General features: G+C 39.0%; 9 protein-coding genes, 3 long non-coding RNA genes and 1 other non-coding gene across 18 annotated transcripts; 9 read left to right on the plus strand and 4 right to left on the minus strand.

Annotated features, from left to right (window-relative positions):
• Positions 1–6,991: 6,991 nt before the first annotated feature.
• LOC129777004 (inhibitor of Bruton tyrosine kinase) lies at positions 6,992–15,623 on the plus strand. The gene is made up of 8 exons (XM_055783030.1): positions 6,992–7,548; positions 7,601–7,851; positions 7,913–8,255; positions 8,313–8,413; positions 8,471–9,209; positions 13,331–13,764; positions 13,814–13,988; positions 14,041–15,623. Exons 1-8 carry the CDS (start codon positions 7,378–7,380, stop codon positions 15,496–15,498), a joined length of 3,672 nt encoding a protein of 1,223 aa, XP_055639005.1. The 5' UTR covers positions 6,992–7,377; the 3' UTR covers positions 15,499–15,623.
• Positions 15,624–22,030: 6,407 nt separating this feature from the next.
• On the plus strand, positions 22,031–38,555 carry LOC129777901 (dyslexia-associated protein KIAA0319-like protein). 4 transcript variants are annotated; one of them, XM_055784476.1, is made up of 8 exons: positions 22,031–22,553; positions 22,810–24,587; positions 24,644–24,943; positions 25,003–25,299; positions 25,364–25,598; positions 25,660–25,827; positions 37,343–37,557; positions 37,758–38,555. In XM_055784476.1, the coding sequence occupies exons 1-7, from the start codon at positions 22,277–22,279 to the stop codon at positions 37,519–37,521; spliced, it is 3,234 nt and encodes a 1,077-aa protein (XP_055640451.1). In that variant the 5' UTR covers positions 22,031–22,276; the 3' UTR covers positions 37,522–37,557; positions 37,758–38,555. The 4 variants fall into 4 exon arrangements, with proteins under 4 accessions (XP_055640451.1, XP_055640453.1, XP_055640452.1 ...); XM_055784478.1 differs by having other exon boundaries at positions 38,328–38,555; XM_055784477.1 differs by having other exon boundaries at positions 37,343–37,553.
• On the plus strand, positions 28,971–29,087 carry LOC129781034 (U5 spliceosomal RNA). The gene has a single exon (XR_008744066.1). It is a non-coding gene; the product is annotated as a U5 spliceosomal RNA (small nuclear RNA).
• Positions 30,579–33,594, plus strand: LOC129777903 (uncharacterized). Its single transcript, XR_008743318.1, has 2 exons — positions 30,579–33,286; positions 33,363–33,594. It is a non-coding gene; the product is annotated as an uncharacterized LOC129777903 (long non-coding RNA).
• Positions 38,556–42,119: 3,564 nt separating the features above from the next.
• On the plus strand, positions 42,120–62,748 carry LOC129772829 (homogentisate 1,2-dioxygenase). 2 transcript variants are annotated; one of them, XM_055776329.1, is made up of 5 exons: positions 42,120–42,297; positions 56,502–56,958; positions 57,013–57,546; positions 61,910–62,218; positions 62,473–62,748. In XM_055776329.1, the coding sequence occupies exons 1-4, from the start codon at positions 42,283–42,285 to the stop codon at positions 62,212–62,214; spliced, it is 1,311 nt and encodes a 436-aa protein (XP_055632304.1). In that variant the 5' UTR covers positions 42,120–42,282; the 3' UTR covers positions 62,215–62,218; positions 62,473–62,748. The 2 variants fall into 2 exon arrangements, with proteins under 2 accessions (XP_055632304.1, XP_055632303.1); XM_055776328.1 differs by having other exon boundaries at positions 42,121–42,297; positions 61,910–62,748.
• LOC129772831 (uncharacterized) lies at positions 59,443–60,421 on the minus strand. The gene is made up of 3 exons (XR_008742650.1): positions 60,264–60,421; positions 60,059–60,203; positions 59,443–59,920 (listed from the first exon to the last, which is right to left on the minus strand). It is a non-coding gene; the product is annotated as an uncharacterized LOC129772831 (long non-coding RNA).
• Positions 62,749–74,641: 11,893 nt separating the features above from the next.
• Positions 74,642–94,818, minus strand: LOC129772828 (zinc finger-containing ubiquitin peptidase 1-like). Its single transcript, XM_055776327.1, has 6 exons — positions 94,308–94,818; positions 79,854–80,155; positions 78,384–79,791; positions 75,989–76,337; positions 75,715–75,926; positions 74,642–75,610 (listed from the first exon to the last, which is right to left on the minus strand). The coding sequence occupies exons 2-6, from the start codon at positions 80,150–80,152 to the stop codon at positions 75,566–75,568; spliced, it is 2,313 nt and encodes a 770-aa protein (XP_055632302.1). The 5' UTR covers positions 80,153–80,155; positions 94,308–94,818; the 3' UTR covers positions 74,642–75,565.
• A 5,397-nt stretch (positions 94,819–100,215) lies between these two features.
• Positions 100,216–102,293, plus strand: LOC129776964 (glutaryl-CoA dehydrogenase, mitochondrial). Its single transcript, XM_055782952.1, has 6 exons — positions 100,216–100,476; positions 100,540–100,563; positions 100,811–100,945; positions 101,002–101,818; positions 101,883–102,043; positions 102,105–102,293. Exons 1-6 carry the CDS (start codon positions 100,404–100,406, stop codon positions 102,167–102,169), a joined length of 1,275 nt encoding a protein of 424 aa, XP_055638927.1. The 5' UTR covers positions 100,216–100,403; the 3' UTR covers positions 102,170–102,293.
• Positions 102,294–102,532: 239 nt separating this feature from the next.
• Positions 102,533–105,835, minus strand: LOC129776428 (ribosome-releasing factor 2, mitochondrial). The gene is made up of 4 exons (XM_055782060.1): positions 105,396–105,835; positions 104,876–105,331; positions 104,453–104,819; positions 102,533–104,390 (listed from the first exon to the last, which is right to left on the minus strand). Exons 1-4 carry the CDS (start codon positions 105,538–105,540, stop codon positions 103,136–103,138), a joined length of 2,223 nt encoding a protein of 740 aa, XP_055638035.1. The 5' UTR covers positions 105,541–105,835; the 3' UTR covers positions 102,533–103,135.
• Positions 105,836–107,826: 1,991 nt separating this feature from the next.
• LOC129776258 (transcription factor A, mitochondrial) lies at positions 107,827–109,250 on the plus strand. The gene is made up of 2 exons (XM_055781803.1): positions 107,827–107,981; positions 108,043–109,250. Exons 1-2 carry the CDS (start codon positions 107,929–107,931, stop codon positions 108,746–108,748), a joined length of 759 nt encoding a protein of 252 aa, XP_055637778.1. The 5' UTR covers positions 107,827–107,928; the 3' UTR covers positions 108,749–109,250.
• A 6,194-nt stretch (positions 109,251–115,444) lies between these two features.
• LOC129778342 (uncharacterized) lies at positions 115,445–116,038 on the plus strand. Its single transcript, XR_008743422.1, has 3 exons — positions 115,445–115,599; positions 115,658–115,839; positions 115,903–116,038. It is a non-coding gene; the product is annotated as an uncharacterized LOC129778342 (long non-coding RNA).
• A 3,656-nt stretch (positions 116,039–119,694) lies between these two features.
• Positions 119,695–120,999, minus strand: LOC129776284 (uncharacterized). 2 transcript variants are annotated; one of them, XM_055781832.1, is made up of 3 exons: positions 120,706–120,999; positions 120,009–120,645; positions 119,695–119,904 (listed from the first exon to the last, which is right to left on the minus strand). In XM_055781832.1, exons 1-2 carry the CDS (start codon positions 120,848–120,850, stop codon positions 120,041–120,043), a joined length of 750 nt encoding a protein of 249 aa, XP_055637807.1. In that variant the 5' UTR covers positions 120,851–120,999; the 3' UTR covers positions 119,695–119,904; positions 120,009–120,040. The 2 variants fall into 2 exon arrangements, with proteins under 2 accessions (XP_055637807.1, XP_055637808.1); XM_055781833.1 differs by having other exon boundaries at positions 119,695–119,924.
• A 16,063-nt stretch (positions 121,000–137,062) lies between these two features.
• On the plus strand, positions 137,063–140,890 carry LOC129776803 (L-xylulose reductase). Its single transcript, XM_055782661.1, has 3 exons — positions 137,063–137,241; positions 140,131–140,383; positions 140,437–140,890. Exons 1-3 carry the CDS (start codon positions 137,190–137,192, stop codon positions 140,858–140,860), a joined length of 729 nt encoding a protein of 242 aa, XP_055638636.1. The 5' UTR covers positions 137,063–137,189; the 3' UTR covers positions 140,861–140,890.
• Positions 140,891–144,179: the final 3,289 nt, after the last annotated feature.

The raw sequence follows: 144,179 nt of genomic DNA on the forward strand, positions 1-144,179 counted from the left end.
GGTTCGTCCAAGATTGTCTGGAGAGTCTTTTCTCATTGATTCGTGCAAAGCAACGACGCCCAACTCCATTGCAATTCAGCAATAACTTGAAAATTGTGACTCTTTCGCAATACATGACCGTAGTACCGAATGCTTCGTATACAGCCGATACACAACAACATCTTATTGGATTGATAGATTTGCTATCAAAGCGGCGTGAAGAATGTTCAGCTCAGAAATTGATGGACAATGAAGCAGCATCGACATCATATCGAATTTCAGCTTCATCTAATTCTAGTGATAATGTGGATGATATGAATATTGAATTCGACTATGAGTACACCGTCGATGAAGCGAAAACTTTTCTCGACAGAACAGAACAAAATTCGTTGTTCTATATAGCTGGTTTCATCATCAAAAAAATTATTCAGCGGGAAAGAACATGTCAGCAGTGTAACAAGAGATTGGTAGTCAGCAAAACACAACCTAGATTGTATCAACCGTCTCTTTTTTCATATTTGCGAGCTACAGCTTCTAACTCTCCCATCTGCATAGTGAATGATGAGACTTTTAATTTCTTCTTAGCAATGGAAATTCTATTCCGAAATATGAAATCGCATTTGGAACCTAACGAAGCTGATTTGCCGAAGAAAATGGCAGGAGAAATGTATGTTTTGCCATCCACTTTATTCCATTGTGAAAAAACAAGGAATGACATTATAAAAAAATTTATATCTTTTCGTTTAAAAAGCGGAGAAAACAAAGAAACGAAAATTAGATAGCAGGAGCATGGCATGGTAGAAATAAAATATATTAGTATCAGAAACCAAATAGATTATTATTAAACTAAACTTATGTCCATTTCCATTTTAGTGTTGTCCGAAAACTCATTTTTTCCACTTTTTCCCAAAAATGACTTTTTCAAAAAATCATAACTTTTGAACCTCTGAACCGATTCAGATGATCAATAAATCTAATTGAAGCCAATGAGGTAGATTTTTAATAGAAAAAATATTGAAAAAAGTATTGAACTTGGAAAGAGGGTTCTAGAGAGGTGTTTTTTTCGTTTTAGAGTCATTATTTTGTAAATTTAACATGTTTTAAGTCTTCGTTCAATATTCTTATGTGACTAGACTAGACCTATGCGACTAGAATCCTATCTTTCCGGTAAGTGTGATATTTTTTCAAAAAATATTGGCTTATTGGCTTCAATTTAATATGTCGATCATCTCAATCAGTTCAGTAGTTCAAATGTAATAAATTTTTGCAAAAAATTATTTTTGGATAAGAGTGGAAAAATGATTTTACGGACGACCGGTTAACTTTGAAAAGTCACTCAAAAACACAAAAAAGCCTATCTGATATCGAGATATGTTATGTAATAAATCCTCAGCTTTCAAGAAAAAACATAAAATATAAAAACATAAAAACAAAAAACATAAAAATAACAAAAAACAACTACAATCAATAGTTACGAAAACAAAATTCGATTTCTTGGCAAGCCTAATATTTTTCCAAAAAAGATTAATTGGCTTCAATTTGATATATCGATCATCTAAATCGGTTCAGTGATTCAAAAGTTATGAATTTTTAAAAAAGGCACTTTTAGGAAAAAGTTGAAAAAAATGATTTTTCGGACCACCCTAAAATAAGAAAAGGTCACCCTAACGAAAAAATAAAAAATACGGGTCTAATATTTTGCAATAAAGAAAGAAACTACCACTTTTCATGGAAATCTGAGGAGCACTATATCGGTTTGACATGAAATGGATGTATATATATATATATATATATATATATATATATATATATATATATATATATATATATATATATATATATATATATATATATATATATATATATATATATATATATATATATATAAATTTTTCAATTCAATCAAAATATAACGTAAAACGTGTATACAATTCCTTCACATTTCCTCTAAACTAAGTATCGTAATATCAATTAAATTCATTTTTTTTCTAAATTCAATACAAACCCAACGTAATTTATTTTTATTGGCAACACTGGAAAAATCGACTTTGTTTACAAAATTTATCGAAATCGACCAATCAGAAATCAGAACGACTGACAGAAATTTGGTCCGTATCTGACAGAAATTTGGTCCGTAAAAGACCCCCTATTGTCTGATCTTATCTTAGAACCAAACCTAAACAATCAGTTGACAGATGTTTGACAAAGTAAAAACTATTTTCGAATTCGAACATCCATTAAAATGAAATTAGTAAAGTAAACTTTTATTCATACGGATTCAAGTAAACACTAGGAAAGTTTACTTTACTTGGAAACGGGCAGAATAAGTAAATACTTTTTGACGTAGAACTACGTCTTTCATTAAGGGTGCCAAATCAGAAAACAGGTCACGTTTTTATGAAATAAAGTTAACGTTAATAACTATTTTTGCCGTGAATGGATTTTGACGATTTACATACTAAAAGAATAGGAAATACCGTAAGATTTGTTTGATATGTTATACATTAATATCCCCTGGTTTGTAAATGGTTAAAATTCATGAAAACTTTAAGCGTTTCTATTTTCCCCTACGTTTGTTCCCGAACAGAGCTGTCAATAACGAGCAACTTATCGACGACCAACGGAGGGGAAATCGTAGAATTTAAAGTCTCCGTGAACAAAGGAAAAGTAGAAGAATGAAGGGGAATATTTGCCTAGAGTATAAACAGTGGATCTCGCTGAGGCAAACTTCTATTCGGACTGTTGTGCTTTTGCACGCGATGGCGATTTCGGCGCGTCGGTCGAAAATGTAAACGCAGTTACCCAGGCAGCAACCAAAATCAAGCTCCCTCCGCTGGTGGCGAAGGCGGTCGCTCTTGACAAACTCATCAGCGAATTCGCATCGATGGGTGTTACATCAGAGTACAAGCTGTGTGGCATTATTCAGTCTTTTTCCAAGCAGTTAACATTGTTTGTTTTCCGTCATCATAAGGGCTTCGTTGGTGCCTTTGAGAATGCATTAATGCATTAAACTGACGTTATGGCGAAGCAGGTGTTAAGGTTGTGTGCCAAAAAAATTATTTGGGGAATACCAAGCATCTTGAATGTCTTACTGGAATGTTATAAGTTATTTGGATTCGCGTGCCAGTCGCAAATCTGCCTTCAACAAGGATTGCATTTGCGCTAATATTGATCATAATGAAGCATTGCTACTATTTTCGAAGTTGTTATTAAAGAAAAGAGTTTATTTCGCTTGTTTAGTCACCAAGAAAGTAAATGTCGTTCTGGAATTTTGTATGTGATTAGGTTTCGCTTGCCAGTAACAAAACTTCCTCCACTAAGGGTGACAGCTGCGCTTCTCTCAAGCATGAGAAAGTAATGAAACTTTTCTCAAGGCCAGTAATATTAACAGAAGCGTTTCTTTTGAGAATAGCGCAAAATGATGAGAAGTGTTTATATTTCTGGTAGTTTCATGCCACCAATGTATGGCTCTGTATGCATGCTATGACGAACGCTTGTTTGGCGCTTGGTTTACGTTGTACGAACGATGCCTAGAGGTGCGATTTCTTTGAGGCAATACTAAATAACATGTAGCATGATATTTGATACTTGCAACGGTTATCATTGTTGAAAAGTTGTTGTTGTTTCCATGCGGTGCCAAAGATATATTGATGCAGTTATAAGATGAATAATTGTTCTGGTGCAACATGTATATAATCGACTGCATCCGAGTCTATGTAAATTGCGAAAAAGGGCACCGGAATAGCGTTCGAGGTAAATTTAGAATGCATTGACATGAAAGAAACTGCGACATACGATCAGCTAGTGTATTGTTTTGCGAGGGCAAGAATGAATCATCAATCAATTATCGTCAACTGATTCTACAATGAAAAAACCGTTCCAGAGATTATTCTACTAAGCAGTTGTTTCTAAAATTTCACAGCATTATAGAATAATATCCGAAGGTAAAAACAAGCGACTTATAAAAAATAACAGCGTAGTTCTACGTCACAATGCGGTCGTATCTTGGACACAACCTCCTATAATTTTTTTTATTCATGCGACCTAATGTGTAATCGCTCGAAGAATGGTAGTGATGAGAAAAACATAGAAGAGCCTCCGTCAGAAATATATTCGCGGAATAAATGCGCTATCACAAGCTTAAGTTCAGGATCAGCACCGATTCACGGCAAAAATAGTTATTAACGTTAACTTTATTTCATAAAAACGTGACCTGTTTTCTGATTTGGCACCCTTAATGAAAGACGTAGTTCTACGTCAAAAAGTATTTACTTATTCTGCCCGTTTCCAAGTAAAGTAAACTTTCCTAGTGTTTACTTGAATCCGTATGAATAAAAGTTTACTTTACTAATTTCATTTTAATGGATGTTCGAATTCGAAAATATTTTTTACTTTGTCAAACATCTGTCAACTGATTGTTTAGGTTTGGTTTCAAGACGTTTTTTGGACAGAGCGTGTATTCACGGTGACAAAGGAATAGTGTCGACGTCTGGTGGCGACTTACAATTAGGGACCATAGTTTGGGTCCCAATCTCGTTAGTGAAATACCTATCAGATTAGAAGACACGAAGCCAGTTTTCAAATGTTAAAATTTAAATGAAAAATTTTACATCATGTTGTTTAATTACTTAAAACACTTATTTCCGACTTTCATTTAACCCTTTGACTGAAACGTTTCAATATAATATAAGGTTGTCTTCAAAAACAATTTTCGTACAAGATTTTTTCACTACCTGCAAACAAAAGTGTTTTTCATTTAAACAAAATGCTAATTTGATACGGAAAGGGTATTTTTAATCCATAATTTAAATTTCAAAAACGTGTTCATTCCGCCTGAAAATCTATAAATTTTTTGACCCTCCCCTAAACTAGTAAACGGAGCTCAATGCCATCAATAGGCCATATGAATAAAAACAAAATCGATCGAGCAGTCGAGCAGCGAGATTAGGTCTTTACTACGTTTGGTATGAATAAAAGTAACAACTAAGTATTTACTTTTCGAAATTGGGTGTTTAGCTGATTTCGTATGAATAATACAGCATTTATCAAGTATTTACTTCGTAATTATCAAGTGTGCTCATGAGCATACTTTGGACCTGAAAACATTTCCATTCGTTTTGATGTTTTGTTGTCATATCCGATTTATATTTAATGCTGCTATCTTGCGCTTAAAGTTGAACAGGTTAACAAACCATATTAGGCCATATGAATAAAAACAAAATTTACCTTTACTTTACTTCATTCGAGCAGTCGAGCAGTGAGATTAAGTTTTTACTACGTTTTGTATGAATAAAATTAACAACTAAGGAGCTGTCCACATACCGCGTGGACAACTTTAGAAAAATATAAAAAATATATATATATAAAATAAATATAAAAATATATTCGCGGAATAAATGCGCTATCACAAGCTTAAGTTCAGGATCAGCACCGACTGCAGTTCCATCGTGGTCGTACTTTTAAGCAACAAAGTTTTTGAAAACACATCCGCAAAAGAAGTTAAAATATAACTACAGCTACAGTGATACTTGACGGCTTAAATAACAAAATTTTTATATTGTATGTATTATATATATATATATATATATATATATATATATATATATATATATATATATATATATATATATTGTATAATTGATCGGATCTCATGTGGATAGTTCCGAAGAAGCATTTTGTGCGCTGAATACTGTTCTGGTTGCCGGGGGTGAGCGCGAAACTTCATGGAAAAGAAACAAACGGTAACACAAAGCTTTTTGTTGGAAAATTTGATGCCATTCTAAAGGTAGCTTCATAATGTCTCTATCATGGAGGTCTTGGTGCTTATTAGCGAAAAACCATAGCAATAGATATTTTCAACTTGCTCTTGATCCCAATTTCTTGTCACTCTGGAAAATTTCCAATGTGAGAAAAAGGTGATAATCGTTTGGTGCCAGGTCCGAACTATATGGTGGATGCATTAAAACATCCCAATCAAGCTCCCGGAATTGTGTGGCCTTGCGTTGTCCTGATGGAACACAACACCTCTTCTGTTGGTCAATTCTGTACGTTTCTGGTCAATCGTTAGCTTCAAACGGTCCATTTGTTGACAGTAGTGATCATAATTTAGTATATTGTACCGAAAAAAAAATAAAAAATATTTTTTTTTAAATTTAAAAAATTGATGAAAAAATGTTTGAAAATAAATTGAATTGCACGTATTTTACTGTTGCAGTATCGGCATCATAAACATCAATTACAATTTCAGCGGCCTGGCTTGCATTCTCGCATTTATAAAACAAAAAGTGTAAAATGTACCGAATTTTCTCTTTGTTGACCTCTATTGTTAACACCCTGTAACTTACAACTGGATGGAACAAACAAAAAATAACAAAAGAATTTTCTTTAGTGTGAAATGCCACCTTTACAACAAGCCTAAACATGAAACTGTATAATCGAGAAAATGTATAAACGAGAAAATAATGGATAACTTTTTCCCCAACCTAATATTGTCTTTCCCGATATTTTTCAACGTGCATCCAAGATAAGTTAAGTTTTCGGTATTTCTTCTAACACGATAAAGCAGATAATTAAAGCTTCCATAAACAGCCGAAAGATGTTGCATGAGGTTGGGCTTTAGAGGAAACGCTGTGTTACAAACAATGTAATGTGAAAATATTTTATAGGAGTCAGACACGATATAATGCACCAACATCATTGAAGCGTAGTGAATCTGTTGAGCGTTTTGCTTTGGTTTTGTTTACATGTAAAGCGGCGACGCGAACGTTAGATTGTGATTACAAATCAACCGATTGCGTCAAGCAAATGTTTTAGTACAAAAAGCAAGCAATGACAGCTGACGAGAAGCGACGCACAACACGGCATTTTGGTCCCACCTCTACTCCCGAATATAGCAAAAATCTTTTAGATAACCTTCGGAAAAGGCTGAAAGAAGTTGCAATGAACAAGGATATCCACACAAAATATTGAATTATAGATGTGATCAACATTTTCGGAATCGAATTCTAAACATTTCAAATACCGTACGAATATGAGTTTGAGTCAATTTTCATACATTCGTCATTTTTAGAAAAATAAAATGGTTTCGTACGAATTCGAGTATGTATCACTGTAGGTTTCTTTACAGCAGGTCAAATCACTTCAATATGAAAACAAGACTTGTCTTCACATCTGGCTTCTCTGCTGAACTTGATCGATCTTGAGTTTGCAGTGGGAATTACTGTCAAACACTGATTCATTTGTCCCGGGTTCATTAGAAGTTCCACGATTCGAATCCCTTTTGTGTTGACTCTCAGGTGTTGGCGCTACGGTGTTTGTTTTGATTCGGTCCGGCGTATCGAATGCAAAAAAATATTTCTGAATCAGATAAGTGCGTATCGTCCAACAGAACGGAGTTCGATGTCTATTTCAATAAACAACTACGACTATGAATGCACAAAAAGGTGCCACTTGGTGAGGCACGGAAATGCAATCACGGCGGCTCTCACCAAGAAGGCAATTTCCGACGAACTTCTCGCTGCATTCATTGCCAAGTATTGCAGGAACTTTTCCGAAATTTTGGACGAACAGGTTGGTTGACTTGGTAATGTATCGTTCTTTATGAAAGTACTCCGGTTTGCAGGGAAGGAGCGCTCTACATGTTGCTGCTTCTGTTGGACGTTATGCAGTTGCTGAATGGCTCATCAATCACGGGGCCAGTGTTGCGCTGAAGGATCGTGAATCTGGACACACGGCACTCCACAGGGCGATGTACTATGGTTGTGTTGGAGTGGCAGTTTTACTACTGAAGTATGGGGCAATCATAGACGTTCTCGATGAAGATTTTGTCAACCCTTTGCAGCTGTGCTCCACAATTCCCAGGAGAAGAAACAAGTGATTGTTTTGGCCCATCTGGTATGTACAGAAACTAATCGTAATTTTGTGCAAATTACAGTGGCATCGGTTGTGAAATCATGGTATGGGGAAGGAACAAAAATTACAACCTTGGAATTGGAAACATTGAGGGCAAAGAAACCCCAGATTCAATCGATTTCTTCCGCAAGAAAAGAATAACTATCGATAAAATGTCGATAAATGCATATCACAGCGTTTTCATCACCTCAAATGGGGAGGTTTATACAACCGGCCACGGTAAAGGCGGTCGACTAGGGAACGGTAATCAAAATACGATAGTCTATCCAACGAAAACTACCTTCCAGGTGCGGAGCGGCCAGGAGAGGATAGTAGATGTTAGCACCGGAACGTATCATACATTGCTGTTATCCAACGAAAATTGTGTAAGTAAATAAATATATCTTCCTTTTGGTGTTTGTTCACATTTATGATGTACTCAGATATATTCTTGTGGAGAAAATAATCACTGCCAGCTTGGAATAAAACCGCCCCCAGAAAAGCAACTGAATTTCCGGGAAATCGGTGGATTGCACAATTTTGCGTAATTTAACCTAATGATTATGTTGCTATAGTACTTGCTGATGGTGATTTATTTCAGAGATAAGAAAATCAATCGAATAATCGCTAAAGATTTTCATTCGATAGCGGTTTGTGATGCTGATGTCTACGTGTGGGGCCTCAACGGTGGCCAGTTCGGAATGAAGAAGGACCAAAGCTCTGTGATACTGCCAAAAACACTTCCTTTGAGCACGGAGTCTAGCGGTGAAAATCCGGTGGCTGCGAATCGCGATACCACTATTAAACTTATAGAATCAAGCAACGCTGCAATCGTTGTTTACACGCAGTCCAACAATTTGTACATTTTCAGCAGCTTTAAAAGGAGGACGTACAAAAATCCGCTTATGGAGAAATTCGAATGTATCTCTGTGTCCGGAGGGACGTTCATCACGAAAAAGGAAGACATTCAGAAGCAAGTGAGCAAGCCGCTAAGGGTTTTGGTTTTTACTGTCGCCAGAAATATCTACATATGGTATGAAGACTGTCAACAGTTTGTCCGTTGTGTGTTTGCTCAGTCGAGGAACTTGGAGATCGAGAAAATAGCGTGGTGCAACAATCATGCACTGGTATTGCTGCTGGGAAACTTGTACCATGGGACTATTACACACAAACTGAATGCTCAAGCGGTTACTCAGATAAGTGAGTACACGGACACATATACGAAGAAGGAAATGAGTACGACAAACAAGACCCGAATTGAACTGAAACGGATCAAGAATTTGACCAATGTAGTGGATTTCACGTGTGATGATAAAGGAGAAAGTTTTGCAGCTTTGGTGGTGAGTAACTCTGCTCAAATCGAAGCCCCGAACCATTTTTGTATTGTAATGTCTATGTAATTTTTAATGGTGAAAATTGCAGTTCTTTGTGTTTTGTGTCCAAGGAATATCACATAATTGTTTGTGAGATCCTGTTTAATTCTGTGTTGAATTGTAACCAGTTGAACGCGTAATTGATTCAGCATTATCCATAGAAACAGCAGCAGGTGACATCACCGCAAGTTGTTGTTGATTGAATCTGGGGTTTTGTTTTGCTATTGTGTTGGAATGTGAATGAATTTAAATTTTAATATGCTGTTGAAGTGTAATGAGGGAGATGAAAAAGCTCATTTTGATATCTGAGACAACAACCATTATTCGTGAAACGGTTGCTTCGCAGATATACAATGTATTGGGAAAAGCTGAACATGTTTTGGAAACGAGCCTCAATACTGCTCTTCAAGGACATATGAATCAATTCCACGCCATATCAGCCGGGAGCTAACCAGATTCTCCCCCATTTTTTTTTTGAAACCTGGTACACTCAGGTTCTTTTAAGCGGGGAATACGTACCTCGTAAAAAAAACGAGTTAACTCGAAAAACCGAGTTAATTCGAAAATCCGCGTAAGCATCGTGATAGAGTGCGGTACTAATTTTCGTCATAAGCACTAAGTTCCGTCGCAAGCACTGATTACAGTCATATGCTCTGAGAGAGCACGAAGAAGAAATGTGAGCTTAGAGAGATGTGATATTACTCAGGCGTTAATTGGAAAATCCGCGCAAACAAACCTGGGTGTACTCATAATGGAAACTACCTAAAATCACAATTTTCATTGTCATATGACCAATAAAAATTATGATTTATTTTTTTTCAAAAGAGCGTATTCAAAATCATTCATCTATCTTTCAAAAAATCGTAACTCGAAATTCAGCTGTCTGATTAAAATATAGTGTTTGATAATCAAGCAAATAGAACCAAGTTTGGCATGTGAAGGTTTTAGGGGCAAGAAACGTTTCTATGGTGAATAGACACTCCTCCCCCTCTTTAGGGAGGGGCTGCCATACAAATGAAGTATAAATTGCATGCATAACTCAAGAACCAATCAAGAAAATAGAGCCAAATTTGGCATATGGAGGTTTTAGGAGACAATAAATTTTTCTATGGTGGTTTGACACTTCTCTCCCTCCCGAAGGGGAGAGGAAGGTTCGAGCTTACTCGAGCATAAATCAAGCAAACGGAACCAAAATTGTGCATTTGAAGGTTTCAGAGACAGAGGGGGGGGGGGTGATTTAATAACTAGAGAAATAATCAAGCAAATTGAACCAAAATTTGCATATAGAGGTTTTAGGGAGCACTAAATGTTTCTACGATGGTTCAACGCACCTACACCCTCTCTAAGGGCAAGAGAGCTCGAGAACTAATCAAGCAAATGGAGCCAAATTTGGAATGTGTGGATTTTTGGGTACGAAAAATGTTTCTATGATGGTATGACACCCCCTCCCTCCTCTGGAATGGAGAGGGGTCCCATAAAAAAAAATACATATTTCAACCAAACATGAAAATTGAAAATTTTCGGAAAAATCTGAAGGAAAACGGATAAATTCGGAAAATTCAATTCGCATATGTTCCACAATTACATATTGACAAGCGTAGTCCATTTGATATTTGTGCTAACGAAATTGATCTTCGTTCGAAAATGGAAATGGATTTTAATGTGATTAAACGCACTCCTATATTGTCTTCTATCTATATAAATAAAAATGGATCGTCGAATGTGTTGATAAGAGCAAAATTCGAGAAAGGAATTGTCCGATTTAGGGTTGTCTTTATTCTATCATTTTTTCTGTATCAAATATTTATTCCATGTAACGGAGAAACATCATTTACAAGTGGTTGAAAAACTTTGAACGAAAATTGTGTCTGAAAATAATCTGATATTATAATGACGAATTTTGGCAGAAGGGTTCGAAATTTTATGGTATTTTTAAAGGGTAGATTAGAAGATCAATCAATGAACAGGTCTGCGATTGGACCCATGAATGTGCACTTAGTAAGAAAACGTGGATATGATAACGAAAAATAAAGTTTGGGCGGTACGAAGTTTGCCGGGTTAGCTAGTAAAAAAAAAAAATATATAGGAGGTTGTGTCCAAGACCGCATTGTTGACGTAGAACTACGATGTTATTTTATATAAGTCGCTTGTTTATACCTTCGGATATTATTCTATAATGCTGTGAAATTTTTGAAACAACTGCTTAGTAGAATAATCTTTGAAATGGTCTTTCATTGTAGAATCAGTTGACGATAATTGATTGATGATTCATTCTTGCCCTTGAAAAACAATACACTAGCTGATCGTATATCGCAATTTATTTCATGTCAATGCATTGAAAATTTACCTCGAACGCTATTCCGGTGGCCTTTTTCGCAATTGACATAGACTCGGCTACAGTCGATTATATACATGTTACACCAGCACCATTATTCCACATATCATAACTACATCAATATATCCTTGGCACCGAATGGAAACAACGACAATGACAACACTTGCAAGTATCAAATATCATGCTACATGTTATTTAGTATTGCCTCAAAGCAATCGAACCTCAGGCATCGTTCGTACAACGTATACCAAGCGCCAAACAAGCGTTCGCCATAGCATGCATACAGAACCATACATTGGTGGCTTGAAGCTAATAGGAATACAAATACTTCTCATCATTTTGCACTATTCTCAAAAGAAATGCTTTTGTTAATATTACTGGCCTCAAAAAAAGTTGCGTTACTTTCTCATGCTCGAGAGAAGCGCAACTGTCACCCTTAGGGGAGGAATTTTTGCTACTGGTAAGCGAAACCTAATCACATACAACACTCCAGAACGACATTTACTTTCTTGATGACTAAACAAGCGAAATAAACTATTTTTGTTAATATCAACAACCTCGAAAACAGCAGCAATGCTTCATTATGATCAATATTAGCGCAAATGCAATCCTAGTTGACCTAAACCTAAATAACTCATAACATTCCAGTAATACTTTCAAGATGCTTGGTGTTCCCCAAATTTTTTTGGAGCATAACCTTAACGCCTGCTTCGCCATAACATCAGTTTAATGCATTGATGCATTCTCAAAAGCACCAAAGCCGTTTACATTTTCGACCGACGCGTCGAAATCGCCTATTTTGCTGTTGTTCGTTGCGGTGTCACACTCGCGAAGGCTCGGTTCAGTGCGAGCGCTTTTCACTGCACCAACTTCGCGTGCATCATTAGATGACGCTTGCCTCGAAATTTTATTCCTCTTCTTCTTGCTCATCACACACTACGTGAAGCGTCCAATTTATGACGCGGAAAGAAAAACACACGATACGAATAACGCGAAAAACGAACAGAAAAGAACACAAAAAGCAGAAAATCTTAGATCGAAGCGCAGCGAAAGCAAAGTGAACTGGATTGCTCAACAGTCCGATGCCGAATGAAAGTTTTCCTCAGCGAGATCCACTGTTTATACTCAAGGCAAATATTCCCCTTCATTGTTCTACTTTTCCTTTGTTCACGGCAACTTTAAATCCTACGATTTCCCCTTCGTTGGTCGTCGATAAGTTGCTCGTTATTGACAGCTCTGTTCGGGAAAGCACACAAATGGACAGAACAAATGTATGGAAAAATGGAAACGCCCAAAGTTTTCATGAATTTTAACCATTTACAAACCAGAGGATTCTGATGTATAGCATATTAAACAAATCTTAGGGAATTTCCGATTCGTTTAGTATGTAAATCGCTAAAATCCGTTCGCGGCAAAAATAGTTATTAACGTTAACTTTATTTCATAAAAACGTGACTGTTTTCCGATTTGGCAGCCTTAATGAAAGACGTAGTTCTACGTCAAAAAATACAGATCTAATATTCTTCGATAAGGAACAAAACTCCCAATTATCACAGTAATTTGTATGAATAGGAAAAAATGGATATAGGGGTTTGAGATATCACTTCATTCTGGAAAAGGAGTCTATTGCACAAACTATTTTGAGAAACCCTGAACCAACATATGTAGGACATAGGTAACCCCTGACCAACTCAAACCTATGTAGGACAATGAAGCGGGACCTTCATTATTATTTCTTCCATTCCAATTTCAGGAGAATTCTCGCCGCTATTTCAACGTTACTGAGTTGGTGAAAAGCAATGGCGATTTCGGGACGCTACTAGCCGATGCGCATGAAATGGACGGCGTGCATGATCTACTATTTGTGGTTGAACGTCAGACTTTTCCCGCTCACCGCTTTATCGTGTGTCACAGGTGTAAACATCTGAGAAAACTGGTGGAGAAGCAGCCGGAACAGAAGGAGTTCCATCTGTTAGGGTATGATGGAATGACGGGTCAGATATTCGAGTTGGTGCTGCGTTATATTTACACCAACAAACTGATTTCGCGAGGAGATATAGAGAAGTTGGTAAAACGGCTGCAGTCTGGTACCATAATAGACGATGAAAGTCTAAAGGAAATGACAGCTCGACTGAGAAAAATATTCAAACAACTTGAAATCAGTGCTTTGAACGAATCGTTGAAAAAGTATGAATTCTCTCTACCATTCAGGTCACAAAAATGAATTTTTCCCCAGTCTCACAGATGACCCCTTAATCGAGGATTATCCCACATTGCCAAGGGATTCCTACCCTAATCTGAGAGATGTCACCATCAAATTGCAGGATAATCAGGAAATCAAAGCACACAAATGTGTGCTAATGGCTCGGCTCGAGTATTTCAACATGATGTTCAGCCACACTTGGAATGAGGTAACATGATGTGAATCCATCAGCTTTAGATGATAACAGTAGAATCTTTTAGAGTAAGACAGTACATCTCATCACAATCCCATTGGAGTACATGGATCCCATCGTAGACTTCCTCTATGATAACAACTACGAACGCGTTCGTCAGCAGCAATATTCCGATAACTATCTCTTCAGCATGGTGATCATCTGTGATCAATTTTTCATCGAGGAGTTGAAAAACATATTCGAAGTGATTATCAGCGATCGGATAAATTTGAAAAATGTTGGTGAATTGATTGAGTTTGCCTTCCAATACAACTGTGAGGTGCTTAAGGATGCGTGCATGCAGTTTATTAGTGTAAATTTGGCAAGAATATTGGAGCTACGTTCGCTGGACTGTCTGGAACAGCCGGTATTAGCGCACATTGATAAATTTTACAAAGAGTTCCATAAGATGGCAGATTATAGAACGATAACACCGGCAGCAGACGCCATCGGGGACGACGAAATGTCGCTATTTGTAGATAATTTTAGTGTGGATTTGAACTTCAAGGCTAGTGAGATCAATGTGCCAAAAATCAAAACTCCTAAAGGAAAACTAACGCTGAAAAGTTCTAAAATTCAGCTGGAAAAACGAAACTACGAGAAGGAAGCAATGGAATACATCAGGGAGTTATCGTTCGAAGATCTTCCTGCTTCGAAGACTGAGGAAAACAAAATACAATATTACAAAAACGGTGACGATAATATGGTGCAAAGGGAAGGTAAAAACTGGCAAAAGGTGACTGACAAAAAAGACCAGAAGAAAAAAGTAGTTTTAGCTGCTTCAAAAGTGAATGAAATCATGAAGAATGAGCATAAGGTTCAGGAGAATTTCTCGAACCTGAGATCTCTCCTGGAGAAAACCCCCGAAAAGGAAATTGTTTTATCATCTTCGTCTACCTCGGATGGATTTGGCAGCAGCAGAACGTCAACGTTCAGTCTAAATGACATAGCAATACAGAAAACTAATTTATCCCAGAAACAGCGCAAAAGATTGTCATCCACGTCTCAAAGTGTCGACGGAAAGGTTCAAGTTCCTCCACCTGAAGTATCAACCCCCGAAAATCCATGGAAGAACGTGAACAATACAGCTACTGCGTTGAAATCCGACCCTATTCAAATAACGCCCCCTGGAGTCAATCGAAAAAAAGGTCTGGAACCCGCATCGCCACTAGGTACTCCGATTTCTCACACCATGGTGTCTTCGCCACCAGCTGCTAGACCGTCTACTTCGTACGCAGCATCCAAGGCTGGTAATTCATCTCAGAATGGATTCAGTAAAATCCTCGAAGATGAACGAAAGCAGAAGCAGTACTATGAAAAAATTAAATCAAAGTCGTTGGTGCACACCCAGATCGAGGAGAGGGCCATTGAGGAGCTGAAATGTTTCTACAATGTGGACAGTGTTTCCGACGAGAATATAACGGTCGAGCGGTACCGCCCTCAGTCGGAAAATTCGATCAATTTTGCCGTCTGGCAGTATCAGTAGAACAAAAGTTTCCACTGCAAGATGTATTTTTATGTGTTTGCTGTTTTAAGTTGTTTTTATTTGTAGATTCCTCTCTTGATAAAGGCAAAAAAAAACAAGATAAATTGACAGTAATGATCTTTTAAGTTCTGGCTTTTCCACTAATGAAAGAAATCCAAAAATATTGTGGATAATTTGGTTAGTCCATCAGCGTTAGGCAATTGGACTGGGCGTCGCATCGGTCTGCTTATAGCAGCGGCAGCAGCAGTGAAGTAAATCCGTGCGACCAGAAATTGGGCTGGGCGTCGCATCGGGCTCCTGCAGCGGTAGCGAATCGGATTGGGCGTCGTATCGGTCTGCTTATAGCAGCACCGAAGGGATTCCGTACAGCCAGCAATTGAGCTGAGCGTCGCATCGGTCTCCTTCAACGGTAGTGAATCGAATTGGGCTTCGAATCGGTCTGCTTATAGCAGCGACAGCAGCAGCGGTCGATACCGAAGCTGATCCGAGCGATCACAATGGACGATCATCCAGGCGGTCGCGACAGTACACTTCGTATGGGGTCGGAGTTTGTTGGACCTTAAGTATTTACGGAGTCCATAGTAGGCACGACTTCCATTAACTATGCGTCTTCAAATTTCACGGCTGTTGTTGTCAGTTGTTATCAACGAGCCAAGGTAGACAAATTCCTCTACCACCTCGAACTCGTCGTCGTCGATTGCAACACTACTACCAAGAAGAACTCTGTTGCGATTAGTCCCTCCTGCTATCATGTATTTAGTCTTAGTCGTATTGATCCCAAGCCCAATCAGCCCTGCTTCGTGTTTTAGTCGGGAATACAAGTCGGCTACCGTCGCATGTGTTCTTCCGATTATGTCCACGTCATCGGCGAAGCAGATAAACTGACTAGACTTGTTGAAAATCGTGCCCGCATGTTGAAGCCCGCTCTTCGCATAGTACCTTCCAGCGCCACGTTGAAGAGCTGACAGAAAAGTCCATCGCCTTGTCGAAGTCCCCTGTGAGTCTCAAATGATTCCGACAGCTCACCTGAGATTCGCACACCGTTCATCGTTGCCTGAATCAGTCTTGTCAGCATTCAGGGAAAGCCGTGTTCGTCCATGATCCTCCATAGCTGTCGTCGGTCGATTGTATCATATGCGACCTTGAAGTCAACGAAGATGTGTTGAGTTGGGATCTGATTCTCGCGACACTTTTGGGGGATCTGCTGCAGTGTAAACATCTGGTCCTTCATCGAGCAACCGGGCATAAATCCGGCCTGATAACTTCCCACAAATCTTCTTATTATTGGCGATAGACGGATCGGATAGAGGATCTGAGACAGAATGTGGTAGGCACCAGTCAGGATTGTGATGGCACGATAGTTCCCACGATCCAGCTTTTCATTTTTTTATAGATGGGGCAGATTACCCCGTCAATGCCACTTCTCCAGTAGCTGTTCTGTATCTCAGATCCTGACTATCAACCGATGCATACACTCTACGAGTTCCTGGACTTCCCTTGCTTTGTGGTTCTTTAGCTAATTAATGGCCTCCCTAATTCACCCATCGTCGAGGTATGACGCCATTGCTCACTGCACCGGCGTAGTCCTCATCAACGCCGTCTTGGTCTCCTGTCTGCGCGCTATTCAGGTGCTCATAGTAGTGCTGCCTCACCTTGCGCTCGTTCGACAAAATGCCTCCTTCTTCGTTCTTGCACATTTCGACCCGTGGAACAAAGCCTTTGTGCAGGGTGTTTAATTTCTTGAAGAACTTCCGCGATTTTCGAGAACGATAAAGCAGTTCCATCTCCTCACACTCTTTCTCTTCCAGGCGGCGCTTTTTCCCGGAAGAGATATGTTTGCTACCTTCGCTTCAATCTGTATCGTTCCACGTTTTGTCGAGTCACTCGTTGCAGCAAGGCTGCGCGTGCTGCAGTCTTCTCGTTCAGGAGCACTCGGCACTCGTCGTCAAACCATTCGTTCCGCTGTCCACGTCGTTCATACCCGATGAGGGTCTCTGCTGTGCTGCTGATTGCTGCTTCCAAGGTGTTCCAACATTCATCGAGGAGAGTAGCATCCAATTCGTCTACCCCCGGTAACGCAGCTTCAAGGCGCTGCAAGTATGTTGCAGCAATGTTTGGCTCCTGTAGTCATCGTAGGTGGTACCACGGTGTGCGCTGGTGTCTTATGTTATTGACGACTGACAGTTTAGAACGCAGTTTGACCATCACCAGATAGTGATCTGAATCGATGTTAGCGCCACGATTGGTTCTGACGTCGATGGTACGTGGTCAATTTGTGTTTCTGTTTGCTGTGGTGATCTCCAGGTGTAACGGTATTGGGGCTGAACTGGAAGAAGGTGATACGTATGACCATGTTCTTGGAGGAAGCGAAATCGATAAGTCTTAGGCCGTTTTCGTTGGTTCACTGATGAACTGTAGGTTCAGCTACCAATTACCGGTCTGAGCTCGTCCTCTTGGCCGACCTGAGGGTTCGAATCACCGATGCCAATTTTGATGTCGTTTTCTGGGCAGCGTTCGTATTCACGCTCTAGCTGCGTGTAGAATTCTTCTTTATCGTCATCGGTTGTAGCTAGATGGGGACTGTGAACGTTGATAATGCTGATGTTGCAGAAGTGTTCTCGCATCCTAAATCTGCACATTCTTTCATTGATCGGCCACCAGCCAATCACCCGTTTCTGCATCTCCCCCATCACGATGAAAGCTGTACCCTATCACGAAGTGTGTGTTGCCGCAGCTCTGGTAGATGGTATACCCATCTTTAAACGATCGCACCATCGAACCTTTCCAGCACACCTTCTGCAGCGCTACGATGTTGAAATTGCGCGCTCTCAATATTTCAGAAAGAATTCGGGTACTCGCAAGAAAATTGAGAGACTTGCAGTTCCATGTTCCGAGTCTCCAATCTCTCGTCCGTGTTCTTTGCGTGGGTCTAGTCCGATTGTCCTGTCTCGAATTTCTTTGTGAATTTTCCTGTGCGTTTCATTTTTACGGATGCCTTGCAGGGCCTACACCAACCCCTTATCTCGCCGGAGGACCGACGAGCACAGCTCTTTTTAGAGTCCCCGCTGGCACGAAGACAGTGATTTGTCGCCCCTGACATTGAAAACAGCCACTTTTTTGTGCCGCACCTCCATGATGAACAGACTCTCGGATAGACCCCCTTCCCTGTCAGCATACGACCAAAATCCCGTCGGGGTTGATCACCCGATCTTTACTATGGGTACTCGTACCCCAGCCGGCACCACGGGGAGGTAGGGATAGGTTTTACTGGACAGGAAGCTAAGGACCACGAATGGGGTCTATTTTATGCCTGCAGGTACGCGAAATACCGATGGTACGCTTAGTCCAGTCATTTATCAACCAATATATGAAGGGCTCAAAATTAGAGATGGGCAAACCGTTCACGAATGGTACGAAAGAAATAGTTCACCAAAAAGGAGTGAACGAATGGTCGTTCTTTTTCAAAGAACGGTAGTTCTGAGGTTGAACTTGGGTAGACTATACAATTCGTAGTTGCTCTCCGTGATTGACCTGAACCAACTAAATTGCACAAAGAACACACAGAGTGACGCTTGGGACTAGTAAATCATTCTCGTTGTGCAATTTCCGGTGATTCGAGCTTTAAATGGTCAATAACGACGCCGGCCACGTCCTTACAGTTATCAGGGGAAGGGAAGGAATTTTAGTATGATATTCGCCGCCCGAAGGTCAGAAGGGTTGCCTCTATAGCGTGGTTCCCTAGCGTTTATCATGGAAGAGATAGTTGTTGGTGGGATTGGTTAAGAAAAATCAGGATTCACTGCGGTATAAGTGATGTGATTATATAAATGTGAGCTATTGACTACTCGATGAAACAAAAACCCTAAAATCTTGTGTATTACAACACGCGGCAGAGATTATCTTTAGGTATCCTGAGAAGGAGATTTTTTATAAAGAACGGTAGTTCTCCTCACGAACGGATTCCGAATGAACGGTTTGCGAGTGAACTGCTGTTTGGGAAAGAACTGTTTGAGAACGGAGTGTATGCGGGCGAACGGTTTGCGAACGAACGAGTGTACCTATTGCGTGTACGTGTTATCGTGATTGTTTGTATAATTGATTGTTAGTAAAAATTGGAAAAGACGCTGCCGGATTTTTTTTTCTCTGAATGAACCATTATAAAATGAAATATAATCTTACATGGAACCTGTGGTTTGTGCTGACAGAAAATATGAAAAATTGCACATATGTGCGCATCATATTATTACATATGAGGGGCTTAGAATGAAAGGGGTGTGAGTGATTTGGTCGATTTCTCTACATCAACTCTCTCTTTTGGTCATAACTTAGCTGCAAATACATTCCGTACTGTATTTGGCAATGTGGAAGATAGGTCAGAACCTCATTTATCGGACTCTATAGCAAACTTAAATTGGAACGTTTTTGCAGTTGAGTTATTAACTAAAGAAAAAGTTGATGAAGAGAAATCGATCAAGTCACTTACACCCCTTGCATTCTAAGCACCTCATATACTATTGTCGACCTATAAACATATTTTCACATACAGTTTGCGACTTTTAAAGAAGAAGCACCTTATCTTTCCCCACTAAATTTCTAAAATACAAACTCCATATGAGTCAAAAAATATCCTATCCAATTCAACGATATCAATGAATAACTGTCTATTGATGTTGAGTTCCAGCTAGCATTCTTGTTCTTCTTAAATGGCACTAACTTTCCCAGAGGAACTTAGCCGTCTCAACGTAGTGTTACTTGCGTCATTCTGGTTATGATTTCTATGCCAAATAACACGCCTAGAATGCATTCTTGAGTGGCAAGCTGTAGAATACGCGTGACCACAGTGCAAGTCGGAGGAAAATTCTTTAACTTTGAATTCCCCCGACCAAAACGGGAATCGAACCCGAACCCCCGGCATGTTAGGTGTGACACTATCCACTCGACCACGGGAGCACACCAGCTAACAGTCTATGTTGTTTTTAATACCGCTGAAGGAAAGAGCGAAAGGACGGTTCGAAAAAACTGGTTCACTAAGATGAACGGCTAATGACTAAACCGTTCATCAAAGTGAACTGTTTTGCCCATCTCTACTCAAAATGAAAGGGGTGAAAGTGACATCATCGATTTCTCTACATCGACTGTCTCTTTTGTTCATAATTTAGCTGCAAACTCATTCCCAGCTGTATTTGACAATGTGGAAGATAGATCAGAACATCATCTATCGGATTCAATAACAAACTCAAATTGGAACGTTTTTGCAATTAATTTATTAACTAAAGAAAATGTTGATAAAGAGAAATCGATCAAGTCACTTACACCCCTTTCCTTCTTAGCCCCTCATATAATAAATGATTTTTTTAACCTAACTGCAACTCCCCCTTTACGCTTGACTTTTTACCAACTCAAATGGCGACTTTACAACAGGGAGATCTATAGCTATAGATGGATTTATTCACGCGAAAATAGATGTAAACGGGTGAGAATATATATGATACATTTCTTCGAGGTATATATAATCACTTTGAATATAATAAATGCAAGCGTTTGTAAACGCTGGTGAAGTCCTCACTGGTGAGAAATCTCTAAAGTTGGGTGCAGTTCTACTTGAGGTGAATAAATTCACCGAAAATATGAATATATTCATTATATAAGTTCGCGCTAGTGTAAACGGATGGTGCGTTTTCTATAAATCCCATCATATTTCTCCACATGAATATATCTCTAGTCTAAACCCACCGAAATCGAAAAGTAGTGGAACAAAATAGCGGTTACCAGCAGAACTGTGCAGAAAATGGTATCAGACGAAAAGTTCGAAAATTCTTCGAAACTGATGAATAATTTTCATGTATTTTTCCCTTAAGGTTTATTAAAAAATCAAAAATTTACACCCTTCTCTTTTTTTTTACGTTTTTTCTATGTTGAGAAATGTCCTACTTTATGCGACCAAATTATAATTGAAATAGGGTTGAAGGTGTCTTCGTTGTCAATATTATTAGTGATAACTTCGATTTCAATATTACCAGACGATGTTTCATGTATAGAATGGGTTTAAATCAATCCGTACGGTATTATCGGAGACTGAACATAAGTAAATAAATAAGCAGATAATTTATTTTCTTCTTTTTCTGTCTTTGTTGTAGATTGTTCGAAAACAATAAAATATTAAATAATGCAAAAATCTACAAATTTACAAATTTTATCGCAATTGGATTGTTTTCATGATCCGAGAAAATAAGAGAATGTCCAAGTGTACAACATGGCAGGGGTATAAGAAATGTATACGCTTGTGAAAGGCTGTTGAAGTTTAAAGCTTTTTAAAAACTAAAAGTCAAGTCAAGACAGAGGGGAGAGTTTGTCTGATATCGTGCACGTAGTCTGTGGACGGCCCTCACGTGGTTTATGATCTACTACAAATTAGAACGCCATCTGCCGTTCATTAGTACAAAACCACCGTGTGCGGGATTCAGTTCAACACGAGCGGGCACGATAATAACCAAAACAAAACACTCTGACAGTTCGTACCGCTGATATCATCTGTCATGCAATTTTCATGTTGTATTTCGATTCTTCCATTCGTCGCAAAAAGTTAATAGTGAGGATTAAAAATTGTTGGATTAGTCCAACACACTGTCACGAAAACATGACCAAACTTGCATAAATAGACTAAGTTACAAAACTTTGCTAAAAATTGAGACCGAACGAGTCAAACGGTCACGAAATCCGGTGTATCATCAAGAAAAGATTTTACACTAGTTTGCTGTGTTAAGAAAAAAGCAGTGCCATGAGTATACCTCAACTAAACACAAACCGATGCAGGAAAAGTATCGCTGAGGCTTTCTCCGTCTTAGCCATCACACTAGTCACAGGATTTGTGCTGAGCAGTAACCGTTTGGCGCTAGCAGCGGTCAGCGATGGGCCGGTCGCTGCGGCTACAGCCACATCGGACGACTCGTCACAGCAGGAGCCCCAAAGGGTCCAGTCATCACATCTGCAATCGCAAGAGCTCAAAGCATGTCCCCACATGATGAAACACGTCTTCGATGGATATGCTCCGATAGGTGAGATAGGATAGGATAGGGAGGATATTTTGATTCTGCTAATTGAGATTTCAAATATGCGACCATATGTTTGAAAAATTCACAAAATGCTTCATTGGTTGCGAATCTTTTTCATTTGAAAGTTTTCCATTCCCAATATATGCTTCTTTCATTTTACCTTTTCCATTTTGTTGATATTATCGATTAATCATAGAATACACAGAACATGTTCTAAAGCCTCACTCATCACATTTTTATATACCGTAAACAATTTCAGGCGGACGAGAGGCAGGAAGCTACAGTGAGCTTCGTGAAGCGACTTCGCTCAAGGAATGCGTGCAGCATTGTTGCAGCCAAGGTGATAACTGTAATACAGCGTTCATGTTCAATAAAACATGCTACCACGTAAAATGTTTTACCAACGAACTTTGTCTGCCAGCAAAGAAGAAAAACCTCTCAACGAGCCTTCAAATGGTGTTGATAAACACGGTCGGAGAAGCCAGTGGCACTTGGTGGGACATTTTGAAGAGCATGAATTCACCGGAAACCCATCTGGACGGAACCGCAGTGGGCCTAGAAGAGAACAGGATATTGAGTAAGCTAAAGAAAATTTATAATATGGAAAGGAACAGAGAAGAGTTGTCGGAGGGGGTGTATAGTTTGCCACTAAAACAACTGGCGGACTATGATTTTGGAAAATATTCTGGAAATGATTTAAACGACCAGTATGAGGATTTGATGATGGATGAGACGAAATTCTACCCGGAGGAAAAGACATTTACTGCAATGCTATGTGACACAGTGGGCGATATATGTCCTGAGTACGAAATTTGTGTTTCTGGAATGTGCCGCTGCAAGGATCACTACAAACGAAACAGTAAAAATGTTTGCGTTAATGACCAGTTACTTGCGGCGCCGCAAACACTGACGGCTCAGAAATTAATCATGAATAATATACATAGTGAAGCTGGGGAAATTGATGAAGGGAACCAAGAACCCGTCCCCACGAAACAGTTAACCGTTTCTGTTTTGTCGAAGGGCGTGCGACTTCCGAACAATGAAGCAATTTTGTCGGCATACGTTGTTCCAGATGAAAGCAGCAGTGGTGATAAGTACACTTATTCCTGGTCATTGATTTCGCAGCCCTCTAAAGGTGACAGCAATGCTACTATCACTGACCAAACCAAGCCTCAGGCGAAACTATCCAAGCTTACAGCAGGGCTTTATCGCTTCAAGGTCACTGTTACCGGCCAGAAGGGGTACTATGGAGAAGCTTATCCGAACATTACAGTTTTACCCGAACAGACGATAAATAAACCTCCCGAAGTAATAATCACTCCTGCAGAGCAGACCGTCAAGCTCCCAAATCATAAGGCAATTCTGGACGGAAGTTCTTCTAAGGACGACGATAAAATTGTATCCTGGCGGTGGGAACTTGTGGAAGGACCCCTCGTGTATAAGCCAGATCTACCGGCCACCGGTACACTGCAGCTGAACGATCTAACGACGCCAGGAAATTACACCTTCAAGCTGACCGTAGTCGATTCGGAGAACCTTTCCAACAGCACAACGGCTACCATCGAAGTATTGAAAGAGATCGACTATCCACCGGTGGCGAACGCTGGTCAAAATGTGATTGTGTACCTCCCGAATAATAACGTAACCCTGAACGGATCGCTTAGCAAGGATGATCACGCTGTTGTCGCGTGGGAGTGGACCAAAGCGAGTACCGACCAATCGAAGGCGGTAGATATGCAAAATACGAGAACCCCTTTCCTGCAACTGTCCAACCTCGAAGAGGGTGTGTATGCGTTCGAACTTAAAGTGACCGATTCGAAGAACCAAAGTAGCACTTCGATTGTGCATGTTTTCGTGAAGATGCCAACTAATATGCCACCGGTTGCGAATGCCGGTGCAAACTACACCGTTGATTTGCCCCAAAACTGGGCGATACTGAATGGCACCGGTTCTAAGGATGATATAAAGATAACAAACTGGAAGTGGCAACAAATAAGTGGACCCAATACGGCTGTCATTGTGGGTGGTAATAATTCCGTAAGATGAGCCACTGATTTTGATTTCTTGTCAATTAAAACTAGTCTAATTTGCAGATAGCCAATGCAACTTCACTCACGATTGGGGATTATGTGTTCGAACTGCTGGTCATTGATGAAGTAAACAATAATGCTACCGATCGCGTGAAAATTACCGTAGTGCAAGAACGGAACACTCCTCCGGTAGCGAATGCAGGCGGCGATCAAAGTGTTACACTGCCAACGAACACCATTGTCCTCAATGGGACTCGCTCGAACGACGATCTAGGAATCGCCAACTATAGCTGGACCCGGGAACCGGGAAGTTTAGCCATTGGATCCATCGTTGACGATAGTGATCGGAAGCCAGTGTTAATTGTATGAAGCACTTTTCCCCCAGTTAATGACCTATCTGATCTGAATTTTAATCTTTGCAGCTCACAAACATTGTCCCCGGACGGTACGTTTTCAAATTAACTGTCACCGATGCCCAAGGGCTTTTCGGATCGGACACTGTGAGTATCATTGTTCATCCGGATCCCCTCGTGATGAGTTTAGTGGAACTTACGCTGACCATGGAGGCCACCGTGTTAACCCAATCCGAACTAGATTCTTTACATCAAAAACTGATCCTGCTAATAGGAGACAACACGGCTCAGCTACACATTAGAGAGCTTAAAATCGAACACAAGACGGGACAAATAGTGATAGTATTCTACGTTGAGAAGGCTGGGGTAGATATCAGCAAAATATAGGATAACTGGATGGTAGCAAATTATTTGATCTGTTTATTCTTAGGGCAAGGACAAAACGGAAATCATTCCAGCTCTGGAAGTAGAGCGAATTCTGAAGGAAAAATTCTGGCGAGATTATACCATCCTCGGGACGTCGGTTGCGGGCATCCGAACGACAATCTGCCAGAACACCTGCTCTGGACATGGAGTGTGCAACGCCGAGACACGGGACTGCATGTGTCAGAGCTTCTGGATGCCGGATATTTTTTTCTTCTGGGGTGTAGCTGAAGCGAATTGTGGTAAGGAAAGCTTATTTTTTTGTTGTTGTTTATCGTGAACTTAACTTCTTTTTTTTTCAAGACTGGTCGATTCTTTACGTCATTATCGGGGTGTTCATTGTGTTCCTGATACTATCCGGCATCTGCTGGGGCATTACATGTCTCTGTCGGCGCTCGACTAAGCCACGCACAAGAAGCAAAACCCAAAAGTATTCACTGCTTGGAACGCACGAGGAGGAGTTACCCTCATGTAAGTATTGAACCTGGTTGAAGTCTTTGCTATCGTATGTGATGGAACGTTACAAATGTAAGTGCGTAAGATGTTCGATTTTAGAATTTAGCACACAGAGAATTGAATAGAATATTCTGTTTTTTTCGTCGAACTCTGTTTCAATCCTGAAATATTGTTGAATATGCTTAGTTTCACGCGTTCCCCAAACATTGTCTTCAATTGAAACCCAATAACTGTGGAAGCGTTTTTAACTTTTCTAAACGTTAAACTTTGCAATGCTTGACGTGTTATACTCATACTAAAAATTGTTGCTTCCGATATTGAAGTTTTAATTTATTTTATTTATTTTTGTGATCTCTATTTAAAATTTGATGATCAATAAGCACCGCCATGCTTTCCTGTTGTAATTTTTAATCTCTCAGCTTCATGTGTTATAGGTTTCTAGAAGCGAATGATTTGCAAAGTTTAAAGTCTCTCAAAAATAAAAAAAAGAAGAAGAAGAGGAACAAGAACATAAGCTTCTCCATAATTTTTGGTTTGTCAAAATTTTTCAATTTTTTTGTTATATTTCTCAGAAAATGTTTCACATGTATAGGTCGGACTCGATTATATACATATTCGATTTTTTAATGTAAAATATATCGTTTCTTTCAATTCATATAAAAGACTATTTACAATAACAAAAATTTAACTTTCGAATCTTAACCCATTCGCTATACTCGTCCTACTTTAAATATATTATAACATACGTGCTTTTGAATTAGCAAATTTTATGTGGCCACAAACATAAATACAGATATGTAAAAAAACTTGGAAAAATACAACAAATATTTTTTTGTTTTACAACAATCATTCTTCTGTAGGAGCATTGAACCAATGCGACCATTTGTTTGATCCATTGTAGTGCACTCCAGTTTGCTATGTATGCAGTATCAGTTTGTTCCATCACTCAATGAATAAGCGACAGTCGCACTAGGATGTTGCATATCCCCCCACGAAGGTACGACTTCCTTTATGAAGTTTCTTACCTTTTTTAGTTCCGTAGACCAAATCTCGATAGGCATAAGAATGCCTTTTCCAAGAGTCCGGAGTCTTAGCTGAATTAGTGTACTGCATTGACACAGTAAATGTTCCAAAGTTTCAGCTTCGAAATTGCAAAAACGACAGTTATCATCTGTCAGTTTTCCGATTTTTTTAAGATGATACCTGCTCGGACAGTGCCCGGTCTATAGACCGATTAATGTACTCAACTCTGCCTTATTCAAGCTGAGTAGGTTGCGTGTTATTCTGTATCAAGGTGTAATGAATAATTTGGATTGTCTTGGTGTTGATAGAGCCCTCCAGTTGGCTTCAATCATTGATATTTCCCAGATTTTGAGCTCAGATTTAATGCATGATGTAGATAATCCACAAAATGGCTCAGGCCCAACGAATTTGTTGAAGATCCTAATCTTGCTTGGAGATCGGCTTCTATACCGCAGTGACTAGGCACCCAGTATAGTAGATTAACTTCGTTAGTAGCAGCTAGTTGTTTTAAGGATAGAATACATTCCCAAACTAGTTTTGACTGACATGTGTATGCTTTTACTGCATTAAGAGCTGCTTGGTTATCTGAGAAGAAACAGATATTGGTATACCTGTATTTTCAAGCCAAACAAATGTTTGTGCATGTTAGAATAGCTTTTTCCGCTTCAAGTTGCACATATTGGTGCAAGGGTAGAAGGTATAAAAGAGCATCTAGAGCTTTGAAGGGTACGCTGGGCATGGCTTCAGTTACTGATAAGCATGCCAGACGTTGTAGTTGACGTTGTTTGATTGGACAAGATTGAGCTGTATTGGAGACCTGTGCATGTTCGAAAGTCAATTGGATTGAGCCTGGGAAGTGTGTTTCCACCGTGATACTAAGTGTTTCCTGGGAGTCGGTTGTACATTGACCGTTTCCTTTTTTTAGATCAAGAACTTCTTGTCTAATAGAGCTAACAAATGTTAGGTCGTTTCCTTGGTTACAAATGTTAATATGATTTGACATTAAATATTCAAGCAAACATTCACCTGGACCTGATGCTACCATAAATATAACTTGTGACCATATGTTTTGTAATGACCCTCCCAAAAACAATCGGAATGATCGAAAAGAAAAGATCGATTTTAGCGATTTTTCAAAGTACAAAGAATCGATCCAAAAAATCGGAAAACGGAATGGAAAAGATCGATCTTCTAAATATCGATCCAAGATCGCTCAATCATAATGCGAATTATAAACCTAAGAGCTCTAGAAGCTTTTGATACAAAGTATACAACATATTCGGTGAAGGTAATATTATAATCCAAAAGGATTATAACAAGAATGATAGACCTAAGTCTATCGTTCTTGTGACTCTATTGAGCAGTGATCCAAAAAGCTCATAATTGAAGTTTATTGTGTATCCATGTTAGTCTTGCGCTTAAGAATATTTGAATTTTTTTTTCTGCGAATATTAGCGGTTTATCTTCATATCTTCATACATTTTTTGCATTATGAGATGGGTTCGCAAATCAATCTTGGATAGATTCATTAAAATTTACAGTTTAATAATGCCATGTAAATATTCACGAACAGTAACCTAGTTCCATTTTCTTTTTTTTTTTTTTGGTTTCCTCAAGCACATCATCTTTTAAATTACAACTAGAACTCAGAAGGATCTGGTGTTTGTAAAATGAGCCTTTTCAGAAAAGTAATAATCACGAATCGCTTTCTGGTAGAATCAGTAATTTAAATTTGTGTTAATTTGAAAAAAGTTCCGAAGTGGTTCTTTTTATCGGAAGTGCATAAATACTACCAATTTACCCGTTTGAGTTTTACTGTGAAAAAATATATTCATAGAGACTAAGAATAATCTACGAAATTCTTAGACAGAGATTTTATTTTTTTTTAAACTGGAGTTTTGAATTTACTCAATTAACCACATCGAAATGAAACGGCACACGTACAATTTAGAATCTATTGACATAAAAATATGAAAAAAACCCACTTTAAATTTCTCCATAATTCAGTAGAACTGGCATCACTGGTCTCCACTGTTCCAAAAAATTCGTTCATCCTGTATGTCGAGCAAGCATTTATATATCGCTAGCGCAACCTGGCGTTTGTTTATGGGCTTCAAAACTCTAGGTGAAAATCGGCACTCTGATCTCTCTTCAATGTCGAATAAATCTTTCGCCTTTTACTAAAGATTTCCGTGGAGAGGGATACTCTAATGAGTCTAAAATAAATTTTTGTTCAGCTCGATTCTTAACTGGGTCGAGCTAGTATGATTGTGGAAATATGGGGTTTTTGAACGTCGAATAAAGTAAAGTAGAGGCGTGCAATCCAGCTCATCATGATGAACAGCTCAGATCATCTCAGCTCATATAAAAGAGCTGTTCTTTATGAACAGCTCTTCAACTCAGTTGTCGGTGTCGACGTCTGGTGGCGGCTTTCAATTTGGGTCCCAAACTCCATAGTGTAATCTTTATCAGACTAGAAGACACGAAGCCAGTTTTGAAATGTTAAAATTTAAATGAAATTTTTCACATAATGTTATTAAATTACTTGGAACACGTATTCCTGATTCTTATTTAACAATTTGTCTACACATTTCCGACATTTTTACTGAGACTTTTCATTATACTACAAACTTGTTTTCAAAAACAATTTCCTTATGAGATTGTTTCGCCGCCTGCAAACAAAGTGTTTTTCATTGGAATAGAATACTAATTTGATACTCAGAAGTCAATTTCCATTCATAATTTTAATTCTTAAAACGTGTTCCTTCTGCCTGAAAGTCAGTTATTATTTTTGGCGCCCCTTAAACTGGTAAACAAAGCTCAATGCCGCCAACGCGAACAGTTGAAAAGACGAGGAACAAATGAAACTGAACTGATGTCATAACACGAAGAGCGAGAGGCGGTCAGTTCATTTGAATCTTACAGCTCACACACTCTCTGCAATTCTACAACTCTTTTCCCTTTTGCATCATTATCAAAATGAGCTGAAGAGCTGTTTGTTTTTTTTTGCGAGCTGTTCCGTGTCAACTCACTTCAAGGATTCGACTCTTCGGAACAGCTCATGAGCGGATGGCACATCTCTAAAGTAAAGTAGTACATCATCGTTGACTATGATGTATTTGTTGGTCAAAACATGATAAAGACATCAATCCAATCGTAAGACAGCAGAAAACATCTTTTCTATGATACTAAAGATAAGGAAAATCAGAATAGCTTAATTTAAACATCTAATTATTCTAAACTAAATAGATAAAAACCATATGTTGTTAAAATCAAGTGTTTCGATTCATGATTAATTCTAAATCTGTTCAAACTGTGGACAATATGAACATTCTTTTTTCCTAACAATATAGTTTTTCATGATTTTTGGTAGCACTGAATTTATCAAATGCTGAATTAAAATAATATGATCTCGAACACTAAATTTAAATTTGAATAAAATAATTAAATTTAAATCTCTAGAGCAAAACTGTCTTTGACAAAGTTGTTACATATGCATGGAGCGCTCATTTTCATGTTGTTAAAAAAGGTGTCCTAAATTTTTGATGAATCAAAAATCTAATCTTATCTTTATATATATAGAGATAAACATTGTTGTAAACAGTTTAACTGGCGCTGAATTTATTGATAACTTCATTTCACCAAACTTGCATTGTTTGTATAATTCAAATCAATTATACATCCTTAATAATGTTGTTGAACTGTTTAATCTGATTTGTTATTTTAATCTTCAGAATATACATATCAACCTATTTCAAGTGTTATAATGGAAATTAAATTCATAATGATAAAAATATATATAAATAAACTACAAAATCTAATGTTTAACATTCTCCGTAATCCGAAAATCGGAACACTCAGGTGGTCGCCTATTAGTGATATCACTGGATCCAACGTCAAGAGAAATCTCATGAAGACGGCCTCCAAGTTTACCTCCCTGTTGAATTCCCTGGCATGTAGCTCTCTAAACTTGCGGATGCTTTTGTTACGCGAGTCACCAGCTTCTTCGGAAAACATTCCGATTGGAAGTAGCACATGTTTGATTACTGCTGCACCGTGCACGAGTTGGGCGATAGGGAAATATGACGTACCATTCATGTAGATTACTGTTTAGTACACCACAGTCCTTTACATACACTTGATAAGCAGGCACATCGATTTCCGCCTTACTATTTATCAATGTAAAAATTACATAACATCTTCGATATCTTCAATATGCTCTCATCCAACCCCGTGATTTCGGCAACAGCTTCACTGTTCTCGAGTACCGATGCCGGAATTCGAGTTTCCTCATCCTGGGCTACTCCTTCAAATCTCTACAAATGGTTTCTTCCCGTTTTTTAACTATTTTATTTGTATTGGACATTTTCCAAACTGGCTCCTCCATTGTTGTATGGGAGGAAACCTTAAGAAACCTGTCCATCGATCGAATAGTTGCGTGGAATGGTGAAATTCCATATTTGTACCTTTTTGGTCGTCTGTCTCTGCTACTATTAGCGTTGAGTTGAGCTTCTTACCATATCTTATCCAGAAATAACATTTATCCACGTATTTTTCCACTGAAATCATTCCGGCAAATACATCCGATTGTTTCTTTTGGGGTAAAAGCTGTTCTATGTGAGCTTCTAGTAGAAGGTTCCTCTTCCTTACTAGGCGTTTTCGCCATATTTTCTATAAACTTAGCCGAATGACGGCATCAACTAGCAAAATCCAGCTCTTCGGCAGAGTTTTTTTTCTGTGATCTCCCGAACACTCAGAAACAATTTTTCCTCGTTTTTTAGCGGTATTAGAAAACAAAATTTCTGGGAAAAATCATCGCTTCTTCGACCCACTTGGCATTTCGCCGTTCGAAACTAGAGCGCGTGGGAGCACTTTTCGACTACCGTGTTAAGAAAATTGAACTTCCTAAGCTTCAGGCACTTTCTGATATTCAATACACATATATCCTCACAATTTTCCGGTAAAAACTGCATAAAATCTTCTATATTTCGTCCAGAGTTATAGTAAAGGTAAACAAAGACGCGGATTGCGTTAAAGCGTCCCAATAATCATTATGGCTGTCGTCTTCTTCTTAAATGGCACTAACGTTCCTAGAGGAACTCCGCCGTCTCAACGTAATATTACTTACGTCAGTTTTACTAGTAGATAGTTGAGATTTCTGTGCCACATCTTTCTGATCTATTAAGAAATGTTCGAGTTATGAGCATTCGAAATCTTTCATATTGACGTGGAACTACGTCTAACCAAAGTATATGGGGGTTAGGGGGTTAGTATATGGGGGTTTTAAAAAAATTACCCGTGCAAAATTTTAGCTCAATCGGACATGATTGTGGGCCTCAAAGCGCTCAAAGTTTAGATTTTTTTGATCCTCGAAAATTTTCCAAGGGGGCAGTAAAGGAAATTTGGAAAATTCAATTTTTTTTCGATGCCAAATGACTTGAAAATGCATGAAAATGCAAAAAACCTTTTGAGACTTAGCCGGAGAAGCAATGAAGGTACATTTTGTTTATTGGTCCAATAAATGACCTGTGTAAAGTTTCAGCTCAATCGGACGTGATTTAGGGGTGCTTCAAAGCACTCAAAGTTTTGATTTTTGGCCACTTTTGGCTAAATCCCAAAAAGTCGATTTTCAGCCAAACTTTTTTTTCGAGATATCACCAGATCTCGTTTTATGCATTTTTAAGTCATTTGACATTGAAAAAAAAAATCGATTTTCTAAATTTCCTTTACCTCCCCCCTTGGAAGATTTTCGAGCATCAAATAAAAAAAAAATTTCGACGAAATCTTGACAAATTTTAACCATATATATTTGACCAATACAATTACCCATAGCAAAAATTGTCAAGCAAAAAAAAAGTTAACTTGTTCTTAATGACGCTGCGAACAATCGCGCTAAAAATTGACATTAAGATCACTTACAGTAATACCAACTTTAAAAAAATTAAAAATGTTAAGCGGTGTGATTCAAAATTACAATTTCACTGTATATATTTGATAGGTAATGTATTTGATAATACAGAACTGAAAAAAGGTTCAAAATAAAAGGAAGCATTGCTAAATTTTCATTCTGAAATGAATTTTTTATACTTTCGTTACTAATTGCTTAGTAGATCAAACGCGACCGCTTTATCTACGATCCATTTTCAAACAATTCCGAATGTTGATCCTTTTGTAAACATATCTGATATGTGTGAGCGGCAGTTCTCTAGTTTCAAAATGTTTCACACATTATTCGAAACTAGTTTTATATTTAGTTCGACACGGTAATTTCAGCGGTTGAGCTTCATTGACTATAAATGCCGATAGAGCGTACGGAAACTGCATCACATTCGTAAATTGTTGCATTCAGAACAGCACTCTCGCGTGAAACATGAAGCTGTTGCTACTACTGTTCGGTCTGTTTCTGATCTTTACACAAACATTGGCTATGTCGTCCGAGAACATGGTTCCGGTAAGCAAATGGTCTCGACTTAGTCTTCTTCTTCGGGCATACTTTCAAACATTTATTAACTGTGCTTGAATTCCAGAATGATGAGGAAGGAATGGAAGGAGTCTCGAAACGATCACCATACGAGGGGGGACGTAACAAGACTAAAGATAAAGATATGAATTGGGGAGGTTCGTATCCTGGCCACTTCGATAACGGAAAATGAGGTCCATCATTTGAGGGTTTACCTGCAAACTAGTTACATTCGCTGTTATTGAACATGAAAATCTATGGGACAAGTTTCGACAAATAAATAAATATCAACCGAGTGATTCCTTCTATGTTTGTTGCGAGTGATTAAAACGTTTATATTTGGAGTATGCGATCTACAACGATTTTTGTAGCCAAATGATTGCACGATCTATGCGAAAATCGATTGATATCCAAAATAATCATTTTGATGGCTAAAAGCGAAAGAACTTTGTGTCTTAAATCTTCTATAATATGAAAAATCAACCAATCAGCTTCTGAGTGTTACATGCTACTCAGAGCTCAGCTGTGTCACTTTCACTAGAGGAAGAACTGATTTAAAGGAACACGTTTTTTACGTTCCAAGTTCCTTTTCGCTTCACAATATTTTTCTGTACTTTGGAGGGGGATTCTCCCCATGTCCGCGTTCGAAAACATCTTACATATAAAACAAAGATTGTGGTTGTACGTATAACTCATCATCACAAGAGAACGGATGGCCAGATTTGAGATGTCTTTATTTCGTTATGTTCGTTTTCACTCAAATTCAAAGGAAATGAAGGAAATGAAATCTGAGAATATTGAAGACAAATAGGAAAATTCGAAAAAAATCGATTACGCATATGTTCTACAGGGAAAGGTTTGTCCAATTGGAGTTCAGTTGATCAATAGAGCTCTTGCTACACATACTGCCAAAACGTTTATTGGGTACACATGAAATGTTTACATTCGTAATTTCGTTGCAGTAGAACAGGAGTGACTATAAGTCAGCACTATCATGACTATCAGCGCGATTTTTTTTCTCTGAACCAACATGAACTTTATGAAACAATTAGTCAAGCTGTTTCCTGAACAATGGGTCCTTTTTTTTGGGTACTTTCGCGAAGTTCGTTGAGCGACTTTCCCACTAGATTCGGATCGAAAATGGGCAGAAAAGAATTTTCAACATATTCGAATCAAGATCAAAAACACAGGAGGCTCGAATTCACGTTCAAATGCTTCCTTATATTTTCCATGAATTGGCCAACTGATGGATTTTCTCCGTTTTCGATCAATTTGCATATAAGATATTCAAGATATTCAACAACTCCGCATGGCATTCAGGTACCTGAAAATCATAACTGAGTGTTATGATCCCAAACCTCATTGTGGCGTATTTTGCGAAAACATGATTGTATAATGTTTCTGCCCAAAAGTTGCAATTGGGCTGGGATTCACTTTCGAGTAAACACTACCAATTCGGGTTTCTGCGGTGACAATTCGATCCCTAAATTCCTTGGCCATAAAGATAAGTTATCAAGGAAATTTTGCAGTAGTCTTTGTAAGTTTTCAGCATATGGACCTCTTATGGAAACCACACCGTCATATGCAAGCTATCTTATCGTGCATTGTTCTTAGACATAAGTCTTGGGGCAAACCCATATAACTATTTCTTGAAGTTGTCAATTGCACAAGGGTGATGTTCGCATTCGCTTTTCCGACAACAAATTGTACAAGAAATTATAGAAAATTCCAGAATCATTTTCTCCAACAATTCGAGCCATAGAAAATTCTAGCATTGATAGAGGTCTGTTCAGATGTCCACCGCTCAAAGATGTTTCTGGAAGGATATGTTGTGCTGAATCTGAATTTTAGCCAAATCAAATATTAAGTATTCTGGAGAATTTTCGCTCCCGTTGGTAGATGAGTGGTTACGCATGTTGCGAGCTACCCTCCACAAAGTGCGTGCTGTGGTCATTTATCGTCTCATCCAGGAGTGGCTGGATTTCTTTCGAACGGAGCACTTTTAATTTTTTGTGTGCCTCCGCTGAGCTTTTGTATATCAATTCGACGACGAACCGATATTTCTCCAATGGTGGATCCAGTTATTCGTGTCGCTCCACCAGTATTCAAGATAGGCAAGTTGAAATTTGGGGGAACGTTTACTGAAGCTATGTAAAGTCCTTTATTCTTTGCAGTTATATGAGAGAAAAAGGGGAGAAAAATTAAAATCGTGGAAGTTGAGTTCTGTGTCAGAAGAGAGTCATGCTTCGGAAAGGGCGAATATATTACAGTCATAACTTTTCCAGCTGGTTCTATAGTTACGAAATACTGGAATTCTAGTTTTTTGATGTTTCGCGCCTGAACACAACAATAAAAGTATCATAAATGAAGATAGTTATTGTATTATACACTAAATAGCTAATTTATTTTGCAACAACTTTGTCAAACATCATATTTTAATCAGACATCTGGAGTTTGAGTTACGATTTTTTGAAAGAAAGATAAATGATTTTGAATAGGCCCTTTTCAAAAATCAGTCGTAATTTAAATTGGTCATATTCTAATGAAAATTGTGATTTTAGTTTAGTAGTTTCTATCATAACTACCAAGATTCAAAAAACTCGGAGAGGGTCGGGCCAGCAGCGGCCAGCGATTTGGCGTGGAATTGTCTTTCATTAATGACTTGTCAACTTTTTTTTTATAAAACCCAAGTTTTTTGAGATATTGAGTTTAAATTTATTCTGGTTGTAGTTCAACTCTTACATTTTAAGAATGAAATTCGATTTCGGTCATACATTGACAGATCATAGATATGTTCTAAGGATTCGTTCATACGAAGAACGTTTGCGAACGGTACAAAAGCACTAGTTCGCCAAAAAGAGTGAACGAACGGTTGTTCTTTTCTAAAGAACGGTAGTTCGCCACACGAATTGATTTCGAGCGAACGGTTTGCACAAAGTAAATAGGATACCGGATATGTAGAATACGGATATCACTTTTTTGAAAATTAAGGAAAAGTGACACACTTCAAGCTGATCTGACGACAAATACGATAGTGTAACGGGTTTTCATTGCATGTAAGGTTTATGTGATCCTTTTTCAATATCAAAGTGATCCCTTTTTGTTTTCTTCCGTAAAATAACGAAATGTAACGTCCCACGTCCCACGATGCCGGGACAATAGCAGAACTGAATGTGACGAAGGATCCAGGATACATTTTCATCGTTTTCCAATAGATAAGTCGTTGGAATAGAAAAACCGTTGAGATCCATTAATTCGATGGTTTGAACATTTATTTTTGCTTTTTTCTTTGCCTACCACTACATAAACAAAACGGGGTATTCTATTGACTTCGTGATTTGCGAACGAACTGATTCCGAACGAACTGTTTGCGAGTGAACTGTTTGTGAACGAACTGTTTGAGAACGAATGAGTGCAGCTGAACTGAACAGATGTGTAAAGCAGATTGCGCTGGACGGAATGGATAAATACAACGAGAAAAAACTAAAAAATATAACGAAATGCATATAACGCAGGGCTTATTTTGTTAATGTATGTTCAATTTTGAATGAAAAATTTAATTAAATTTTTGTAGTTTTATAGGCAAAGCTGTATATTTTCAATTTCATGTATTTTTTTTATAATTCCGTGTAATTTTTATATACAGTACGTCCCATCTAATTCGACATACCGACGCACGTTGTTCTTGATACTGATATTGATGCTGCTGAACGAGAGGGCGAAAGTACGGTTCAAAAGAACTGGTTCACTTAGATGAACGGTTATCGACTGAAACGTTCTTCAAAGCGAACTGTTTTGTCCATCTCCAATTCCAGCTCAACACGTGGGGTTAGAAGTGCGGTTCACAATTAGGGTGGTTCCATCTTCCTTTCCTTGTTCCTAGTTATGAACATCAAGGTTCATTGGCCTCCAGCCAGGAAAGAGGCCAATTAGAAAATAACAGAACAAATAGCTTTGGAAAAGACCATTTCAAAACCTTCTTGCGCGGGCTTTTGGCGACACATTCCTGGCGTGCTTTGTCATCGTGTTCTACTATTGTTTTCACAGTTACCCGCACCGGAACCACTCTCTCGGACTCGGAAACAGACTCGGACGTTGTGTTCGAGAGTCGCTCGAAGCAGAATGGCCTTCCCGGGCGGGGTGGCGCTGGGCTCGTGAACGGCGATATCCGGAATGGTCATGCTAAATATAGCACTACACGCCTTGGTCGACGTATCAAAACGTAGACCGGTATGGAAACGGCCAGCTTCGCACCTAAGTAAGTAAGTAAGATTTATGTATATGTTTTATCTGCAAAGAATACCATACGAGTATGTGGCTGCTTGAGCTTGTTTCGACATCCTGCTGCGACACAGGATAACAGTTGCAGAGTTTTTTTTTTGCCACGGTTGAACAACCATTTCACACAATTGGATTGAAACTGCAAGAAACTTATAATAATTTTATTTTTTATATATACCAGTCAGCCGAGGTACGGAGAGAATGACAGTATATAAAAGTGATTTCTGCATGCTAGAAGAAAAACATGTGATTTATTAGCCATCGAGTAGTTGTATTTATCGTGTTTATTTCATGCGTAGAAGCAGTCTTCTACATTCGACATTTACGTAATAATTATTTCGTAGCAGGATAAAGCTGAACGTCTATTCGAAGTAGCACTCCAATTGAAGTATATTTATTTTGTTGAATGTATTGGTAGCGTTCAAGCTTTGAGAGTAAATGTTTATATTCAAATGCGTATATTGCCAACAAAGTTAAACTCATGTTTTTGCACTAAAATACCATCCTAAGACTGCAAGCGATAATAGAGTAATTTGAACATTTATTCATTACGTGATAGAGGCAATGACTCAAACAGTATCATCATTCCATACGTTACGAATGAAGAAACCAACGCTAGTCCGATATTTATTTGAGTAGCAGTACTTTCAATGATTCATAGTCATGCAATGAGTGAAACTACTGATACAGTGATTTGTTTTATATTCTTCTCTTTTCATCTCTGCATTTGATTGATGTTGCTTTGAGTAAGGAAAATTATGTGTACTTATATTCTCGGTATAAAGTTTCTAGACATTCTCCAAAAACATGTAAACTTTGGAATACATTTGATTGGAATTTGAATTCAAACTTTCTACCAAGAAACCATGGGAGAAAGGGAAAACGAAAAACTAGTATTATTATACAATTATACTATTGTAAATGAACTAAGAAATTGAAAGATAATAAATTATTTTTAAATCGGATATGCTGAAATATAAAGGATAGTATAAAACGATCGTTGTAATCGTGTATTCGTTTATCCGAAATGACCATGTTTATTGTTTGTCTTATTCGTGCTTATTATGTACGTATTTATCTTTATTTATTTTAATTCATGAACACGTTGATAAAAATTGTTTAACGACATTTATTAAACATTCATATATACTGTTCGTGAAGCAGTTGTCAATTAACAGATCATTTTAAATGTTCAAACGTTAACGGATAATCGTTCATACAGTGATACAAACTCGTAATCGTACTCCACCTTGCAAATCTCTTTTCCCTTCTTTTGAAAGTCGAAAATAAGGTTTCGGAACATCCTATTTAGATGAAGTCATAGTGTCATATGAGAGTTAAAAGGTTTGCTATCTGTTTTCAGAATGATTGTTTTTATTTCTCTAAGAAAAGCTCAATCTCCTGACTCAAACTCATATTCGTACTCTGGTTGAAATTTCTACTCGATTCATAAGGCGATGATCAATTTCAGGATTCCATCATTAGTATGGTATCATTGCAATTATCTTTAGCTGTCTTTAGCTGTTATCGTTATTCTAAGTTTTTTGGGGTATTCGGAAGGAAGATTCATCCATTTTTTGATCAAGTTTAAATATCGTTATTTTTGTAGAAATTTGGTTTCTGAATTTTCTACACAGATAACTTTCATAGTTTTTAACTTGGAATGATATCGGAAGATTGGGGAGGATCACCAATAACTTTTGAGCAATTGTAATGTAACCATGTGCGAACTATATTTGACTTGTGTTTAGGGTCATTGTCTTGGTAAAACTTGAGTCATCGATTAAATATCATTTTGTTCACACTTTGCTTCATATTCTCCTTCAGGATGCTCAAGTAAACATCCTGATCCAATATATCATCGATGAAAACCAAATTACCCCTACATGCACCCTCATACCATCCCTCCACCACCAGCGTTTCCATGTTCATACATTGCTTTCAGATTTTTGTGTTCATTGTCAGGCTTCCTCGATACGAAACGACAACCATCGGAGTCAAAAATATTAGATTTGGACTCATCTATGGGAATAAAATCTTCCCAGTAAGACATTGATGTGTTTCATGCTGTTTGGAAAAATGGAAATTAGAGTTACTGATTTATTACTGATTTGATTTATTTTCCCGTCTGTGCTCGGGCATTCAAGTTGTTCTCCCTCGGCACATTACAAACTTTTTTTGGTTCAATTTGATTTTCATCGATGGTGTATTGGATCAGAATGTTTACATGAACATCCTAAAGGAAAACATGTAGCTATGTGTGAACAAAATGAGATGGAATTGAGTATTCAAGTACCGGTAGTTTCTTGGTTTTTAAAAAAAATATATAATGTTTTATTCTGCAAAAATGGTTACAAATTTAATGTTCAAAGTATTGCCCATCGCAAGTCACAACTTTTCCCTCTGGCAATTCACGGATCCCTCTGCGGAAATAATCGGCTGGTTTGTCGGCTAACCACGGATCGCCCCAACTTTTGACTTCATCAAAATTGGAGAAGTGCTGGTCAACCAGGTAGTAATCGGACGGGGCAATGTCTGGAGAATACGGAGGGTGGGATAGGACCTCCCATTTCAGCGTTTCCAAGTAAGTTTTGACCAGTTTCGCGACATGCGGCCGAGCATTGTCGTGCTGCAAAATAATTTTATCGTGTCTTTGCTCGTATTGTGGCTGTTTATCCTTCAGTGCACGACTCAAACGCATCAGTTGTCGTCGGTAGAGGTCTCTCGTAATGGTTTCATTCGGTTTTAGCAGCTCATAGTACACCACAGCTGGTCCTACCAAATAGACAACATAACCTTCTGGCCGTGAATATTCTGGGCGGCTGCGATGTTAATGCATGGCCGGGGTTTCCATACGTTTCCCGACGTTTAGGATTGTCGTAATGGACCCACTTTTCATGGCCAGTAACGATTCGATCCGAAGAAAAACCCTTTCTTTTGTGCCGCTGGAGCAATTGTTCGCACGCGAAAAAACCGGCGTTCGACGTCTCGTGGCTTCAATTCATATGGCACCCAATGTCCTATCTTTCGGATCATTCCCATTGCTTTTAAACGATCGGATATGATTTGCTAAGCTACTTGTTGCGTTTGTAACGAATCTTGATCGAGTAAAGCCTCCAATTCTTCATCTTCAAACCTTTTTAGCGGTCCGGAACGTTCTTCGTCTTCCAAATCAAAATTAAAATGCAAACCACATCTGACACGTTTGCTCAGTTGGAGCATGGTCACCATAAACTTCCACCAAAATGCGATGACTTTTCGCAGCTTTTTTCTTCATATTGAAGTAATGAAGTAACACTCCCCGCAAAAACACTGCCGTTAGTATGAAATTCGACATATTCGAAGTGGCGAAAAACCATGTTGTTCACGCTTCATCTTTTTGACATATACTGAAAAAAAGTGCAATGATAATAGCTTTCCAACGGATATCTGGAAATTTGATTCACTGGAATAATAATCAAGTTACGCCATCTGTTGTATAACCGAAGAAACTTACCGGTACACCTAATACAAAGACACGAATACTCCTCTTCAATCTCCCGGCATCAATCCCAGTAAAAAACTATGAAAGTTATCTGTGTAGGAAATTCAGAAACCACCAAATTTCTAAAAACTACGGTTTAAAAAACAAAAAATGGATGAATATTCCTTCCGAATACACCAAAAAACTCCTAGATAACGACTAAAGACAGCTAAAGATAGTTGCAATGAATAAGGGATACCATACTAAAGATGGAATCCTGAATTGATCAACGCCTTATGAATCGAGTAGAGATTTCAACCAGAGTACGAAAATGAGTTTGAGTCAATTTTCATACATTAGCAATTTTTGGAGAAATAAAAACCATCATTCTGAAAACAGATAGCAAACCTCTTAACTCTCATATGACCCTATGACTTCATCTAAATAGAATGTTCCAAAACCTTGTTTTCGACTTTTAAAAGAAGAAAAAGAGATCTACATGGTGGAGTCTGATTACGAGTTTGTATCACTGCATAAATTTCTCGCGATTTTTTTGAGATGTTATTAAAAAGACGGACAACAGTCCCGTAAAGATGGGGATTGCATCGAATCCGCAAGCGGAAGTGCGAAAACGCAAAGCCGATTCACCCCTAATGATAATTATCGTACTGAATTCCACAACAAATGTTAATATATCGCCAAATCTTACTCAATTAAATCGATATCGTCAATATTTTTGTCCAAAAACATTCTATTGTAAGAAACGATAAACAAGTGTGTTAGCAATTTCAATCATCCCTGCTATCATGAGATAATTTTCCTTTCTCACGCCGGCCGGGGGCTCGTCTGGCCGAGGCGAACATTTGAGTATGAATATTCTTGTTTGTGGCTGTTTGTTTTTGTTATCATTCAAAACAACCAACTGGCATCTCAAGATCACCTTCTGCTGCTACCCATCGCATCTCTCTTGCATTGCGTTTCTATCGAGAGCCGCTTAGGAACTACAGCAGCAACAAGAATCCGGTTTGATCAGTTTTCAGTTGGCTCTTGCGGGGCATTAGAATATTCTACCACATTGGTTGAAAGTTTGTTATGGATCAGAGTGAGCGCAACAGGACCCGTTGGCAACAGAATCAGTTGAGTTTCCAGAGTTGCAGTAAGTAGAAACAGTTCTGCGTTGTTGTGCAATAATTCGTGCTGGTAATAATTGTGATAAGATACGAAGGCGTAGAAAGGATAAAAGATGCCAGAATATAAGGTAATTTCAGACTTCAACACTAGAATTGGTAATCTTACTGCTGAATCTTATTCGTTCATATTTGGTGGATATCGTATGAGCTTGTGACTTGTTAACGTAGTGTGTTTACACGCATTTAAATAAATTCTCTCTATATTCTTCTCGATATATTCTCTGCGTAATATTTGATTTGTATTGTGGAATGATTCTAACTCAGTGCAATTTTTGGGAGACAAATTATTAAATCGCAGCTTAACAGATCATTATGAAATTGAATAAATGCAATTGTGCGCTTGGTTAGTTCATATTATTTTCGCTAGAGGTTTGAAACTTAATAATTTGCATATTTTCGTGCGAACACAATCGATTTCGGAGCACACTTGTTTGAGCTGTCATCTGTTTGAGCGTTTCATCCTTTTCGTTTATATCTTCATTCTTCTCCTTTGTATTATAATCTATAAGTTTTCAAAAGAACACTTCCCATTATTAACTTAATTGTCATTTTTCACAATTATAAACAAAAATAATAAAACACATATCTAGCGCTAGCGCATTTTCCAACCTTCTTCGTTCCGTTTTGACTCATATTCCGACACATTGTTCTGCCATTTAAATTATTTCTAGAGAATAATTTGGGTGTTCAATAAAACATAACTAATGTATTTTAAGCGTGGATTGTTAAAACATTTAGTTTTAACGTCGCAAGGTTTACACATTTGCACAACTCGATTGGACTTGAATCGAACGGTTTTCAGAATGCAAAATTGCAATCCGTTCGGATAATTTTAGCTCTGACACTGTTACGGCGTTGCTCATGATAGCGTTTCCCAAGTGAAAGTATTCTTCTTTAAGCCACTTATTTTGAAACGGTCGTAGGAATTGCAGTCGTTTGCTCTCTATCTTCGCGTACGTGTTGACTATGAATTGTTGGTACAGCTCACGACATCATACGATACACATAAAATCCATCGAGCGCACTTCTTTATTTTATTCTTCTGATATAGTTATTCATAAATATACTCTATTCAATATGAATAATGATGTTCATAATGAATGGAGTACCTGTGGCAGGATCACGTTGTCTAATGTATGTGCAATATTCATCTCGTTCTTTCAGAACGATCGGGCATTTTTCGTCAAAAATATCTCTTCTGACTTGCATAGTGGTCACACACATTCTAGAGCTTGCCACTCAGAATACATTCCAGGCGTGTTGTTTGGTATAGAAATCTCAACTAAGTACTACTAAAAAGATGCAAGTGAAGACGAACGTTGGGAACGTTAGTGCTATTGAAGAAGAACATGGAGAGAGCCGTATGAATGATGTGCATTAACGATGAATTTCAGATTATTGTTTTTTCTTTGAATCACAATTTCTCGTGCCATTGTGCAGGCACCTTCTATGATTTTAGTAACGCTTACGCACTGAATCTTGACACGTGCTCTCCAGCAGATGTTTTTTTCAGATGGCAATATCGTGATTGTCATTTTGTAAACCGAGCAAGTGTAATTTGAAGTATTTCAATAATTCGTTGTGCTTATTAAAAAATACTCCCGGCTAGCCGACGATACACCTGGCTTAAGACGAAGTGAGGTTACTCGCGAATATGTGGATGAAAGTTCGATCTAACGCCATCTGTCATTTAACAACATAAATAAACTCATTCTGTTTGAAAATCGCCCGACGGTTAAATAATTTGGTTATTTTTTGTAATAAACTACTAAAATCGCAATTAAAAATAGGGTATGGGGGTTTAAATCTGTGGTTATATTTATTGTTTGAAGCAAAATTTAAGAAAAAAAGATATTCAGATTTTTTTTTCTGCATATAGGCACTCTAATCAGTATTCAATATTTAGTAATTTGTGTCCTAGCGGTATCATATATAGTTTATATAGTTTACATCCTATTCTCATGCTTACCAGGTTTTTTGTGCATAATTTCATCAAAACCGTTTCGAGCCGAGCCGTTTCGAAGGAGTTCGGTAACAAACAAACTAAATTTACTGAACATCAATGTTATAAACAATTGAATAATGAAAACCCCGATGTTCTTCAGGGGATATTCTGCCTTAATTGTTCGGTTCTTTGTTTTAAAGAGGCCTTAAGGGAAGACCCCTGTCTGGAAGGTCAGAAAATAATGAATTTTCGTGATTTTTTTTTCGGATGCTAGGAATGAAGTGAAGTGTTCGGGAATTTCGGTTATTGTTTAAAGTATATTTGAAGATGTATTTTCCATTTTTTGAGTACACTTATAATATTTATTGCGCTGTTGACAGCTGGATGCGTGGATGTTGTTTGAAAATCAATACCTTGCTGGTGGTATCGGTTCTGATGCAATGGGTTGTCGTATACGAATTCTAATGAATGTTTTGAAACTTTAGAACAATACCCAAAATTTTACATAGGGGTTTTCGAAAATTCGAAATTCAAATTTCGAAAATTGCTCAGAAGATTCGTCTCAAGATGTTTTTGTAAGATGATTTTGATTTTAATGATTTTTTGTCTGCCTGCTTACGTTTCGAGAACTCCTAAATGGTCTGACTTCAGGTCTAAAAAGGTTGCAATCAGATAATTTTGATCTTCTTCTAAGAAGTTAAAACGACCTCTCCAGCGTTTAAATATGTATTCATACGAAGTAAGTTCGGTGTTCTTTGTGCAGTCTCGTCCTTACCCAAATATTTTTTTGATGCAGGAACATGTGAAATTACCTAGAATATAGAAAAGCCAAACACACTTCTCCACCAGACTACCATCCCTGAAGACGGTTCAAAGTTTGTTCTCAATCTCAATGGAAATAATTCCTTGCTGATTGCATGTAACTCTTACTCTTACTCGGCCAGTATTCGAATTATCTTAATACACTCACAAAACTCTATATATAATAATATAAACCATTATCAGAATAAAACTGATAAAACCTGAAATTCCTTGTAGAAAACATAATACATAGTGTAAATACGATATCAACACTGCGCAAAGATAAATTGGATACTTATTCTAAACGAAAAATTTAATATTGGTTCAAAATTTTTATTAAAGAATGTGTTTATTTTCTTTTTTTCGTTTTACACTTTATTTGCATTATGTCACATGCTGTTTCTCTCAATTTTATAGTTGCTAGTAAAGAGTCGAATATCCGGCTATCTGGCCTCGAAGCTATCCGGTATCCGGCCAAACCGCTATCCGTTTCATCACTAGTTTTAACCCTTTCGTTACGAGTGTCGTTTATAAACGACAACTGCGCGATGACCAGTGTGCACGAGCGTCGTCTATAGACGACATCATGGTGATACTGCACATCGATCACACCAGTGCGATATTCATAGCGCGATAGCACTCCAGCATACTGCCGTAGTGAAAGGGTTAAGATTGAAACAAAAATGAATTTATTTCCCTAACAAGCCCTAACTCTGGTACAGTCTGTCAATGTTATCTTCAATCGAAATTCATCCATTGTCATCATGTGTGATAACACCGATATAGCAAGTTTGCTTCTATTTCCGCCAGAAAGGGTTTCATCGGATAGCTTCAGACAAACATGATATAACTTCCAACAGATATTTCTTGTTTACCACAGACAGCTCATGGTGCCAAATTGAATTTAAATAGAAACAGTGAAAATAGGGGAACTGAGGGTAAGCCCGCTTCATAAGGGAAAGTATTGTTTAGTGAGATCTGAGAGCACATATAGAATCATTGTTTAGATTATCTATCTATATTTATAAAAATGGATTTTTGTCTGTCTGCTGTCTGTCTGATTCTTATGGACTCGGAAACTACTGAACCGATCGACATGAAAATTGGTATGTAGGGGTTTTTAGGGTCGGGGAAGGTTCTTATGATATTTCCAGTCCCCTCCCCCTCACTAAAGGGGGGGGGGGGCTGTCATACAAATGAAACACAAATTTCTTCATTACTCGAAAGTTAAACAAGCAAACGAAACCAAATTTGGTATGTGGAGGTTTTAGGGTGCAATAAATGTTTTTACGGTGGTTAGATACTCCACCCCCCCCTTTTTAAGGGAGGGCTGCCATACAAATTAAACACAAATTTCTGCATAACTCGAGAATTAATTAAGCAAACTAAATTAAATTTGGCATGTGGAGGTTTTAAAGTGTAATAAATGTTTCTATGGTGGTTAAACACTCCACCCCCTCTTTAAGGGGAGGTTGCCATACAAATGAAACACAAATTTCTGCATTACTCGAGAATTAATCAAGCAAATGAAACCAAATTTGGTATTTGAAGGTTTTACGGGGCACGAAAGTTTTCTGTGGTGAATACACTCCTTCCCCCCTTCTCTAAGGTTGCCATACAAACGAAACACAAACTTCTGCATAACTCGAGAACTAATCAAGCACAATTTGGGATGTGAGGGTTTTTGAGTATAAGAAATGTTTCTATAATTTCTATACCCCTCCCTCCTCTGGAATGAAGAGGGGGTCCCATAAAAATATTACACATATTTCAACCAAAAATATTCCAACCAAACATGACAATTGAAAATTTTAGGAAAACTCTGAAGGCAAAAGGGAAAATTCGGAAAATTAAATTTCCATATGTTCTAGAATGCATAGTGACAAAGGCTGTTAGTCCATTTGATGTTTGCACTAGCGAAATTTTTGTTCGAAACTGGAAATGGATTTCTTCTTTTCTTTCCTATATCTTCTTCTATCTATACCAAAAAAAGGATCGCCGGATGTTTTGATAAGAGCAGAACTGGAGGAAGAAATTGTCCGATTTCGGGCTGTCTTCATTCTATCATATTTTCTGTATAAAACATTTATTCCATGTAACGAAGAAACATGTTATTTACAAGTGGTTGAAAAATCTTGAACGAGAATTGTGTCTGAAAACAGTCTGATATTTTAATGATGAGTTTTGTTAGAAATACTAGGAATTTTAGGGTGAAAGCTAAATTCAACGGCGTCAAATAGAAGATCAATCAATGAACAGTTCTGCGATTGGACCCATGGTCTTGCTCATAGTAAGAAAACGTGAATGTTTCAAGGTATTGATAACAAAAAACAAATTTTTGGCGGCACGAAGTTTGCCGGGTCAGCTAGTTTTCAATAAAATATAAAAGGAATATCGGTGCTTTCAAACGGCAATTTTGCAAGTAATAGTCAATTTCTAAAACTGACATAAAAACAGAGTTCACAAACCAGTGCGGGTAACACCGGCACCCTAAATTTGTCTATAAATATATTTGACACCAGCTGAACCAAATTGAATGTGGCAGCCGCCAAATGTGAGGTATTCTAATTCTAGATCTCAATTCAATTACTAGTTCCATGGAATCTAGGTCTTAGTTTCGAGCTTACCACCTTACCACATGATCCTGTTATGTAGACACTCTCACAATTCAATTTCCTCAGGAGCTGCGAGGCATCTGAAATAGATGGAAAATATGTCTCAATAACCTTCAACTAACTGGGAATCATGCCGGGCTTACTCCACTCAAAGGGTGACGGTCTTACCTCAACAGCATACATTTTTAAAGGAGACTATTTCTATTAATTTATCGCTTTAACTTAATTCAACTCAAATCGCAGTGATAATTAACAATCCAGGGGACAAACGGTAGAACAACGAAAAAAGATTTGAAACTTCGTTCAAAAATAAAATCTTTAATTTCACTACCGAAAAAGTAACAAGTATATGACGCGTAGACATTTTATCTTTCAAATGAAGTGTTTATCATACCATTTCGTTCAGTTGTTTAAGAGCTATTAACGCTCAAAATCTCGGTCTCCAGCGTAACGCTTTCGTTCTCGAAACTTTGGTTTTACACCCGGTATAGAAATGAAAGACGTAGTCCTACGTCAAAATGGATTAGTTTACTGTTTACTCTTCATGAACATGTTGATGGTTCTGAAAAGAACCTTTGGTGTTGTGTTTTTGTTATCACTCGATATTCCCATCTTGTTCGGTTAAACCTTCCTGTTTAGCTATTGGGTTTGCCACTCGCCACAGCTTTCACAGTTGGAAAATTTCTTCCCATCCAGCTTGTGACATGTTGTTCAGTAAATTACATTTAATGCGACGTTCCGGAGAAACACTTTGCCACTCACTGAAACTAATTGTTGCCTTGATGAGCGCCGAACCGAAGCTGCTCTGTTCTTGATGCGGGTTTTCTGATTGTCGTGAGCAGCTTTGCAAGCCAACTCGAGCACTCCGACGACCGAAACGTTACCGAGCGTTAAAAGGGAGCGATGGCAAAAAAATACATTCATTATATTTGTTCGCTCGTTGGATTCACATGCAGGCTAAAAAGGGTCCTTTTCAGGATCACAAAATTATCTTCAATCTAAAGAGTTTATTGTTTTGTTATCACTCGATATCCCCATCTTGTTTGGCTAAACCTTTATGTTTAGCAATTGCATTTGCCACTCGCCACAGCTTTCACAGTTGGAAAATTCCTTCCCATCCAGCTTGTGACATATTTTACAGTAAATTACATTCAATGGCACGTCGCATTACCACCACTCAGTGTCGGATTGGAGGTAATTTTAACCTGTAATTGAACATTTGTACAGTGGTACAGTGTCGACCTTCAATGTGGGGTCATAATTTGGACCCCGAACTCTATGTTTACAAAAATGTCCAACTGAATATGTCGCATTACTGGTCCGTCCAATTAGCTAAATGTCGAGATAAGTGTAAATTACTGTACTTTCAATCTAGAAGCAATTTAAGAATTGGTGAAAATCAATAAGCTCAGAACAACTGCCAAATTCACATACTCATCATATCCTTGCAAACAAATTATGAAAAAATCAATTTGTGTTTTATTATTATTTTGGATATTGTTTTAGAAAGCATTGAACTGTATTTCCTAAACTCTTTTTTGGAAGGTTTAATGGCCCTGAAAAGCGTCTTGTTTTAAGGAATGGTTCCAATTTAGAAAACTTAGTAGTTTTGAAAAAAACCATTTCGAACGCCCTCGATGCCGCCTTGTTCTGGATTTGCCACCAAAGCAGTTTGTATAAAGAACAAACTTTTTTCTTCTGCTACCTGGTGCCGTTTTGCGATTGCGTTTGCCACTCGCCACTCGCTGCAACTGCCTGTTGGTGTCTTGATGTCTACCGAACCGAATGTGTTCTGTTCCGAATGCGGGTTTTCTTATCGTCGCGAGCAGCTTTGCCAGCTAACTCGATCACTTCGGCGACCGAAACTATATAACGCCGTCTAGGTGGACTGGTGCACTGGTACTAACGCGCTCGGCCTAGCTACCCTTGCGGGGAACTCCAGATCAACACGCTTTCCCTTCACTTTTCCTCCTTTACCATGTCCAGACATGGCTGCTTGTGTTGGTTTGTTGATGTGATGTGATGCGAAACGATGTGGTGTACGGTTTGAATGAGAATGATCGTTACGGCAGCGGAGCGGGGATTTTTAAGCTGACTGGCTGGCTCGAGAATTACGCATGTGTGAGACTGCGACCAATGTTTCGTTCATTTTCTTCTTTTTCCTTCCCAATCGTGCTTCATTCTATTTCGCTGCTGCTCTGGTTGCCCGTTTTGGTCGGTACGATTTGAGGAGCACAAAATGGACCAATCAAAAATGGGCACATAGTGCATTTTGACAATGCTTGATATTTCACAATTATTCAATTATTTATCTCAAGAAAAATTAAATGTTATTCGTTATGATAGATGCGTAGATATATTTCCTATCAATTGATGCAAAAACCTTTGCGATCTATTGAGAAATGTTCGAGTTATAAGCGTTCCAAATCTTGCATTTTTTCCTACTTGTTCAGTGCCTAGATTTCCATTTCACCCCCTATATCTTCCGGTTAGACGTAGTCCTACGTCAAAATTACATCCGGTTGCACATCATCGGCACTCGCGTTCTTCTTTTCCTTTGTTTACGGGGACTTTAAGTCTAGTGATTCATTCGTCTCCGTAGCCCACCGAGTTATCTTGCCATTCTTTTTAAGCTTTTTTTACGATTGCTGAATATTTTTCGAATAAGCGGAATAGGGAGAAATTGTGGGGGTTGAGGGTCAATTCGATGCAATCCATACCGTTGTCACAACACCACCGAAGTATCTTTCCGAAGTGAGGTTTCCAAATCTGGTCAATGCTCCACAAATCTTTCGTGTGCTTTCATGTACGCTAGATAACGTTTTTAGGCACTCGTACTGGTACATCTTCGGGTCCATAGTCCCGTGTGCAGCGAAAACCTTGGATTCTAACGTAGTTTTTTGGGCTCTAACATATTTTTTTCGCAAATTCCACTGCCGCGCATACTTTGGCCTATTCTAATGTGAGTTTCCCGTTTACGAAATCATTTGAGCACGTCGTACATATTTAATTTCAATATTTACAAACATCCGGTACATCCGTGCGTTTCCGTTCATCGATTTCTCTGCTCCTCTTACTCGATTCTCTGAACGAGAGATTTTTTCATGATCATTATCTCATGGTTTTAATGTGGAACGGTTTACCTGTATTTTCATCAATGGAAATTGTCGTAGCATTTATTTATATTCTTACTCAAGCAATAATGGAACACACGAACAATGATTGGAGATCGACTATTTTCTTACACAAAACATGCACCTTGTTTCGTGTAGCGTTCTTCTTGAATGGGTCTAACATTCGAAGTGGAACTTTTGCAGTAATTATTTGAGAGTTCCACCAGAAGGATGCCAAACCACATGTCTCTTCAACAACCAAACAGAAAAAAGTGGAACCGAGCTAAAATGTGCCTTTAGACTATCACTTGTTCTGGTTCCTATCAATTTTTATTAAGAGCAGAACTTCATTCTCATCGTTCGCTCTTTTATATGGGAAACAAAACAAATTCTTGGAGTATAGGAATATTGTAGAACAAACGAACTTAATCAAAGAAATGATTTTCTATGAAAATTATGTTTTTGATTCTTCCTTAAAATCGACTCGAACTTGCTCGGATAACTCAACATAATCCAAGATTTCCAAAGCTGTAAAGAAAAATCATTGTTCAATTAATATTGAACCATCAATCATGATGACACTGTAGATTTATTGGTTTGGCTAGGTTCATTATAGCCGTCAGACACTACCCAATCTTATTTTGTGTTTTGAAGAAGATGGCGTGTATCATCGATGCTTAGACGAGAAAAAAAACTAATAATAAACTAATAAGCGGGGTTCTACTGTAGTTCTTGATTTCATTGTCATTTTAACTGAAACAGCTCAGTCATCTCATGTCAGTTTATAAATAAAGAATGCCAGGGACTATTTTCACAATAATTGTCATTGTTTTGATATGAAATTAGAAACTTCTCAGGCAATGTTAACTTCCTCGTCGGCAGAATACGATGTGGTAGAATTTTTTATTGGGTTCATAGTTCTGTGGATATATTTCAGGATTTTCAGGATGTAGCGAATATATATTTAGTTAGCATATGGGGAAGAAAGCTTCAACACATTTATGCAGTCATTCCATGCCAAACCGATTTCTCAGATTTTCGTGAAAAGTGGTAATTTCTTTCTTAACCGCAAAACATTAAACCCGTATTTTTCTATTTTTACATTAGGGTGACCATTTTCCATTTTAGGGTGGTTCGAAAAACCACCTTTTCCCCTTTTTCCAAAAATGACTTTTTCAAAAATTCATAACGAAGTTCACAAACTGAGCCGATTTAGATAATCGACATATCAAATTAAAGCTAATTAGCAGGTTTCGGTTTTGATTTTGTCATTATTGATTGTATTATTTTTTATAGAATACGATGTGGTAGAATTTTTTATTGGGTTCATAGTTCTGTGGATATATTTCAGGATTTTCAGGATGTAGCGAATATATATTTAGTTAGCATATGGGGAAGAAAGCTTCAACACATTTATGCAGTCATTCCATGCCAAACCGATTTCTCAGATTTTCGTGAAAAGTGGTAATTTCGTTCTTAACCGCAAAACATTAAACCCGTATTTTTCTATTTTTACATTAGGGTGACCATTTCCATTTTAGGGTGGTTCGAAAAACCACCTTTTTTTTTTAGTGATTCATTCGTCTCCGTAGCCCACCGAGTTATCTTGCCATTCTTTTTAAGCTTTTTTTACGATTGCTGAATATTTTTCGAATAAGCGGAATAGGGAGAAATTGTGGGGGTTGAGGGTCAATTCGATGCAATCCATACCGTTGTCACAACACCACCGAAGTATCTTTCCGAAGTGAGGTTTCCAAATCTGGTCAATGCGCCACAAATCTTTCGTGTGCTTTCATGTACGCTAGATAACGTTTTTAGGCACTCGTACTGGTACATCTTCGGGTCCATAGTCCCGTGTGCAGCGAAAACCTTGGATTCTAACGTAGTTTTTTGGGCTCTAACATATTTTTTTCGCAAATTCCACTGCCGCGCATACTTTGGCCTATTCTAATGTGAGTTTCCCGTTTACGAAATCATTTGAGCACGTCGTACATATTTAATTTCAATATTTACAAACATCCGGTACATCCGTGCGTTTCCGTTCATCGATTTCTCTGCTCCTCTTACTCGATTCTCTGAACGAGAGATTTTTTCATGATCATTATCTCATGGTTTTAATGTGGAACGGTTTACCTGTATTTTCATCAATGGAAATTGTCGTAGCATTTATTTATATTCTTACTCAAGCAATAATGGAACACACGAACAATGATTGGAGATCGACTATTTTCTTACACAAAACATGCACCTTGTTTCGTGTAGCGTTCTTCTTGAATGGGTCTAACATTCGAAGTGGAACTTTTGCAGTAATTATTTGAGAGTTCCACCAGAAGGATGCCAAACCACATGTCTCTTCAACAACCAAACAGAAAAAAGTGGAACCGAGCTAAAATGTGCCTTTAGACTATCACTTGTTCTGGTTCCTATCAATTTTTATTAAGAGCAGAACTTCATTCTCATCGTTCGCTCTTTTATATGGGAAACAAAACAAATTCTTGGAGTATAGGAATATTGTAGAACAAACGAACTTAATCAAAGAAATGATTTTCTATGAAAATTATGTTTTTGATTCTTCCTTAAAATCGACTCGAACTTGCTCGGATAACTCAACATAATCCAAGATTTCCAAAGCTGTAAAGAAAAATCATTGTTCAATTAATATTGAACCATCAATCATGATGACACTGTAGATTTATTGGTTTGGCTAGGTTCATTATAGCCGTCAGACACTACCCAATCTTATTTTGTGTTTTGAAGAAGATGGCGTGTATCATCGAAGCTTAGACGAGAAAAAAAACTAATAATAAACTAATAAGCGGGGTTCTACTGTAGTTCTTGATTTCATTGTCATTTTAACTGAAACAGCTCAGTCATCTCATGTCAGTTTATAAATAAAGAATGCCAGGGACTATTTTCACAATAATTGTCATTGTTTTGATATGAAATTAGAAACTTCTCAGGCAATGTTAACTTCCTCGTCGGCAGAATACGATGTGGTAGAATTTTTTATTGGGTTCATAGTTCTGTGGATATATTTCAGGATTTTCAGGATGTAGCGAATATATATTTAGTTAGCATATGGGGAAGAAAGCTTCAACACATTTATGCAGTCATTCCATGCCAAACCGATTTCTCAGATTTTCGTGAAAAGTGGTAATTTCGTTCTTAACCGCAAAACATTAAACCCGTATTTTTCTATTTTTACATTAGGGTGACCATTTTCCATTTTAGGGTGGTTCGAAAAACCACCTTTTCCCCTTTTTCCAAAAATGACTTTTTCAAAAATTCATAACGAAGTTCACAAACTGAGCCGATTTAGATAATCGACATATCAAATTAAAGCTAATTAGCAGGTTTCGGTTTTGATTTTGTCATTATTGATTGTATTATTTTTTATAGAATACGATGTGGTAGAATTTTTTATTGGGTTCATAGTTCTGTGGATATATTTCAGGATTTTCAGGATGTAGCGAATATATATTTAGTTAGCATATGGGGAAGAAAGCTTCAACACATTTATGCAGTCATTCCATGCCAAACCGATTTCTCAGATTTTCGTGAAAAGTGGTAATTTCGTTCTTAACCGCAAAACATTAAACCCGTATTTTTCTATTTTTACATTAGGGTGACCATTTTCCATTTTAGGGTGGTTCGAAAAACCACCTTTTCCCCTTTTTCCAAAAATGACTTTTTCAAAAATTCATAACGAAGTTCACAAACTGAGCCGATTTAGATAATCGACATATCAAATTAAAGCTAATTAGCAGGTTTCGGTTTTGATTTTGTCATTATTGATTGTATTATTTTTTATAGAATACGATGTGGTAGAATTTTTTATTGGGTTCATAGTTCTGTGGATATATTTCAGGATTTTCAGGATGTAGCGAATATATATTTAGTTAGCATATGGGGAAGAAAGCTTCAACACATTTATGCAGTCATTCCATGCCAAACCGATTTCTCAGATTTTCGTGAAAAGTGGTAATTTCGTTCTTAACCGCAAAACATTAAACCCATATTTTTCTATTTTTACATTAGGGTGACCATTTCCATTTTAGGGTGGTTCGAAAAACCACCTTTTCCCCTTTTTCCAAAAATGACTTTTTCAAAAATTCATAACGAAGTTCACAAACTGAGCCGATTTAGATAATCGACATATCAAATTAAAGCTAATTAGCAGGTTTCGGTTTTGATTTTGTCATTATTGATTGTATTATCAGTATTCACAAACTGAGCCGATTTAGATAATCGACATATCAAATTAAAGCTAATTAGCAGGTTTCGGTTTTGATTTTGTCATTATTGATTGTATTATTTTTTATAGAATACGATGTGGTAGAATTTTTTATTGGGTTCATAGTTCTGTGGATATATTTCAGGATTTTCAGGATGTAGCGAATATATATTTAGTTAGCATATGGGGAAGAAAGCTTCAACACATTTATGCAGTCATTCCATGCCAAACCGATTTCTCAGATTTTCGTGAAAAGTGGTAATTTCGTTCTTAACCGCAAAACATTAAACCCGTATTTTTCTATTTTTACATTAGGGTGACCATTTCCATTTTAGGGTGGTTCGAAAAACCACCTTTTCCCCTTTTTCCAAAAATTCATAACGAAGTTCACAAACTGAGCCGATTTAGATAATCGACATATCAAATTAAAGCTAATTAGCAGGTTTCGGTTTTGATTTTGTCATGTATTATTTTTTATAGCCTTCATGGTCTCGGGACCAAGGGCGCTATCTTTTTTTATATTTTTTCTTGAAAGCTGAGGATTTTTTACATAACATATCCAAAAAAAAAGGCTTAATTTTTTGTTCTTGAATTATGATTTTTCAAAATTAACCGAAGGTCGAAAAAATCAATTTTTACCCTTTTTTCCACCACAACTTTTGAACTACTGGACCGATTCAGATGATCGACATATCAAATTAAAGCCAAAGAGCTATTCTTGTTTAGAAAAATATTACACTTAAAAAAAAATGTTTTCGTAATTATTGGTTGTAATTGTTTTCCATAGTTTACATGGTTTCAGGACCGAAGGCACCATACTTTTTTTTATTTTTTCTTGAAAAATGAGGGTTTCTCACATAACATATCCGAATTTCGGAGAGGTGTCTTTTTTCGTGCATGAGTTATGATTTTTCAAAGTTAACATGTTTTCAGTTTTAATTCAATATTACTACTGTACTACATCTATGCAACTTGAATCCAATTTTTACGCAAGTGTAGCTTCAAATTGATATATTGATCATCTGAATCGGTCCATCAGTTCAAATGTTATGATTTTTTGAATAAAGGGATTTTTGAAAATAAAAGGGGAAAAATTATTTTTCGTACCTTCGGTTAACATTGAAAAATCATAACTTAGGAACAAAAAATAATGCCTTCATGAATTTGGATATGTTATGTAAAAAATCCGCAGCTTTCAAGAATAAATCTAAAAAATATATAGCGCCCGTGGTCACACAAACGTAACATTCATCTAAGGAAGACTTGCTGATTAGCTTTAATTTGATATGTCGATCATCTCAATTGGTTCAGTAGTTCACAAGTTATGATTTTTTTGAAAAAAGTCATTTTTGGGAAAAAAAAGTCGATATTTCGAATGACAATGGGTACTTTTTTGAAAAAAAGCCTAAAAAACGGGTCTAATATTTTGCGAAAAGGAACAAAACTACCACTTTTCACGAAAATCTGAAAACTATCATATCGGTTTGGCTTGGAATGGCTGTATGAATGTATGAGTTGGGTATGAGTGTGAATTATTAAAAGACACTGATCCTTTTTTCCCAAGTACCTTTCTGGGTTCGGATCCCACTTTGAGTCGGAGGATTCCCGCTGTCCGAACGCCTTACCCGTAGGCCAGAACTCACCCCAAAAGTGTGTCTACGGTTTGTATGCAGAACAGCTGTCTGGCAGTGCTTTTACCGCGCCTCGAACGGAGAATACACGCAGCTGGTTGTACAGGATCCGGCCATCGGTCGTTCATCAACCCTTCCAACGGTACGATGTAGCTCCATGCTTGAGGGCAACTTGGGATGAGCAACATCCCAATCCGAATCAGATGCGTTGGAACCCATTTGATGTTCCCCAAAACAACAACAAAAAGGTAGACTTTGTCGCCGGGCTGCATACTGTCTGTGGTGCCGGGGACACTAGGTCTCGTCATGGGCTGGCGATTCACGTGTTCCTGTGCAACAGTTCGATGGAAAATAAGGCATTCTACAACAGCGATGGTGACTTTTTGATCGGTAAGTAGTTAACTGTTAGTTTTCTAGTGTATTTATTACATCACCTTTTTGCAGTTCCCCAACAAGGACCATTGGATATAACAACCGAATTTGGCAAAATGTATGTCTGTCCTAACGAAATATGCGTAATTCCTCAAGGTATTAGATTCAGTGTGGCCGTTGAAGGGCCAACGCGGGGCTACATCCTCGAGGTATACGATGGTCATTTCAAGTTGCCCGACTTGGGACCCATCGGAGCCAATGGACTAGCTAATCCTCGAGATTTCCTCACCCCAACCGCCTGGTTCGAGGATCGCTCTGTGCAGGGATTCAAAATCATTTCCAAATATCAGGGCGCTTTGTTCGTTGCCAGCCAGAATCACTCGCCGTTCGATGTTGCAGCCTGGCATGGCAATTACGTACCGTACAAGTATGATTTGGCGAGATTCATGGTGATCAATTCGGTCAGCTTCGATCACTGTGATCCGAGCATTTTTACAGTACTGACGTGTCCCAGCTTGAGATATGGAACCGCCATAGCCGATTTTGTCATCTTCCCTCCGAGATGGTCGGTACAGGAGCACACATTCAGACCGCCGTACTATCACCGTAAGTATCTGTCCATATTTCTTGGGACCTACAATAAAATGGCTTGCCCTTTTGGGAAAAGGAAAATTTACGATCTTCACAATACAGTGGTAGACATTCGTTCAACGGCACCCTATTTTTCCTCAATATTTTTAAAAATAAGTCAATTCTTTGTACAGTTTTGTTCATAAAAGACTATTATTGTTTATTTTCATCGAATTCACTCTAAAAAAAAAGTATAAATTCACTTTTTGTTTTCTAAGTATTTCAAATATGTGGAATCAGGGTGGACATTCGTTTAGCCGCATCCTAAAATTTCAATAAAAGAAAATTTGTGTGGCAAATTTCGAGCCCAACCGGTAGCTAATATTTAATATGTCCACCTCCATTTCGGATCACTTTGAAAACTCGATTTGGCATCGAGTCAGACAGCTTTTAAAGTGTTGCCATATTGATTATAGCCCAACACTCCTGAATTACTGGAAATGTTGTCAAATTGTCATCCGTTTGCATAGACCATCTCGGCCAGGATTCTCCATAGGTTCTCTATGGGATTGCAATCGACTGCAAGCAAGTCATTCAAGAAGTGGAATATCCTTCTCGGCAAACCATGCCTTCGATTGCTTGGAAACGTGGATCTATACATAATCCTGCTGAAAAAACGACATCCTCGGTAGCGTTATTCTCAATATGGCCAATCAAAACGTCCTCCAGTAATTGAAGATACTTTTCGAAGTTCATTCGGGTGAAAATTAAACAAATGGGAAGCTTGCTGTGATAGGAAACGGCTCCCCACACTGTCAAACTTCCGCCCCCAAAGTTTCGCTTCGAGCCACTGTTACAGTCTGGACCATCCAAATTGACCTTTTTTCGCCAGAAAATACAACATTTCTCCATTCTAGTTTCCATTCCATGTATTGTCGGACGAAAATGAGATGGTTCTGCTTATGGGTGGCGGTCAGTTTCGACTTCCCTTGAAGTTTCTTCCACATGATGTTTGGTGACTCATTCAAGATGCGCGCAATATGCCGCTTCGTTACTGGAACAACCGACTCTGCCTTAATGTATGAGCAGGACATCGTTTCCTGGGTGCTTCGTGTCTAATTTGACCTTTAAGACGCAAAGTAACTTTGGTGTTCTCATTTGTTGGTCGTTATATCCCATATTTCTGGCACTATTTAGAGAAATTCCGTACCACTTTCTCAGATCGACCAATTTTTGTTACGATCGAGCGATTAGAAAACTTTTGCTCACTGAATATCTTTATTATTTTCCGCCCCTCTTCCGTCAATAGAATACCTTTCGCCATTCCTTTAAGTTCTACGTAAATCACTAATCTGACCAACTTCTTGCGTTGCACATCTAATATTTATCTTGTAAATTGAACATTCCCAATTATTTTTTCGAGAAACACAGATACAGGCTTGGTGATTATGCGAACACTCGATTTTTATGCCCTGCGGCTAAACGTATGACTCAGGAAAAAACGACGTTTGAATGTTTATATCCACCGATGCCGCTTTGTGTGTGTGTGTGATTGTGACGCACGTCCTTTCAATAAAATTGACTTAAATATACTACCACTACAGCAAATAAGTATCCCGATAAAAAGAACATTCCTAGTTGTTTTGTAAGTGTTTCAAGTTTTTTTTTCAAGTGCGGCTAAACGAATGTCTATCACTGTATTACAGATAAATTGTTGTGCTAATTTGGGTAGGTCATGATTCACTGGGTGATAGCTTCTATTTTTTGTAGTGATAAAGTAAAGACAGCTGCTACGCCGCACATCTATTTCATTTGGATTTCGTTATTGCATGGTTGACCATGAAAATATGAGAATATTATTTCAAGTTATCAACCCATTGTTATGCTGATCCGAAGGGTTTGGGGGGACAATAAGAAGAGAAACCCAGCGAGTGAGGAGGTTGGACTAGATGGAGCACGTTGTTTCGGTTTACATGATTTCCACCCCTATTGTGTATTTCGATCGATTCGAAATATTTCGAACGAGTTTATAAAATTCTATCTGTATTCCGTTCGAGTTGTTTTTGCATTTCGTTCGATCTGTTTCTCTTCGAAAAATAAATTGGCAAAATGTTCGGAATCAGGAATGCGATATTATAACTCGAACGAAATAGCGGTTTCGAACGAAATGGAAATCCATTCATATCGTTAGACACTAACAAAAAATCAAGTTTTTTTCTATATTCTGAAGCAGTGAACCGGAACTCCAAAGCCTGTTGCTTCCTCTGCTCTTTCCGGAGGAGGTATTTCTTCTTGAGTCGGATTTTTTTCTCCTCCAGATGTAACTGCCTCCTGGCATATTCTGCGTCCTGGCTCCATTGTTATCTATCACGATCCTCTTCTTCGGTTTTAATTTGAAGTCGATCAAAACCTGTTGTAATTAAATAAAACGTAAAACGATTGAGGTTTAGAGGCGAATGAACTTCAAAGTTTAAAGCCTCTTGAAAACAAAGAAAGAAGAAAAAACGATTTAAGCCAAATTATAATTTACTTCCATACGTCTTGATACCTGCTGCTGCTGCTGTTCCGCCCACACCGAAGCCAAAATTGGCTTTGAAGTGTTCGCTGTCTCAGAAAACTTAAGGGTCTTGGCCACCGCAGGATCCTCATCCATTCTCAGCACTAGCTTCTCGAATTGCTTCGTCACGCGTAATCTAAAATATATAAAAATGCATATTGAAAATAATTAAATAATGCTAAAAACTCGCACTTACTTTTACACTTCCATTTTTCAATTGAGTCGACAGCGAATGAGGATACGACTCCAAATCTGACAGGTACAGTCAAGTCATTCGCCTCGGGGAATACGGCGAAAGTTCATCGATGTTTATTCGAGGTGTGTCACATTCGCCGGCCATGATAGAGTAACACGACTGACTTGGGCTATCTCACGTCATTCGCGGCGTGGAATGAACCCCATAATATCAACATTTGGATCGCTCCTTCTATGATTTACTTCCGTACAAATGCTGCTAGAGACAAAACTAGCGGCAGCTACTGAGAGGATTTACTGTAAACTGTAACCAGTGGCTAATAGCTAATAAGATCACTGAACTAAATGTTGACATTCGGCCTGATTCTACGCGGCGTGTGAGGCGAGATGACAATTGTCACATCACCATCACGCAATCCTCCACAATCTATTCCAGCAGTCGAACGGATGCCGTGAGAGGTTTATTATATGTATGTGAGAAGATGAACTGCATGTGAAAAGGTTCATTCTGCTAGTTGCCATATCAGATCAGAGATCTCACTTTCGCACATATGTTCACGAATTTGCAGACATTTTACCTTTGTCACAACCTTCTATTCCTGCTGCAGGCTCTTTAAAATAGTGAAAAATAAAAATTGTGAATCAGGCAATGTTGTAAAGACGTTAAGCCAAAATAAATAAATAAATTTCATCCCAATCCACATTCCGAATCCGAGTATCGGACGCTATGGTCGGCTTAGTAGTGCGAAGTCGGAAATTTTAAGTGATTTTTGACATGCTGTAACTTCATGAAAAATCAACGCATATCGATGAGATGCGCATCATTTTGAAGCTACAACTTTCAGGTATTATAATATTTTAGGTACATATTTTTATCTTGGTGTGTGTAAGTGTAGTGGAAACAATATCAGGAAGAAATGAAAAATCAAATTTTCTTTGTTTTTTTAAGAATATTCTAGACTAACACATTTTTTGCTAACCAACTCAACAGCGAATCCAATTAACCTTATCAACCAGCTTTCATTTGGTTCCAAGAACGTTCCTGTAGGACCTTCCCGCACAGAGATATTTAAAAAAAATATAAAATTATTTAAATTTTTTGCATCGATTTCAAAAAAAATCCAAAAACAGGATGCTTTACAAAATTTACTGTAATTTTACATTAAGTTCTAATGTTTTCAGGCAAATTTTTAGCCTAGTGTATTCGCTAAACAGCTGTGAACGTTTCATATTGATACGTTAAGCGGTTTTTTCTAGAAGATTTTTCAAAGTTTGGAGTATATTAGAGGAGCATTGAATCGCAAATCGTACCAGAAGTACAAAATCATACGCGGCTCTCAGAACGAACGATTCGTAACTTTCGTCTTTATGGGTTTGTAGGAGAAGAGTACACGTGGAAATGCGTATGAATATGGGTGAGTATCATCACTCCTTACAATATTTGTACCTACAAACGCATGAAAACAAAAGTTCATCTCATCGATATGCGTTGATTTTTACGAAGTTACAGCATGTCAAAAATCACTTAAAATTTCCGACTTCGCACTCTGTTCCTCTGATTTTTTTTGTTGAGTGTATATCGTGCGTTTTCTAGAGAGGACTAGTTTATAAAACAAATCAAGCTTCTATGTTTACGGATTTTTTCAGGCAACTGCATGAGCGAGTTCATGGGTCTCATCGCTGGTCGCTACGAAGCAAAGGAAGGTGGCTTCCTACCCGGTGGCGCTTCGCTCCACTCGATCATGACTCCCCATGGACCGGACCGACAGTGCTTCGAGGGTGCTTCCAATGCTGATTTGAAACCGGAGCGTATCGCCGACGGAACACAAGCGTTTATGTTTGAATCGTCGCTCAGCATGGCCGTCACCAAGTGGGGCGAAGAAACCTGTCAGAAACTGGATGCGAAGTATTACGAATGCTGGCAGGCATTGGAGAAGAAGTTTAAAATTTGAAAAGGTATGTTATCATTTCTTTGGATGGAATCAGGGATATTTCGGTGCAATAAATAAACTTTCCATGGTAGCCTTTTCATTAGGACAAAAACCGAATTAAATTCTCTGTCTCTCACAGTTGTTTTGAAGCAAATTTATAAAATTTATCTTTATGGTATCTCTAGATTCGCTGTTAATACTTAGATTTACACAATTTTGTGGCGTATTTCGCTTTCTCTCTTTAAAATTATATTATTTTGTTTTTTTTTATCATTTAAGGAATACACTTTCGCGGTTTGCTTGTAGTATAGTGTGTTTCACATGTTCTTTTACCCAATCGACTATACTCGTATATCCAAAATGGGTCAGTTTAATCTGTTAATCGTATGTAAGTTCGAATCGCTTTCTCTTTCGTCCAGGTTCAATTTACTTAGCTTCGTGGTGTCAGTAATCACACAACTTATCTGTTGTTTTTTTTCTCATATATATTTGCACTATAGCGACTATATTACACCTAGAAATAGTTTTGTGGAAAAATAAAGCCTTTGTTTCGTGCTTGTTTGTGTGTTGCTTTTTTGTGTACTTCCTTTTTAGTTATTAAATCATAAGCGCTCTATCTAGGGAGAAAAAAAGAAGAACCGAAGTGGTTTTGATGTAGTAGTGTGTAATTTTTAGTGTGTTGAGTATGCATTGTTTGCGTTTGCGTGTCTGTGTAAACTGGAGAATAGGTGCCCTTTAAATGTGCATATTGTTCATATCGTTCAGGTTTTCGTTGATCATAGTGGGGTAACAAAATCAACACTGTTTGCACACAATCACGCGTCTCTATACCGTCCCGTTTGTATAGTTTTGTTCTTAACATTTGTTTTTGTTTTCTCCTCAAAGCTACTAAGAATCTAGCTCACTAAATTCATTCGTCCAGAATATATAACTCCTTTTTTCAAATACTTATAGAAAAATAAACTTATCTTCGTGTCAAATATACTTCGAATACGTTCTCTTTGTTTACAAATTAGCTCTGCTAAGTGTTTGGCTGGATGTGACAATACAAGCAAAACCTGTATGTATGTATGCAAATATCAGAATTTTGTAAGCGTCTGTTTTTCTGCGTGTTGTGCACTTCTATCTGAAAATGGACAATTTTTCTGTTCGCTATTGTTTTTTTGTTTTTTTATCATATCAGTTCTGTTTCGAGTGTGAGTGGCTTTCTGTTTTGCAAAGGCATCTTCGAAAAAATCGTGCAACAGATGTATAAAGCGGTATAGACATCTAAAATAAATACGTATTGCCCGGTACGTATATTTGGAACGGAACATCCGAAGCAAAGCTTTGTGTTCGATTGATGGGAGAACACACAGGTAGCGCTGCGATTGTAGCCGTTGCAAAGATGGATTCATTCGGAAATAATGTGCCCGATTATGTTGAAATGAGTTGTTTGGGATTACAGCGAAAGTATGTTATGCTCACGAAAATTCCAGATTTTTCTACATTACATGAAACAATTACAGTAAATATTCGCTAATTGGGCGAAAGGGGAAGACCGGTTATCGACATTTGCGTTTTAACTGGTCCGACATGCAAAACGTCAAATAAAATCAAGGGAAATTTCAATGAATTGTTTGATTCGCGTTGATCATGAATTTGGATAAACCAAAGGTTTCCAATGGAAGTTTCGCATTGAGTGCGACACTGGTATGGAATATAATTTGAGGAAATTATTTTTCTGTAATTTAATCGATGTTTTTGTCTTGCGAAAATAATGTCATTTTTCATAACATTTCAAATTACATTCGAATGCCCTTCATAGCAAATCTTCCATTTGGATATGGTGTCGATTGTTTACGAAATTCTGCTTTTTAACTGGTCCATGGACCAGTTAGCGGTCGCCCAGTTAAAAAGCAGACCAGTTAAACCAGGACCAGTTAGCGAACGATTACTGTATACTATATGTTAGAAAAATATTTTATTTAACAGAGCAAAGGAACTTTGGTGGAACATATAAATTAACCAGTTTCTATGATGATGTGGCTCAGAGGTGCGGTTATTGTTGTTTGGTACTTCTTTCTGTGACATGTTACGGAATATTCATATTGCTTGTGCTATTTGTAATTATATCTTCATGCACTTCTATTTGCTAGTTTCAGTTTTTCATAAATATGAATAAAAAAGTAAAGTTAATAGAGACATATTGTATGTCTGATAATGATGGTACTGCTTAACAGTGAGGATATGTGTGTCATCGTGAACATAATTTGGGGAATATAATAAATATGTTGCAAAAATCATGTTTGAATAAAAGAAGTAAAAACAAAATTTTTGAGTTGAACGGTTTCATTGTGATTAAACATAATACTGCATGGGCAAGTCCCGGGATTTTTAAACAGTCGACGCCACTTAAAAAATGAACAAGATTCATTTCGAGAGGTTCGTCTGTCACTATCTTATGTGTAAAGTTCCATGACCTTTCGTTTATTTGTTCAAAAACTACAGTTGTTTAACTGTCACTACCTTAGCATTCGTATAGAAAATGGAAAAAGAGGGATATCATATTTGAATCTGTGACTACACACACACACCTTGTCATATAAACACTGCACACCGCACATATCATACATGTCGTACCACTCCATTTAACTTACAAACAATAAAGAGAACAGAAGCAAACGCTAATAAAGTATAGTTAATATTTATTAGACTAATTCGTTCGCCTTTCTTTATCCTATCGGTTCGTGTCCCCACATTAGTGACCCCGCCGCGAGTTGTTTTTGATAAAAACACAGCTTTTTCGTGAATTTTTCGGTTTGCATCTCATTTTTGTAAACCTAACCTCAGAATGTCTAACGAGGCCGCCGCCGGAGTGAATGTTACCGCGGCTGTGTCGGTCAAACTACCGGAGTTTTGGAAGAGCGACCCAGAAATGTGGTTTGCTCAAGCGGAGACCCAATTCATTCTCGCCAACGTCACGAAAGACGATACCAAATTATTTCACATAGTGGCAAAAGTGGATCAATCTGGGTTTTGCCACATCGCAGATCGATTGATCGCAAGATTTACACTCTCTCCAGAGGCACGTATGGAACGCCTTCTCAATGCTTCGGACTTAGGTTACATGCGACCAACTCATCTGTTGGCAAAAATGCAAGAGCTAGCCGCTGGTGTCAACGTTAACGGAAATTTGTTGAAGATGCTCTTCATTCAGCGTATGCCACCTCAAATTCGCCCCATAATAACTATTACTGATGGAACTCTTCCAAAGCGCGCGGAAATGGCAGATAAAATGGCGGAATCTCCGCAAACCGCTGCCGTGTCCACACCATCCGGATCCCGATGCTCCAATGATCAATTCAATCACATGAAAGAACAGCTGGAAATATTGAGTGCTGAGTTCCGTCGACTCAAAACCGATTCAAACAAACAACGCAGTAGGTCATCATCACGAGTTCGGGAGAGGAATTTTGTTAGTATCATCAGAAATATGGACACAAAGCACAGCGGTGCAAGCAGTCTTGCCGTTTTAATGCACTAAAAAACTAAATCATAGCTCACCTGAAACAGCGCAGACGGGCGGCACGTTTTCCAGTCGGCGTTTATTATTAGCGGATAAAACAAGCGGACTTCTGATCGACACTGGATCAGACGTATCACTAGTGCCAGCGACAAGAAAAGACACGATATCTGGGCCAACGCCCTTCACGCTTTACGCTGCTAACGGTTCGTACAATCTGATCTCGGACTTCGGCGGCGGTTCACATGGAACTTTTTGGTAGCTGACGCTAGGCAACCCATTATTGGACATGCTGGCGCATTTTGGACTAATGGTGGATTTAAAGAACAGAACCCTCGTCGACGCAAAGACAAATCTTCGTTCCTCTGGTAGTGTGATTACCGCTCATGTTCATACTATTACTACAATCGAATCGCATCATTCGTTCCAAGCGTTGCTTACCAAATATCGTCGAATCACACTTCCAGCTACTTTCCGTGCCGAAGTGCAGCATGATGTTACACATCACATCGAGACAAAAGGTCTACCGTTTGCATCTGAAGCTAGGAGAATGGCTCCCGACAAACTTCACTGGTGGCAGAACTTGGAATTTGTAGACCGTCTAGTAGCAACTGGGCCACCCCACTTCATTGTGTTCCGAAAAAGAACGGTCAGTGGAGGTTCGTCGGCGACTATCGAATGCGCAGTAAAGTCACTGTACCGGATCATTACCCAGTTCCACACGTTCACGACTTTTTGAACTCACTACAAGGTAAGCAAATTTTTACTACTCTAGACGTGGAACGTGCATACCATAAAATTCTAGTGGAAGAAACCGATATCAGGGGTCTTCGTAGCCACTTGGTTACGCGTTCGCTTACCAAGCGATCGATCGTGAGTTCAAACTCAGGACCCTCAATTGACCATCTTTGTGTTGTTATAGAATAACTACGTCCACGCAACCATCATTAGCGATGGAAATCGATCAACGGTGGAACAAAGATCGATTCACCCATACAACTGATCTGCTCTGCAAGAAACATCGGGCTGCTGTTCTAATAATATCCTAACAATGAACAATATCCACTGTCTCCGCTGTCCGCTCTGCTGAACAATGGAAGAACAGAAAGAATACCCTTACGCCTAAATGGCTACTACTGTGTAATTTACAATTTATAGAAACATAAACATATGTACATGTACACGATTAAAACCCGGCTCTGTTACAGCTAAAATGCTAATGAGCGTAATAAATAAATAAATGGGATAAAAAAAAAGAAACCGATATCCCGAAAACAGCCGTGATTACTCCTTTTGGACTCTATGAGCTCACTCGAATGCAGTTCGACCTCTGCAACGCAAGTCAAGCGTTCCAGAGTTTTATGAATAGAATTTTCGGTGACTTGGATTATGTCGTTGTTTTCATCGACGACATGCATCATCGTCACCCGACGAACACAAACAGCACGTCGAGGAAGTGTTTCGCAGACTTCAGCAGAACGGTCTGGTGATAAACCTATGGAAAAGCTGATTCGCCCGGTCGCAGGTGGAGTATCTTGGTTATATAATCGACCGAGATGGAAGCAGGCCATTGCCATCCTGTGTTCAGACTGTAGCTGACAACAAACTTCCCACTACGGTTAGAGAATTGCGAAGATTTTTGGCTCTGATCAGCGTAAGCAAGCGTTTCATCCCGAGGGCAGTCGATATGCAGGCAGAACTTCGTGTGCTGATACTGGATAACAGAAAAAAACGAAACTAGAATTGTCCAGTGGACTGACTCTTCCAATTATCTGGTACAACTTGGCAACCTCTTGACTTCTTCTCTGAAAAAGTCGCTAACTCACAACGATTGCCACAGCCCAGGAACACGACGAAGAACTAAAGAAGCTCATGGAGTCATCCAATCTCAAATTTGAACCTTTACGAACACCGCATCTCTCCCGTTCGATCTATTGTGACGTGTCAACAAACAATGAAGTACGTCCTTTCATTCCAGAAAAAACATCGGCTAAGCTTGCTGCGACACTTCCATGGCATAGTACATCTCGGTGCAAAGGGGACTATGCAATTGATTTCTGAGAGATTCGTATGGCCATATATGAATAAAGATATCAACGAGTTTGTTCGTAGTTGTGTCGCTTGTCAAGCATTGATCCTCCGAAAACGAGATTTCGGCACACTATTATTGTCCTCGTCACTCCTCTTCGGTCATCAAAAGGGAGTAGATATCTTCTTACAGTCGTGGACCGCTTTACCCGGTGGCCTGAAGCCATTCCACTTAGATTCAAATCATATTCGCACAACAGCATACCACCCACAAGCGAATGGGATTGTTGAACGTATTCATCGCAGCAGCACTGATGTGCAAAGGGAAGCATAATTGGAGTGAACAGTTACCCATCGTACTTCTTGGACTCAATGCCGGCTTACATCTGCGACAAGGATTTCAGCAACCACCCAAACGAAGACAAATTGACGAATGTTACATCATCTGGCCACCGTGTCCGGTTTCTGATGTAAATGGAGGGGCAACTGTGGCTACAAACAAACCTTGTCATACAAACACTGCCACCGCACATATCATACATGTCATACCACTCCAGTTAACTTGTAAACAACAAAGAGAACAGACGCAAACGCTAATAAAGTAAAGTTAATATTAAAAACAAAGTAAAGTATATATTAGATTAATTCATTCGCCTTTCTTTATCCTGTCGGTTCGTGTTCCCACAGATCAAACATTGTTATGTTATGGGAAAACTCCTGAACAATCAATGCAGTGGTTGACGAAATGTTATTCGACTTCCGCTTCTTCGAGAACAACAGTTTATCGGTGGTTTAGTGAATTTTCAAAGGCCGTACAAGCACCGCAGATGCACCTCGCTCTGAAAGGCCAAAAGAGACTCAGAATCCAGAAATCGTTGAACAAGCGCATCTATTCGTTTTGAACAATCGTAAAGTGAAGTTACGCGAGCTAGCTGGGGTTGTAGGCATTTCAAAAGATCTAGTGGAATACATTTTGCACGACATTTTGGGCATGAAAAAGCTATCCGCGCGATGGGTGCCGCCTTTGCTGATCGTCGACCAAAAACAGCCGGTTTGGCGTTGTTGAAGCGTAATCGAGTGGACTTCTTGCGACGTTTTGTGACAATGGATGAAACGTGGATCCATTACCACACTCCAGAGTCCAAAAGGCAGTCTGCAGAGAGGCGCTGAGGTATGTTTTGAAGACTTAGACGTTTCATACTACAGAACGGGAATCGAAATGTTGGAAACTCGCTATACCAAGTGTACTGCCATAGAGGGAAACTATGTTGAGGAATAAAAACAGCTTTTCCCAAAAAACGATTGTTTTCATTAAAAATCCCGGGACTTTTCAGCCCATGTAGTAATAATTAATATTTATCGCACACCTTCCTTCATTAATCTAGGGCATCGATGAGAATAAAATAAAATGGTGGGGCATATGATGAAACCACTAACTGTGGATAACGGAAATCCGACGTGTCCCACGATTTTATTGTATGCTCATCAATGTCCTAGGATCAAGAAATAAGGGGAGTGATAAATGCTAACTGATACTTGCCTATTTTTTTTTTTCTAACTTTTAGTACATTATATGTATTATTATTATGTTTAATCGCAATGAAACCGTTTAATATATCGTCTTGGTGTATGGAATTAGGGCACATCACGGTAGTTGTTTTGAAAAATACATTTCAAACATACGAATCAAAACGTGGGTTAAAGCTATCATACTTGGAACCAAAAGTACTACGTCAATTTTGTCCATAGGTTCCAAACATGTTTTTCCAGAATAGCCTAAACCGTCCAGACGTGAAGCAGTGGAAGGTGACAGCTAATCGAGGACACCAGTTGCAGTTGCCTCCGAAATACTGAAGTGAGACTCCATTCCAACTATCCTGATTGATTTGACAGAGCTCTAGACGCAGGAAAAAAATTCTAGAAAAACGCTGGTAACGATGTATGGGTATTATTTCGAAGACTTATAGATTTTTTTCTGAAACCAGTCTTGGAACGTTGTGAAAGCACCTCGTATGTGCAAAAATAACTTACACAGTGCGTCAACAAGTTTCCGGAACTAAAACTATATCACACCATTATCCAAATAGCCAAACTGTTATAGAGAATATAATCTCAGAGTTCTCATGGCCAGGATTCGCCGAATTCGACCCTAATATCACAGACCTTCTGAATAATAATGCACCGAATCACAAGTCACTGATCATAGAGGACGAAAGACTGAAATCAACTGCTCCCTGAATTCATCTTGATTCAACGGTCTCTGGCGGATTACGAAGAAAGAAGATTGTTGTGGATAACGAACAAAGCAGAACAATGGGAACTTTTGAGCAATGAACAGCCTGATTGAATAGTCAATCACAAAGTTTCCACGACATTTCGATCCATAGGCATCTCTATTCAGAAGTAAGTTGATATACACATAGAAAAATAATTCGTTCATCATATTACAGCAACAGCGAAATTATCTGCACGATGAAATTGATTATGTTTTAATATTAATGATCTCAAATCGTCAGCCATATTCAGGAGGTTCAAATTGTATTGTATGAAACGTGTATGAAAGCAGCTAACCTCAACCATCCGACATAGTGCCATACGTTCAATAATCTCTCCTCCCATTGCTACGCAAATTTTGGGAATTGGAGGAATTCACGAATACTTTTGCGCATCTAAATCCAATGGGATGCAATGCGAAAGCGTGGGACTTGCCAAGATAGGGGCTTCGGATTCGATTCCCGTTGGGTTAGAAAATCTAAATTGACGTGCACAGTCCTCACCTTGCAAGTCCCCATGATGACAAAGACGACACATAAAATGTCCGAATCCGCACCACGGATAATCGGGATTCTACTGTATAAAAAACATTTGTTCAGAAGTTTGAACTGCTCAAGGTCTAGATCGACAAAAAAAAGTCCGACTCGGGAACGACAATATCTCCTTTCGACTCAATTTTTATGTTCTAAATTCAGTGGACTTCGGATCAATTTTGTCTGCAGATCCAGGTACTACAAGTAGGCCTGACACATTTAACTGTTCTCCAATCTACGTTTTTCAGTGCTATCTTTTTTATTTGTTTGGTTGAAGATAATTATTCAATTTCCTGGACATTGTAGTATTCACTTATTATTATTCACTTATTCATTTATCCCCATACCGTTCTGAAAAACAAACCTATAAAAAACACAAAAATAGACTCAATTTCTGCAAAACAGCTGTATCCGCTGTTAATTTCCTGTAGGTATACTTCAGCAGAAATCGGATATTTCTTCGCTCAGCTGTCCAACACCGTCTCAAGGTGGGTTATGACTTTTACCGAGAAACTGTAATTTTTTGTTACCATAACAACAAAACTTGGGGTCGAACGAAAAATACTAATCAAAATAAACTTACCGAACAATTTTTCCACCCATGAAATGCTCAAAAAACGTGTTTGCTTTTTGTTTGGAGTGCGCGACCGAAATCAAGATATTTGTTTTTTCACTTTTTTAACTTCATAAAACGATGTTCGTATGCCTTATCTTCCGGAAAAACACAAAAAAGTTATAGTTTGTTCCCAGCTTTTAACAAAACAACACCAAGCTCAGTTGTCCCATGTTGATATTATATTCATAACTGTCCCACCATGTATTTTTAGTAGATTTGATATCAAAAAAATGGATAGGTTATATCTATGATATAACCGCAAAGTTGACGTGGGACTAGCTTAGCTTAGCAATCATTTGTTTGTATTGATTAAATTTTTGATTGAATGAAACAATTTCCGGATTCAATCGAATTCAATATATATTCTTTGTGAGTAAAGAGATTGAACAAATGCCATGTAAGGTCAATTCATGCATTGTGATAGATTATGTTCTTCGTTACAAATAAATTCAATGACAGTCCTTTTTCGTTTCATATGATGGCTAGGACAAAATATGTGAACGGAAGAATTATCAAACGATTATTTTATTTTACATTTCCATCTCAAGTTTGCATTTCTCAAGTGTACTCATTGCTAGAAAGTCAGTGAGCAGAAGATATGAAGGCATATCCTTCAATGCAATCTTGAATCCAAAGCGAACCAAAGCGTTGTGTTCGTACCCGTGTTTGTAATCCGTGTTAGGAAAACACTTTTCGGAGTGCAAAAAAAACATGCGGGTGCAAAAGTACCCCCGGCTTGCATGAAGCAACAACTTCAACTTATACTTTTTATATTATAAAGCCTTTGAACTTGAAGGTTCAATCGCCTCTAATGTTTACAAGATTTTCCCAGGTTCCTAAGTTCAGAAGACCATTTTAAGGAAACATATTCTAGACTGCACAAAGGCAAGCGAGTTCGATTGTACTCGCAGTTTGAATTTATTTGCAATGCCAATTTCCCCACGCTCCATGGATTTGAAGTCTGTGTTAGGGAAACACATTTCAGACGGAACAAAAATACCCGCGATTTTCATGTATTTGCAATGTCGATTTCTCCAACACTGCTTGGTTTTGAAGTCTGTGTTAGGGAACACATTTTGGTGAGAACAAAAATCCCCACACTTTCATGTATTTGCATTGCCGATTTCCCCAAGGCTGCTTGGTTATGATGGCTGTGTTGGGGAAACCGTAAATCGGGCCAATCAAAACGAGGCAGTTAGGGCGTTTAGATAACGCTTAACATTTTACAGTTTATCTAATGAAAAATAACATTTTATTAATTGCGATAGATGCGTAGAAATATTCCCTGTCAATTGATGCAAACATTTTTCCGATCCAGTAGGAAATATTCGAGTTATAAGCATTCGGAATCTTTCATGTTTTCCCGCATGTTCTGTGTTTAGGTTTTCATTTTACTCCCCATATACTCCGGTTAGACGTAGTCCCACGTCAAAAAATGCTTAGAAAAGCCGCCTAGCAGAAGGCAGCCAGCATGAAACCAATGTGGATGTATGATAGATGAAAGTGTTTTGAAGACGTGTGGGTAAACCAAAAAATAATGTCGGAATAATTTTAAAAAAAATCCGTGAAGCCCGTCTAAAGGCGTGGTTAGGTTGTAGATGGTTAAAATAGCCATGAACAACGTAGCAGAGAATATCCTAGGACACGTGGAATAAATACGACGGTACGAGTGGTCTGATTATGAGTGCCAGAGCAAGTGTTACATGAGAAGAACGTTGCGCGGGACCTAATGCTGCGTCAATCTATCCGTTAGAACGTGGAACGATGTAGACAGGAGCAGAGACAGCAAACCCGACTCTTCAGGGAAAACCGCTCTCATGAGACGCGAAAGATCTATCAGAAACTCAATATATCCCGGCTTCGGCTTCGTGTTACGAGCAGAAATGCTTCGGAATCAGAATGGGAGTATACTGACGAACACACGTGAAGTGACCGGAAGATGGAGGCAGCACTACAATGAACACCTGAATGGCGTACAGGCAGAGGACCAAGTTAACGATGGAAGCGATTACGTTGGTACAGTAAATAATGAAGATGTACCGCCCTCAACGAAAGGTGAAGTTAAGAATACCATCAAACAGCTGAGGAACAACAAATCAGCGAAACTTATCAAGATGGGCCCGGAAAACTTTTTTAATTGTCTGCATCGATTGATCGTCATAATTTGGGAAACAGAACAACTAACGGAGGAGTGGAAAGACGGGATCATTTGCCCTATCTTCAAGAAAGGCGAAAACTTTCGTACAATCACTGTTCTGAATGCACCTACAGAATGCTGTCCCAAATTGAACCACGAGCACACGCAACTCACCGGTGAATCCAGTATCCAGAAAGTGAGGTGGAACGATACGATGGGGAGGACATATTGCATGAATGTCGGACAACTATCCTGCAAAAATGGTGTTCATCGGGAATCCGGTTGGTACAAGACGACGAGGAGCGCTGCAAGTAAGGTGGTTAGACCAAGTCAATCAAGCCATGTTGTGAAGATGTTAACCCAAAATAAATAAATAAAAACCACATATTTAAGGATGAACCAGCGCGACACCCCTTATTGACATCGTATTCGAGAAGCGCTGTATACCCACTAAAGTTTGTTGAGGGTGTTCAGAAAGATAAAATTGAACCAAAATCAGATTCGTATGTCGACGTAGTTGAGTGCTTGAAGGATCCACTGCTCCTGGCTAAGCTGATCTTTTTGAAATCCGTTTTAAGAAGTTGAACAATTTTTGCGCGAGTTCCAAACGGATAATCCCATGGTTCCATTCTTGCTCAACGCTGTGAGTCAAATGGTTAGAAGTATAATAGGAAGATTGATGAAGATCGATTTTCTAAAAACAATTGGACAATCGGGGATTTTTTTTCGGAATTTGAATCGAAATCCTGATTTGTTTTATTCCAAAAATCTACATTTGTGAAAACTGAAGGCTTACTGGGATGTGTTCTGAGTGGCATGTTCGAAAATGCGTGTGCACCAGTGTAAGTCGGAAGAAATGGCGTCTATAAAAAATCCTCCAGCTAGAACAGAAATCAAACCCAAAGACCTCAACATAATATGATTTACGCTAATTACTCGGCCACCGAAGCCCCTATCGACAGCGTTGTGCCATCCAACGCTAAGGGTTAGCACACTGCCAGGAGTAATGAACAGTTTTTCGACTCTTTTTCGTCAACCTCTGAGGAATTCGGGCTTTGGTCTCTCAAAATCCATTTAGTACCAGCGCAGGCTATTATTAGGAACAAGCGGCAACAATTCTAGAAATCTACAAAAACAGTAAGTTTATCTTTTTTATATATTCACGTTTACACATCATATCACACCGCTTGAATAAAAAATCAATATTGGAATTTTATACGATAACTTTCGAAAACGAATACTTCCTCTCAATTAAACACATACTAAATTTCGTTACACATGAATCACAAACAAAGCTCTGAGTTGCTCTATCTCCAGATTCTAGTTTTCACGTGTTTCTCAATTTGTACCATTGGTTGAAATGTTTGAATATTCCGAACATGTATATTTGCTTACATCGAATCAACGTGATTATTGACATAGTTTGAGAAGCCAGGTAACTCGTTTTTAGTAATAATCTTTTCTCACAACAGAAGCTGGATTGTCTTTATAGATTTCTATATATGATACATATTTATAAATACATCGACAACAATTTCCAGCGTGATGGGTATAGATAATCCAGTGATAAAACAGGAAAAGAAGCCATGCTTCCGAAGCTAAAACGAATAACAAACTCTACTCGATCGATCTAAACTTTAGGATAATAAAAGTTATACAAACATAATAGGAACAGTTTTCTAGTCAGCCTTCGTACCGTGTAAGTAAAGCTGCCTAAATTGACTAAACGTCAACTTTGCAGTTTAACTACCGAAAGAACCTAACTCTAGTGAACGTACGTAAAGCTATCACGGTAACTTTTCACATCTTACGAGAGTTCAGATGTTGCGCTATAGCTAAAACTGTTCTGTAGAAGGCAAGCGTTTTTTTTGTTCTTATGTCGACCCTATCACATTTCGAACCAGCAATCGACATTCAGTGCTGAGCAAAATTCTTCCGAAACTAGAACTGAGTTGCGGTCCAGTGATGTCAAATAAGAACAGAAAGATATTACAGAAACGGTGTGAACTATTCATTACAACTATCTATCCTATGATTTTTATTGCAGAATTTGTTTAGAATTAGACTAATTGAGTTAGGTGTCCGTGTGAGTGTTATCGTGTGTGTAAAGAGCGTCTTTGGGATATTTTTGCATTTGTTGAGTATTCCACTCTGTTTTCTATGTTTCGATAATTTTTGTCCTTTTTCGAGGGTTAGCTAAATTTTATTCTAGACTAAGTAAAACCAATGATCTATTCGTAAATTAGCGAAACGAATATCAGATAAACATCGGCCGCACGTCAACGGTCGGGTGGAATTCTATGAGACCGCAAAATTTTACTCGCCTATGAACAGGAAAAGTTGAGAACAACATGTAGTTAAGAAACGATTCTAGGAGTACTACGTATAAGAAATACGTCGAATATAGAGAGACGCGAAATCTACTCACCTGGTATTGTTCTTCTGTTTCGATGAGACCCTTGACTGCAACCACTTGATACTGCGGGGCACGCATTGCTGCTGAATTTTTCCGTATCAATCGAAGGGAATCCTGCGAAGAACCAAGGGCAGCAACCTGTCTCGGGCCATGACTGGGATCTAGTACCAACAAGGACAGTCCTGATGTTCGCTGTTCGATGCCAATTATTGTTCTAGAGTGACCTAAAAAAAAGGTAAATTTCAGCAAACAGATTATGGAGCGGCTCAAGCTGAAGTCCGAAAACCTTGATGCTGTAAATACAGCGGAGGTGTGTGTATTCTGGGTTCCTCGAAATATCGCAATACCCAATTGAACAGTTCCGGATGACGTCCGTCAGGGGAAGTAGGTCTATGAAAATCCACCAACTCGCAACGGATCCGCAACCACGACAGGACGGTGACGATTTCCGTTGCACCAATCCATTTTCGTGTGTTGTATAGCTTACATCCGAGCTGTTCTGACCCCTGGATATCGAATCCTTGGGCCCAAGCCGCTTCAACCATTCGCTGCAAACGGGAGATACTTGGCATTGCGGTTCGGGCGGGACCATGTGAACCCCACGCCGAATATAACGCTTCGTTGTAAGCAGTGTTCTGTTTGTGGAAAAAATATGGATGCAATACAATAATGAGCTGTTCCACCGCAAATGACGACTTTATGCATAAATATTATTTTTGTACTCTTTGATTTGGCTCAAATTTAGCAAATGCATTCCTTATGACAAAAAAAAGAACAATTTGCATCATCGGTTAGTCATTTTGACTCTATCCTTACTTTTGAGGAGCCTGAACAAAGGATTGCTTTAATAAATTAAAAAAAATAACTCTGAAATCGTTGGTCCAATTGAATTGGTGTTTTCCGCAATGTTTAAGTTATTATTGAGACTATGTGGAGAAATATTCAAAGAGACGTCAGCAGGGATTCTGATAAGGAGAAGATTCTACGCGGTGAACCTTCGAAATTCGCGGGCCAAGGGGTTCCGACTCAGCGGCTACCGCAAGAGATTTAGGAGCTCTCCCAAATGAACCAAACGAGCGGTCAAAACTAACACGATAAAGCAGCGTCGAATGTGCTGTCTAGGAAGTTTATCAAAGACACTAAGGATTTAGCTCTAATTTAAGAGCCTTGGGAATGAAGGAATAGTACTTGGTATTCATGTTCTTGTAAATTATTCTACGATGACAAGCATGACTCTCCAAAAACTACTGCCTACAAACAAGTTGCGGCTTTCGTAAGTTTCGTAAGTAAAGTAAATTTTGAAACTTACGAAAAAACTTCAATAATTCCCTACATTCTATTCCCTAATCTACATTTTGTAGGTCTTATAGATTTGGAGTGCATTTTTTTTTAAATTTTGAGTTTTTTCCAGTCTTTTTTTTTGAAAAATTTTAACTCAAAAATTATAAGATCTACAAAATGTTGGTTAGAGAACGAAATGTAGGGAATTATTTATGCTTTCATTGAAAAATACCAAACAATTTTTTAAAATAAAATTTCTTTGAAAAAAAAATATTTTGAAAATTAAAATTAATTTTTCTCAAAAATATATTTAATATATAAATATATATTTTATATATTTATATATTAAAAATATAAATATATAAAATATATTCATATATTTAATATATAATAGCCCAGATAATTCCCAACAGGTCATCCATGCAACGTAAGATGGGCACTTTTACGGAGAAATAGTTTTTCCAACAACACCTTTTTCATGTTTTTTTTTTAATTACTATATATGTTTAACTCGTAACATTTTTATGTATAAATTATTGCGATTTACATATTATGCAAACTTTTTTCTATTTGGAAACATGTCAAGAACATGTCAAACGCCAGAATTTACACACAAAAATGTTACGAATAAAACATTATTTTGTTAGAAGTCAAGGATACCATACGAAGATGTCATCTATTCCAGAAACTTTAAAAGATAGAGAGTTGATGCTGATGAAACATGAATAAGTTGTTAGAAAAACTTTTTCCCTGTAAAAGTGCCCACTTTCCGATGTATCGATCTTGTTGGAAATTGTAAGGGCTATTCAAAAATTTTTTTTGAGAATTTAAAAAAACGATCTTGAGAAAAATGGATTCTTTGATTTACACCCACAACGTTTCACTGCTATGTGAGATGTCGCTGCCAACAGTTTCCGCACCTCGGTAAAATTGCATCCTTTGGCAATCAGAATTACATCATCAGCATAAACTTATTAAGATGATATTTGTCGCTTTTGTAATGCCGAAAGCGAAACTTCGGAAGATTTTATGTGTGATTGTGGAGCTCTAACAAGACGGAGACTTCAACAACTTGATAAGGCTATTCTGGAGTCCAAGAAAGTTTGGTTTGTGTCGCCGATCAGAATTATAAATTCCATCAAACAGACTATTCCTGATTGGCATCTATCGCGCCATAGCTTTCAGTCTACTCCTCCATCAAAAAGCAGTAGATAAGCTTGAAGCGTAGTAGAAAAAATGGGGCGTACCGCAAAAGTTCAAAATGACCGATGATACAAATTGTCCTTTTTGGTCATGAAGTATGCGTCTGTAAAACTTGAACCAATTAAAAAAAATACAAAAAAATCGACCTTTGAACTCAAATGGAATTGCTTTAAAGAGTATGCTACTCGAATACCCACCTGTAATAGCGACGATAGCATCATTTGGAGATTTCGGTACCCACAACCCCAACCCTTGTCGCCATAACTAGACGCATAATGATCGACGCTTGAGCAGACGTACGTTTTCACCACGTTGGGTGACGAAGATGATAATGCAAGTACTCTAGGGGCTACTGATTTCGTGCAGGACGATCCATCGTCCACTCCGTGGGATTCGGCTGCCCGCAGCCCAACTTGTCGTTCATAGTAATCGGCTACGCTCATCTCTCCGGCATATACTGCTCGCTGCATTGCCGCTGCCGATTGCTCCCGAAAGTTCCCTTGATCATCCATGCCATACTGGGCCCGGAGCATTTCGAATTCACGCTGTTCACGTAATTTCTGAGCTTGCTTCCCCAGATCTGGCTCCTGTAAACTCGGATTCTGGGGACTTTTACTAAAGTGTTTCTCAATGTGAATTTCCATGTCAGCTGTTTTCATGTTATCGAATGAAATCCCACAAACGGGACACAGACTGCCAGTTAGACTCCCATTAACCGCAGCTGCCGCTGGAGTTCCCCCACTCTGACGATCTGCCTTGGCAGGACTCAGTATATCCCGATGTTCTATGTTAACGTGTAGCTCTAAATCGGACCCTGATTCAAATGTTCTCGCACAAATGGGACACTGTAGTGCACTCAAAGTATCTACATGGGTGTTTCCGCTGGCTCCGTTATTCACACTTGGGCTTAGCGGATCAAAATGGGACCGATTTATATGCTCTTCCAGCACCGTTGGATTTTCAGTTGTATATGGGCATAGCAAGCACTGCAGCGGACTCGGCTTAGTCGTGGTTGTTGGAATCGGTTTGTGTGCTTTGAGTTTGAGACCCAGCTGGGATCGTAGCGGTGATCCCTGACCACCCGCTCCCGTTCCGTTGCTGGTTGGTGCTGCCGCACCACCTTCAGTTACGCCACCGGTGCAACCTGCACCTCCACCATTCATTATCACGTCCTTGCTCCCGTTCGTCATATCACAGCTTTTGTTGCTTGCACTAGTTGTTGTTATCGTTACTTCTGGCTGCTGTTGATTGTTCAACTGATGCTGCTGATTAATCTTGCCTGCACCGGGTAGATGGCTGTTGTTGCTACTGCTACTGGCACTGATACTGCTGGTTCCATTCACCTGACTTCCGATGCTAGATTTGCTACTAATACTTGTAGTCGAAGTACTCATCGAAGAACAAATTTTGTAATTGCTAGAACTGTTCACACTGCTGCTACCATTCAAATAATTAACCGTTGAACTAGAAATCAAGGGAACATTCGCTACACCGTTGCTGATGCCTGATTTAGTGTATGCGTTCGAAACCGGTGCAAGAAGCTCGGAAGTGATCGAAGGAGAAAGTCCACGGCAGTCAGAGATAGAGTCGGAATCGCCATCGATGCTGTAATGGAGAAAAGTTAAGTTGAAAACAACGGATATATACTCCACTCAAGTGACACATACCTTGGAGTTTGATCGTCGATAAAACTCATCAGCTCATTCTCCGGCGTCAAATAATCTAAGTGAGCTTGATTCACGTGCAACAGTAGCTCGGCAGCGGGAACACCGCTGAGTCCACAGAACGGACACTGGGCACTACCCTCCACATGGCACTGTCGAGTATGCTCTCGCATCGCGTCGTCTGACAACCCGGACATGCCGCAGATTTCACACGAATGCTCCTGGGGATGCATTCCATTCGAAACCGGAACAGATCCGGGCGATTCTTTGTGATGGTCCTTGTTGGTTCCATGGTGTGACATTTTCTACAATGGAAGCATAATTGAGATGAGAATTGTATTATCGCTAAACAACAATCGGTACGGTACGACGTCCTGCGTCTCTCGCTTCATAGGCATATTTTTCGGGTTAATCAATAAAGAGGAATGCAAAAACGTATGTGTGCGACCAGACGTTTGGCGATGGTGCGACGAGAAAGAAAACATAAGACATAACTCGGATAAACTTTTCGCAATACTGTTGTATATGGAAATAGCTGTAGCAAAATTGTGAATTTGAAAAAAAATATTACATAAACCGCTTTCTATTTTGGAAAGCGAGCTCCCATTGTATACCTATGCAAAGCGATCTTTTGACCTAGGACTACGTCTAACAGAACTATTTGGGGGGGAGGGGTAGTAAAATGAATATCTAAACACTGAACATGTAGGAAAAAATGAAGTTTTTGGAATGCTTATAAGTCGAGCATTTCTAAATAGATCGCATCAACTGATAGGAAATATTTCTACGCATCTATCACAATGAATAACAATGAATATTGAGATAAACAATTATGTAATATCAAGATTTATCCAAACACGCCAAGTTTTACGATTTAATTGATCCCCAATTTGTGCTCCTCAAATGGTTCCGACCAAAAGGAACGCCCAGAGTAACAGCGGAATATAATTTGATACAAGCGAAACATTGAATCGTAAGCCCCTCCTCTTGTGATTCTATCGCCAGTCAAATCAAATAAATTCAGCCATTACTTTTCGAAAACATCATTCGTTTTCTAACCGCGAAGCAGTGCTCATACGCTAAGACCATAACCACAAATATCAACATCAGCAGGGGGTAGCGGTAGCAGCGGCCAACAAGTTTTAGTTTTGTTACCATCCAACGGGCAACCGTCACCCATACCTTTCGTATAATCCATCCAGCACACATTGACGATACTGATGCAAAATTGCCTGTGGTTGCATTCAGTTTGTCTAGGAGAGTGCATTGGCAAAATAAGGACACAAATTTCGACATATGGCAGTTTGTTCTCGCGAATCCATTTGTGCTTTTCAGGGCTTTCACAAAAGAGTTATTATAATACAATTCAATGCACCGGTTTGATGTATTCTAAAGTGATATCCGAAATAATGAAAAAAGTAAACTGATTTTTCGCTTGCTTGGGGAGAGCTTGTGTGAATTTAGAAGTGTTTTTGAGCTTATTGGTATTAGGTTAGAATGGGCGTTGTTGGGGATGTAATGTTGCTAATAGATACAGTAAAATTATTCGGATAGTCGATAAGTTATTTCAATTCACAGTCATTGGTATAGTCTCACATCGACTATGTCTCCACATAACCCACCCGTCTTTTTGTTGGGTGAATCACCCGGGTACTATGCGTGTTGCCACACGTACAGATGTATCTGGAAAGGTACAGATTTTTCCGTTATTTTCAGCACAGGTACAGGTACAGATTTTCGTCAAAAAGTACAGATAGGTACAGATTTTTTCCGCGTGTGAAATTTCTTACATTTGAACAAAGCAGTCGCTTAAAATCATACACCCTTCGGTCACCCGTTGGCTTTTGTAAGCGGCGGTGGTGAAGAGATGCATTTCATGATTTTCAGAGTTAATTTTGTTTTTCACCATTTAGTATGAATGAGACAAAAATCAGACTGCTTGCAAAATATTGACTGCCCTCAAATGTTTAATGCCAAATCCTCTGTTGCTTTTTTGGAGTATGTTTTGCCACGGATCAACAGATTGAATCGATTGTTGTAGGCTGAAAATCCTTAATTCACGATTCTAAATCAAGAGCAGGAAGATTTATATCTAACCATTCTCACTAATATCTGCGAGGAATCTTACGTTGTTCCAATGTGCGATACTAATGAATGATCTTCAACATTTGAAAAGCGGCAAGAATTTTTAGGTTGTAATGGCAGCAGAAGAAACTGGGAGGCGATCTGGCGTAATGGTAACATCCATACCTCTCACGCAGAGATCACGAGTTCAAATCTCACTTCCGACATTCTTCCAAAAATGGAAGTAAAAGTGACGAACCAGCCGAAATGTGTTGAAAGTCACTATAATAGAAAAAAAAACAGAAGAAACCATCAGAACAAACGACAGCAAAAAACAGATAATTTTTAAGGATATTTGTTGCAGTTTTTTCGTGGAGCTGAACAAGCAATGTGTTAAATTCCAGAAACTTTTCCAATTTGCAAGCATTAACTTTGTGTTAGAGGCGTTTCCAGGGTTCTACGATGGGAATATACGAGATCTGGAGAATGAATTCCTTACCCTAAAAGTAAAATTATTCCGTAAGGAAATCACAGCGTCAGAAAACGAGCATGGTGACCACAAAAATTGGATCCCTAAAAAGAATTGACCGTTCGGTACTTCGATGCCTTGTTTGCAACGTTCTCACTATGCCTCACTCCAACTGCAACTGCCGAGTGAATTTTTTTTCTCAAAATAATCAGAATAAAAAATAAACTTCGAAAACGGCTCAGCAACGATACGATGAACGCTATTTTGAGATAAAAAATTTGATTAAACATCGTGTCGGCAGCTTTAAAATTTTAATAAATGGCAGTATGTAGTCTAGATGCAGCGAAACTGTGTATAAGCATCATCAAACACACGCATGATTTGCAAATGTAAATGTAGTATTTGTATTAAATAAATGTTTTTTTATGCTACTTCGCTGCTACCATCGACCGGAAGGTAAAGAACGCTGCTACCATCGACCGGAAGGTAAAGAACGGCAAAAATAGATGCTCCGTCAGTGAAAAAGATCACAAGCGCGTAGTTAAGCAGTTTAGACGTGATCCGAGAAGTTCGGTCCGGGATGTCGCCAATAAGCTGAATTTGTCAAGTTCATTCGTCCAGCGGACCAAGCAGCGGGATGGCCTGCGTACATACAAGGTTCAGAAGGCTCCTAACCGCGACGAAAGGCAAAACATGGTGGGGAAGACGCGAGCCCGGAAGCTGTACACCGAAATGCTGACGAAGCCGCATTGCCTGGTAATGGACGACGAAACCTACGTCAAAGCGGACTTTCGTCAGCTGCCGGGCCTGTTGTTCTTCTCCGCAGAGGACAAATTCAGCGTTCCGGAGGAGATTCGCAAGCAGAAACTATCCAAGTTTGCCAAAAAGTACATGGTGTGGCAAGCGATTTGCTCTTGCGGAAAGCGAAGCGCCCCCTTCGTGATGACCGGCACGGTAAACGGGCAGGTTTACCTTAAGGAGTGCCTACAGAAGCGCTTACTACCACAATTGAAGCAGCACGAGGGCCCGACCATCTTCTGTTTGGATCTCGCTTCGTGCCACTATTCAAAGTACGTGTTGGAGTGGTACGAAGCCAACGGGGTCACCTTCGTGCCAAAGGAAATGAACCCGCCCAACGCGCCGGAGCTTCGCCCAATAGAGAAATATTGGGCGATTATGAAGCAGGCCCTCCGGAAGAACCCAAAATTTGTCAAATCGGAGGCGGACTTCAAGAGAAAATGGATTTCTGTTCAAAAAAAACTACAACCTGACGTTGTACAGAACCTTATGGACGGGGTAAAGAGGAAGGTGCGAGCATACGGGCTTGGGCTCGAAGTATGAATAAAAAGAAAATGCCAAAAGTTGTTTAATTGTGTCTATAATTTTAAAAAGGATCGGTCTACTGGGCGAATTTCTACAGCGTTTTTTCCGTGATGCAATTTGATGTGACACACCCTTCAATTCCGTATGTGATGCTATAAATGGCATTCTAGGATTTTTTTTTTAATTAAATTTATTTCGCCTTACCAGCAGCTTCATGTACCAATTTGTGAAATGAAAATGATAGTAGATTTGCAGGCGGAATGAATACGCGTCAAAAATTGAAGTAATGAATAAAAATGTCCTCTTTAAATCGAATATGTATTCTGTTTCTTAGAACAATACTTTTTTTTTGCAAGTTGTGAGTGAATTTTGTATGAAAATTGTGCCTGATAATGATTTTATATTAGAGATTCTCAAAAAAACTATCTCAAAAAGAAAGCGTGCCCCGCCAGCGTGCAAAACAAAATGACAACGATTTCGTTTTCAAAACTATGAGGGTTTTATTTGTTTTCGAATAATTTTCAAGTCTATAAATATCTTCACATATTTTCAAATTCCTTAAAAATAGAGACATTTCTTTACATTTGGCATCCCTGATTCGAACGCTAAATTCTGTTTTTGACGTTTTGAGGGATGCGAGTGCGATCAAATTCAAAAAAACTTTGAAGTAGATCGCACGCCGGATCACAGATGACACTAACTAGCTTGATGTGTTCACACGGTGTGAGTAGCTGCACTGCAGTAACTGACTAGCCCGACTCGTATGCTTACTAGCACCGTCTGTACCCTGCTTAAGATTGTTAGGAAAATCTCAAACAGAACTGTCAGTGGGGAACACAAGCAATGGGAAACTCGACTGCTTCGGTGGTTCTTTAAATTCTTGCATTGGATTTGACGACAATAAAAACCATAGTCCATGACCTTCTTACATAGTTCAAATGGTTACTTCAAAATTATTTAAAATTTTTTTAAATATCTAGAATACACGAAAAAGCATCGTATGTTGTGTCTGTGAAAAAATATTAGCCTATTAGAACATGTTCATTTTCATAACTGGAAAGAATATGCAGACGGGATTTTTTTTTCTTTCTATATTAAAGAGATTTCAGCCGAAGGCGGATTCATCTATGTGCGTATGAGATTATTCAAGCGATCGATTCCATGGGTATCGTACTGGTCGGAATTATTTTTCCTTAAAAAAGCAGTAATAGTAATAAATCGAATAGCTCCTTATAATTTTTTTTTCGCTCCGTCGATGGTAACACTGCATTCCCCATTTCGGGATGATAATATTCGGCTACTGGTTCAGTCGGGTCGAATGGTTTTTAGTGTCAAGATGTACAATTTACAAGAACAAGAATATTTTTAGTGAAATCGTACATATCACTCGAGCAACCGAAGCCTTAATTAAACTTTGTCCTCTTATGGTAAGAATTTCAACATTTCTCGTCGTAAATGGCCTTAAAAATAGTGTGATCTTACGTCATGTGAAGAAGTCGAGGAAACCCGTAGTGTTCTCGATAACAAGGCTGGCAATGTAGCGCTAAACGAACCGCGCGCACGCCGCAGAAAATCGCGCAGTTATAGCAAAGCGTCCGCGCCAGTCCCCGCACCAATCTTACTCGTTTAGCTCAGGAGATCGGGGTGTCCTCTTCCACCACGTACCGAATGTTGACAGAAGACATCGAAATGTTTCCCTTCAAAATCCAGATGCTCCAAACTCTTTCCCCTCTCAACAAAGAGAAATTGTTCGCATTCGCAACGACCTTCGGCGCGTATCACCGTTCACCGTTTACGACGCGTTATCTAAAACAAGGGTGGTCACATCGAAAATGTCCTAAAATAAGCTTTATTTTGGTTTTTTAAAAATAAAAAGACGGGTGGGTAATGTCGGGGACATAACCGGAGTGACGTAGGACTATACAAAGGGGACACTAATTGGGGACTGAAACTAATTGTTGCCTTGATGAGCGCCGAACCGAAGCTGCTCTGTTCTTGATGCGGGTTTTCTGATTGTCGTGAGCAGCGTTGCAAGCCAACTCGAGCACTCCGACAGCCGAAACTCTATAATCGCTGTTAGTTATACTGGTGCTCCGGCACCAATCCGTTCGTCCTAGTTACCCTTGCGGAGCAATCAGTGAATGCGACCAACAGGGAACTGGAGACCTGCACGGTTCGAGTGAGACTTTGCCTTTCCCTTAACTTGTCCTCCTTTGTTACGTCCACGATGCCGATGCAGTACAACCACACAGGTTTACGGTTTGAAAGAAAATAAGATATTTTTTTGGGGTCCGCGTGTTTTATATTCTAGCGGTACACACTCACAGGATAGAGACAAATCGGCAGACTCAGCCAGAGGAGCGAGTCCAACGAACGAATGAGCGTTAAAAGGGAGCGATGGCAAAAAAATACATTCATTACGATTTGTTCGCTCGTTGGATTCACATGCAGGCTAAAAAGGGTCCTTTTCAGGATCACAAAATTATCTTCAATCTAAAGAGTTTATTGTTTTGTTATCACTCGATATCCCCATCTTGTTCGGCTAAACCTTTCTGTTTAGTGATTGCATTTGCCACTCGCCACAGCTTTCACAGTTGGAAAATTTCTTCCCATCCAGCTTGTGACATATTTTACAGTAAATTACATTCAATGGCACGTCGCATTACCACCACTCAGTATCGGATTGGAGGTAATTTTAACCTATAATTGAAAATTTGCGATGACAGTGGTACAGTGTCGACTTTCAATGTGGGGTCATAATTTGGATCTCTATGTTTACAAAAATGTCCAACTAAATAAGTCGCATTACATATCCGTCCAATTAGCTAAATGTAAAACTAATTGTAAATTACTGTACTTTCAATCTGGAAACAATTTTTCACCAATTCTGAAAATTGAATAATCAGTCCCCAACTATCAATAAGCTCAGAACAACTGCCAAATTCACATACTCATCAGATCCTGGCAAACAAATTATGAAAAAATCAATTTGTGTTTTATTATTATTTTGGATAATGTTTTAGAAAGCATTGAACTGTATTTCCTAAACTCTTTTTTGGAAAGTTTAATGGCCCTGAAAAGCGCCTTGTTTTATGGAATGGTTCCAATTTAGAAAACTTAGTACTCGTGGTTTTGAAAAAAACCATTTCGAACGCCCTCGATGCCGCCTTGTTCTGGATTTGCCACCAAAGCAGTTTGTATAAAGAACAAACTTTTTTCTTCTGCTACCTGATTCCGTTTTGCGATTGCGTTTGCCACTCGCCACTCGCTGCAACTACCTGTTGTCTTGATGTCCACCGAACCGAATGTGTTCTGTTCCGAATGCGGGTTTTCTTATCGTCGCGAGTAGCTTTGCCAGCTAACTCGATCACTTCGGCGGCCGAAACTATATAACGCCGGCTAGGTGGACTGGTGCACTGGTACTAACGCGCTCGGCCTAGCTACCCTTGCGGGGAACTCCAGATCAACACGGTTCGAGCGGGATTTTGCCTTCCCCTGCACTTTTCCTCCTTTACCATGTCCAGACATGGCTGCTTGGGTTGGTTTGTTGATGTGTTGTGATGCGAACCGATGTGGTGTACGGTTTGAATGAGAATGATCGTTACGGCAGCGGAGCGGGGATTTTTAAGCTAACTGGCTGGCTCGAGAATTACGCATGTGTGAGACTGCGACCAATGTTTCGTTCATTTTTTTCTTTTTCCTTTCCAATCGTGCTTCATCCTATTTCGCTGCTGCTCTGGTTGTCCGTTTTGGTCGGTACGATTTGAGGAGCACAAAATGGACCAATCAAAAATGGGCACATAGTGCATTTTGACAATGCTTGATATTTCACAATTATTCAATTATTTATCTCAAGAAAAATGAAATTTTATTCGTTATGATAGATGCGTAGATATATTTCCTATCAATTGATGCAAAAACCTTTGCGATCTATTGAGAAATGCTCGAGTTATAAGCGTTCCAAATCTTGCATTTTTTCCTACTTGTTCAGTGCCTAGATTTACATTTCACCCCCAATATCTTCCGGTTAGACGTAGTCCTACGTCAAAATCGGTTTACTTTTGTAGAGAAGATCTTAAAATTTGTTGCGCGATCGTTTATTCTGAAAGACCCTGTATAATCAATACATAATTTTATTTTTATTATCCGTTGAATATGAGACACTTTTGCCATCGATGCAATAAATGCGTACTCAATGCCAGCAATGTGTATTCGAAAAGATCAGCACTTTTCACTTTTAACAAAGATTTTTTTGCATTAGATTATTCAGATGACATAAGGCACTTATGCAAACAATTATTCTGCACTTTAAAAACAACTACTTCAACATAATTCAAACCCGTAGTTACTCAAATAATGATTTCTGCGTATCCGAAATGATCAGAACTTTTCACTTTAGATAAACGAAGATTTTGTCGCATAAGGCACCTATTATTCAAATAACATGATACATTTATGCAAACAGTAGTTCTGATACTTATGAACAATCTTTTCCATCACACCAAAGTGTTACAATGGCTAAATTCTGCTGTTATGTGTTTTGTCCCACTGTGCGTTCTCTTGTGTGGGTGACTACTTTGTTTGATACTAAGTACCGTTATCTATTCTAAAGGAGCACCATATTAATTCGTGAACAGGTTTACTAGACATCAAGCATTTAGGAAAGGCATAAACTGATACTTGGTTGAGTAAAATATACAGTGACTCAAGTCCGTAATCGTACTCCACCATGCAGATCTCTTTTCCCTTCTTTTGAAAGTCGAAAACAAGTTTTCGGAACATTCTATTTAGATAAAATTATAGGGCCCTATTCCAGAAAACGAGACGAGCAGACGAGCGCTCGTATCGTTTATTGATATTTTCCAGAAGCCGAGCTCGACTAAAAACAGACGAGTAGCTCGTCTGGGCCGACGACCGTTTGGCCGCGCTCGTCGATGAATCAGTCGAATCGTCTAGTTTGTTTAATGTGTTTGTTCGCCTTGTTGATTGAAGCATCGGTATTCTCCTGCTCCGCCTTTATCTTCAAAAATTGTTTCACGGCTAAACTAGTATTGCATAAGCAATGTATGTTTTCAACTGCAACCATCAAATTCAGTTCAGTAATTGCTAGATTTTACAGATTTTCAAATGGGCCTCTTCCAAACAACACAACCAAATTTAAACAACTTATATCCAGGGATGCTAAATGACTGTTTTGAATATATTAACACGGCACAAAAAGTGTCTTCACATATTGATTTTCGTTCGTGCTGTAATGGATCAGAATGTTTACTTGAACATCTTGAAGGAAAATATGAAGCAAAGTGTCAACTAAATGTGATGGAATCGAGGATTCAATTGTTGCCAAGACAATGACCCAGAGTTCAAGACATATGAAGTTCGCACATGGTTACATTACAATTACTCAAAAGTTATTGATATTCCTCCACAATCTTCTGACATCAATCCCAGTATAAAACTAAGGAAGTTATCTGTGTAGGAAATTTAAAAACCATTAAATTCCTAAAAGTAACGTTTTTAAAAACCACTTAATGAAAAAATTGATAAATATACCTTCCGAATACACCAAAAAACTCGTAGATAAGGCTAAAGACAGCTAAAGATAGTTGCAATGAACAAGGGATACCATGCTAATGATGGAATTAGGAAATTGGCCAACCCCTTCGAAATCGAGTAGAGATTTCAACTAGCGTACGATTATGAGTTTGAGTCAATTTTCATACATTAGCACAAGCATTCGCCATTTTTAGAGAAATAAAAACCATTATTCTGGAAACAGGTAGCAAATCTTTGAACTCTCATATGACACTATAATTTTATCTAAATAGAATGTTCCGAAAGCTTGTTTTCGACTTTCAGAAAGGGAAAAAAAGATCTGCATGGTGGAGTACGATTACGGATTTGAGTCACTGTAAGATTAGCATGGTATCGTGCTGTGGTGGCTGAGAGCAGACAAACGACCACAAAGAGTTAAACAAGTACGACTAATATCAATTCAAAACCCGGTAAGTACGTGTCCGACTTCAATTCGTACCTCCCAATAACGATGCTTTCTTGTATAAGGAAAATATTGAAGAAAACTATCTTGTTTCGCCTTGACGGATGAGTTGAAACGAATGGCCTACTCTCAGGTACACAATATCGTTTCCACAGAGACAATGAGACCAATGGTTGTATTGCGTTGCTTTCTTCCAAAATTTGAATACCTCCAGTCTTTCTGTTAGACAATTGGTAATCTCGAGGTATGGGTGTAAGCCGCTAGAAGACTTGGAAAATCCACCGCAACTGAGGAATGCAAACACCAGACGTTAGGGGGAATACCTACGCCGATCTCTTGAAGGTGCTGGAGCTTTCTGTCCTTAACGACGGCACGAGCTCTTTCTGTCGAGGTACCAGCAAGGCAGTCATCGATGTTTCAGCAGCCAGCCTCAACTTGGCTGGCAGGCTTAGGTAAAACAAGGCCGACGATTTGATCAGCGCTGCACTGGGGGTTCGAGGACATCAAAAGGGAGATTAAAAACGTGAAGCGAATACCGATCGATGGCTTGAGGAAGGAAGCGGCCATGAACAAATACCGAGCACAGCACATAAGGGTGCGACGGCTGATTAGGAAGAAGAACCAGGACAGTTGGAATGGTTTTCTGGAATCCAGAAATCAGAATCAGTTCTTCGCTGACTTTGCCCCAAAGACAGGTCGACGCACTCAATCGAAAGAGGCGACCCCATAAACAAATTTTGCAAGTGGATGGCACTACTCTCAGCGATCCAACGAGTACAGCAAACGCGCTCAAGAAATATTTTGCGAGATTGTCCACAATCTCAGGATATGACCCCGAGTTTATTCGGCGACGGAGAGTGGCCACTAGTTCCGAAAGCAGCTTCGGGATTCCTGGGGGTCATCCTGAGAAACCCTACAAAATAAACTTCTCCATCGATTAACTTTCTGTCGCCCTGCGTTTCACCTTACTTGACCAGCTGTCCCTGCTAGTGTTAACCACTTCCCTCAACATTTTCAAAGACCTCTGAGCAAAGCACGAGTTCCCTCAGGAGGAAGTTAGGAAGAACTACGCCACCCGGTTAAACGTACTTAAAACAATCTGCAGAGTCCAGCCACAACAGAAATATACGTCTACGAATATACGAATATACGGACCTTGAAGCAAACTTAATCACCTCTATTCCGAAAGGCGATCGGATAAAACTCGAAAGGATTTTACAATTCGATTGAGATCTATTTTTGTACTCCGAAAATCCAAGCGACATGTGCGAAGACGGCAACCAACTAATGTCAAAATAATTTATCCGTATTTGTGAAAGAACTGACTTTCAAATCAGCAGGCTCGAAGGCAGTTTCAAATTATAAAATTCGAATGAAAATTACTTTATTTATTCGTTCGTTTGTTTTTACAGAATCAATTTCATCAATTGAAAAGTACTTGATGTTATTGAAATATTTTGGAACTGTATTCCTGACCCTTACCATACTATTTTCCTACAATTTTCCTAGTAAAACAATAGCAATATTCGATACAATTGTCACGATTTTTTATCATTTGCAGAAAATGTGTTTCTCTATTACGTAGAACACTTATTCTATGAGAAAAAGTCAATTTTCATTCATAACTTTTATTTTAAAATTTCGTTTATTGTACCCGAAAATACACTACAATTTTCGTTTCACACAAACAGAACACGAATTTCGAAGCCGTCAATGTCGGATAGAGTGACAATGTTATCGCATTCACACAACCAGATTGGATTTGACTCGATCGAACTTCAGGAATGCAAAATTGAGATCCGTTCGGATAGTTCTGACTCGATCGGATTTCAAAGTACGGATGATTAATAACTTCTTTAAAATCGATCACCTTTGATAATTCGTTTTCAACCAACAAGATCGACAATTTGTTCAAACGAGATTCATTATTTGCAAAAATCACTTTATTCGAAAGATAAAATGTTTAAGAATTATATGTTTGTTACTTATTGACCCGGAACCTTGTATCAATACCATAATAATTGATTTGAAAAAAGGCAATTTTATTCCCAAAAACGTAAGTGGTCTAAATGAAAATTTGAATGTGCAATTGAAATAAGAATAAAATAAAAATAAGGATTTGGTGTAATCATGATTATTGCCTTAATATTTTTATATCCTTTTGTCTGCCTGAAGAAAATATGTCACTCCACTAAACTCGAATCGACCGCGAGTAATCGGTTTCGTATCCTATTCACCATAGAACTAAGTGGAAATGTCAATACAGTAGAACCCCGATTATCCGCATAATATTCTGGCTAGCTCACCGCGAATAACGAAAATCGCGGATAACGCAATAAAGGACTAAAAATGAGTTTCAAACACGGAAAAAAAGATATTTCAGCATGAAAACTATGTTCTGTCAATATAAAAATGATTAAACTATCCATCTACAGGGCTGTGTACATCAGTGGACAGATAATGAGGAGGCCATGGCCAAAACAAAAGTGCATGAGCCTATCACTCACTGACAATTTTCGGAAACTCGTTGTCGCGGATAATCCGCACCGTGGATCAACCGCGCATAGATAATCGGGGTTCCACTGTATATCTTTATATATAAAAAAGGATTTTCCCACGTACGTGTAAAATATAATCACAGGAGAACGGCTGATCAGATCTGCGTCGTTGATATTTCGTTGAGGTTGTTTTCACCCAAATTAGAATGATAGAATACTTTGGAAAATATTTGAGATGATTAGAAAAATTCGAAAATTTACTCTGCATATCTTCATATATAAGAGTGATTTTCCCACGTAGGGTAACACGGGGTGATTTGGACCACCCTATCTCAAAGACCACCATAGGACACCCTATATCTCAAAAAGTACGGCTCAACTTGGATTTTTTTATAATGTCATCTCCTTCTATTGACGAATTTACGCAAAGCTGAATCAGCTCATGCGACATCTACATTAGAGCTCAGAACCACAAAAGTGAGGGTGTTGATTTATTTATTTTGTTGAACCGTGTGTACCTAACGTAAGAAAACTTTGGTAAAATTTCACAAGTAGAGGGAAATGGTAGCATGAACACAGCAATCACTTTGATTGTCAGAAAATGTGAATGTTTCGATCGTGGTTTTAAGTTTTTTACCGCTGAATAAACAAACTTTAAGTGTATTTTGCAATAAAGTTCTGTTCGCCTACAGAGGAACAATTTAGTACAGCGAAATCTTGCACGAGAATTGTGTCTGAAAATAATTTGATATTATAATGTCGAGTTTTGGTAGAAGTACTGACATTTTATAGTAAAAAATAATTTTAAAAGGTAGATTAGAAGATCAATCAATGAACAGTTCTTCGATTGGACCCATGAACGTGCGCTTAGTAAGAAAACGTGGATGTGATAACGAAAAATAAATTTTGGGCGGGACGAAGTTTGCCGGGTCAGCTAGTAAACATATAAATATTTAGATCAAGAATCTGGATAGCAAATTAATAAAACAAAATTAAATGAAATGTTAAAGGATAGAACCAAAAAATGCTAAATTTATTGACGAGAAGGCTAACAGACAAAAAACAATGTCGAAGTTCCTCTCGAAAACTCATTCTATCCTAACAAATTTTTACTCACATCGGTCAGTTTTACGAATCTAACACAGGATATACTCTTTATACTAATGATTCTATATTCTTCGTTCATGTAGTACACGAAAGAGAGTTCTATCACATAAAGCATAACATAAAATAATACTGATTTATGACTACGGGACAGTAAAGGCTACTAGCTTAGCTGTCCACCGAAACCGCAATCCGGAAAGAATGACAGTGTTAATCACAAAAGATAAAGCAAATGAAGCAATTTATACATATCACGGTTATGCTTGCTATCAAATAACACCATGACATGCACGAAGTGGTGAAACCATGCCCAGCTATTCGCGTCGGCAAGTCTGATAAACCATACACATTCGAATTTTAGCGACACATAAAATCTTATGCGAAACTGAGTAATATTAGAAGAACAAACCAATCCAGGTACCAACTGGTTACACAAATAGAGCATCCGTGACGCGAATGTGTTTATCGAATACATAAATCTTAATCTTGTTCTCAAGGTATTAGGGATAACGGCGGATTTGAGTATCACAAACGGAACATCTATCTACTGCGATAATGGTATGACCACAGATGATCTTCGTTATTATATATTTTTCCTTGTTTGTTTCCTGTAATTCTATCTTCGTTGCATGTGGTCCAATCAATGATACCAGGATTCACTTATACTTACCGCGACCAACTTATTAGGCTGGGTCTCAGAAAGCCGAGGAAGTATATCATGGATTCTTTTAATTTAGTGTAGTGTTAGAAATACATAGCAATAGCATGAATGCATTGTTGTTCAAATTTTGTATTTTTTTCATATCTGAAATCGTCCATGTCCATTTTCGTGTGAATTTTCTCTCGGGCAGCACAAATTATCGATCATATCATCTGATAGCATAACGCAAAATTATGCCTCAATACATGGGGTACAACTCGCGAAAGTGTTCTTAGGGACAAATACATGAATGGTGCGTTCGATTTTTTCCTCGGTCAAGAAAAAAGTCGATAATCCTTACCTCACTACACTTGATTGAATGGTACTGGATTGCAGAGCCTCCAGCAGACTCGAGTACTCATCCAACGAACAACCTATTACTTTCAGTTAGCTGATTACAAGAAACTTCCGTTTTTCCGTCAATTTTTCATGTACATTTTCTTCCATCTAATTCGGATTTATTACAGTTCAAGGAACTCTCCTTATATCACAACACACATATACGAGTGCTATAATGAAGATTCTTCACAGTGACAGAAACTTTTCCACGCAATCTTTTTCCGACAGAATCACAAAAGGTAAAACTCGTATTATCCGTAACATTCAGCCAATTCCAATTCCAATTCCGTATTGTAACCCGAACGCGAGAGGTCCGCGAATGTCAGAATGCACTGGTGTTACGCCACCATCACACACCGACTAATGCCTGAACTGTGCCAGTACATTATTATCCTTTTCGTGTTAACTCGATGTGTTTCATATCAGTGACTGAGATGAACTATTCCTTCCTCTTTGCCGTGTCCTAGGCTCAAATATATGCTATAAAGCGAGAGTGCTATTTAAAACACGCGAGTTCAATACAGCGCTCACGCGGTTGAATGTGATGTGATAAAAAGCTGCTACTGCTACTCTCTTTCGCTGTATCCCTCTCTCTCAAGTTCCCTATATCTGACAGAGCAAATTACTTGTTCCAATGTGTTGGAGCTTACGCGCTCACACGCTGAACTTGAATGAAAAGCTCCAGCTACTTTCGGATGATGCCTGTCAAAAATTACGTAAATTTGAAAATAGCATGAGCCGAACTAAGATTATTTGTAATTGGTTATTTTACACTCTAGAGGATTTTTGGATTTTTTGGAAATTTGTTGTTACACGGAGAAATGGAGCAGACTGTATTTTGAAGTCTTTGAAGAAAAGAGAAGAATATAAGCGTAATGTTGCACATTCGAAGAAAATTGGAGGCGGAGATGAAGATAAGGACGAAGAATTGAATGAAGTAGAGGATGAAGAAATAGATAATAATCCAAATAAAAGAATGTGTAAAGAACCTCATTACTTCAAGGATTATGAGCTACATTAAATTATTTTCAATAAAAACAAGGAGGGATTGTAGAGAAATGTATATAATAGCAGGCCATGTAATATCTTAGGAACAGATAAATAAACGAAAAAAGGTATTCTTTCTCGGACTCTAACGGAGAACGGTTGTTCTCCGTTGAAGATTACAATATCTGGATGTAAAACATTACTGGTTTCTACAGTGATAAACAAGTGAATTAAATAATATAATTCTGTATTTCTACGTCGAAAACTGCGGTCGTGTCCTAGATACAACCCATTACAATTTTTTAGTCTATTTCAATATAGAAAATGCTGAAATACCTAGTATAGCCGCTAGTTCGAAAGTTTCTATTTCGAAAACAAAATGAGTTAAAAAACTAAAATTTTTATTGAAAATATAAATGAATCTAAAACTAGCATTTTTGACAAAACTATGCGAGAAGGTCCCCCCCCCCCTCTTCTGAACGTAGAGTCGTCCACTGGTCAACTGTCCATCGCAGAACGGATTGTTCCCCACTTGATTTAGAAGTCCATAAGATCATGGTTACCAAAACTCTTAGCAGCTCTGAATTATATTACACTTCAATGAGTTCCAGGAGCATTTTCATCATCGAAACTGTATGGAGAAGAAAAATTGGAGAATTCTTTCATGTGCTTTGAAGATCCTGAATCTGCGGGAAAAATCAGCTTTCATTGTGTGGAGTGTGTCAACGTATTTCCTGATTGACGTTACTTGGAAATTCTCAGTGTCGGAAAATGGGCAAAATTAAAAAGTTCTCATTTGTTCTCCGAGCGACATGAGTTTCCTTTCGAATATTTCGATCTGGTTGAACATGTTGTAAACCAACTGTTAACTAATCCACATTCCGTCGAATTCAGCAAATGTTTCAGCACAGGCTGTGCCAATAAACTTGTCCATGTTTGACGCATGTTTCGATTCATAATGGCGTTTCTGATTAAACTTCTTCATTACAGCAACTGCTTCGTTACATATGAAACACCCCGGTTTCTGATTCATGCATGTAACATAATTTACGTCAATTTGTCAATTTGTCACCTTTTTTTACCTACACGGGACAATGCAGGGATGTAGTGCAACAGATTCTTTGTAAAGCTTCATTCATTTACATTCCAAAATCACAAAATCAGTTGTTCCTCTGGATTGGTTAAAGATAAAAAAAATGTTTTTATATCAAAATGCAGATAATTTATTATTCTTTCCAGAAAAAAAAATATCAAAAATTATTCAATTTCAGTTTTGATACATTATCTCTATCACCATCACTCTCCATCAAAATTTGAACACTTTGGTACCCTTCCTAAATTTCCGCTTGACGATTGCTTAATATTTTTCGATTGGACGGAATTGGAGGCAATTGGGAGGATTGAGGTTTTTGTCAATGTAATCGATCTCATTGCCCCGATATCGCTGAAGCACCTCTCGATTATAGTGGAAACTTGCTAAATCTGGTCAAAACTTCACCGGACCTTTGTGAGTCCTAATAAACGGAAGAAGAAGTTGCTGCTCTATTCCCTATACATCTTCGAGTCCATTGTCTTGTTTGTGACTAGAACCTTGGTTTTCCTTGGTGGAATCTATCTTGGTGTGTGGTCGAAATTCAAGCCTGGAAGCTGTCCAAAATCCATCTTCACATATGTTTCATCATCCATCAGTATGCATCCTTCGTACTTCGTAAAACGTTGTTGGTTAGAGCTTGGCAATGTCGTAGTACGAGAGTTCCGGGTTTGTTTTAATTGTTCTCAATACCTTCAACCTCAGCTTCCGATCGTAAGTTCCACTACATCCATTCGAACAAAAGTTGTACGTCACGGAGACGTTTCAGCAAATTCTACACGGTCAATTCGGTCACTTTCAGCGATTTCGCGATTTTAGTACTTGACCATGTCGGATTTTCAATGTGGGTATCCTAAATCAAATTTCTTCTTTCGGTTTCCGTCCTGCACAACTTTTTCAAAACAAAACGCATCAACGTGCATCAATTTTTATCGTCGAAAGATACAGGTTTCACAAACAATTTGCTGCCAAAAGATATCAGATACGCCTACTACGACCGCTGCTGTAAAATGAACAATGATTCCGGATTCTATATGTTTCAAATTTTAATGTTCTTAAAACGCTCGACGTCGATTCAAAAATGTTGACAATGATAAGATTAGACCGAACGAAGGCTACTTCTGTTGTTAGTGAGACAATAGCAGCAAGTGAGCACGAAGAGTCAATCAAAAAGAAGGGTGGGTAATGTCGGAGACATAATCGGAAAGACGTAGGACTAAACCAATGCCATTTTATAGCGGCGGTCAAATTGGATTTTTCAAGATAATGGAATACGCAGTATTATTTTGACAGCAGAGATAAAGGTGTGTTCAAAATTTCAGATCAATTAGTCAGAAGGAACGGTGAAAAATTTCTATTAATTTGAGACATCCCTACCGACATTTTTTTTCTTACACTATGTATGTTTAATGGCATTACACGAATACCACCAACAATAATATCATTCCCAATCAAAGATAATAAAGCTAAGATTATGCTTAAAAATTAAACTTTTTTATGAATACAGATCTTTTAAAAAAAAACTAAGACGAGAGATTTTTCCAAACCGAAAATGCGGATTTTATTATGACAACCCTGACCATGAGTCGATTTCAATTTTTTAGTTTTTGATTCAATAGTTCACCAGTAGAACTCGATATTGTAACTAAAAGAGATGACAGCTTCATTCCGCCTGAAAAGCCAGTATTATTTTCGGCTCACAAATTTGGAAGATGAATACTCAATACCATCGAAGCGAATAGTTTGTTAACAAGATTTATGAAGAGAATCGATTAATGCAGATAGGTTCTTTTCAAAAGTTACGCGAGCTTTCAAAAGCAGTAGGTTATCTCTTAGTCGCCAAGACGAGGTGGTGGTGACTCAGTGTTGCATTGTCATAAGAACACCAACACGTCAAAACCACTCTGCATCATGTGGCTGCAGAATCTCGAATATCACCAAAGAAGAGAATGCAGAATTGTAGACGTTTGTGATAAACTTCTCTCTCCCTCTCGCTCAGGCAAACATTCCCAATTCACGTTGATGGCGGAATGGTGTCGACATCTGGGCACGACATTAGTTTGTATGAGGCCAACTATTCTCTATCAGATTAGTCGGCCCTAAGGCAGTTTTAAAATGCTAAAATTTGTATGAAAATTTCTTCTTGGCGTTATTTACCTACTAGAAGTACGTTGTTCTGACCCTAATTTGAACTATTTTGTATAAATTTTCAGATATTCTCATCAAAACTCACTAAAATAGTCTCCAGACACAGACAGAGTTTTTGTATGATATTTTTCCACTACTTGCAATCAAAAATGGTTTTCATTTACATTTGATTTGATTTGAGAAAAATAATTTTCATCAATAATTTTTATTTTAAAAGTGTGTTCATAAAAATATAAGGATAAAAAAATTGTAGGAGGTTATGTTCAAGACACGACCGCATTGTTGACGTAGAACTACGCTGTAGTTTAAATCAAGTCGCTTGTTTATAACTGCGGATATTATTTTATAATGCTACGAAAACTTTGAATTAACCATTTTACCATTTACCAGCTCCTCCTCCACCATTGCTTTGAGAAAAGTATTCGACCCCTCGCCGTCCAGCTCGTCCAGCAACGATGTTATTCAGTCGATTTCCTCACGAAGAATGAAAGTTTACCTCAGCGAGATCAACCGTTTATACTCTAGGCAAATATTCCCCTCCCTTCTTCTTCTTTTTCTTTGTTCACTGAGACTTTACACCCTACGGTTTCCACTTCGTTGCTCGTTATTGAGAGCTCTGTTCGGCAAATGGATAGAACAAATGTATGGGGAAATGGGAATGCTTCCAATTTTCATCAATTTAAACCATATACAGACTACGATATTGTAATGTATATCATATCAAACAAATCTTAGGGAATTTCCGATTCGTTTGGTATGTAAATCGCCAAAATCAGTTCGATGCAAAAATACTTATTAATGTTAACTTTATTTCATAAAAACGTGACCTGTTTTCTGATTTGGCACCCTTAATGAAAGACGTAGTTCTACGTCAATAATCCTTATATTTTTATCTAAATATTATTATCTATCATGTCATGCTTACTCCCCCATTTCGTAATACGAAGTTCAAAGCCGTCAACGCGGATTCCGTTTTCATATACCGACCCTTTTATCGACTTCCTGTCCAATCAGTTGCAGCTTGTAACATAAACTCCGTCTTTTTTTTTATCCCATTTATTTATTTATTAAGCTCATTAGCAAAATGCTGTAACAGAGCCGGGTTTTAATCGTGTACATGTACATATATTTATGTTTCTATAAATTGTAAATTACACAGTAGTAGCCATTTAGGCGTAAGGGTATTCTTTCTGTTCTTCCATTGTTCAGCAGAGCGGACAGCGGAGACAGTGGATTTTGTTCATTGTTAGGATATTATTAGAACAGCAGCCCGATGTTTCTTGCAGAGCAGATCAGTTGTATGGGTGAATCGATCTTTGTTCCACCGTTGATCGATCTCCATCGCTAATGATGGTTGCGTGGACGTAGTTATTCTATAACAACACAAAGATGGTCGATTGCGGGTCCTGAGTTTGAACTCACGATTGATCGCTTGGTAAGCGAACGCGTAAACAAGTGGCTCCCCAAACTCCGTCTTGAATCCATCGATAATAATGTAATTAGCTAGATATCGTATTAGAGTACTAATCGCTATTCGTGTGTTACGTAATTTGTGTACAAACCTTATAAGCCAAAATCAATCCTTCATAATGAATGAGACAACACTCGCGAATGAAACCATCATCGAACTCAGCTTTCAACTGAGCAAAAAAAAACAAATAAGCATGTTTGCGTATGCCTATCAGTGACGACTGCTCACGGCACTATTATCAGTGGAAAACAACTTATTTGTCACGCTGTGCGTATGAATGATCACAGACTGAACAGTGCGAAATTGAAAGCTTGACGATCTAGTTGAACTCCTCTCATAATAAACATAAGATCTAGCAGAAAATGGCCCTTCGAGTATTCGTCAACAATCTCAAATGTTTCAGAGATGTGAGAGGGATATCAAATCCAACAAGCGGTAATATTATGAACCCTTATTTATTACAGTTCGATTCTCACTGATTATATTATCCGCTTATAGCTTTTTCTACGTCAGCCAATCAACGTAAGTCTGAAGTTACAGTAACTTAGCTTATCTGAAGCCATCTATCGTAACAAGCAATGCCAGGCCCCCTCGAGAAATTCACCTGTCGCTAAGCAAGCGACAGCCTTGTTACTTCTATTCATTGCTTGAGAGAATAATCACTATGCGCACAATTTACAATCATGTTGCGCGATAAGATAACACAGTCCAAAGCGAGGTGGCCCTGGAAGGAGGTTTCCTTTTACTTAAATAATTTGAATTATTTCAGTGGGGTTCAATTGGGAAGATCCACTGAATCTGGAATCCCAGCTAAAGGAAGATGAGATTGCCATTAGGGACTCGTTTCGGTCATACTGTGAAGACAAGCTTAAATCACGTGTGATAGCTGCCAACAGAGATGAAGGTTGGTACGATGCTTAGCTTCTACAGTCTCATCCAATCGTTGATTCACAATTTCAGTGTTCCACAAGGAAATCATGAATGAGTTGGGATCATTCGGTGTGCTCGGTTGCACCATCAAAGGGTACGAGTGTGCTGGTGTCAACAACGTAACCTACGGGCTACTCACTCGTGAGGTAGAGAGAATCGATTCCGGGTATCGTTCGGCCTTCAGTGTGCAAAGTTCTCTTTGCATGGGCGCCATCTACGAGTACGGAAGTGAAGCCCAGAAGCAGAAATATTTGCCGCGGATGGCCAAGGGTGAGCTGATTGGATGTTTCGGTCTGACAGAACCAAACCACGGCAGCGATCCCTCCGCAATGGAAACGCGCGCAGTGCATGACCCAAAAACCAAAACCTACATATTGTCGGGCAGTAAAACGTGGATCACCAACTCGCCGATAGCGGACGTGTGTATCGTTTGGGGAAAGACCGAGGACGGTAAGGTTCGAGGATTTATTGTAGATCGCGCGGAAAGTTCACAAGGTTTGTCCACACCAAAAATTGAGGGCAAATTTTCACTCAGAGCTTCCGCCACGGGAATGATTCTAATGGATGAAGTACGCATCCCGGAGGACAATATTCTGGCCAATGTGTCCGGTATGCGGGGGCCTTTCGGTTGCCTGAACAATGCACGCTACGGCATTGCCTGGGGAGCTCTGGGAGCGGCGGAGACCTGCTTGAAGGTCGCGAGAACGTATACACTAGACAGGAAACAATTCAAGAAACCACTCGCTGCCAATCAGCTGATGCAGAAGAAGATGGCTGATATGCTGACGGAGATTAATTTAGGGCTGGCTGCCTGTCTGCATCTAGGAAGGCTCAAGGACCAGAAAATGTAAGTCGTCTGAATTGTCGTGTAGGGTGCAGGATGCGATATCTAATCTAACACTACACTCAAGGCATACACCGGAAATGATTTCCATGTTGAAGCGTAACAATGCAGGAAAAGCCCTGGAGATTGCGCGGGTCGCTAGGGATATGCTGGGAGGTAATGGAATATCCGACGAGTACCATATTATCAGACACGTGATGAATCTGGAAGCAGTGAACACATACGAAGGTATTGTTGATGTGATATTAACTTGAGAATAACTGATGTCTAATCTCAATCCTATTACCAGGAACGCATGACATACATGCGTTGATTTTAGGACGAGCTATTACCGGAATTCAGGCATTTGCGTGAGGTTTGTGAGGTTGAATGTGTCCCTTGTATTCAACTGAGTATATAGAAACGTCGTACATCTTCAAATAACAAAATATATATATAGAGCGTCCAAAGTCTTCCAAATAAATATTTTGTATACAGATTCAGAGTTATTAATTCAGTTTCAGTTTCTAGAATTCATGTGGGAGTTTCAACAGTAATTCAATCATATATGGTCGGTGACAGAGGGGACCAAGTAGCAAAATTGAAAATTTCGAATTATTGATTATATTTGGTTAAGCATTAAGTAAGCTACATACCACATTTATCAGATGTGGAAAATCACGCATACAACAGGAATAACGGATCCAAATTGTTATGATTGATCAACGAAACCCCCTCATAAAATGCAGTCAGAGCGGACCATGTACCATTTACTATGAAGAAATGGCTCCATATCATGTGCAGACAGAGTGAACCATGTGTCAATAATTTGTTCATTGAATTTAAACGATTTTCAAGCGCCAAATTCAAACCAACAAAACTCTGACTGAACGGATCAGTGAAAAATGCTGGTCTTCAGTGTATTTGTGTTTTTGTATATTTTTTTACCTTGGAGTTGGGACCCTGATGTCTGTCGCTTCATATCACCATATGGCCGCTCTTCTGCGCTGAAAGTCTAAATTCTCTCTCGGCCGATGGCATTGGAAGCTGCCTGTATCCTGATGCGCGGAATCCTATGGGTGTCACCCACTGCCATCAGAACAAAGTCGTCCGCGTAAACAGGCTATTCATGGCGGCGAGAAAGGGACTGACGGCAAGAACAAAACCTTAAGGTACTTCTGTTTCCTCGTGGAAAACTCGGTATTGAGGACTTCTCAAAAGGGCTTTTTAACAGTAACAGGTGCTATCATCGCGTTGAACAACTATTGTACAGTAGAAAATCATGAGGGCTTTCTCTTATCAGCAGAAATGTTCCAAGAAGAAAACGCTAACAAAAATATTTTATTCTAATCCATGAGCCCTCCGAATAGCGGTCGCTTCATCCATCTCATTAAGCATCACGTACCCGTTAGGTTGCATCGATACGCTTGCCGTCCCAGAGCTGATACATCGCACCTCACTGGAATAGTCATCTAGTTCCGCGAGAGGCGCATTTGCAAGTAACACTTTGTGGCTGGGACCGCGATATTGCACATCTTCCACTGTTGCGCGCCTCCGGCTCAAATCCGCAAGGATAGCATTCAAATACTCCGAGGGCATCGCAATTTCTAGCAACATTACAGGCTCCAGCAGCCGGCAGTTTGCCGTGGAAAGAACATGCCTTACGCACTGTGCCGTAGCTGCCATTATGAACGTATCGGAGGTTCCCTTGCCAATTACTAGGTGGTGAAGTGTTGCCGCGACGTTCGTCAGTTGCCCTCCCAGTCGCGGTCCACGCTCCAAGGCAGCAAGGGTACCTTTCCGCACAAACGACATCTGCTTAGGTCGTACAAGCTTTAAGTTATCCTGAGCCTCTGGAGAGTTGTCCAAGTGGAATTTTTCGTGGTTTCGCTTTTCATGGATTGTGACTTCCATCTGTACAAGTTGCTTACTTCCCACGATTTCTTTCTCAGCCGCCCAGCAGCCTCGAATGGGCTGCTCTAACGTTTCTTTATAGGCAATTTGAAGAGGTCCAAGATCGACGTCTATTTTATACTCTGTTAAAATCCTAGATTTAATTATTTCCAAATGTAGCCTGCCCATGCCCCCTAGTACCGTTTGCATAGTAGTTTCGTCATACGACACCCGTAGACTGGGATCTTCACGTTGCAACTCTCTCAAAGCATTGTCTAGTGCCGTTTGATATGCCGAAGAAGGAGGCTCAATTGAGCAGAAGTAAACAGCATCAGGAACCACAGTGCAGAGCGACAATTTCGATGCGACAATAACGCCCAAATCATTTTCTTCATCCCTGGATGATAACGCGTCTAATTTTTTGATTGCATTTTTCAGTGATGAAGCATTTGTTACCACCAAGTCTCCCGTCACAGTTGACTTTGGGCCAGCGCATAGGCCTATATTACCTGCACCAACGGTGGCTATTTCACGATACTCGTCCGCCCACGGTGCATAGATTCTTTGGATGGTTTCTGTGACTCCTTTGGCAGTGGTAATTTTTGCGCCTTTTTTTACACTTCCACGGAAAACCCGAATCAAACTCAGCGGACCTCGCTGCTTATCGTGAGTCACTTTAAAAACCTTTCCCACAAAATCGGAGCTGAGATAAAATACCAACTTCAACCAATGTTCATTCATTTGTTCAACCAACTGAAAACTTACCCAAAACAGTCATAAATTTCGTTCCTCTCATTTGGTGCTGGCAAATATTTTAGCACCGCATCCATCAGAAGTTGTACTCCAATGTTTTTGTATGCGGAACCTAAAAGCACCGGCACAACCAGTTGCTTCATAGTACATGTCCTAATAGCAGCTAACAGGAGCTCGGGCTTCACGTTTTCCATACTATCAGATTCAATTATTGCTTGAGCTAGCAAATCGTCTTTTCCCGAAAGCACATCGATTATATCGTGAAGTTTTCCTTGAGCTTCTATCAGAGAACTCTCGTTGAGTCCTTTTCTTCGGTACGTGCGACCATTTGTGTTTTTATCCCAAACTATTTGAGTTCTTGATAGAATGTCTATAATACCTGGAAACTGAATATTATGAGTCATACCTCAAATGGTACATTAGTGTCTCACTCACCTGCAAGCTTTCCTCCATCCATCAAAGGCAACTGCAAGGGCAGAGGAACAATACCGAGCTTCTTTTTCATGTCCTGCAAGCATCCCTCGAAATCGGCACTGTCTTTGTCCATCTTATTGACAAAAACCACCCTAGGCAATTTATGTCTATCCGCTTGCCCCCACACGGTAACGGTTTGCGCCTCAACTCCCGCCGATCCGTCCAATATCACGACGGTGCCGTCCACCGCACCGAGCGATTGTTCCACTTCCATCGTAAAATCAATGTGACCGGGGGTATCCAGCAAATTTATCCGGTGATCCTTCCATTCGAAGCTAACCGCAGCGCTACATATGGTGATACCGCGCTCACGCTCCTGTTCCAGGAAGTCCGTAACGGTGTTACCATGATGGACCTCTCCCAGTACGTTGGTCTTCCCGGAATAGTACAGCATACGTTCCGTTGTGGTTGTTTTACCTATGGAATATCGTAATTTGCTTGGGGCCACATCTAAATGTACCGGGAGGATTTTCTAACTCACCGCCATCGATATGCGCTAAAATCCCAATATTACGGATATAGTTCTCTGCCAGGGTGCCATCGGGAGCACTGTGGTTCCATCGAACGTTAGCCACATGCCGGAGAATTGGCTTCATCCGCAGTAGAACTCGATGATTGCCTAACATGCTGCTAGTTGCGGAACGTTTGTGTTTGTTTACTGCACTCTATATTTTGTAAACACGGCGTGTCGATGAGTGAATGTTGTGATAACCTATAGGCCCTGTTCTCACTGCAACAGTGTTTCAGCGTGGCTTAGGCGGGGCGTGTACAGTGATCCCTGAATCCTGATAATCGTTCGATTAATCGAATACTTCATACAGAAATCGATTATTAATCGACAAATACTGCGCAACCAATAATCGAAGCGAACGAATAATTTACGTCGATTAATCGATCCAAACCAAGAAAAAAAAAACGCACGGTTGTTGCAATTGATTCCCGAAAAGCAATCATTGTCTTTGACGCACCCCTAAATTCATAAACGTATAAGCTCAATGCCGTCAACGCGAGTACAGTGTTTTGAAGCGAATTTTAAAGCTGCAGGAATAGCAGTGCTTCTGAAAGTTGGTTAGAACACGGTTGTATCCGAAATATTTTCAAATGCTTGTCGGCTAAGCCGGAATAATCACAATTCTAATCTAATATCAAATCGAATTTGTTTTTCAGCATTGATCTTTGCAATAGCCGTGCACTTTGCTTTGTTTATGAACCCCAAAATTTGACATTTCTCTTCGAGACAAAAGGCCATATGAATAAAAAAAAGTATTTGCTTATTCTGCTCGTTTTCAAGTAAAATAAACTTTGCTAGTATTCACTTGAATTCGTATGAATAACAGTTTACTTTACTGATTTCGTTTTCTCAATTCGAACATAGCTATTACTTTGTCAAACATCTGTCAGCAGATTCTTTTGGCTTGTCATCACCCTCTCTACGTAATTTATAAATCAGGACCGATGAGACAAAAAGTGGAAACGGAATGTTTGACGCGTCGGAGTACTGGTTATTTTTACTATGAGCACAAGATGGCAGCATTAAACAACAACGAATAAAAGAGTTTCAGACGCAAAGTATGCTCATGAGCACAATTGATAATTACGAAGTACATACTTGATAAATGCTGTTTTATTCATACGGCCCTCCATTTTCGAAAAGTGTTTCGTTAGTTGTCACTCTTATTCATATCAAACGTAGTAAAAACTCAATCTCACTGCTCGACAGCTCGATTCAAGTAAAGTAAATCTGAATTTTGTTTTGATTCATATGGCCTAAAATTTGCTCGAAATCTAGTACATAGAAAATATTATTACTATTCTTTATTAACTCGAAATAGATACTAAATTCAACTCGATTCGAGTTTGAATTTTCGCGAACCAACCCAACAAACAATAATTTTTAAACAGGCTAGATCGCATATAAATTCGCATCAAATTACAATCGTATAGAATATCAATCAAAGGATGCGTCATGTGTCACAACTTTCAACAGCATTGATAGATTAAGTCGTATACCGGTATAATAATCAATTTTATATCGCAATGTGCGCAGTTGCATATGCCAGTTATACGCATCATATATGTGGTCTGTTCAAAAAGTATCGCGATATTCAATATTCGTTTTCAGTTGTTGACGTGCTCGGGCTTCCGGCACGCTTTGCGTCGTTCACATCTTATCGACCCTCCAAGAACATTTTTTTCGAATTCCGATAAACGTTGTTTCGCTCCAAGGTAGGTTCACCAAATGTCACAATCAACATTCGGAATGTGTTTTTTTTATCCCATTTGTTTATTTATTCAGGCTAATTAGTATTTTAGCTGTAACGGAGCCGGATTTTAATCGTGTACATGTTACATGTTTATTGTATCTATAAATTGTAAATTACACAGAAGCCATTTTAGGCGTGAGATTATTCCTTTTGTTCTTCCATTGTTCAATAGACCGGACAGCGGAGACAGTTGATATGATTATTGTTGTGTTATTTATAGCACAACAGCCCAATTTTTTATTGTTTCAAGCAGAGCTTGCATATGGATAGAGAGAGGCCAGGACTCCGACACTGAATCGATCTCCATCGCTGATGATTGTAGCTTGGACGTAGTTATTCTATAACAACACAAAGATGGTCAATTGATGGCCCTGAGTTTTGAACTCACGAGCGATCGCTTAGTAAGCGAACGCGCGTCATTCGAAAGTCGCGATACTTTTTGAACAGACCTCGAATCACTCAAACGTGACTTGGATGTATGTATATTGCCTCCAATTATGGCATTTTATACGATTAATTGTTTGTTGGGGAGTTACTCGTTTCGAAATGCGGAATCAGCTAGATGTCGAATTAGAGGTAACTCACTGTACATCAGTAATCTAAATCCACCGTAATAACCAAATTGGGCGTCCCTCGTCTGCTACGAAAAGGTAAACAAAACGTCATTATTTCACCGTCTTTCGTTTTTCACGAGTACAAATTATTTATTCGAATGCGTCCTAGCTCGTTCTTGAGCCCGAAAAAATACAAATGAATACTTTAGTCCGTCTGTTTCAGTCACCAAGACTGTGGATTACGTCGAGGTAAGAGCATACCATTTTGGCTCTTCTACAGCGATGGTTTAATTCACGCATTTGAGTATAGACCCACAGGATTGCCATATCAGGTGAACTCCAGCATTACAACCACAGCATATTCAGCTGATCAATCAGCTACCAATTCCAAACTCCCGGAAAAGCCGAAGCGGCCTATCAATGCTTTCATGAGATTCTTACAATCCGTTCGTTCTTCATTGCGGGCCCAACACCCGAGTGCTTCTACCCCAGAAATCGCGAGACTAGCGACAGCTCAGTGGCAAGTTCTAGACGCAAAAGCCAAGTCAAAGCTTGAAGATGAGTACAAAAAAGATCAAGCCGTCTGGCTGCAGAAAAATGCTAAATACTTAAGTGAGCTGACCGACGATCAGAAGGAAAGCATTCGCCAGGCTCAGCAGGATAAAAGTGAAAGAAAGGCGAAGCGAGAATGCCGCATGAGAGCCAAACAGCTTGGCAAGCCGAAGCGACCGCAGAATGGTTTTCTACTCTTCGTTTCGGAACACGCCTCAAAGACTGCATCTAAGGAAGATAATATAGCTCAGGTTAAGAGTTTGGCCCAGAAGTGGGCCAAGTTTACCGACGTAGAGAAGAAACCTTACAACAGTCGCGCATTGGATGCACTTCTGAAGTACCAAAACGACATGAGAATTTGGGAGGAACAGATGGTTGCGGAGAATAATTTGGACGTTATTCGACGCAAACATATTCTACTTCCAGAGAAGAAACGACGCGGCGACCCGTCTGCTAGCCAATAGGAATTCGGGTGTCCCTATCCAGACGAATTGCCATTATCTTTAGCGAAAAGTAAGAGTTCTCCGGAATACCTTCGAAGGACTATTCGGGATCCAGCTGTTAAAGAATCATCCACAGAATTGATGGATAGGGATACGAGTGAAAGGAAGGTGAAGCTATCGGCGAACAGTCAACACAGCGCTCAAACAACCAAGGAAGGCCCTGCAACGGAAGCAGAGAAGCAGGGACAAAAGAGGGGTATTGTAAGCAAGTTGAAGTCGATCTTCAACTTCTGACGTTGGTGTCGTTGGAAGGATACATTGCTTTTAATAGTACTGTGGCTGTATTTTTAAACAATCCTTTTTTTCTTTGATACAAGCAACACTCCTGCTATTATCCTTCCAATGAATTTACCAATTGTCCTTTTGAAACAATGTGCGTTGTTTAATCTTATATAAGTTTTTCAACCTTCTCTCATAAGTTTGTGGCAAAAAAGTAAATAAAACTAGTATTGTAACCATGCGATTTCGTTCATCATCATTTTGATCGTAGACTGTGAATGTTCCGATAAGAATTTAGGCGAACTAGATTTTTGAAGCTTGTAGTACAAACAGTTCAAACCTGAAATTTATTGTTTTACAAAAATCTCAACAAATTATGTGTCACTCACATGAATAGCCCACGTTTTCTACCATGCTACCAAGATTAAGGTCTCTACGAACGTTCAGTGCTGCGCAATGTAACTAATAAATTTAGAACAATAGTTTGTTAATTCGTTAATGCTACAAATGATATTGATTTCATACCTTTCTACAATCGAGTTCCGATTTTGATCATTCACACGTAATTCAATCATTTTGTAAAAAGATATTAAAACTCTGAAGGAAAATGGGAAAATTCGAAAAATTTCGATTCGCATGTGTTCTACAATTACATATTGGCAAGCGTTGTTAGTCTATTTGGTCGGTGTTAAGTCAGACCGGACCATGTGACATTTTTATGATTTCGAGAAAAACGAACATATAGTTTAATGCTCTGCAATTTTCAAAGCATTCAATTTCATCGTTCAATACTGTTCTCAGAAATGTTAGCTACTCTCTGGCAATACTTTGACGTATGATAGTTGTAAAAAAACATCAAGTATCATGCCGAAAAAGGCAGTTATTTGGCTGCCTATTCGTACATGGTCCACTCTGACTGAACCAAATGAAGCATTTTTTAAGAGTTGGTTCACTATGACTGAACAATTTCGAAATATTTCTCAATCAATTAACAGTTGTGAGTCAAAGTGTGCCATTCTGCTATGAAAATTAGAACGAGAAGAATTGCGAGTTTGGAACTGCATAAACATTTGTTTGCGTTCAGCATAATAGTCTCTGCCATCTACTTTATTTGATAGCCTGACAAACATGTTAGGCATAAACTTCCCATTTTCAATCATCTAAGACAGTATTCGTAAATAGAATCGTCAAGTTTGAATTCATTGTCATCGCTACAGTCTAAATCGCACTCTGAAATAGTACATTTTGCGATCATTCACACTGAAGACCAGGATTTTTCACTGATCCGTTCAGTCGGAGTGGACCAAAGTTTATTTTTTAATATACTCAGAATGCGCACATTTTACACTAACGCGTTCAAGCATATTTCGACAAGGTACCTATTAGCTTCAAGAAAAAGTTTTGTTGGTTTGAATTCGGCACTTGGATATTATTTAAATTCAATATACAAATGATTGTCACATGGTCCACTCTGTCTGCACATGATATAGAGCCATTTCGCCATGGTAAATGGTACATGGTCCGCTCTGAATGCATACTATGAGGGATTTTCGTTGATCAATCATAACAATTTCGATCCGTTATTCCTGTTGTATGTGTGATTTTCCAAATCTGATAAATGCGTCTTACATAACGCTTACATAACGCTTAACCAAATGTATTCAATAACTTGAAATTTTCAATTTTGTGACTTGGTCCCCTCGGCCTTAACACCGACCATTTAATGTTTGCGGTAACGAAATTGATCTTCGTTCGAAAATGGAAATGGATTTTAATGTGGTAAAACGCACTCCTATATCGTCTTCTATCTATATAAATAAAAGTGGAACGCCGAATGTGTTGATAAGAGCAAAACTCGAGAAAGGAATTGTCCGATTTGGGGCTGTCTTCATTCTATCATATTTTCTGTATCAGACATTTATTCCATGTAACGGAGAAACATGTTATTTGCAAGTGGATGGAAAATCTTGCACGAGAATTGTGTCTGAAAATAAACTGATATTATAATGTCGAGTTTTGGTACAAGCTCTGAGATTTTATAGTAAAAAATAATTTTAAAGGGTAGATTAGAAGATCAATCAATGAACAGTTCTGCGATTGGACTCATGAACATGCGCTTAGTAAGAAAATGTGGATGTGATAACAAAAAACAGGGTTCCCGCATATTTTCACGAAATTCCCGACTCTCAAAAATGAAAACATAGTAATAGGTGTGTCGTTAGTCAGAAAATTGATTTTTAAAATCCGAATTGCGAAAATGTTTTTACATTATTGTTTCCAAGTCCAGCATGCGACAAAAATTTGGACGGTGTATTTCTCAGCAACATTTTTTGTTGGATGTGGGATCCTGAAGCGCTTTAAACGTATCAGATCCACACCACCTCTACTTACGAATTCAAAAAGATTCATTTATTAGAATATCTGACCAGAACCTCATTGATCACATCCAAACATATTGCGAGCATGTCCCGGACACCCTCTATGATCAGTTCCTGTGTTGAACCAAAAATTCATAATGCGACTCTTCCATGCAATCGAAATTCTACAAATTATTCGATGTAAGTCAAATTAACCCAACAATCATTAGCTTCTATTAAACTAGTCAGTTGAATAATGGTTTAACAATAGTATTGAGTGCTTAATAAGACGGTATGCTGGACTATATGTTGTATAAATGCATATTCAGACCAAATTGATGCTTTTGTTCAACCATTTATATTCAGCTCAATTCAATTCTTTGTTTTTAAGAGGCTTTAAACTTTGCAGTTCATTCGCCTCTAAGGATATTCAGCTGGATAATACGCCAGTGAAAAGTTTTGAGGGTGCTTTTTTTGTTCTACAACTCATGAAAAAGTTGAACAGACGCAATTTCAGCCTGAAATATATCTTTTATTCGACTATTTACACTCTGCCCTACCGACACGAACCGATCATTAGCTGTAATAAAATTAATCAGTTTAATAATGGTCGAACAATAGCATTGAGTGCTCAATAAGACAGTATGGTGAACTATATGTTGCATAAAAGCTTATTCAGACCAAATTGAAATGGTTCAACCATCAATGTTTACCTGAGTAATATGCCAGAGTAACGATTTGAAAATGTTTAACGTAAAACGTTTGCGAATCAGCTTCTGTACAACACATAACGGACTACCAAAATGGGCATTTACTGCCAGTGTTTTTAAGCTCATGTTCGACTACTTGGCATTACTTTTAAAGGGTTCTAACGGAACAAATGGTTTGATGGAGGATTGTAGGTTTGAATATTGGCCATTTTTTTCAAAGTTCATAAAAATCTGAACGTCATCGATTACACTCATACCTCGCTTTACGGCCTAGATACTTTCCACGAAATTCGGCCGCAAAGCCGTATAAGGAATCAGTTATTCTATTACAAATTCATACAAATTCAATCAGATCGGTTTCAAATTTGTTAAATATGTAACATGGTTTATCATTCAAAATGTATTTTATCTTTTTATTTTTATTTCATTTAAATCCAAAATACATAACATAAACATAAAACATACATTACATACATAAAAACCAACAATAATCCATAAACAAAAATAAAACAACTTCATGTTACATGGGATGTTTTTTTTTATTCTTTATTTTTGAGACTTTCAGCCTCCTGGGCTGGTTCGTCTCAGACATGGGATATGTGTATGTATACATACCTAATTTGTATGTTGCTTAAGTTATTGTCTCGCAAATATTTTTTCACTTCTGTACAAAAGTGATTTTTGAACCAATCTCAATTTTTTTTGCCGTTATAACGAAACATTTTCGGCCGTAAATCGAAAACGTGCCTGAATTGAAGAAGGCTGGTAGAGGCGAATGAACTGCAAAGTTTAAAGCCTCTCAAAAACAAAGAATGGAATGGAAAGAGGGCTGTTATAGCGAAATGCCGTATAAAGAGCGACCGTATAGCGAGGTATTGGTGTAGAGGTATTGGTGTAGCAGTAAAAGACTCTCACAAGCGCCTGTCAAGGTGCCAATAAAGTAATTCTATTTATAGAAATTTGGTAGAAGAGAATAATGCCGTCAGACAAAAATCGTAGATCATAGTCTAGGTAGAGCTAATCAAATCAGAATATGGTCGAATAGACGTTTCCAGCACACCTTGGAGTTGGATAAAAGTTTTCTAATTGACTTGAAACTGGATTTAACCCTTTGAGTGCGGAGCGATACCAAGACGAACAAGACGAGTGCTACCCGCACTTTTGGCATACAACCGTATTCAAACGGTTAACGAACAATATTGGGTATAGCTTAATATTTTCTCCTAATTTGTTTGAACAAAGCTTGAATAGAGGATTTGATAACAAATGACAGGCATTATTAAGCAAAAAGCTGAATAAAACTATCATAAAAACGTCACACTGATGGGGAATTGTTAGTTGGAAAGTAATTAAGTTACTTGAATCAAATCTCATCTGTATGCCTGAACAATCAGAATGAAGAAAAATTAAGCAATGGATGAGTAATTTCGTTGCGACAACACCAGTAACTGCATTCGTGATTGCATCGTACACGATTCTCTATTAGCGAATTCGTTTTTAAAACTGAGTCAGTGCCAAACTGACTCTGTAATAAAAAACAGGAAGTGGGTTATTCTATGGTATAACCGCAAGGGTGACGTAGGACTATCGTTGATTTAGAGATCATTTGTTTGAAGTTGAATCTGAATTCATTCTGAATGAATGAATATTTGGAGAACTTCGAAAACGAGAGCGTTACGTTGAAGGCACAAGGTTTTATGCATCCAATATTGGATACGGAAATATCCTACTGATGGGGAAGAATAATCTTCAGAAACTATCCTGTTAATTGCGATTGATTGAAAAATCACAAAACCAAATGTATTTGGTCACAGTGTTACATGAATAGAAAACATTAAAATAAACTCTTTCACATGAATGTAATTTCAAATTCCCAGAGGAACTGGCAGATTATTTTCAGTAACGATTAGATATTTCCACATTTTCCTCGATACTGGAAGCCCACCAGTGGTTTATGCTAACTCGATAACCATCTGTTAATAGCACTTGATTGAAACATATTTGGTCACAGTGTTACATGGATAGAAAACATTCAAATAAACTCTTTCACATGAATGTAATTTTAAATTCCCAGAGGAACTGGTAGATTATTTTCCGGATCTTTCTCGATGCTGAATGGCATCCAAACGGAAAGAATTCCGCGCGTGTATGATTGTGTGTGTGTGTAGCGGCTGCTTCGAGATCTTCCCGGGGAACCGTTTGTGGCATCACTCTCCTCCTGATGGATTCCCTTCTGGCCTAAGGTGCACAAACAGGCTCTTAATAACACCGTTCATCCGCGCTTTCATGATAAACGAAGAGCTTCACCACAACAGCGACAACATGCTCCAATCGCTGTTCAATTTGAACTGAGTGGATTTCCGAGCGGCGCTCGTTTATATACCGATTGGTGATTTCAATAGCCTGTTTTGAAAGCAGTTTTAAGACTATTGAAACAAGTTTTTGGATCAGAAAGTAACAAGTATATAACGCGTAGACATTTTATCTTTCGAATGAAGTGTTTATCATACCATTTCGTTCAGTTGTTTAGGTGCTATTAACGCTCAAAATCTCGGTCTCCGGCGTAACGCTTTCGTTTTCGAAACTTTGATTTTACACCCCGGTATAGAAATGAAATACGTAGTCCTACGTCAAAAACGTTTTCAGTTTCACGAATGCGGTGTTTTGTTGGTTTGCGTTATATAGTCTGATTTGTTTATATTCGCGACGATAATGTGCGATGCACATAGAACGTTACGGAGAAGAACGTCTACGTTCCGTCAACGTCTCCACCAATTCACACATGCAGTCAATACTTCCACCAACCCGTCACTTCAAATGTCAAACGAATGATTTATTTAATGTTATTCATGGTGTCGCCATCTACAACAATTTTAAATTACAATGCCCTCTTTCGAATCAGCATGCCTAGAATCAGTCCTAAATTTTAAAAAATTCAATGAAAATCATTGAATTAAAATGCTTGAACCCCATAGTCCGACCTTTATTCAACAATAATAATATATAGACTATTTCTCTCAGCTAGGCGCGAATGATTTTCACTCCGAAATTTGGAACTAAGGCCATCTACACACTAGGCAACCTAAGTTGGAAAGCAACTTAACGAATATGTCAAATAAGATGAGAGCATGTGTAATCAAATGAGAGCATACACACTAGGCAACTGGCAACTTAGGTCGGACCAACTTTTTCGATTCAACCTAGCATGTCGAGTCGCGCGCGATTTGTGTCGACAACTTTTTCGTTCAATTGCTGTTGACGTTTTGATTTCTGCGTTCATTGAATTTCAATATCTGTCAGTGGTGATGCAAAACAGTGTTTACAATATTGGCGCGTTGTGGAGGCGATCTGGCGTAGTGGTGACATCCATGCCTCTCACGCTAATGGTCACGAGTTCAATACTCACTCCCGACATTCTTCCAAAAATGGAAGTAAAAGTGACGAACCAGCCAAATGAGTTGAAAGTCACTATAATACAGATAAAAAAAAAAATATTGGCGCATCTGTTTCTATGAACGAACGAGATGTAAGTATTTTGCTACTTTGGTTTAGTTTATATATAATATATATTCGTTTGACGTTAGGAAATGCCATCAATATGCAAGTTCTCTTGATATACCGTCCGGGAAGAGTGCTGAATTGGTCAAGGATGCGTATAATATTGGAGATTGAGCAAGAAGCACAGAATCCGCTGGATGTGTTTTTTCCAAGTTAACAGCAATTGTTGCTGTCTGTTGTTATCAGCGAGCCGAAATAAGTATGTTAGGTAAATATGTCACCTTTAGCTTGATGCCGTCGGTTATAATAATGATTCAACAAATACCAACAGATAGCCTAAGATTGGATAATTCTGGTCAGATTTCCCGGGAAACCGTTATCATCCCTGATTCTCGATTGTACCATGTGCGAAGGTGCGGTCTGCGAATATGTGACCCCTAGGAGAATTTTTCATATTCAGCGTTAGTGTATACATAAATCATTCTTTAGAAGAATTGTTGAAAATTTTTGTTTTCTTTATATAATTCTTTTCGGCTGTATTCTTATTTCAATGATTTTTTTATGTTTGTAAATATTGTTTGCTGGTTTGTGGTATTACTCCAACGAAAAATAAATATATACATCCATTTTTTAGAAATATTTAGAATTTAGAAAAAAAGCAGAACCCAAAAGAAATTCTGAAATCTATTGTACACACGAAGGAATATTAACACAACGGTACATTTTTTAAATAAAAATGGTATTGTTTGATATATGAGATTAAACACCTTCGAAAACAGTACATCCAGGAATGCCAGATAAGCAGATTTTTTTTCTGCTATAGTGTAAATTGTATTCAAATGTGCCCTTTTGATTCTATTGTAGTTTTAAGAAGCCGCGTATGCATTCAATTTGATTCGATGATTTGTGAAATTAAGTTTTTATTTATTTTTTCTTTGCCTGGTGTCAAGAAAAATCCCAAGTAATGTATTTTTTTTCAAACCAATTTTTCATAATTTGCTCTCCGTATGATTTTTTCGGCAGTTAAATAAATGGCATCTCTGCCAGCGATTAGGCAGTTTATGATGACGGATAAAAACTTAACAAATTCATCGCGTTCGAGTTGTCTCAATGTGCAGAGCTGAGTTGGCGATGCGATTGACATCGCCAACATAGATCGGGTTGCTGTTGCCTAATGTGTAGACGGCCTAAGAGATATGTTGGCATAAAAAGTACAGTATGTTACTTATAATGCGACATGCCGAGGCACCATTTAGTGTCGCATTGGAGGCAATTTTGACCAGTAATTGGACATTTGCGACAGGTGGCGACTTTCAAAGTTGGGCTATAATTTGGGCCCCGAACTCAATGTTAACAAAAATGTACAATTAGAGGTAAAATATCTAATTAAACGTGTTGCATCACAGGTCTGTCCAATTAGCTAAATGTCGAATTAGATGTAAATTACTGTACAACCAAAATCAAAACAAAAGCCGTGACAGAAACCCAGACAAAAACCAAACGAGCCGTCCGTCTCCGTCAATTATTCTTTTCTACACTGAGAGGAAAATTTAGTAAATATGACGAATTTTTTGGTACATGCTACCAATTCTCTAGTCATTTTCTACCCTACTAATCATTGGTACATGTTACGAAAGAAAAATGGTAGGAAAAATGTCAAACAAACTGCGATTTGTTGGTCCAACATTGGTTGAATATCAGTGAAAATGTTGCTTCTCATTTGTGATGAATACCTATCAGGGATTATGAAAATATTTTTTAATAATTATTTTTAATTCAAAAAATGTATTTGATTACATTTAACTCCACATACTTAGAATACATTATACTAATAACATATAACTTATTCTATAAACAGTATCAATTATTCTACAATATAAAAATTATCATTGTGAATAATAATAACAGTACTTAATAACATCAATTATTCTATGAGCAGCGTACAAGGGGAAAATTACTATCGCAGCCTCAACCACATCAATTTCATATGCATTTCCAAAGTCTCGAGTACTCGAAAAAGTTTCCGTTCCTCTTCCTGCTGCATCGCTCTGATTTGCATTATTTAGGGACGGAGATAGCTGATTAACAAAGTGTCGGTAGCACAGCGTTTCATCCGTATTTTTTTCTCTCGTGTCACCATGAACAAAGGAAAAACATATGTTAATAATATTTAATATGTATACATGTAATGAAACATAACATCAACAAAATGCTCACCTCCGAATATCTATCTTCGTCTCCAAAAGAGAAATGGCAATTGCAAAGTGCGCGCTTCACAGCTGTTAGGTATGACAAAACAAACAAGGTTACTAATGGTATGAAGTAACATATACGAATCCTTGGTAAGAACGTTCATTGCGTCTGACACCACTTTTACGCGATTTTGGTAATATTTACAAAAAATATGTATATTTTACCAATGTTTTGGCTACTAAAGATTTGGTAGCTGCTTTTACTAAACTATTTCTCCAGTGTACAAATCCTGCCGGTCGTTTTCGTTGAACGTATGCTGACGGGTCGTTACGTTGCCGGTGTATGTGAATGTGTTCATAATAATTGCATGGTAGAATAGCTGACGTAACGTGACGTTGTATGTGAATCGCACTTAAATGTACAGTGTCGACGTCTAATGGCGATATTAATGCTTGGGAGGTAAATTATTCTCTATCAGATCAGCAGGGCCAAGTGCAGTGTAAAAATATAAAAGTTTGAATGAATGTTTTCACTTCATATTGTTTTATTACTTAAAACATGTAGTTCTGACACTTACTTAACCATTTGTCGATGAATTTCCTGGTTTTTCCACAAATAATTACTATTATAATATAAAATCATCATTAGCCACAGTTTTCGTTCAATATGTTTCTGTGATATCGAAAAAAACCTCTTATTTCATCACATGAAATAAATATTCGATACGTTAAAGTAAATTTTCATTCATAATTTTGATTTTGAAAGCAGGTTTATTCCACCTGAATATCCATCATTATTTTCGCCTCCCAATGAAAGCACACGTAGCTTAATGCCGTCTGCTCGAATATACTTTCAAAATCAGAATCCGAATTGGATTACGATTCCAATAATACAAAAGCAAAAGCAGCAGGTTTTTCATCTTCATAGTTTTTATTTTTAGATTTTCCAAAATATACTCGGAACTTGACAGTTCGGTATAGTTGTATTGGTGAACCCGAGTGCCAACCCGTGAAACATCTCAGTGCGAAACTAACAGCTTTCGGGGCGAACCAGTGCGACACTGAGGTTGAAACTGAACAAAAACGAATTCGCTATATGCCACTTCCTATCTCTAAGGCGGCTCGCACACCGCAGCAATAAGCAACTAGCAAACTGCAATACGCAATATACAACAGGCAACATATTTTGTTGTTCTTCGCATACCAGAGCAATAAAAACCCCTGACATTATGCAAACAATCGGCTAATGTACGAAACTTGTCAAAATATGGGCGATAAGTTGCTCTTCAACCGACACGCTTTGTTGCTAGCGACATGTGTTGCTCTGTAAAGGCGACAGCAATATCGTATTGCGTCGGTGTGCGAGATCAACAAAAATTAAATGGAATAATCCATTGGCGATAATATTGCGTATTGCATGTTAACAGTTGCTAGTTGCTTATTGCTCCGGTGTGCGAGCCGCCTAAGGCGGCTCGCACACCGAAGCAATAAGCAACTAGCAATTAGTAACATGCAATAGGCAATATTATCGCCAATGGGTTTTTCCATTACATTTTTGTTGATTTCGCACACCGACGCAATACGATATCGCTGTCGCCTTTGTAGAGCAACATATATCGCTAGAAACACGACGTGCCGTGTCGCTAGCAACATATAGCCCATAATTTGGATAGTTTCGTTTATCAAGTGTCAGGCGTTTTTATTGCTTTGGTATGCGAAATACAATAAAATATGTTGCCTGTTGCATATAACGTATTGCTGTTTGCTAGTTGCTTATTTCTCCGGTGTGCGAGCCGCCTAATATACAGTAAGTAACGCAACCTCAACCCGATGGATGTTGATTCCCGATTCCCGTCTTTCGGCCACCCTGGAAAAATAAATTTTGGGCTGGACGGAGTTTGCCGGGTCAGCTAGTCAATAATAAAACACGGTTTCGACGACGTGAGTTCTATCAAGAAATAAATGTAGTTTTAATTAGCAGCATTAGGCATGTTTAGCTTATTTCAGATAAACTTATGTGTCTAATTTTGTTGTTCCTGCTTGTCCCTTTATTCCGCAGTGTACAGGATGGTTCTGCTTGTATTGTTCCTTCCAAAGTGGGATCATTCGTCGACGAGTTTGGGTAAAACAAATTAGGGCGTCTTGAACGAAACAATAAATGCTGATTTACCATGACCAATAAATTATTCACAATTCATTCAAATGAGTTAGTCGCTAAATGATAGATGACAGATAGATGACTCACCGTTTGTCCTCCAATGCCAGGGCAAACATTCTCTAAGACGACTCCAACCTTTCGTAGCCCAGTACATATCCCAACTCTATGCCCAGCACCAAACGGCTCCACACCAGATGGGACAGCACGAAGAAAAACACAAAGAATGCTACGTCTTTAAGCACTTTGTTGATTGTCTGGGTGAACTTGACGATCATCTGCGAGTACTTCTTGGATATGCCTCCCAGGAGGAACACCACGTCCAGGAAGGAAGCTTTCGGTTCATATGTTTTCAACAGAAAAACCTCAATAACCTCCCATCCCAGCAGCAAAATGAAAACATTTCCCCCGATCAGATGCTGCTGATCGTTGGCGAATAAGAGATATACTATGATTGCTGTCACGGCTATATGAATTTTTGTACGGATGAATTTGGCTGCTCTAGTTTCCGGCACAGGTGCTTCTTCGTGTCGCTGTCCTTCTCCTCCCGGCAGTCGTCCGTTCGATTGTGCCTGACTCAGTGTGTTGAGAAGTGAAAATATATCACCATTCGGTGTTGTGAAGTTCGCATGATCAACAGGGCTCATCTGTGGAAGCTGCTGATATACATCACGCTCGTCCTCCGGATCCGGATATATAATATCTGGAGGTGGCACCGAAGTTTGTTCTGTTGAATCAAAAAAGGAATGTTAAATTTCAGGTAATGGAATGCGACATCAGGACATACCTGCGGGTGGTTCATTGAGTTCTCTTCCGGCAATTTTGCTTAGACGATTGTTCGAGTTTTCTAGAATACGTTTTCTCCTAGCTTCACGACGAGCGGCCTGCGCTTCGAGCGACAAAGCACTTTGCGATGGCGTATTATCACTCATTACGTTCTAATTAAATTTATTCTGTAGGTCGTGAATAAATTTTCTTTGGTTTCGAATTGTAATGATTATTTTTGTTGTCGGTTTCTTCGATTAATCGAATCGTGGTACACACTGACAGATGAATTGCTGAAACAAGGGGTGCACAAATGATGTGTATCAGCGACACATCCAGTAATTGAAGCACTGAAGATTCATTTATAGCGAATTCGGCGAATTCGTTTTTGAAACTAAGTTCAAGATGTATAGAAGTATTACTACTAGGTGGGCCAATCTGCTAAAACCGCTCTGCAGCCATCTTGAAAGTTTACTGTGTTCTGTTTATAAACAAAACACAATACGTTGATTATAAACAAGTTGCAATGCGATGCGGCCATTTGCATTACAGCCATTTCTTCGGTGGAAGCAAGCACGATCTCGTTGATTTTTATTTTGTTCTGTCGAGTTTATTCGCGCGGAGAAAGCAAACATGGACGGTCAGAGAAGCGGATTTTGTAGGAAGTAGAAATATAATTGTGATTGAAGTGAGTATATAATGGCAATTTCCGATATTGTTTCTAATGTTTACTTTTGTTTGCTCCCCAGTCATTTTCACATTCTTCGTTTGTATCCGGTTTCATGAAGAGTGTAGGTTTTATTTAGTGCTAGAACTTATAGGAATATATATATATATATATATATATATATATATATATATATATATATATATATATATATATATATATATATATATATATATATATATATATATATATATATATATATATATATATATATATATATATATATATATATATATATATATATATATATATATATATATATATATATATATATATATATATATATATATATATAAGGAAACAATCACCCAATGAACGTTTTGAGGAAAGAGTGGCAAGTAAATACACTTATCAAATAGCAGATTCAATTGTAACGCTGACAATATTATTTATAGCGATCTGAAGCCGAATGATGACAACGTGAAATTGGAGGATGGAATCGACGGAAAACGTTTTGCGGCCACAGGACTACCTGCTACCGGAGATGGTTTTTGGAAGGATATTGACTGCGTGAATCAGCCATGAGGTTATAGGAGGAAATATTTCGTGATTTAGATGGAATATTTGTATGTCTTTTCTTCGGAGTTCCTTCCTGCTGTGTGCGCGGGAAGTGGGTGTCGTCGTTCGCACATCCATTGCTATTTGTCCCATGGATCTTGTTGCTGATGACTGCGGACGAAACTGAACATTGCAAAGGTTCGCCGACCAACAAGTAAAGGACAACCTGTCATGGCTATGTGCATATCTTGAGGTATGAAAAGTGTCGTGTTTGGGCATTCTGTGCTTCGAGTTTTGTGTCGGTTTTCGGTCGAGATGCAAGCGGAGAGAATTATTGCAGGATAAGTTTACTAATATATTGTTAGGTGCAGCGCGGATGATAGTGACGGAAAAATAAATATACCATAAAAAAGTGACTAAAATGATTTGTTTATTTAAGTATATTTATGCTACATTTTTTTTAATTCAAGCAGCAACGAAACTACTTAGCTCATTGATAATTAACACATCGTTATAATTGAGCTGGTGTTTAGATGAAAAAATCTAACATACTATAGTCAGTTGCCTCTAATCATTAATAGTGTCGCATTAGATCAATTGTGATCTGTAATTGGAGTCCAATTATTTGTCCAAGTATTTGTGCCAAAAGTCCAAATTAACAGGTCTGTCCAATTAGCTAGATTTTTTTTTTTATCCAAAATATATATTTTATTAAGGCTCATATGGCGTCAGCCTAACGGGGCCGGGAGTTCAATATTTTGACAATGTTTGCTTAGACTATGTTAGTAATATGTAACCGATTACTCGCGGTTGACTCGAGGTTAGTATTACAAGTGTTCTTATAATTGGTATGTCGCAGTCTTCGATGCTCTGTACGTGTGCCCGACACGGGATACTTCCTATTGGGATGCAGCTGACCATTAATCAGCAACGCCCCCCTTGTCTGTACCTCATATCTAGCGTGGTGCGTCTTTCTCGATTCGAGGAATCCAGGATAGAATGGTCACTAGCCGGCGCAATCATCTGCTCGTGTAGAGTTGTCATGAGCGGTACAACCTTTGGCTCTTGTTGAATAATCAGTGGACTGCACAACCTTCGGCCCGTGTATCTGTAAAGAGTGCGTGTATGTATTGCCGCGACTAAGTAAAAGTTTATCGATCGGATAGGAGGGATATGAAACGGGGACACAACGAAGGAAACATCATTAAACGTTGACATCGGCGTTTCTGAGGAACAGGTATAGATGAAGCAGAAGATCAGGATCCCGGCTACCTAAGATATCCCGGACGGGGATATCCGATTGTCTGCCTTGTGCTCTCAGTGCTCTAGAGAGCTGAGAGCGAGCAGCATGGAACCGGATACACGACCAGACAACATGCTCGATGTCGTGGTAGCCATCGCCACAATCACAAAGATTGTTTGCTGCGAGCCCAATGCGATAGAGATGCACGTTTAGGTTGTAGTGATTGGACATAAGCCGAGATATCACGCGAATGATATCACGACCTACATTCAATCCCTTGAACCATGCACTCGTCGAGACCTTAGGGATAATCGTGTGTAACCAACGACCGAACTCATCACCACTTCACATGCGCTGCCAACTTACGAGCGTATACTGACGAGGAATGTGGAAAAATTCATTATAAGCAATTTGCCTTTCAAAAAGTGTGCCTTCTAAAGCGCCCACCTTAGCTAGCGAGTTCGCTTTCTCATTCCCCGGAATCGAGCAATGAGAGGGAACCCATGCCAAGGTAATCTTGAATAATTTTTCGACCAAAACACTCAATAGTTGTCTTATTCTTGTTAGGAAATAAGATGAGCGTTTATCAACTTTCATTGAGCGGATTGCCTCTATTGAGCTGAGACTGTCTGAAAAAATAAAATAGTGGTCGATGGGCAATGTTTCAATGATCCCTAATGCGTAATATATCGCACCCAGTTCAGCGACATACACGGAATAAGGATCTTTGAGTTTGAAAGAGGCACTGGAATTTTCATTGAAGATGCCGAAGCCAGTGGACCCGTTTATGAATGAACCGTCAGTAAAGAACATTTTATCAGATCTAACTTTCCCATATTCTGCCGAAAATATCGGCGGAATAGAATCGGAGCGTAGGTGATCTGGGATTCCATGGATTTTTTTGTCGCATGGACAGATAAAAAATGACAGAGGAATGGCAGAAGTATGGGAAGCAAACTTGGTTGGAGATGCCTGGTGAAGGGTGCACGTCGTGAGTAAGGTACTCATGGTATAAAGACATAAAACTTGACTGAGGAGTCAGTTGGAGTAGATTTTCGAAGTTATCAATTACCAATGGATTCATGATCTTGCAACGGATGAGAAATCTGTAGGATAATTCTGTGAACCGAAGAGTAAGCGGGGGTACTCCTGCCAAAACTTCGAGACTCATCGTATGTGTCGAATGCAAACACCCCATGGCTATACGCAAGCAACGATATTGTATCCTCTCCAGCTTGAGAATATGAATCCTGGCAGCTGATCGGAAGCAGAAACTGCCATATTCTAACACTGATAATATCGTTTTGTACAACTGAATGAGGTCTCCTGGATGGGCACCCCACCATGTTCCGGTAATTGTTTGGAGAAAATTGATTCTTTGCTGGCATTTCTGTTTCAAATACGCAATGTGTCTCCCCCAGGTACTCTTAGAATAAAAATATACACCCAGGTATTTGAAAAACATAGAGTGTTGGATCGTTTTGCCTATGGAAAAGTGGTATCGATCAATGCTGCTGCTAAGGAGGTAAAAGACGTGTACCAGAAACTTGTTGATGATCTGAAGACGGATATTAAGGAGAGTTTGATTGCAGAACTCAAGCAAGAGATCCAAGGTGGTTTCAATAAGCTGACCCCTGCTGTCTCGTCGCCTTTACCTCGTCATTTCAACTTTAATTTTGGTAATCGATCAACATCGAAAAGAGGTCGTGATGAAGACATATTGCCGTCACAAGAACAACCATCGAAAGTTTTCCGCGGTACCGGTCAGTCCGTAAACAATACGCTTTTGAGATTAGGATCGAGAGCTGATGACAAATTTTGGGTGTATCTCTCCAAAATATTCCCAGATGTCAAGCAAGCAGATGTCCAACAACTAGTTAAGGAGTGCTTATCGACGGATGATGTTATGATGTTATTGCTAAGCCGCTAGTTCCAAAGGGTCGGCCATTGTCAACTTTGACCTTCGTCTCTTTCAAGATAGGCGTCAGTCAAGATCTGAAAGCCAAAGCTATGGACCCTTCCACGTGGCCCAGAGAAATCGAGTTCAGGGAATTCCTAGAGTATGGTACAAATGTACAACATTTTTGGAAACCCCCGCATGTCATCGACACGGGAATATCAGCAACGAACCAATCACAGCAACTCCCCATCCAGGGAGGGAGTCAGTAAACCACATCCCCCAACCAAGTTCTTCAACGCCTGATCTTGAACAACGTTGTCATCCAATACCTTCATCTAACGCAAATAATGCACAGCTGACTGTCTACTATCAGAATGTTCGCGGATTAAGGACTAAGACCAATGACATGCTTCTATCACTTCTCGCCAGTGACTTTGATGCAGTGGTCCTTACAGAAACGTGGCTTCATTCTGGAATATCAAGTGCTGAATTATCAAGTAACTACGTAATGTGTCGCTGTGATCGTAATTTACTAAGCAGTCACTTGTCCCGTGGCGGTGGTGTCTTGATTGCAGTTGAAATTTGAGCTTAACTGTAGTTCGGTGCATCTAGTAGACTGTGAGAGTTTGGAGCAAACAGCCGTGCACATCATTCTACCCCGGTTCTCATTGTTCATCTGTAGCATCTTGGACGACCACCATAAGCCGCTGGCTTTAATTGTTAACTTTTGTTCCCGAATGGAAGATGACTCTTCTTCTCGCTCTGAGCTTGATTTTTCTCGCTGTGACTATCATACTGTAAATAACAAAATTGCTTCTCTGGATTGTGATCGCATACTTGACCATACATCAATTGACAATGCCGTATCTACATTCTATGAACAATTGAACGAAATTATTAGAGAAACAGTTCCGTTGAAGGCCCAGCGTTCTAGGAATTTCAAACCGGACAAAATCGTTTATCAATCCAGCAACTCCGACTCACCACTTTCTTCTGCCAATCTCTTTGCCGACTTTTTCCAAAACATGTATGAAAGCAATTCTTCTCAATCAACCCGCCAGTATATTGACAGTCTGCCATCTTACAATCTCCGTTTCCCAGTACTTGCGTTTGATGAAGATGTGGTGCATAAAGCACTCAGTTCAATAGATGCAACAAAAGGACCCGGTCCGGATCTTATTCCCCCGGTTTTCATCAAGAACTGTGCAGCGATGCTCGCCAGACCAGTTTCTATGGTTTACAACCAAACTCTGCGCGAGGGTATTTTTCCCGAGGCTTGGAAGCTTGCATCGATAACTCCAGTCCACAAGAAAGGCAGCTTTCACGATGTCGAAAACTATCGCCCGATATCGATTTTAAACTGCCTAGCAAAAGTGCTCGAGAGTCTAGTTCATGGTGCACTATGTCCGATTGTACAGCCTGTGATTTCAGAGTTCCAACACGGCTTCGTTAAAAAACGCGCAACCACCACGAACCTTATGGCATACACTCACATGCTAATCAACAAAATCGAGAAGCGGCAACAAGTAGATGCTATTTACGTCGATTTCTCCAAAGCTTTCGACAAAGTACCCCACGACTTTGCTATTCTGAAAATGGATCGACTTGGTTTACCATCCTGGATCATAAACCTGCTAACCTCATACTTATCATCCCGCAAAGCTTTTGTCAAGGTCCACGGTACTAAATCCAACGAATTTACGATTCCATCTGGTGTGCCACAAAGAAGCATTCTTGGTCCTCTGATTTTTGTATTATTCGTTAACGATCTGTGCGAAAGGTTATGTTCGGAGAAAATTTTATATGCGGATGATTTGAAAATTTACATTGAGCGATTAACGGTTTGGTGCCAGGAAAATGGAATGCATGTAAACGCTGATAAATGCAAGGCCATCACATTTATGCGCTCTCGCTCCCCTATTGTACACGGATACATGTTGCATCTCTCGCCATTGCAGAGAGTCAATCGAATCAAAGATCTGGGAGTTCTTCTTGACAGCAAGCTGCGTTTCCATGAGTACGTCTCGGTCACAATTTCAAGAGAAAATGCGATGGTTGGTTTTTTGAGACGCATCACAGCTCATTTCGATGACGTCTACGCTCTGAAGTCGTTGTACTGTGCATTTGTTCGCAGCGTCTTGGAATACGCAGTACAAGTACATATCCAGCGCATCGAACGTGTTCAGAAACGCTTTGTAAGGTATGCTCTACGTGGCCTGCCCTGGAATGATCCAACCAACCTACCACCCTATGAACAGCGCTGTACACTTATTGGAATGCAAACCCTGGAAAGCCGACGATTGGTGCTACAGAGAATTTTTATTTTCGATGTATTGACAGACAAAATTGACTGCAGCTATCTACTTCGAAACGTTAGCCTACACGCACCATCCCGACAGCTACGCCACCATCGAGTCCTGGCGATGCCTAATCACCGAACCATATATGGGCAAAATAATCCATTAGACGCTTGCTGCCGCGTCTTTAACGAGGTATCTGAACTGTTCGATTTTAATATTAGTAGGTTAATCTATAAGAATAGAATTAAGTCCCTATAAGCAGTCTGTACAACCATTAGGTCGAAGACGTTTGACATTGAATAAATAAATAAATAAGTCCCATGTTATAGAATCTTTCTTGTTTTTTGTGTTTATTATTTTGTCATACTACATCTTTCATTCCTGTACTGGGGTGTACATGCAAAATCTCGAAAACGAGGGGGTCACGCTCGAAGTACAAGGTTTTGAGCGTTAAAATCACACTGGATGAACAAAGTGGTATGAAAATAACATCATTCGAAAGGTAAAAGATCGAGAGATGTTTTATGTTTAACTTATTAGTTAGAAAAACTTGTTTCAATAGCTAGCTCAAAACTGCTTCGAAAGCAAACTATTTAAATAACTATAAATAGCGATAGCTTCTTTCTGTTCAGTGTTAGCTTTCACCGAGTAAAGACGTATTGGATTTTTCATCAAGCGTAGTGACGTCAAGTGTGAATATGGGAAAGAGAAAGAAGAAGAGTCTCAACCCCAATGACTCTAGCAACAGTCCCGATGAGAAGAGAGGTAAACGAAGCAGCATCGTGTCTGTCCGTCCACCGGCCTCCCTCACCGGAAGCGTAGACCAATCAGACCGCATCAGTAACCGATTTGCGATCCTGGCGGATGCAGAAGAAGAACTTACATCAAATCGAACCACGGCAGCGATGGGAAACAACAACGCGGATCCCAGCGGAGTACTATCTGGAATCCAACCCCCGGCAAAGGAGAAACTGAAGCTACCCCCTCTGGTGGTTGCATCGGTCCCTCTGGATAAGCTCAAGCGTACAATGCTAGCGATCGGCGTAAAAGCCATTTATCAAGTCACTAGGATGGGAATCAAGATCCTCACGGCAAGCCGAGACGAATACAGCAAATGTAAAACCTACCTAACCAAGGCTGGTATTTCATTCTACACGCATGACGTGCCAGCAGACAAACCTTTTAAAGTGGTAGTCAGGGGACTTCCGGCTATGGAACCCGAGGAAATTATAGCCGAGTTGCACGACATGTACAAGCTACAGCCTCTGGCGGTATTCCCTATTAGCCGTCGGAACAAAGAGCTGACATATCGTGATTGCCTGTACTTGGTATACTTCGCCAAGGACAGTGCATCACTACGTGCCCTGCAAGTCATCCGCATGATTATCGACGTGAAGGGTAAATGGGAGGCATACAGAGGACCGAATCGGAGCGTGACACAGTGCATGCGCTGTCTCAACTTTGGCCACGGCACACGGAACTGCCATTTGAAACCAAGATGCAACGTTTGTGCTGCTGTTCATCTCACCGACCAATGCCCGATGAAGGAACCTGAAGCCTTCAAATGCGCAAATTCCGCTTCCGAATCATCACCAGACGCGAAATCCATCAATAGTTGACCGCTCTTCCGGGTTTAGAGTTCAGCCCTCCCTTGACACAAATCAATGGCCGTCCGAAGCAAATTTTCAAAAGACATGCACAGGTCCATCGAATCAGACGATTGTTCACCTGGCAAGCATCGTGGCCGAACTCTAAAAAATGATGGTGCAGATGATGCATCTTTTTACGCAGCTCAAAATTCACCACCAGAATCCTTAATTGGAACGCCTGCACTATAGCAGCCAAAAAGTTAGAACTCATCGAATTTCTGCAAAATATCCAAATCGACGTCGCGTTCTTAACCGAAACGCACCTCAAGCCTTCCGTTAACTTCACTCTGCCTCATCACGCCATTTACAGACTCGATCGAGCTGGAGCTTCCAAAGGTGGCGTTGCAATAGCCGTTCGCAAAGGACTGGAATTCAAAACTCTGCCCGATTTCCGCTTATCCATCATCGAGGCCGTTGGCATTGAGCTAAATACTCCTGAGGGTACCATGACTGCCGTGTACTGTCCGATTCAGTGCAAGGTCTCTGACGGTACCTCAGTGCAATTTAAAAACGACATCCAGAGGCTGACTCGACGCAGTGGTAAATTCGTCATCCCCGGGGACATCAACGCCCGCCACTCCACGTGGGGGAACATTCGTGGCAACCGAAACGGAGCAGTGCTCGCTGAGGACCTCCAGGCGGAACACTATGTGGTTCTTCACCCAGATACGCCAACCTACTACTCTCCAACCGGGGCCGGCTCCACACTCGACATCACTCTTACTAACATCAGCGATGGCTGCTCTCGCCCCTCTGCAATCACCAACCTATCCAGCGACCACCTCCCGGTGGTATTTGAACTGAATCAAGCAATCAACAACCAACAGCAGTACCGCAGGCGGAACTATCATCAAGCCAACTGGTCCCGGTTTCAGCGGTTTGTGGAGGACCGCGACAACGAGATCCCCTGCCTGGCAGCGGTAGAAGACATCGATAGGGTGTTGCAAGCACTCTCCCACGACATCAGCGAGGCGGAGGATCGCTTCATCCCGACGACGACTGTGAATTGTAAGTTTTTACCCCTGGATACAGTAACCAAACACATTAATTCGTTGAGGAATTGCGTCAGACGCCAGTTCCAAAGGACAGGAAATCCTTCTAGGAAAATTCTTTTTAAAAAACTCAACAAAATAATTGCAATTAGAGTAGAAAAATAAAAAAAACATGCAATTCAGCAAGGAACTTAGAAATATACCTAATTATTCTAGGCCCTTCTGGCGACTCGCTAAAGTCCTTAAAAAAAACCCAAGCCTGTGCCTCCCCTCAGAACTGATAATCATTCATTCCTAACATCTGGTGAAAAGGCTAACGTTTTAGCTGTTCATTTCAAAGCTGCTCGCGAATTGGGTCAAAATATCGCTAGTCCGATGGAAGCGTCAGTCGAACAAAGTGTTCCTCAACTTGCATCTGTGCCAATCGAACTAGCCGAGGAACAACGAGTTACGGAATACGAAATTGCTCAAGCTATCAAGAACACCCGCAACATGAAGGCTCCTGGCTTTGATGGGCATTTTAACATTGCGCTCAAGAACCTTGGGCCCAAATCGCACGTTCTCCTAGCGAATGTCTTCAACCGCTGTCTGGAACTAGGTTATTTCCCAGCAGCTTGGAAAATGTCTAAAGTAGTACCTATTCTCAAACCGGGGAAGGACCCCACGAGCCCGTCAAGTTATCGCCCGATCAGCCTCCTCTCGTCGGCAAGTAAATTGTTCGAAAGAATCATATATTCCTGGCTCCTCAAGCACACTGAGGAGAACAATACCCTCCTTGACGTGCAATTTGGCTTCCGTCGAGGGTACTCCACTGTACATCAGCTCCAGAGGGTAGTGAATCAGGTGAGACGTTCCAAAGATCTCTCGAAGACCACAGTCATGGCCATGATGGATATAGAAAAGCTTTTGATAACGTCTGGCATGGCGAACTGATCCACAAACTGAGACGCTTCAACTACCCAGTTTACTTGGTGAAAGTCATCCAAAACTACCTCCAGGAAAGGAAGTCAAAAGTCTTTGTCACTGGTGCCCTCTCCGAACCATACCAAGTCATTGCTGGAGTGCCGCAGGTCAGCATATTGGGTCCGCTGCTGTATAGCTTGTATACCTCGGACATCCCAGCCCTACCAGATGGAGGAACACTCTCGCTATTTGTCGATGATTCTGCAAATAGTTACAAAGGACGAGTTATCCGGGCACTCGTGACGAAACTGCAAGCTGGACTCGATTCTTACGTCGAATACCTGTCGACGTGAAAGATTCGGGTAAACGCAGCCAAAACGCAAACCATTGTGTTTCCACATCGAAACTCGAACCGACTGAAGCCCACCTCAAAGGTAAAGGTGCAGGGATGTGAAATCGAGTGGACGTCTGCCGTTCGGTATCTTGGACTAATCCTCGATATGAAACTGCTCTTTAGGTCTCACATAGACGACCGGGTTACTAAAGCTATAAATATACTCAAAAGCCTCTACCCGATCATCGCCCGGCGGGCCAAAACATCAATTATAAACAAACTCGCCGTTTTCAAACAGATAATTTCGCCGATGCTTGAGTACGCCTCTCCTGTTTGGAGGAGTTGTGCTAAATCACACATGAAAAAGCTCCAGATCATTCAAAACCGGTTCTTAAAGCTAATCCTAAACCTCCCGTGGCACACTAGAACTACCGAGGTACACCGGCTAGCGGGATTTGACCCAATCGAATCTAGAATAAATAATTTTGAACGGAGGCACATAGAAAGATGTCAACAATCAGAATGGCAAACGATTGCAGAACTCTACCCCTAGAATAATAATTTTTTGTATAGTAGTTTAAGCTAGTAGGTTAGGTTAGAATATCAAATTAAAACTCAAACATACATCCGTAGATGTCAAGCAGCTATAAAATCCCAATGAGTAAAATCAAATCTAATTCCACATAGAATAAATAATTTAACTAAAGCATGAAAAGCAAAATACTGCGGAATCACTTAAATTGCAAAAACCTATAGTAAAACAAAAATTGGAAAATAAAAATGAATTTAATGAAATTGACATGGGGTTGATGCATGATGCATAATGCGTCGGCTGGCCAACCTCTGTCCGTTTCCCTTTTGCTGCCGTGATGAACGAACTTGCAACAAAATCCTTTGCACCTAAGGCGAAGTACCGAAGCAATAATCAACTAGCAATTAGCAACATGCAATAGGCAATAATATCGCCAATGGATTTTTCCATTACTTTTTTGTTGATTTCGCACATCGACGCAATACGATATCGCTGTCGCCTTTGTAGAGCAACATATATCGCTAGAAACACGACGTGCCGTGTCGCTAGCCACATATAGCCCATAATTTGGATAGTTTCGTTTATCAAGCGTCAGGCGTTTTTATTGCTTTGGTATGCGAAGTACAATAAAATGTGTTGCCTGTTGCATATAACGTATTGCTATTTGCTACCCAGCAAACATTAAATCGTATAATTTTGCACGTGCCAAGTCTTACAAGAAATCCGAATAAATCATAATCGCATATAATATCAATCAAAGTATGTGTCGTGTATATTTGAAATCGCATAAAATGCAAAAACTCGATTTTATATACCATTATCAAATTAAGTCGCAATTCGGTATAACAAACATCAATTTTATGATGTACATTGTCGTAAAATATATTTAATCCGCATCATATGCGTATATTACGCTGATGCAGTTTGTGTGTCGTATAAGCGTATAATTTAAATCGATTCAGTACTGTAGTAAATCGTGTTGCATGCTGAAGAAAATCATGAAACAGTAAATCATATTAGATCCTAATAAAGAACATATTACATCATATTGAAATGTCAATGAAATTCTGATGCACTCGAAAGTTTCAACCGCTGTTGAATTAAATTTCAGATAGCCGCGCGAGATAGCTGGTGGATGATAATCCAGACGACCGGAGTTCGAACCCACATCGGAGCAGTTTTCACCAAACATTAATCTGTGCCATTTTAAACATTCATATTCCACGCCCAACACAAGTCAATCAAACAATTATTATTTCAACAAACATAAATACTCATATATAAAAATGGCGATTCGTGAGGCTATAATAAACATTTCACGAAAATATTTTGCGCCATTTGTTTTTTTCTATGTCTGTAATAAATCGTATATGAGTATTGCAAAAGTCGCTATTATAGCCGGTCAAAGTTGCATATTCATCCAAACAAATTCGGTAAGCATTTGCCATGTATGTATATGGCCTCCACTTTTGCATGCATATGCCAGTTAGGCGCATTATATGCCAACCAAATTTTAGGGCATATGATGTTGTATATACGCTTGTTATGCGATTTAATGTTTGCTGGGTAGTTGCTTGCCAGCAAGCAAGTCTTACAAGAAATCCGAATAAATCATAATCGCATATAATATCAATCAAAGTATGTATCGTGTATATTTGAAATCGCATAAAATGTAAAAACTCGATTTTATATGCCATTGTCAAATTAAGTCGCAATTCGGTATAATAAACATCAATTTTATGATGTACATTGTCGTAAAATATATTTAATCCGCATCATATGCGTATATTACGCTGATGCAGTTTGTGTGTCGTATAAGCGTATAATTTAAATCGATTCAGTACTGTAGTAAATCGTGTTGCATGCTGAAGAAAATCATGAAACAGTAAATCATATTAGATCCTAATAAAGAACATATTACATCATATTGAAATGTCAATGAAATGCTGATGCACTCGAAATTTTTAACTGCTGTTGAATTAAATTTCAGATAGCTGGGGGATGATATTCCAGACGACCGGAGTTCGAACCCACATCGGAGCAGTTTTCACCAAACATCAATCTGTGCCATTTTAAACATTCATATTCTACTCCCAACACAAGTCAATCAAACAATTGTTATTTCTAAAGGGTGTGTCACATCAAATTGCATCACGGAAAAAACGCTGTAGAAATTTAATTTTTAGGAATTATATCATCAACTTTCGCTTATAATCAGATAAGAGTGTATAGATCACGTTGGCCATGCTTCACTGTCAATTTTTCGTAAATTTGGAAAAATGTCGTCGAACGAAAAAGAGCGTCGTGAATTAATCCTGTGAACTCATTTCGAGAATCCGGAGTTGTCACATCGGGACATCGGTAAGATGCTGGGAATCGTCCAATCCACGGTCAACAGAGTACTAAAACGATACTTCGAGAACCTAACCATCGACCGGAAGGTGAAGAACGGCAAAAATGGATGCTCCGTCAGTGAAAAAGATCACAAGCGCGTAGTTAAGCAGTTTAGACGTGATCCGAGAAGTTCGGTCCGGGATGTCGCCAATAAGCTGAATTTGTCAAGTTCATTCGTCCAGCGGACCAAGCAGCGGGAGAGCCTGCGTACATACAAGGTTCAGAAGGCTCCTAACCGCGACGAAAGGCAAAACATGGTGGGGAAGACGCGAACCCGGAAGCTGTACACCGAAATGCTGACGAAGCCGTATTGTAATGGACGACGAAACCTACGTCAAAGCGGACTTTCGTCAGCTGCCGGGCCTGTTGTTCTTCTCCGCAGAGGACAAATTCAGCGTTCCGGAGGAGATTGGCAAGCAGAAACTATCCAAGTTTGCCAAAAAGTACATGGTGTGGCAAGCGATCTGCTCTTGCGGAAAGCGGAGCGCCCCCTTCGTGATGACCGGCACGGTAAACGGGCAGGTTTACCTTAAGGAGTGCCTACAGAAGCGCTTACTACCACTATTGAAGCAGCACGAGGGCCCGACCATCTTCTGGCCGGATCTCGCTTCGTTCCACTATTCAAAGGACGTGTTGGAGTGGTACGAAGCCAACGGGGTCACCTTCGTGCCAAAGGAAATGAACCCGCCCAACGCGCCGGAGCTTCGCCCAATAGAGAAATATTGGGCGATTATGAAGCAGGCCCTCCGGAAGAAACCAAAAGTTGTGAAATCGGAGGCGGACTTCAATAGAAAATGGATTTCTGTTCAAAAAAAAACTACAACCTGACGTTGTACAGAACCTTATGGACGGGGTAAAGAGGAAGGCGCGAGCATACGGGCTTGGGCTCGAAGTATGAATAAAAAGAAAATGCCAAAAGTTGTTTGATAGTTTTTATTTTACTGTCTAAAATTTTCAAAAGGATCGGTCTACTGGGCGAATTTCTGCAGCGTTTTTTCCGTGATGCAATTTGATGTGACACACCCTTTACAAACATAAATACTCATATATAAAAATGGCGATTCGTGAGGCTATAATATACAAAGCCCCGAAAAAAAAAATCAATGGCTTGGGCATTCCCATTGTCAGCCACAGAAGGACCTTCTTGGGGAACTTGGTGTGGAAGATATATTTGACGTCATCACTTACCTCCTTGGTGTGGAACGTAAAGTGTCCGATACTCTACCAGTCGTTGCCGTCCAGCGTCAAGCAGATCTCGTCATCCATTATGACCATAACGTCACGCTTCGCTGAAAGGATTTTTTTCACCTTCAGTCACTCAGACACGGCCGGCCCCGACTGACACTTCCGCATAAAAATGTCGATTTGCTCCGACCTCCCGACCCAAGGGACGGAACGAAGAGACAATTTGCTCTCGGTCTTCCTCTTCAGCTTCTGTGTAATTTCGTTCGCGCAGCACCGTCGGGCGGCCGGAACCAGGCTTCTGTTCGACGCTTTCGCCTTTCTCCAGAAGGGAGAGGATATTATAAATGCCAGATCTGTTATATCCGGTGGAAGTGCCTCACAATATCCAACTTCTTCGCTCCGCAGAGGAGCCGGCAGTACGAACAAAGCATCGACGGCAGTTGCTTGACTGTTTTCGCCATGGATGCTACGAATCAACTGATGACGGTGTCATTTTTTTCTGTAAACGACAGTATTGCTACGAGGGGCAAAGAATAAATGAATTCCTCAGGTAACAAGGTAGCTGCATTAAAAATCGCTAAAATCAGTCCACTTTTTAATGCATAAGTTATTTGTATTAAAACCTCATAATTGTCATCATTTTTTTTCAGACAAAATTAGCGATAAATATTTCACTTGCAGAAAACGTTTATCACGCACAGAAAAGTAATTTTCCATACATAGTCGGTTATATCTCTGGTCTAACCGCAAGGTTGACGTAGGACTATTGTTGATTTAGTTTTCATATGTTTGAAGTTGAATCTAAATCCATTCTGAATGAATGAATGAATGACTGGGGGACTTCGAAAACGAGAGCGTTACGTTGGAGGCGAAAGGTTTTATGTATTTAGGTTATATTGACCGAAAACCGAAAATATTCCACTGATGGGGCAGAATAATCTTCAGAAGCTTTCCTGCTAATTGCACTTGATTGAAAAATCACAAAAATATGTGTTTGGCTACATTACTGGCAGATTATTTTGCAGCAACGATGACCAAACGAAAAGAGTTGCGCGCGTGTTTGTGTGTGTGGCGTCTGCTCCGATGCCTCAAACGGAACCAATGTTCGATGCTGTTACTTTCTTGCTCAGTGGCATCACTCTCCTCCCGATGGATTCCCTTCTGGCCTCAGGTGCACAAACAGGCTCTTGGTGACGCCGTTCATCAGCACTTTCATGATGAACGAAGTTAGCTTCGCCACAACAGCGACAACATGCTCCAATCGCTGTTCAATTATAACTGAGTGGATTTCCGAGCGGCGCTCGCTTATATACCGATTGGTGATTTTAATAGTCTGTTTTGAAAGCAATTTTAAGGTTATTGAAACAAGTTTTTGGATAAAAAAGTAACAAGTATATAACGCGTAGACATTTTATCTTTTTGAAGTGTTTATCATACCATTTCGTTCAGTTGTTTAGGAGCCATTAACGCTCAAAATCTCGTTCTCCGGTGTAACGCTTTCGTTTTCGAAACATTGAATTTACCCCCCAGTATAGAAATGAAAGACATAGTCCTACGTCAAAATTCTTTACTGTTACTTCGCTTTCGGCCAAATGAACACGAAGTTCAATTCAGTCTACGCGAACTGGTGCGTGATGCACAAAAGTTATGCTTGCGATTAACGTTTCCACATATACTCGAGCAATTATTCTGGTTTACGCTTTTGTCCATATTCATATGATTTACACATCACAGGCTTGATAAGATCGTTTAGTCCAATACAGAATCTGTTTCACTTGATAGTGCAGTTGTTTTCCCGTGACTGAGCACTGCGACTTTCTGGACTAAAATATACATATTCATTACGCCAATGGAGCTATCTCTTCAAAATAAGACAATTTTGGTGACCGGCGCTGGTCAAGGTATGTTTCTGCTGGATAAATAGTTGTACGTGATATATGAGGTCTGTGCAATAAGCTTCTAAATTGAACATCAAAACAGAGTCATCTTGTTAATAAATAAACTTGTATACGCTACCGGCGTGAACCAGTATTCGTAGTATTCATATAATAGTATATAATCGTCTGTGTTAGACAACATTTTCGCTCTTCGTTAAATTGTTGGTTTAATTGAATCTTCACGATTATTATTTGTTCATGAACTGCAAAGGATAAAACTTGTTTTTTCCATTGCTTGTGGAAAAAATACACGAAATGTTTCTGACACAATCGGCTGGAGGTTCTTTGAAATATTTGACAGTTCCTTGATTCGATATCAGGGTAGGTGTTCACTTGAGAATCTCTTGAGTTGACTGCGCGTCCACTTTAGGTGATAAACCTAGGATATAATTATGTATTTATTTAAACTCCCAGATGCAATATTGGTTTAGAGATTTTTTAACCCTTTGCAGTCAGATTATTTTCCTTGAATGAGATTCTCTTATCTTTCCACGCTAATAATATTTTTTTATACCGAGTACTGTTACGTATTATTTATAAAAAATCCGTATACATTCGTGACAAAGTTCACTACACATTAAAATTCGTTTAGAAAAAATGTAAACTATTACATTGTTAAATAAAGTATTTAGTATAATTCCTTGCTGTGGTGGCTGAGAGCAGACAAACGACCGCAAAGGGTTAATCCTCTTGAATGAAAATTCGGGCTTTGGGCTCGAAACATACCATCAACTACTGCACAAACTGTAGGCCAACCTTATCTCATTATTTAGCCATTGAAGTACCGTTTTGTCTCAAATTCCGAACACTTGAGCTTTGTTGGCCATTAAACAGTGTCTCATTAATGAAAATGGTACTTTTTCGCGAAATTAATGTGTTTTTTGGATACAATAGTGCCTTTTCTTCCATTTATCCACCAGAAAATTGATTCACAAATACATATGCATGGTGAAAAACTAAAAATATGTTTGATTACATTTGTCTCAAATTCCGAACAGCAAAAATGCATTTTTTTTTCAAAAATCATAACTTTTGAGCTACTAGACCAATTCAGATGATCGATATATCAAATTAAAGCCAATGAGCTATTCTTTTTGAGAAAAACACCATATAAATTTGGATTTTGTGCTTTGTAATTTGATTCAAATTCCGGATTTGCTAACGTAATTATTTTATGGCTGGTTTTGACATTCACTTTTTTGCAAATGCTCAGTATTATAAGTTATAGTCAGTATCGATACCTGTAAATGATGTTAAAAGGATGCCTATACCACAAAGAATGTCAGGGTTTTTATTATTCAATTATTTATAACATTATAGTTCAAAAATTTACATTTAAAAATGAAATGTTCGGAATTTGAGACAAAACGGTAGCATTTCTAGCCATTTTCCAATGTTCTACAGTGCACCTTCAATAATACCCCAATACATTTCGATTCCGGAACTCCGAGCAGTTCGGGAAACTTTCTAACCACAGTTGTAGTTTCCCAAACAGATCATGCTTGTTGACAAACTTGTCCCCAAAAACAATTTTGTTATTTTTGGGAACAACTCCGCGGTTCCTGACTATGTGAAACATCTGTCCCGGAAGCTGTTTGAAGTTCAATTGAGCATATGTTTCATGTTACATAAGAATGCATCCGTTGAATGTGATTAGCTCCTGGTCATACAGCTTTCGGCTCGCGTTTTTGCCGTAATGTTTTACTTAACGGTCCTGCTTGGTTTCTTATTACCCAGATACTTGATAAGACTATTCCGGGTGGGTATATTCCGAACTGTACTGTGAACATTACCGACAACATCCATGTCCAAAATTCCTGCATTTTTTTAGAGGTCTTCATGGCGTTCTGACCCAGTCTCCGGTCCACTGTGCCGCTTCGACGCTTTGATTGAACCTTCCGATAACTGACGAACGTTCCTTGAAACGTTCTAGCCCAGCCCAGACGGTGGTTTTGACCATTATCAACTTCTTTGTGGTCCTTATACCTGATTCATAGCCTTTGTGTAGAATTATTTCACCAACTTTTTCAAAATTTTTGCTAAGGTTTTTCAGAGACTTTGTAAACATATTGCTGTCAAAGATTCCAGAACCGGCCACTGTGAGCGCTGTACTGGACAAAAAAGTGTAACGATTCTAAATTGGCAGAGCGAACATTTTCTGCCCATATTAACATATTGCGGACCGCTCACGAGTTTTCTCGTGTTTCGCGTTCCGTTGATTACGGATGGATCACGAAATAATCCGTGTTTTCACACATGATGGTTAAATCCTTGGTATGCCAAGAATCTAACAAGGCCTAGCGATGGCTCGCCTTAGTCTCATCCACACCGAAGGAAACGATCTCATTCGTGGAATCCGAACAAATGAAGCGTACAAGTTTGCCCCAAAACGCGCGGTCCTTAATGGTTAATAAGGTTAATGGACGAACAATACTGGCAAAATTTATAGAACTGATTTGGAAATGCTTTTATCTGCTTGGTTCCTCTTTTGATTTTCACTCCTCGCTCCTAAAGCTCATTCTAAATTTTCGCATATCGAAAGCAATCTGTATATGAATGAACCACCAAGCTAAGGAAAAATACAAACAATGGACCAATGCGATGTTCGCTAGCCGGAAATAGCCTTATAAAACTAGATAAATTTTCCCGTCAAATGTAATCTGTATTTAAATAAGTATGTTTTTCGAAGAATTGTGACTATTCGAACATTGACAATTTTTTTTATAGGCTCAGTCTTTCGGTGTTCCTATGAATATTTTACATATGTCAAGCATGTTATGTTCGCCCTAGGCCTGCCATTCTATATATTTATGATAAAAATATTATACATTTATCACATCTTTTCTGTGTAAGGAATTGGAAATGAACTGTGTAAAACGCTGCATAAAATGGGGGCTCAAGTGGTTGCGGTTTCTCGCTCTGTTGGACCTCTGGAAGCTCTAAAAAAGGAATGTCCAACAATCGATATCATTCAAGTGGACTTGAGTGATTGGAATGCAACTAAAGCTGCTCTTCAACGAGTTCAGCACGTGGATGGTTTGGTTAACAACGCTGGGATCGCCATCATTAAGCCCTATCACGAAATGAGTGAGAAGGATTTCGATGAGTAAGTCGGTGAAATTATCATGATCTAAATGTAACTGTGACATTTTGTTTCAGCACATTCAATATAAACATTAAGGCAGCTTTCAACGTGTGTCAAATTTTGATACCTAAAATGAAGTCGGGCTCAAGTATCGTGAATATTTCCTCTCTAGCTGGGCTCAAAGCCTTCCACGATCATTCCGTTTATTCGATGAGCAAGGCGGCGTTGGATGCCATGACCAGGAGTCTGGCTCTCGAGCTCGGGCCGAAGGGAATCCGCTGCAATAGCGTCAATCCGACCGTTATACTTACGAGAATGGGTCGGGAAAATTGGACTGATCCGGTCAAGGCCGATCCCCTGAAAGCAAAAATACCTCTCGGGCGCTTCGGGGAGGTGAACGAAGTTGTGGAACCCATTGTGTATCTGCTGAGTGATAAATCCGTTTACATCAATGGGCACAGTTTGCCCGTAGAGGGAGGTTACCTTGCTGGAAATTGAAAGGATGTACAATAAATTGAATCTCTGAAATGAATTATCTTTTATTGAGCCATATTGTGTAAATCGATTCAACCTTCACTGTCACCATCACATCGAGCAAAATTTCTTATTTTGTAAATCGGTCGAGTTCTTAACGAGTTTAAACGTGTCGCGTTACAGGTCTGTTCAATTAGCTATATGTCGCGTTAAATGTAACTTACTGTATTCAAATATTCCCAAACATGTAACTAAAAATGTCTTTTTCATGATTTACAGCAGTTTCAAATGCTATTTTTACGGGTTCACATGTTTTATAAGGTTTATAAAATCCACCTTCTATTGGTGTCTATTGCAACATCTACTTGAGAATTCGAATACATTCGTTCAAAAATGGTGATTTTGAAAACCGAACGAACCATGATCATTTTTCGGACAAACCATGTTCATAGGTGGGCAAACCATAATCATAATTTCTCTTTGAAGAAAATTACATGTGATGTGATTACATGTGATTTTGATGGAAAGCAAATTGATTTACATTTACTAGTTAGTGGACACACCCAAAATCGGACAAAACAACATAATTTACCCTAATATTTTGGAGATTAAACACTTCCGTTGTGTTTATTTTATGAAACCTGTCGAGTGTGGAATGAATGAATCGACTGTTCAACTTGGACAAAAAGAAATCATACTCATAATGTGACTTCTTCATTATTATAGGGACAGCCACAGACTGGTTCGTAGTTGATTCAAGGATGAAAATCTGATCCATTGGCAGCAAAAAATCGCTTGGATGTTTCGAAAAAATGAACGAAGTCAGTTCAACAGTTAACAGGAACATTGTCATTTAAAACTTCGTTTATTTATAATCCACAATCACAAAACCAGTTTGTATCGCGGAATTGGGTAAAGGTATAAAAAAGAGTAGATGGGTCTGGGCCTAGGGGCACGGACGGGAGCTTGACGGAGGACTGTGATTGTTTGTAGTAATTACATTTGAAAAAAAAACACACATAAAGTATAAAGTAACAAAAGCTAATAAAAATTTATTTAGTTACCACCTTATTTGTCAAAAACTGAATTTGGCCATGAATATCGCATATGAAGAATATAATCGAAAGGACGAATCTGAAGTCAAATCCTGTCCGAAGAACTTTTTCAATTACGTGAAGTCTAAACTCATGAGCAATAGTATTCCATCGCGTATGCATTTCGACAAGAATGTAAGTAATACCTCGAAAGAAATATGTAATCTTTTTGGCAATTTTTCCAGGAAGTCTATACCACTTTCTCCATGACCGAAAGTACCTTTCATTTCTACCGGAATTTTCCAACGACATATCTGTGAACAATATCGCACATCAGGAAATATATAAAACACTAAAAAGTCTGAACCCATCGAAAGAACCAGGTCCTGACGGAATTGCACCCGTAATCCTCAAGAACCTAGCTGAAGAACTTACACCTCCTCTCCATCTCCTATTTAGTATGTCTTTAAAAACTGGAATATTCCCAGACAAATGGAAACCATCTTTCTTAGTGTTTATTATTAAATCAGGCTCAAAGTCTGACATCCGTAATTACCGTGACATTGGTATTATCTCTTGCATTCCTAAATTATTTGAAGCAATTATCAATGAAAAAATCTTTCAACAAGTAAAAAGTCGAATTACATGTAAACAACATGGTTTTTTCAAATGCCGCTCTACATCAACTAACCTTTTAGAATTCGTCACCTTTCTACTAAATACAATGGACAATGGCTAACACGTAGAAGCCCACTATATTTAGTAAAGCATTTGACCGAATCGACATCTCATTATTATTTTTCAAACTGAAAAAATAGGAATATCACATAGTCTTTTGAAATGGCTTAACTCATATTTTATAGAACGCGAACAAAAAGTTCGTTTCCAAAACAACCATTCCAACCCTATTAAAGTCATTAATTACTTATATGCGCGGAACTCGACACTATTTGATTTTTTATATTGATGTTCAAAAATATGCACAAAATACCATTAATGCCATTAGCACCCTTTTCTTCTATTTATTTAATTATGCACAAGAGCATTGGGGTCTTTTTCAATGTAATCGACCCCATTGTCACGGCACCACTGAAGCACCTCTCGACCTCAGCTTGCTAAATCTGTTCAAAACTTCACCAGACCTTTGTGAGCCTTTATAAACGGAAGGAGATGTTTCTTCATACGCTCTTCCTCATACATTTTCGAGTCCATTGTATTGCTTGTGACGAGAACCTTGGTTTGCTGTCCACAGCTGCAAGTCCCTTACCAAATTAAGAACTTCCTGGCAAATTTATCAGCGAGAACAAACCTCAATTTTTTGGGGAAATTCCTACTTTATCCTTCGTACTTCGTCAAAATCTTGTTGTACAACTTTCGAGCGTGTCTTTTGACCACCAGATTTTGCTTCAGTGTTTGGTTACTTGCACCCTTAGAAAAATCCTCGGTCGAAAACTACTAAATACATTTGGTCATTCCTCATCGATCAATTGTAAGAGCCGGACGTCTATTGTTCGTGCTCTGTTAGTAATAAATCGAAGCTGTTTTTTTCCTTCTTCTAAAGTGGTTTTTAGTTGGTTTTTTTCTGCTTTCGTCGCAAGTGAACTGCACCAAAAGCAACAGGACGCGCCTCTCTAGGAAGCCCGGATCGGTGGCCTGTTCATTCGTTCCACTGAACGCCGTCAACAAAACAGAGAAGTACAACAATAGATTTTGCCGTCGCGCTATAGTGTTTACCTTGTAGCGCGCGGCTTTGTATCGCTCTCTAAATAGGGGTGTTCAAGGTTGTTCGGACACTTATAATTAATTTTTTTTTTTGAAGAATTTTTTTTTGGAAAGCAATTTTAGTTTTGAAATATTTTTTTAGTTTACGTTAATTTTAAGTCTAAGTTAGTTTTAAGTTGAGTTTTTGCGCGCGCGCGTGTGTGTGTGCGTGTGTGTGAGAAAGTTTTTTTTTGTTTTTCATAGACGGTTGCGCACCGTTTGCGTAAAGAGAGACCGGACAAACTGCGTGTAGAAGCACCGACTTTTGATGTGGCGAACAAGATTGTTGACCACGAGATTTTCAACAGGGAGTACCACATTTACATCCCTTCTCGAGATGTGGAGATAGAAGGCGTAGTCTCCGATGCGAGTCTGAGTGTTGAAGAATTGAAAAAAGCATCGGGTTGTTTTAAAAACTCCCTAATTGGTGAGCTTGTGAAGATTCTGGATGTTAGGCAACTACATGTAGCATCTTTGGAAGACAACCAAAAAGTCTATAAGCCTTCACACTCGTTTCGGGTGACTTTCGCTGGTTGTGTTCTCCCGAA

This window comes from Toxorhynchites rutilus, chromosome 3 (assembly GCF_029784135.1).
Source record: "Toxorhynchites rutilus septentrionalis strain SRP chromosome 3, ASM2978413v1, whole genome shotgun sequence".
NCBI lineage: Eukaryota > Metazoa > Arthropoda > Insecta > Diptera > Culicidae > Toxorhynchites > Toxorhynchites rutilus.

What these genes read in the sequence shown, in the direction of transcription:
- LOC129776284 (XM_055781832.1), bottom strand. Translation starts at nt 120,850, where the DNA reads ATGAGTGATAATACGCCATCGCAAAGTGCTTTGTCGCTCGAAGCGCAG. An exon ending in ACTCAATGAACCACCCGCAG is followed by an intron (nt 120,646 to 120,705) that starts GTATGTCCTGAT and finishes TTGATTCAACAG; the next exon opens with AACAAACTTCGGTGCCACCT.
- LOC129776428 (XM_055782060.1), bottom strand. Translation starts at nt 105,540, where the DNA reads ATGTTAGGCAATCATCGAGTTCTACTGCGGATGAAGCCAATTCTCCGG. An exon ending in TTTAGCGCATATCGATGGCG is followed by an intron (nt 105,332 to 105,395) that starts GTGAGTTAGAAA and finishes GATATTCCATAG; the next exon opens with GTAAAACAACCACAACGGAA. An exon ending in GGATGGAGGAAAGCTTGCAG is followed by an intron (nt 104,820 to 104,875) that starts GTGAGTGAGACA and finishes TTCAGTTTCCAG; the next exon opens with GTATTATAGACATTCTATCA.
- LOC129772829 (XM_055776329.1), top strand. An exon ending in CGATGGTGACTTTTTGATCG is followed by an intron (nt 56,959 to 57,012) that starts GTAAGTAGTTAA and finishes ACCTTTTTGCAG; the next exon opens with TTCCCCAACAAGGACCATTG. An exon ending in CAGACCGCCGTACTATCACC is followed by an intron (nt 57,547 to 61,909) that starts GTAAGTATCTGT and finishes GGATTTTTTCAG; the next exon opens with GCAACTGCATGAGCGAGTTC.
- LOC129777901 (XM_055784475.1), top strand. Translation starts at nt 22,277, where the DNA reads ATGAGTATACCTCAACTAAACACAAACCGATGCAGGAAAAGTATCGCT. An exon ending in TTGTGGGTGGTAATAATTCC is followed by an intron (nt 24,588 to 24,643) that starts GTAAGATGAGCC and finishes TCTAATTTGCAG; the next exon opens with ATAGCCAATGCAACTTCACT. An exon ending in ATCGGAAGCCAGTGTTAATT is followed by an intron (nt 24,944 to 25,002) that starts GTATGAAGCACT and finishes TAATCTTTGCAG; the next exon opens with CTCACAAACATTGTCCCCGG.
- LOC129772828 (XM_055776327.1), bottom strand. Translation starts at nt 80,152, where the DNA reads ATGTCACACCATGGAACCAACAAGGACCATCACAAAGAATCGCCCGGA. An exon ending in GCTGTATTTACAGCATCAAG is followed by an intron (nt 75,927 to 75,988) that starts GTTTTCGGACTT and finishes CCTTTTTTTTAG; the next exon opens with GTCACTCTAGAACAATAATT. An exon ending in AAACAGAAGAACAATACCAG is followed by an intron (nt 75,611 to 75,714) that starts GTGAGTAGATTT and finishes TCCTGTTCATAG; the next exon opens with GCGAGTAAAATTTTGCGGTC.
- LOC129776964 (XM_055782952.1), top strand. Translation starts at nt 100,404, where the DNA reads ATGGCCCTTCGAGTATTCGTCAACAATCTCAAATGTTTCAGAGATGTG. An exon ending in AGCTGCCAACAGAGATGAAG is followed by an intron (nt 100,946 to 101,001) that starts GTTGGTACGATG and finishes TCACAATTTCAG; the next exon opens with TGTTCCACAAGGAAATCATG. An exon ending in AGCAGTGAACACATACGAAG is followed by an intron (nt 102,044 to 102,104) that starts GTATTGTTGATG and finishes TCCTATTACCAG; the next exon opens with GAACGCATGACATACATGCG.
- LOC129776803 (XM_055782661.1), top strand. Translation starts at nt 137,190, where the DNA reads ATGGAGCTATCTCTTCAAAATAAGACAATTTTGGTGACCGGCGCTGGT. An exon ending in GGTGACCGGCGCTGGTCAAG is followed by an intron (nt 137,242 to 140,130) that starts GTATGTTTCTGC and finishes TTTCTGTGTAAG; the next exon opens with GAATTGGAAATGAACTGTGT. An exon ending in AGTGAGAAGGATTTCGATGA is followed by an intron (nt 140,384 to 140,436) that starts GTAAGTCGGTGA and finishes ATTTTGTTTCAG; the next exon opens with CACATTCAATATAAACATTA.
- LOC129777004 (XM_055783030.1), top strand. Translation starts at nt 7,378, where the DNA reads ATGTCTATTTCAATAAACAACTACGACTATGAATGCACAAAAAGGTGC. An exon ending in CCGAAATTTTGGACGAACAG is followed by an intron (nt 7,549 to 7,600) that starts GTTGGTTGACTT and finishes TCCGGTTTGCAG; the next exon opens with GGAAGGAGCGCTCTACATGT. An exon ending in GGTGGATTGCACAATTTTGC is followed by an intron (nt 8,414 to 8,470) that starts GTAATTTAACCT and finishes GATTTATTTCAG; the next exon opens with AGATAAGAAAATCAATCGAA.
- LOC129776258 (XM_055781803.1), top strand. Translation starts at nt 107,929, where the DNA reads ATGAATACTTTAGTCCGTCTGTTTCAGTCACCAAGACTGTGGATTACG. An exon ending in AGACTGTGGATTACGTCGAG is followed by an intron (nt 107,982 to 108,042) that starts GTAAGAGCATAC and finishes ATTTGAGTATAG; the next exon opens with ACCCACAGGATTGCCATATC.